This window comes from Xiphophorus maculatus, chromosome 5, assembly GCF_002775205.1.
Source record: "Xiphophorus maculatus strain JP 163 A chromosome 5, X_maculatus-5.0-male, whole genome shotgun sequence".
Lineage (NCBI taxonomy): Eukaryota > Metazoa > Chordata > Actinopteri > Cyprinodontiformes > Poeciliidae > Xiphophorus > Xiphophorus maculatus.
Genome location: NC_036447.1, coordinates 29,984,869 through 30,115,633, shown reverse-complemented (window position 1 = coordinate 30,115,633; position 130,765 = coordinate 29,984,869). Strand labels below are relative to the sequence as shown.

The following is a 130,765-nucleotide window of genomic DNA, read 5'->3' as shown; positions in this document are numbered from 1 at the left end:
ACAGGTCTGTCAAAGCTGGCTTTTTATTGGCTGTTGGAAAATTAAGTAAAACGGGAAAAAGGCAGACAAATAAGTAGAAAAAGGGCATTTTTAGAGATGTTTCTCAGACATTTGCTCCAACTGTTGCATTCCTTCTGTTAATCAACGCCTGAATCAGTCAACATCAGAAGCAACTTGAAGCAAAGAGACAAAGAACTGGAATGTTGTTCAACCTTCCCCTTTCAAATGAAAACGCTCTTTGCATTTCATTCATAAACCCAAGTTCCCAGAGTGTAGATGTTGAGTGGAGAGGCACAGACGTCCAGTGTGACTGAGAGGATTTAGGGAGTCGTGTTGTCTGCTGGTGTCGGTCCGGTTCTCCTTTATCAAGATCACTTCCTGCTTCCTGCTGCTGATGGGCTTTATGGAGAAGCCAGTTTCATTTTCCAAGCAGGCCATGTCACTTGCTCAAAAGTTCCACCAGCTGCTTTAGTGACCGGAGCAACACTCTGCTTGACTAAGCCAGCAAATTGGCCTGACCTGAACCCCAGCATGGAGGAGACACCAGGACTGCAACCTGGCAACACCTCAGCCACGTCACATTGTTCTGTAAGACCTTTTTTTTTTTTTTTGCTTTAAAATAAGTTTTTGTCTTATTTAATATTTAAATAAAAGAAAAATAGTTGTAAGCCATTCACATCACATCACATAGCAGAAATACTTCAGATTTATCGCTTTGAGCGCCGTGAATTTATGTAATGTGAATTTTATTTTCGATTGAAGTGAAATAATGTGATGATATTCCAGTCTAACATGCAACTTCTGCACCATTTTTAAATCTCTTAATCTGAGCAAATCCTAATCCAGTGCTTCATTCGTTTTTGCAGAGGAAAGGCCAAGACAAAAAATAGCATGTTTGTAAAAACTACAAACTGTTATTATTCCTCCTTACAGGATAATAACACAACCGAACATGTTTAAAAGCAAAACTCCATCCATTAATGTTTATTTTATTTCGATTCATGCAGGTACATCTCTAATGGACACGAGTCTCACTCTTCAAGAGGGAAATGCTTAAAATTGAAAAAAAAAAAAAAGCTATTTGCTTTTTCTTTCGTATTCCATGTTACGATGTGTTGCAAATGCACATACTGCATGCCACCCATCAACCAGATGTCAATAAAGGGACTGAATGGAGTCTTTGTGGATATCCTCACTAATTAATGTTCTTCTTTCAGACATCTTCATAAAAAAATAAAAAATAGATTAAGATTTGTATTTTTGGGAACAGCCCAATAATTGGGACCAAATCCCAGGAACATCCCAGAACTGTAAGGCAGAAAAAATCATTTCTTCTGCTTCCACTTCATTTTGTTAATTATTCAGAAACAGGTTATTATTCTAACATATATGTAAATTGGAAAATTAACCATTTTGTTGCCAAGTCATATTGCAATGTAACATTTTTAAATGAACATCAATCTTCAGGTTTCCTTGCAGCCTAATGAAAATCCCTGCTTTGTCTGAAAATAAGCAGAAAGCGACAGAGGCACAGCTTTGAATAATTACGCTGCAGGAATTATTTTAAGTTACGCAACATAATGATTACGTTGTGCAACAGCGCCCGAGATAGGATATGGTGAAAATCTAATATTTGTATGTAAGTTTGCTGATTTTACAAAATAAAAAAAAGTCAAAGTATCAGCAGGAAAAGTGGGACGCTCTGAGCTTCTTTATTGGAGCAACGCAGTTCAGAGATACAGTTTATTAATTTAATACTCCATTTTGTTGGAAGGTAATAATGTACTAGCATTTAAATGAACAATGAAAAGTTACTAGATGGAATTAGATTTCTAGTTTTTTCTCTCTGCGATTCTTTGGTTGCTAAATATAGATGTAAATATACTGTAGGTCTTTTCATGGTTTTCTTCAACTATTTCTCCAGATTGCATTGATCATACAACAAAAATTATATTTAAAGAAAAATATTTTTGGTGCACAAGTTTCAATGAATTGCTGGTTTTCACTACTCCTTTGAGTTGTGAAACTGGCTTCACCTTGAACATGTATTTGTGCTCCAGCAGTTTCCAGCTGATTCTGAACATCATCACCAGTTTTCTTCTTCTTTTGTTCGTTTAGCTGAACCCTTTGATCCTTCACTGTAAAATCACAAAATATTTGGTCTAATTTTAGGTCTAGTTTCTAATAAAAAAATATCTTACTACATTTGAATTAAGACAAAACTAACTTAAAAGTAACTTTTCAGCAAGATGTAGGGAGATTGTTTTAAGCAAATAATTCCCTAATATTGATGAGAAACCACGACTTCCATTGGCAAATTATTTTACTTATAATATGTTGTGTTTGTTGTAAGTAAAATAATCTGAACTAGAACTTTGTCATCAATATTAATGAATTATTACTTACTTATAACTTACTTTCAGGTGTACTAAGATATATGCACTAGAAACTAGACCAAAAATACTTGGTAAGATTTTGTGTTTTTGCAGTGTTCCAGAAGGATAATGATCTCTAACACAAATCGAAAAAGATTTTGAAATAAAACGTGTAAAGGAATTTGAAGCTTCTAGAATAGAAGCCCCAGCCCAATACCATTTAACATTTGTTGACTATGATTAAAAGTTTTCTCTCTTCCATAAATGAGGAAATTATAATAGAACTATTTAAATTACTTCTACTAGTTCTGCCAAGAATTTTGGAATTTTATAGCAACAAAAGATGTGTTCGATGAGTCATCAATAAAGTGCTTTAAAAAAAACTAAACGAAAGTGCTGTGCAAAACTGAAACTAAAAGGAAAGAAAATAAGAATAATAAAACAAAACAATAAGAAAAGTACAATGTTGATGTAATTAGCAATGAAGTCATAAACAAATACATTGAGTGTCTTGCTAAGGACATTTAGTCTAAATCTGTATGTATAATCTTTACTCTGAATTAAAGATCAGTCAACACAATGTGGCAATCTAGTCAAAGCTCTAGCATGTTATGTTTCAGTGGTTGTCATACTAAGAAAAATAAAATAAAAAATAAAGGCTTACCACAAGAATAATGTTGTACAATAATAAAGTGAAAATAATGTGAGAATAAAGTCATAATATTGTGACTTCATTTTCATAAAAGCACTTTATTCTTGTGTCAGTTCAGCTTCATTCTGGTATGAATTTATTCTCAAAATATGACTTTTCTTGTCATATTTTGACTATTTTTGTGATTTTATGACTATATTCCCATAAAATATTGTCAAGTAAAAAAAATATATCTCTATTTTCTTAGCATGGCCGTGGTCTGCACATCGGTGTATGAATGTGTTTGTAAATGCGACTCTGTGTTCATGTGGCTGAGTGTTCAGTGTGACTAGAACAGCTCTATAGAAATTTTGCCCGTTTAAAACTCGACATTCGTTTTGCCTGCTCCACTGTGGCCATTTCCTACCAGAGGCAGCTCTGCAGTTAAGGATAGAAATGTGTTAAAAGTCAGTCTTCTACAAAATGAGAAATAATATCTTATGCAAGTTTTCTCAAACTGTTTTGTTTTTGCAAGATGACTCATCAAATTCAGTTCTCTATCCATATCTACCAACGGTTTTCTTCCTCGCCGTTTTTCCATCTGGAAGCCCGTATGGCTCCAATCAGATAAACCAGGGATGACTTTTTATTTAAAAAGGAAAAAAAAAGTTACTTTATTTCACAATAATCTGACAGGAAGGTGGCAGAGAGAAGGGAGGAAAGGACTGCGGCAGAGGTGCATGTTACTTATCTATAACATGTAGGTACGTCTTTGAAGAATTCTGAATTAATATGAGTTACAGCAACATTTTAATTTGCCTTTGGGATCAATAAATTATTTGAAATCAATTGAATTAAGTTGAATTTTCTGTGGCCTCTGAGCGCTGCCGTTTCCTCCGAGACCCAGCGGTCTTTACGTTTATGGAAAACCTGCAGCTTCATGATGCAGCAACATCAATATGAGCATCAATAGGATGAGCTGCACATATTTATGAGTCCAGCACCATAACCTCAGTAATCAATCATATTGATCTTTCTATTGGAGTTGCCACACAGGTGAGGCTGAACATAATGGCACCTCATAGGCTGAGTTCCAGGCTCTTAACTCGACCCCCCCTCCCCCCCTGCCTGTGACAAAATCCAGTGACTTTTGACCTTATTCATACTTCTAATGTCAAAACTAATTGAGCCTTTCCCAGGAGAAGGAGAGCTTAGAGGAAAAAGAGGACAGAGAGGAGCAGGAGGACATACTTTTACTCTTCCAACCCCGAGGATGGAATATTTTTAGATTAAAGATCAGCAGAGGAGCAGGAAGGCGTCTGTCTGATCTGCTTTAGTAGCTCTGGGGGAAAAAAACTATTGGACAGAAGAAGAATAGCTGTCAACAAATGTCTTCAGAAAAACTCAAAGTTGACTGTGACTTTTGAAACCAAGACAGAAATGGAACTATGAAGTCAATTCACATGAAATAATTTGTTTCTAAAACTCAAGTTGTGAACAGAAAGTTTGACTTTTTCCCCTTTGGACCATAAAGGCTGTTTCTGTTTCAAAGAGTAGGAGCTTCTTAAAGAGACAGCTCCGGCTATAATACAAATCAAATTTCCTTTAAGCTACATACATAGCGTTGTCATAACAACTGGAAGTATCATAGTTAGTGAAGTTTTGAGCTGAGGGTGCTGGAGTGCGTCGGATTGCGTTTTGTTTTGTCTCCCTCAGTCTTCAGAGACTCGCTGTTGGTCCAGTCGGGCTTACGTTTGCTAAAAAGGGCAGAGATGAGAACGCTGTGGCACAGAATGCTGCAGCACAGAACGCTGCGGCACAGAACGCTGCAGCACAGAACGCTGCAGCACAGAACGCTGCAGCACAGAACGCAGCAGCACAGAACGCTGCAGCACAGAACGCAGCAGCACAGAACGCTGCAGCACAGAACGCTGCAGCACAGGCTGAGCCCTTCATCTGTCTTCAGAGGAGCATCACAAGTAGGAAGATGAAAACTGTTAAATTTCTGGATTTGGTGCTGCAGATTTCTTCTGAAATTTTAAGGGACTTTGTTGAGAAAAGTGGGGGGATTGATTTTAATCTTCATAAAAGTTAAGCCTTCTTTTCATTCCCTCGGCCAAATTAAGGAAATAAAGTGAAATGTCAGAGGAAGGTGGGCTGACGGTGCGGCGCACCGCGCTTTTATCATCTAAAACCAATAAAGAGCCGACTTTAACAGCTGCTGTGAGTTTTGTTTGTGAATGATGGGAAGGGGAGGGAGGTTAGCTGAGATGTGGAGGGTGCACACACACACTCACACACTCACACGCACACACACCCCAATCCTCATTTGAGCGAGCTGTCAGCAAAATGAAGGAGAGGAGACAGAAGTAATGTAATGACTGCGGTCTCAACACGGGCTCAGCATGTCGCTGCCGCTCCACTGGTCATCGCTGCGTCCCACAGAGAAACAAGAGTGTTTGCTTTTATCTACCACCCCACCCACTTCATCCTCCCCCTCAGCCGGTCGCCATGACAACAGCAGAGCTCCACCCAGGAAAAAAAAAGATGTGTACGCTGGGAGAAAGAGGATTATTGGGGTCAGTGGTCTCTGCATGTGCCTCTGTCCCTCTCACGCACATTCACACACCGAGCTTTCCCACAGCGTCAGGCGCGCATACCGACGGATGCTGGACCTGAATGGACACGGTCATCTGTGGATCCTGGAACTGATCCAGTTCACTTTCACTCTGCAGAAACTATTTTTCTACACCAGTGGATTCCATGTCTGGCATTGTTTTGGTTGTGATAAACTCCAACATTCCTAGATAGTTTAAAAAAAAACTTCTCAGAGCACAATTCTTCCTGATGAAATTGTTCCTCCACTTTCTATCAGAAACTACTTCAAGTGAAAATTGTCGCTGCACAGCACCGTGAGATCCCTGCTGGTGGTGGCAGCATCATGCAATGGGGATGCAGTTCTTCAACTGAGATGGGGAACGGGATTCAGCTAATTATAGGTTATTGATTAATTGCCATTATGAATTAATTACAGCTGATATTCGTGTCCTTCACTGACCTGGCCTTCATGGGAAAGTGGAAAGAATAAAGTTGTTCAACCCAAACCAGGTGGACAATTTTGCTCTGGTGAGGAACGTTTTGCCCAACATCCCAAAGATGTGGCAAAAATACAAAGTAGTGGCAGCATTATGCTATGGGGATGGGGTTTTTTTCTCTTTTTTTCAGTAGAGCTGGATGTAGTTAAATAAAGGGAAGTAAATGTATCAGAGACACCCAGAGACTAAAAGCTGAGAGACATTTTCTTTTCGGCGGATCAACTCTACAGTGTTTACTTCAACGTGTACAGATTAGGGAAGTGCTTCCTCCTAAACAATATTTCATCACTTAAAAGCTCAGAATAAAATCATAAAAATCATAATTCTCCAAGTATTTGGCCATTTGTGTGGAAGCTGCAGTCGATCACTGACTATAAATCAGTTGTTCGTCTGTTACAATGACAAAGGAGTCGGGTTCTTTCAGCGGAGCAAACTTCCCAGGCAGGCAGCAGGGATTAGCTGGCGGCTGGTTCACCTTCCCTCTGCCGGCTGCAGAGTTCCAAAGCTTTGAGGGGTCAGCATCAGGAACAGCGTCTGGACACATCACACACATCTGACGGGGTTTTCCACAGAATTTCTCATGACTGACTGGGTAGATTTTTCAAGAGTTGGATTGAGGAGTTATTTTACCCCCCGATCCCACTGACTGCACATTCTCAGTAATGTGTAGAATCTAAATAACTGAACAGCCTCTAGTTAGTCACTGTTTTTGTAAGGGCCAACAGAGAGCAAAGTATAGCCAATATGGAAAGTTGAACATTTTCATCTGATTATTTATAATGAATTTCCTCTGACAACTATTTTGCAGGAAATTCAAAACTTGCTCATTTCAACCTGTAGAGACTCGCACAGAGAAAAAGCAGCAGTTGGAAAGTTTTATTGGTTCTTTGGCGCTCGGACAGCGGCAGAAGACGTGGATGCTGAGAATCGCAGTGAGCTTGGATCGATCGGCTCGGGGCGAAGCTCAGGGTAATCTTCCCCCTGGGCCCGGACACTGGCGGTGGAGTGGAGCCTGGAGAGGAAGGAGCCTGGAGGGAGGCTGGAAGATGCCCGGGAGGATTGGGGTGGAGACGGGGAGGAGGTGGTCGAAGGGCGGCTGTAGCAGGTGGATCAGTGGTTGTTTGGACTTTTGAAGGAGCTCTTGCGTAATGATTGCCTGGAGCAGAGCGACAATCTGGTGCTGGTTGGCTGAAGCGGAGGCAGTGGTATTTGATGATGCCGTTAGGCTGAAGAGAGTCTCACAGCTTGAATTTATGCCTATAGGCTACATTTCAGGACGTATCAGACACATTGATGCTAGATGTGCTGCTGTAACTTTTAGCGACAGCTTTATGTAAAACCCTGGCCTATAGTGATTGGACACATTAGGAGGTTCAATTGCTTATCAAAAACAGCAAATCAGCCAATCACATGTCAGCAACTCAACTTATCTGGTGGTAAAGACAACCTGCTGGGACTCAAACTGAGCATTGGTGATTTTAAAGTAGGATACTTGCAACTGATTTTAGTATTTCAGAAACTGCTCTCCTACTCAGAATTTCACACAGAACCAGTTTACTGAGAATAATCAAAATAGAGAAAATATCTGGTGAGTGGCAGCTTTGTGGGGGGAAAAAATCATGTTGGAGGTCAAAGAAGATATAGAGAAATGTCATATTGGCTCCAATAACCACTTGTTACAACTAACGTAGATAACCATCTCTGTACACAGCATGTCAAGCTTCGAAGCTGGATGGGCTGATAGTCAGAAGAAATCACTGGCTGCCACTCCAGTCAGCTATCAGGAAACTGAGTTATACAATTCTCACTAAACTTCAGCAAAAAAAAAAACATTGCCTGGTACAATGAGTTTATTATCTGCAACATTCAGATGATTCAGTGAATATTTGGTGCATTTAGCATGAAAGTATTGATCCATCCTGTCTTATCTTATCAGTCCAGGTTGGTATTTTGGTTTAGGGAATATTTTCTCACCACTGTAATCTCCTTGGTCCCAAACAAGCATTGGGTAAAAAGGTCGGTCTACCTGAGTGTTGTTGCTGACCGTGTCCATCCTTCATGACTGGCTCCTTCCAATAGGAACATGCACTACATCACTGAGCTTGGATCATCTCAAACTGCTTATGTTTATGTTTACTTGAACATAAACAGTTTGATGATTACTGTGACTCTGCAGTCACCAGATTGTCATCCTATAGATGAACGTTCTAGAATGGAACGTTTTGCATCATGGATGTGTGGCTGAATAATCAGCAGACTTTGTATGATTCTGTTATGTTAATATAGAGAAATATCTCTGAAAAATATGAATAAATCCTTGTTGAGCCTCAACCTCACAAAGAGTTGAGGGAGTTCTGAAGGCAAAATGAGATCCAGCCCAGGACCAGGAAAGGTGTAGCTAACAGGCTAATAGGGTAGCCAGTGAGTGTATTTACCTTGATTTGAGCCTTCAGTGGTGTCCTCTTCCTTTCTGCAGTGAGTTGTGAATTCTGATGTTGATTAAAAGGCCAAAGTTCAAGCCTCAGCACAGGAAAGCTGGCTTAACCTCATCTGCTCAATGGACGCTGCTCCACGGCTGACCCACGGCTGACCCACGGCTGACCCATGGCTGACCCATGGCTCCAGGCGCAGCTTCTTTAAAATCCGCATGATCAGAAAGTGCACATATGACAAAAAGTCATTTCATCTATTATTAATGTCTAGTTTTGCTTGAACATGTGGAAGAGGAAGCTCAGAGTCTCTTCCTCAGAAAAGTTGAGGAGAAAACTAATTGCTATACAAAGTTTCAACATAACTGATAAAGCGGTTTTGTTTCTAATTTATCGTGATTAACCCAAATACTTTTATGAACCTCATCTGGGACGCGTCACTCTCCTGCTCCATTCCTAGAGCATCAACAAACTGGCCATATACTGCCATCTTGTGGTTGGTAGAGAGCGCTACACAGTCCCATGTTTTTGAGTGAACATTACAGCTGAAGCTGAACGCCTCCTGCTTCCCTCAGAGCCGCTTTCATGGTTTCACGTTGCGAATAATGCATTAATATGCTCGATTATTTCAGTGACAGGAAAACACCTGCTGCTGTTTGCAGAGTTAATTGAATCAATCACGCATGAGATTAAAGCTGCTCAGTGAGCAGCTAGCCGGCACGGGCCGACGTTTGGGATGGATCCCTCATCTGAGTGTGTCTCCCAAACTGAGGAAGAGTTTCACTTGAGGAAGAAAAACGTTGAGCATCTTGAGATGCTTGATCCTGAGGGAAAGCTTTCTGCCACACAACTCGAGCTTTATGAAGCTGGGATGTGGTTTTTGAAATGTTCACCGTGTGTTTCAAGAGTTGTGCCTACATCAGGGGTCCACCTTGTGGCCTGCGGGCCATTTGTGGCCCTCTGAATGATTTTGTGCCACACTGGAATTTGGTTGGCCAGTTCAAACTGTTGATGCAGATACACACAGAAAGACGTTAAGGTGCAGTTTTCACCGATGTGAGTTCTTTCAGAAACAGTGCAGACAAAATCTTAAATTTTTATTCCGTGAAAGAGGTGAACGGAGCCTTGTGCCAGAAGCCCATTAAAAGGCTGTTTACATCGTTTTAAACTGTGATTGTGAGAGTGAGTGGGAATAAAAATAGCAACAGGTATTTTGTTCCATATAACACAGTAGGAGTGTAACAGGTAAACCTTCTAAACTCCATTAAAAACCCACCTGTTTAGGATTGTATTTGAAACGTAATCAATTACAAATGTATTGATGGAACCTGATTTAATGTCATGTTTTGATTGTTGATTCTACATTGCATTGTGTTTCTGTGTTTGTGATGTAAAGCACTTTGAAATGCCTTGCTGCTGAAATGTGCTATACAAATAAAATTTGATTGATTGATTAAAAAATCTTTTTTGGTTTCTTATTTCTTAATTTTGCCACTTTAACGTCACCTTCCAGCTCTCAGGTCTTCGTCTCACTCCTTACTGTGGAAACGTCTGAAGAAGCAGAAAGATGAAACATTTCCCCATGAATGGAGCGGAAAGATCACAGAAACTGGTTCTGATTTGTTGAAAACTGACAAACATGACATTTTTAATTGAAACAAGAAATAAATAGAATACCGTAAATATTGTTATTATGCTCTAAAATAGTTGCACGAATCAAAGTTAAACATGTATTACTTTATCATAACAGAAGCTGATATTTTGGGTTTTATTCTAATTTTATTTAATTGGGTGCACATTTTTAAATCAATGATTTATTTAGATTTTATTCTGTAAAAGCAACCGATGGGCTGTAAATAAAGACTTGGTGATATTTTCCAATCCAAAGCAGAAGTTCTTCATGACAGGCTGTCAGCTCTCTGGTAGAAATAGTTTCTGTCCCAGCAGAGAGTCGCTGTGGAAAAGCTGCTGTCCTGTCATGCAGAGAATTCCTGTGAGGAATCTGTACTCTTTGTTTGACTTCAGTAACAACAGAAGAGCGCTGTGCTCGACTCGTCCTCGTCTCACACTGCGACTCATTAAAGGGAGTCAGCTTCTTACCTCTGGAGGCTCTTCAGAGGGGGAAACACAGTTCTGTCGATCAGGACTCCACGGTGCAACAGCCAACGGAAAACACACAGCGAAGTGTCGGCTGTAACTCTGGACCGAGCCTGGAGGTATCAAGGTCCTGTCATTTTAACCAGGCCCGTGTCTTATTGATACAAGCGGCTGCAGGCAGACAAATGGAAAGAGGACAGAGTTTCTTTCTACCCAACATGTTCACTCAGTGACTGAAGAGCATTTTTCTCTCATCCACTTTGGTTCTGGAGGGATTTTCCGTTAATGTCAAAAAAAAAACAACACAATTTCGCATTAAGCCAGAAACACAATTAGAATCACGCATTAATGTGAAAGACCAAAACAAAATGGTTTCCTTTTGTGAAGTGGAAAGAAAATTATTTATGATTCAAAATATCTCTATCTTGAAACTTTTAACTTCAGATATCCGAACTGATCAACTGGACTACATTTTGTTTCTTTAAAACCCAAAGAGAAATCAACTTCTTTAATGTTCATTTCAAAATGGGAATTTTCTGCTAACTTTGAAATATTAAATTGCAGAATAAGTGTTGGTGTCACTTTGCTAAGTCATTTTAAAAATTGGTGTGTAAATAATAATACATTTATTATTTTATGATGTGTATCTAATTCGACTGAAATAAATATACTGTATATTTCTGTTAAGAAGAATCCCTTTGCTTCTTTAAATTTAGAATAAAAATAGTTTCTTGGAGTTTTGGTGGAGGAATTTCACTGATTATTTATCTACAATAATATCATTTAAAGTAAAAAATTAAATCTGCTGCATGTGTCATCTACTGCAGATAGGATTTGAACTTCCTTTGACCTTTTGACAGAGCCTCAAATAAAAACTAAAATCTGAACTGTCACATTAAGATAAAGTCATTAAAGTGTCTACAATAAATCTATTTTGAACAAAAACCCTGCAGCAGACTTATTACAGCGTTATTACTTCACAAACACATCAAAAAGCCGGTTATGAAAACATCCCAACAATAAAAAGCACACCAGAGAATCATTTGCATTTTTAGGAATAATTTATTGCCAGTAGGAAAGCGTGAGCTTGTGGCAGTACTCAATAAAAACCTTAACAAGACCATAGCGTTGCTCAGACACACAGACACATGAAAAACGCCCCCGGTGCCCATGAATAACTCTGCACTATAAATATATCGGGTCCCATTATCTCGGTGGAAAAATAAACAAGTTTCAGAATCAAAATGTACAAACAGAAGAAGGAGAAAAAAAAGATTATGCAGTCGTTCACTGAAGACCCATTTCTGCAAAGAGCATTTAGACGATAAACTTTTTTACGAGTACACTGTGATCAGAAAAGCCTCGCTTCTCCTTTTTTTTGTTTTGTGAATGAAAGCACAGAATGGCTGATTTCACACCATTTAATCACTTTTTTTCATTGAAAATAAAAGCATAGAATATCTACAAAACCTAGTAAATCTTGAAATCAAAACTGTACACAGATTTACACTGAAAATGAGGATTCGTATAAAAACATCTCGCTTGTCTTTTTTTTTTTGTCTTATTGAAACAAAAATATTGTTGCGATTTTTATTTTCTAGGATGATTTTTCTGTCCTACACTGAAATGTTGATCCTTCAGAAAACTCACCTTATTAGCAAGATAAAGGTTAAACTTAAACGAGACATATTATGCTCCATTTCAGCCTTTTCTTTCTTTTTTTCCCCCTATAGCTCCACTTTGCTCCATTCTAATTTTTTTACACAATTTACAAAAAAAATCCAGTCTTTTTTCCACCCATAAACATTGAGATTTGCTCTTAGTTTCATGTATTTCGGTTTTGTTTTAGTGATTTAATCAGTTAAATCTGTTTTGTAAATGAGCTCCAGCTAAAGCGACAACATCCCCAGAAATGTAAAAGAATAAAACTGCAACAACATGGACTGTAACAGTGACAGTGCAGCAAGATGAAACTTCCAATCGAAATCCTGCAGCTACTCTTCAGAAATGCCCAAGTTCGCAGGTGTTTTGAGGAAACCGAAGAGCCACCAGCTCCCTGTAACACCAGAGGTTTTCCAGGCAGCAACGCTCCACGGTGTGCCTCTCAGTAGTTTTAGTGCATAGAAGGTCATAACATCACTCTGCTCAAATGTTTCTCCAGGCTTGTTAGATGTTGATGCACCGGAGCTGCTAACAGATTCAGACTGAACTGATTTTGCTCACATTAACTGTTTTCATTCTTTTCTTTTTTTTTTTTTATTATTTAAACTTTGATTTACATGAAAGTCCAAGCTGGGGGATTCTATTTCTAGAACAGGAAAGAAAAGCATAATAGGTCTCCTTTAAAGTATTGGTGATGTCATCTTAAAGGGGCAGAGGGAGAAGCAACAAAACGGCTCCTTTTACCTCCTGATATTTTCTCTGGCCTCTCATTCCTCCTCCTGCTCATTCCTGCCTCTGTTTCGTACCAAACAGTTGTCATTTCAGCCCTTTCTGTCCGGCCAACATTCACAGGGCTCTAAATGAAGAGAAACATGTGACATAGCGACCTGCTGTTAACTGTGTGTGTAGGTTTGACGTAGGACAACGTCAGGTAAATGAGGGGCCTTGATGAACCGTAACATTTCAATGAATTTTCGGAAATAACTTTGAGAATCAGCTAGCAACTTCAATTCAATTCAATTCAAAAATACTTTATTGATCCCAAAGAGAAATTAAATAAGATAAGCTATATCGCTTTGGCCCATCGTCAGCTTCGTACCAATCAAAAGCAAACGGCTTCGTACCGACGCTCAAACTACCAGCTTTGTAAGAAAGATGACATCCTAGAATCACCGATCACAAGGAAATCATTTCAAACAATCTCTCTGTTATTTACTGAAATTACATAATCATTTCATTGTCGCAGACTATCAGTAGCTTATGGAGATGAACTTTGAATCATTTGTTGTCAAAGTGGGCCCATAGCGTTCTAAGAAACAACCAAATCCAGAAAGATACAAAACGACGAAGCAGTGAATGAGCAGAACCTCCCAGAATCCCCCAGCAGCCCCTTCCAACTACGATCAGCTCTCTGGTGTGTGTGGTGTTCTCTGGTGTCCACATACTGTGTGTTATTAGTGTGTAGTATGTGTAGCTGTGGGTTCAGGCACTTTTGTTTGGATCCAGTGTCAGACTTCAGTGTGCTGTTGGGAGTTCAGCATCGGGATGGTCAGCTGTTCAAAGTGGCCTTCCTCGCCGCTCTCGTAGTCGCTCATCATGGCCTCCGACTCCTCACAGCACGCCGACATGTCTGAGCAGGAGGCTGTGGAGGCGTACAGAGACATGGATATGTCGTCCAGAGCGGAAGAGTCAAAGTCCCGGCCGCAGCCTAAGGCGTACTCCCCTCTGTAGCCACCATTGCCCACGGTGGAGGCCGGGGTGACGGTGGCGGAAGCGGAGGATGCGCCCTGGCCCTCGGCGTCGCAGCCGCCGTCGCTTGGGTAGGAATGATGCGGCAGGTACTGGTTAAGGCTGTAGAGCTGTGGCCGGGCCGGGCGCCGGCGTCCAGAGCTTCCCGAGCCGGGCTTCTCCAGCTCTCTGTTCAGGGAGCGCAGCGTGTCGCCGTACTCCGGCAGAGGCGGCGGCGGGAGGTCGTCGTTTACAGGGAAGTCCTCCGGCGGTGGAGGGAAGTCGCTCTCGATGTCAAAGCCGCCGGGGTAGTAGTCGGTGTCCATGGCGCTCGGATCGTTGTACTGAGGAGCGGGAGACTCCACCACCTCGTAATGCGGAAACTCCTGGATTCCAGGAAGCTGAACACTTGGCATCCAATCAGATGTGTCCCAGTGATATCCTGTCGGATAAAGAGAGGCCGCAGCACAAACACAGAGATTAGGCCTCTGCAGTGGAGACGTCAGACATGTTCATGTTAAAAATCAAAGTCATGCTGGAGCTGCCGCTGTGTGAAGACAAAGAGGTTCTACATCCTACAGACATTTGTCACATTCTGCCATGTTCAGGTTATAAAAAGCTGGTTTTAGTAGAACATGGAGCTTCTGGGTCACACCGGTTATTAACGTGTTACAGAGGCAAATAAATAGCATAGATGCACCAACCCAATATCAATATCCTAACAAAAATTCTAGATTGAGTATCAGTGGCAGATCTATTCAGTCTAATTCTAATCTTTGAGTTCTGAATGACATCATGCTTTATAATTTATTCGACATCGTATTTAGAATTCCTAATTGCACTTTCTGAACCATTTGAAATAAGTTTAATTTTGCATGTTTGACCAACGAACTCAGCCTGTTGTTTTCTTTTCCCGTTTTAGTTTCTCTATTATTTATTTTCCATTGGTTGTTTTACTCCTAATTGAACTGACTGAACAAATTAAAGTTATATTTACATGTTTGACCAAACTTGTGAAGCCGTTGGTGTATTTAAATGTGATGTAATGGTGCGGAGTTAGAAAATATAGTTTTAATTCTGTACATTTATGAACTGACAGGTTTTAAGTCAGTTCAGTGTCGTTTCTCTGTATCAGATCGGTATCAGCCGATATTAAACCTCAGATATCTGTATCGGTATCGGACGTTAAAAAGTTGATTGGTGCATCCCTCATAAATAGCAATATTTTTAAAAATTTTACAACGAATGAGTTTAGATTATATTTATTTACAGCTATTTATCAGTTCATTCATGAGTTCATTTTCTGGATTTTTGTTTTGAGTGCAAATCAATGACATAATGTGATACAGTTAGAAGTTAGACAGACAAACAGTGGGTTTTATAAAACAGTGCTAATGTTCTCTCAAACGTTCAATTGGAGCATTTGAAAACATTTCTATTATGACTGCATTATACGAGGAAAACGTGATCATGTTATGCATTTATTGATTGATGAATATTTGTGTTGAAGAAATTGGCCAGTTTTTTTTAATAAAGTAAATGTCCAACTCAGAATTCATAAAAGAAGCTGTTTTATGAATTACAATCCTGAGTGGGAGTCGATATGCTGTGCAGCCAAAGACAATAATTAAGACTTTTTTTTTTGTCATGTTTGTCAACATGACTACAGCATTTCAAACTTTTACTATCTATTCCAAAATTGGAATCTTGAAACAAAAATATTACAATACTTGCGGCAATAAACCCACAGTAGATTAAAATCACACTTTGGAATGATTATCTGTTTAATGCAGATCTGTTTGTTTTAATATAATAATCCCTTTAATACTAATAGTAGAATATAAAAATTTAAGATTTTGGAAATATTAAAATAAAATGAAAACAGACACAAACACAAGTGGGAATACATCCGGTTAGGCGCTGAGTAATCAACACGTCACGGCCTCAAACCATGCGAGGTGGCGCTTTAGAAGATGTCACCTTCACCTCACAGCGAACACCTTCTCACTTCAGATTTGAGAGTTAGTGGTAAAGCGTTTCAGGATGGGATCAGGAGCAACAGAGACCACCAGACAAACAAACGTGTAAAAAGTCACCTCTTGGGTTCTTGAGATCATGAGCCAAAAAAGACTCTTTATGTGAGGCAGGAGGGGGAGAGAGAGAAACAACAGGTCACGTTAAAACCTCAACAATATGCTGAGAATAACAACAAAACAGAGGAGGGGGCGGAATGAGACGCAAATAAAAAAATGCATAGCAGCTTTGTCATTTTCTTACACATCAGGGGGTGTGTGATATTCCTTTTGTAATTTCTACACACACAGTTTTGGTCAGAAGATTTTATATTCAGCCATCACTGCCATAAATATCTGATTCATTTTGGGCTCAGAATGATTCACCTACATGATTCGTCTAGTAGTTCATTTCTAATAACACAGCAAACAAGAAAAAAAAAACAAGAATTGGGAAAACAACTTTCAATTCTTTGTTGATTTTCTTTGATTCAGCTTATAAGCTATGGGCTCAAATATATACATACAGCCTCCTAATATCATGATGAGTCACAGACACCACACAGGTTTAGAAACACCAGTTTGATTCTGCTGAGTTTTTTCAGCACAAGATGCTAAACATTGAGTTTTTATCTAAGTTTGGGTTAAATGGTGGAAACCTGGAGACAACATGGAGTTTCAACAGGAGAATAATAACAAAAATAATGTGTAAGAATGTATTTTACTTTATGGTTAGAGATACAGTTTTTATCGCCCCATCGCCCCACCCACCCACTCATCCAGTAATGATGCCCATAAAACATTTTATGAAGGCTACAAACGTTTTCCTTTGACAATTTAGACAAACTTTGACCATCCTGCTAAGAACCCTGGTCAGTTAACCAACAACCTTGTGGATAGCTAAAAAAATGTGTGTGGTTGATGTACAAGTTGCTAAGCAACCATTAACCATTAAAAATATCATGTTTTGAATTTGAGTCTGTATGTATAGATTTGACTCTGTACGGATTAGGAAAAAAAACCTTTAAAAATTCACTTTTCTTCCAACAGCTGTTTTTGAAAAGCGACTGAAGAATTTAAGTGAATCACCAAATTCCACAAATTACCATCACATTCCTGCCCAAAACGATCTCAATCCAAACACGAGGAGGTCAGAGTTTGACGAGGGCCGTTTGTGTAAGACAATGACAGAGTCTCAACCTGCACTGGACACCAAAACACAGAGGGACAACAGCACTGGTGGACACAGGCCAGAAGAGTACCTTCTCCTTCCACAGTGTCAACAACAGAATTGACAAGGTGGATTACTGTCACAATGGAGGCTTGTGAGAGGCAGAGGGGGGGTGGGGGGGGAGAGTGGATCAAAGAGACCTGACATTAGTAAAAATGAAAGCCTTGTTCATTTATCAAAAAAGCAAAAAACCAAGCAAGCACAGATGGAATGTGGTCGGAGTGATGGCAGCACACACCGGGGTCCTGGTCGCTCTTCACACACGTTTAGTCTTTGGAGCATCAGCACTGAGTCTGAGGGGGTTATGGCTGGGGATGAGACCGTGTAAGAGGGGAACACTGTAGCGAGGGTGATGAGGGGGTTTCGGCGGGGGAGGTCAGGTTCTGTTTGTGCAACATAACACACAGCTACTATATACTGAGAACCAGAGGGAGCCACTCACAGTACAGATGGAAGAATCAGGGAAATTCCCCAGAGATCTGAACATAAACAGTTTTTTCTGTCAGATTTGGATATGTTCTGATTTTTGAAGGTGTGGATGAACGATATGATGATGGACTGACCTTCATCATCTACAGGTGCATCTCAGCAAATAAAATACCATCAAAAAGTTAATTTATTCAGTAATTTCATTGGGAAAACTGAAACTTGTGTTAAGTATAGCAAAGAAATATAGTTCAAGCCTTTTACTTTGTCTTGCTAGTTGTGATGATGACTGTGTTTCCATTACCAACCTGTTCAAAACTGTAAAAAAAATAATAATAATTTCACAATCCTCTGAACACTACAGCTATCCCTGTGCTACATTTTATCCTTCCACTAAACTTTCCATTCATATGTTTGCCAACTTCTGTTGGAAAAAGCTTTTGGGGCTTTGTCACTGCTGAATCACTGTCAAGTCAGCCATTTTCCCATTGATTATGTAGGACAAAATATGGACTCAAAATATCAATTCTGTTTAAAAGTATGTATTTTTTAGATGTTTTCCGTAATATTGAAATTGTACAAGAAAATAAATTTGTGGGTTTTACTCATCAGCAAAGAAAATCAAAAGTATGTGCTTAAAATAAACCACTATGTGATAAATAGAGATAAGTTTGACAATTTGAATGGTATTATTTAAAAGCAAATACTATTAGATGATATTCTGATTGACTGAGATGAACCTGTAGGTGAAAACGAGAAAAATTAAATGAAAAGATGGGAGAACGTAAGAGAAATAAGAGTACCCTGGTAAAATACTCTTTGATGTTAAACATCCACTTGTCTCTAAATTCACCAAAAAAGAAGAACAGAAAGAAACAGAAAAAGACAAAATAAATTATATGTAGGAAGAAATGTCAAATCAAAGGAAGCGATGAGCAACTTTGAAACAACCGTCTTCTTTCTGAGATAAAGTCACAAAGTGAGAACAAAGAGCCGGGTTCTAAATGGTTTCTATGTTTTCCAATCAGTAATCTCAGCAGAACTGATCAGACGGGGGACTTGTGATTCTTCCGTCTGTACGGACAGTGACTGAGGACTTACAGGCCGGACCCCCTGCTTAAAACCTGGTTCTGGATCTGTGGACCGATTTGATCCATATGGGAGCTGAAGCCCCGCAGCGAAAAGGAACAGAAAAAAAACAAAAGTCATGTGACCCCACAGCCACTACCGGGTCATTTATTCAGCACATGCAAAAAAAAAAAAAATTAAAAATTAAAAATTCTCTAAGTGTTAGCTGTAAATTTACCAGGCATCACACAAAACAGGAATAAACTCGTTGCAGAACGCCTGAATGTTAAAAATGTAGAGCTGTCAGGTTAGCGAGTGCTGAACTGACGGCGGCGTACCGTTGTCGTCACATGACTCTGACTGGAAGGAGCTGAGTGAGTGGACCTCAGACATGCTGCCTCTGGTGTTGTACAGATGACAGGCGCTCTCCTCCACTGGCTTCTTGGTCAGGCAGGGATCCAAGTCCACCACTTTAGCTGCAGAGAAGCAAATCAACCAATCATTGGAACACACAAGGCATGTTTTTACTCAGATAGATAAATATAATAAATACTCAATTCAGGTTGGGCATCACCGCTTTCCTCTAAGGCTGTCAAACGATGAATACATTTAATCTGATGAACAACAGGGTTGCTGTGAATTAATTCCGATTAAATACTTGCTAACATGAATAAACTTAGTTTATTTATTTACAAATCGTTTTATTAGGGCTGTCAGTTGTTTTCTCATGACTTTGATGCTTTGTTTTTACGATTGTTCATGTTTTTTATTTGTTCGTAACAGTTTAGTGTTGCTTAAGTCATGAATAGCTGAATGTAAAAAGATATTTTGCTACACTGTTTTGTCTACAACAGTAAAATAATTTTGGGTTTCTTCCTGTGTTCAGCGATGTCAATCAAAATATCAAATGTGGCGCTGCTCATTCCCCCTCTTCCTATCCAGCAGCTAAAATAATCTGTTGTGAATGCTAGGCTAGTCAGAATTGCCGCTGATGACGGCGAATAAAACAGTTTTCCTGTAAAGGTTGTTTTTCATTAGCACAATTAGCAGTGCATGCACATGGTTGATTGGCAGCGCTAAGCCCCTCCTCCTGGCTCTGATTGGCTGTTTCCAACTGGGAGCTGTGCATTTCTCCATACAGTAAAGATAGCTGAAGGAGGAGATTGATCTTTTCACAAATAACATACTGTCAAAACATACTGACAGCTTTAACAAATATGTGAAAAATATATTTTTTTATTAAAGTTACAATGTGTTAATTTTGACAGCCCTACTTTCCACACAATGTAATAAGTTAGATTTAACAGCAGCCAGAGGGAAGCGGACTTACTGTCGTAGTCATAGTCCCAGTTGGGTTTCTGTATGGAGTCGCTGTCTGACACAGAGTTGGATGGAGGAGGCGGGGGCAGGTTGGGCGCCACGCTGCACACCGCCACGGTTTTCCGGTGTCCGTGAACAGAATCCGGGTTGAAAGTGGTGAACTCTGGGTGCTCTGGGATGGTGGAGCCTTCGAACGAGTTCCTGTCCAAGTTGTTCCGCGAGTCGCTGGGAATGCTGGGAGTGTAGGAGATGGGGCGCACGGGGACCTGAGGGGGGATGTCAGAGTAGATGTTCTTGTTGAGCTTGGAGTCGAAGTACGGCCTCTGGAGGAAGGAGTGAGGCACGCCGGAGCCGCCGGGGTGCTTGTCGGCGCCGCCCGTCTTCGACTTGCTGCGGCACGCTCTCTTGCGGATGATGATGAAGAGGAGGACCAGAATGAAGATGCTGAACACGAAGACCACGATGCCGATCACCTCCTCCAGGCCGATGTTCCAGGGGGTGGAGACGAACTGATTCTGCACCTCCTCCAGGAGATCACACTTCTGCCCGCGGAAACCCAGAGAGCAGTTGCACTTAAAGGAGCCGTACGTGTTCTGGCACTGGCCTCCGTTGGCACACGGGTTCTTGATGCACTCATCGACGTCGCTCAGGCACCTTGGACAGAACAGAGGGGGACTCAGTGAGGTTCTGATGCAAAGCGTCGAGCTGATCCAGATGGAGAATTTGAGTCCAAACAGACATACCTGTCTCCCTGGAAACCAGCTACACACTCGCACACCGGACCATCCAGGCTGTCGATACACGTCCCGCTGTTTTTACAGGGGTTGTCTCTGCAGTACGGCCCCAACTGGCACCTGAGGAAAATGAGGATGGAGAGGAGCTTCTCTTCTGAGATGTGTTGACAGAAATCATTTTGTGATCTACAACTCTGAAGAACGCATTATAATGTGCTTTGTTGGTGACTTTCTAACATCACAACAAAAAACTTTTGTATTGTATTTTATTTGCATTAGATGTGATAGAGCAACATAAGGATGTAGGTTATTGTGAAATGGAAAAACAAATAACATGTACTTTTTATTCTCAAATATGAAAAATGTGTATTTGTCAAACTCTTTTACTCTGACTCTCCTAAATAAAACCTAGTACAATCAGCTACCTTTAAATAATCACATCCAGTCTGACTGAGCTTGAACTATTTGGCAAAGCAGAAGGGATTAAAGATCTCTAGATGATCTTAACCCCATAAGACCCAGTGTCGTAATATTACATCTCTATTTAAAAAATAGACAAGTTGACTTTTCTTCTTGCTTTTTTATTCAAAATTAAGAGATTGAACCCTATTGTTGAGTCTTGGAATGCTATTGGATAGGAAATGCACATAAGGTCAAAAAAACATACCACAACTGGAGAAACCCTGACTGAGCAGGATCTCTGTGATTACTGAACCAGAATAACCAACAAGTAGAAATTTTGGGGTGATCATTATAATGTCTAAAATATGTATGTGTATATAATTTATGTGCAACACTTTCACAAAATGCTAAATATTTAATATTACATTTTTAATGTTATATTTTTGGAAAGCTTTACTCAAACAAAAACAAAACAAAAATCTCAAAGCCGAATAGTTTCATCTCCAGGGGACTTGCACAAAACCATCTAAAAAGTGGAATTTTTTTTCAGGTTTTTCTATGTCCAGGTTTTGCAACAATAAAAGAGTTTAAAATAATAAAAAACTACATTTTTCAGAAAATTATTTGCAAAGCATCTTGACCTATATGTGTTTATCCTCCTGTTTTATAATGAAATACTATTTCTATTAAACTGACACATCAAATCCCAGTACGTGTAAAGTAACAAATGTAACCAACAAGCTTATGGAAGGGTATAGTGGATGGTTCCTAAGCAACCATTAATCATTAGTAGTGGACCTTCATGTTTTGAATTTGAGACTATATGTATAGACATGGCTGTTTTTGGATAAGAAAAATAAACAAATTCACTTTTGCATCTAGTGGCTGTTTTTCAAAAGTTACTGTAGTATTTCAATCAAATGAATCACTAAAATCCTCAAATTAACACAACATTCCTTCCCCCAAAACATTTTATCTACACATGAGAGAAACGGTTTTTGTACATTAAAAATCACACATGGAAGCTGGGCTGATTTATTAGCAACACATTACCTCTGTCCGGAGTACTGGCCTCGGCACTGGCAGTAGAAGTCGTCGGCGCGGGGAACGCAGGTGCCGCCGTACAGGCAGGGGTTGGAGGTGCAGGGGCTTATTGCAAGCTCACACTGGGAGCCCATGAAGGAGGAAGGACACTTGCAGAAGTATCCTGTGGAGTTCAGGCAGAAGAAGGCTAATGAGGACGAGGCACTGAGCGTAACACTCTTGCAATCAGAATTCTGATGAGGAATGGGATTTTTGTCCTTTAATTATGCAGATGTTTCGTGTAAATCTGAACAAATTTAGCATATTTCTTAAAAAAAAGAAAAAAACCTGCAGATGAGACTGCCTTGATATATCTCTTCTGTATATAATTTATGATTCTTCTGGTTTAGGGTCGATATGAATCGGTGCAAATGATCAAAGGAGCAGAGAAAGACTCACCTCCGTTGGCCAAAGAGACGCAGCTCCCTCCGTTGGTGCAGGGGTTGCTGGAGCAACTCTCCTCAGGTGCGAGGGCGCAGCCCGGGGCCACGTCCACCATGTCCTCCAGCACGGCCTGGACCCGCCGCGCCCTGCTGTTGAGCGGCAACTCCAGGCCGTTCAGCGCCATGGCCTCCATGCAGCCACGCAGCCCGTTGGTGACGGGCAGGCTGCGGCCCAGACGCTGCGAGGAGTGCTGACGGACATGTCCGCCGAAATAAATGTTGTTGTCGAGGTTGAGCGTGCGCAGGGTGCCTGGAGCCGTGCCCGAGGCGGCGTGCACCTGGTCCAGCACCAGCTTGGCGTAATTACCGTCCACCTCCAGGGAGACAGAGTGCCACTCCCCGTCGTTAACCTGGGCGCTGTGGACCGACACCAGGCCGGGGCCGCTGCCGCAGTCAAATTTGTACTGCAGGCGTCCGTTTACGATCTGTTCCAAGAGACGAAACGCTGCTGAGTTCCAGAGTCGGAACAAAGTCTGAATGTGCAGGAAATGTCAGCAGGCCAATCATGTAACCTGGTCTCAGCTCGCAAAACTGTTGTTCGCAGTTTTGAGGAAAACACTCATTTTCATACAGCCGGAAAACTGTCTAATCCTAGCGTCTAAATGAATAAAGCTTCTTTTAGACACTAAAGGAAGCTTTATTCATTGATAAACTTTGACTTTTGTACAAACAACTAAAATATGAAAACAATTGGTGTTAAAATCCTTAGATGGCAGCCTGAAACTTGAACGCCTCTTTGTCTGGTATGCAGAGCGCTCCTCCAGACAGACTGAAAGGGAATGTGTGTAAAACTCCTGTCTGCTTCCCTTCAGTACTAAAATAGCTTGCGTTAGTTTTTTTTCCTACCAGCTAGCCACATTCCCATAGTCAGGCGTGTGAATGGAGCTTTTAAATGCCCTTTTGAACCCTTCAGGCCTTGTACACAGACAGAATGGGCTCAGAGAAAGGGCGAGGTCTGTTTCCTTATGCGGCTCTTTAAATGTGGAGGACAAAGGTTCAAATCCGAAGATGCGGCTACATAATGAGTTTGAACACACCTCAAGGATGCTGTAGTCTGTCCCTTTCGCGTACATGACAGTGGCGTGGCTGGAGAAGGTCCGGAGCCTCAGAGACAACTTCATCAGCTCCTTGTTGTCGTTCTCCATCAGACGGTACTTCACATAACCATTTCCACTGAAGGTCAGTGAGTGGCCATCTGAGACAAAAACAAAAAATAAAATAATTTACTGAGAACAGCAAGAGCAGCAAAGCACTACAAAACCAACACATGCAGCTCAGGAGATGAGATAAAACGACACGGGGTTCAGGAGTGAAGACCTGACCAACAGCTACCAAAAAAGGAACCTCCTTTTGAGTTTTGCACAGAAAAAATTTCAGAAAGCCAAATAGCCTTGTACTTTAGCATCAATAGTAACCATGGAGCCGATAGTTTACTTTAGCACTGTTAGCATCTAACATTTAGCTTGTCATGATATTTTTACAGTGTTGACGACATGTTTATATTTTGTCTCTCAGCATCTACTGAGTACCTAAAATGTTCTCACACAAACAATTACAAACAAGTACAGACATTTTTTTTCTAGATGCAGAGAGAAATCAGCCGGCCAATGAAATTGGACAATTTTCAGCGTATTAGGCGAGTGGCACCACCGGCTCATACTGTCTACTAAATCTAATTCCATTACAAATGTGTGCACAATTTTGCAATTATGGTGTTTTCATAAGAAATGCAATTAAAATTGCACATGAAAAAAATTGTTCACACAATAAGTCATTAAAAACATGCCGTGCCATCATCCTCCTACCACTTCCTGTCGTCTTCCTCCTCTTTCCTCCTCTGCCTGACAGTGATCAACAACATCTGTTGTTGATCATGTGAATTGTGTGATGTGAAAAAATTAAATAAAATTTCCATTGCATGATTACAATTAGCTAATTTATTTTTGGAAACGCTATTTGCACAGTTATCAGGTCAGCTAATGCACTGCAACTTTATAATGGTTTTAACTCCAGAGATGGTGGTTCATGTAGAAAAGGTTTTAATATAAAAAAAGAAAAGTTCCTACCGGAACATTTGCCCTTTTTGGCCTCCGGACACACACAGCTGTAGACGGTGTCTCTGGGGTCAGCCACGCAGTCCATCCCCTCTGGACAGGGGCCGTTCTCACACAGGTTGTTCAGGACAGGACACTTTCCGCCTAAATGCCACGACACATCGCGGTTATCAACAAGAGAGTTAATGGAAACACCCAATGTGTGTGTTTATGTGATCAAAGTACCGTCACACTGGCACGTGGCCGTCCTCACGTGCCGCGGCGTGACAAAGCTGAGGCGGGCGGTGCTGTATGTGGACATGGCGGTTTTATCCAGGGAGATGACCTCGTCGCAGAAGTGCAGTGGGCAATCCAGACCCACACACAGCTTCTGAACCACACGCACGATGCGGACCCCGATCATGTCCTCGATCATAGCCGCAGAGGAGTTAAGCTTGCGGAAGACAACCTGATGAAAATTCAGCAGGAAATGACTCCGTCAAAGGGATTAGTGTGACCGGAGTGTCCAAAGTCAATCCTCAATGGCCGGTGTTCTGCATGTTTCAGTTCTCTCCCTGACTCACCACACATGATTCAAATGATGGTTCATTTGACAGACTTCTGCTAAAGGCTTTACATACTGAGGTTGTAGTTGGAGCATTTGAATCAGCCGTGTTGGAGGAGAGACACATTGAAAACTGTCAGGACACCGGCCCTCCAGGATATACAAAAAAGTCGATTTTACATAATAGTAAAAAAATAGGTTGCCTAAAAATCATAATTTAGACCGTTGATTTTAAAATGATGCAAAGTTAATAAAACCTCATGAGTGAAAAATAACAAACACCCTTTTGAAACTTCCTATTCTGGCTGGTCTTACCTCCTGGGACTGGTAGGGGCTCCCAGATCTCTCCAGAGTCAGCAAGACGTCCAGATCCCCTTGCTCCGGCTGAAGGCTCACCAACTGGACCTCGCTCCTGCGGACCCCGGCGATGTTCCTGAGCGCCCGCTGAAAATTCCTCCAGTAGTCCCCGATGAACTCCTCTGGGGCGATGCTTCCGAAGCGCACCGCGATGGAGTTGTCCAAGGCCTGACGAGTCGCTTGGCGAATTTGCACATTGACGTCCGCCGGCGTTGTGAAGCGTCCATCGGTCACCGTCACATTCAGAGGGTACTGGCCCACGTCGAGCGGCCGCAGGGCGATGATTTTGCCATCCGAGGCCGACACCGAAAACAAGGCTCCGCTCTCGTCTGCTGGCGTGGAAGCGGGAGCAGCGAGGCTGTAGGTGAGGGTGTCGTAGATGTCCTGGTCAGTGGCGTGGATCTTTCCCAACACGCCCCCGGGGTACTCATCACCAGCAACAGAGACAAAAATGTCCAGCGGAAGTACGGCAGGGGGATAAACGCTCTCTTCGATGATTCGCACGCTGACGAAGGCGGTGGAGGACAGCTGGGGCTTGCCACTGTCGGACACCTGCACAGGAGAGGAGGACGGTGAGGCATTACCTGCCTTCCAACACCAGAGGGCAATCAAACTCTTCCACTGCTGCCTCAGTCCCTCGGCTAACAGCATCCACACATTGCAAATGCACCAGATACAGAGAGCCAACAAAACATTAACGAGATCAAACATCTTAACAACCACACTTTCACGGGATTTAGCTGTTGGTTCTGCAGGAAAACAACCAACAGCAATGACTCAAATCAGAGCTTGAGTCTTGTGTGCACAACAACATCACACTTTTCATGTCCCATCTGCCCACACATTTCTCCTCTGTTCCCTTCCACCGAGGTGACACGCGACAGAGCCGATCAAAGCTGCTCTCTGTCCTATTTAGTCATCTATAAGGTGCTCTGCAGCAGCTGTGGACTTTCATAGACTTTTAAAATACTTCTGTTAGTCTATAAATCACTCAACATCTTAGCACCACAATGTATTAAAGATCTGCTGTTGTATCAACCTTCCAAACCTCTCAGGTCTTCTTTTTCTGGTGATGCAGCATTCAGCTTCTATGCACCAAAGATCTGGAGCAAACTTCCAGAAAACTGCAAAACAGCCGAAATGCTGAGTTCCTTTAAATCAAGACTAAAAATCCACCTATTTAGTATTGTTTTGGAGTCATAATTAATAAAACATTGACCAACATATTAGCAGTGCAATGATAATTTTAACAATAACTCGTGACAAAATGCAATATTGGTTATTGGCTTTCACAACTGTTGATGTGTTTTTGATGGTTTTATGTTTCAATGTAAGTGATGTAAAGCACTTTGAACTGCCTTGTTGCTGAAATATTCTATAAAAAGAAACTTGATTAATTGATTGATGTCTACTTCTATTCAAATCACATCACATCAAATTTGATTTTACTTCTATTCAGCTTCTCCGGTAAAGTTACTCTCGGTGCAGCAAGCTCTCAGTAAAATACTTCAGGGGGTTTTAGGTGAGTGAGCAGACTGCTTGGAGAAGCAATTGAAGGCAGGAGGGAAAAGAATGTGGATAAACAGAAATCTGCTGAAGCTCGAAAGTTTAAGTCGATGCAAACCGCCGACCCTCGTCTCACCTCGGCTCTGCGACTCACCTGCGCTTGAAGTAAGTAGTGCTCTTTAGTTTTCCTGCTCAGCACCCCCGTGGTCACCAGCGCTCCCTGCTGGTTGATGCGGAAAACGCCGCCCTCGTTCCCCTCCACGATGGCGAAGGTGAAAGGTGGGCCGTTGTGTGAAGCGTCTCGATCGCTCACTGCTAGCTGAAGAATGCTTGTGCCTTTTGGTCGATTCTCCTGAGAGTCACAAGACATGTGATGAGAAGACGTGCTTTGCTTGAAGTCACTGACTTCTGAAATGCATCAATGAAATGCATCAATGCTCCTTCACTCCTTTGTGGACTGAAGGAGCGTCGCTGAGCTGGACAAAAGGCCATTTGAAACTGATCCCCCCTCCACGGAATATAGGTGCATCTCAGTCAATCGGAATGATAATGGAAATCAAGACCAGATCAATGAAAACTCTGTGTTCTTTTAAAAATAGTTTGTGAGTAATGGAAATGACATGTGAATAACAGAACTTAGCTTGAAACATCCGGCTTCTGAAAGGCTCTGCTTTAATGCTGACCTTTTTATAGTTTTTCCAACTGGACAAAAGAAGAGCTACCCCCATGATTCTTTATGTTTCTAAAGTTTCTGTTGGCTCTGACTGATCAGACAGTAAAAGTTAAAAGAACAGCATGAGTTTGAAAAGAAAGTGTTCTCCTTTTTTTGCCTGAGTAATGTTCACATCTGACATCTATTGAATCTTTGGCAACCCATTACATTCATTCTGCAGAGCTAAAAAAAAAAAGCTATCGATCTTCCTGTGGGCGTGTACAGTATGCATAGCTCTGGATTTTCCCCCTCATAGTTGATTTAAGAAAATTTACTGCAATGCTTTGATCAAACCCTAATGGGCCATAAAACGCAGGCAGCAAAGAGGTGAAGCAATGTTCAGATCTGATGCTCTGCAGCAAGCTGGCATGTGTTTTGTCCACTGATTACATAAATAAATGAGTTACAAATTCAATCCAGTATAAAGTAAATATCCTACAATTCTTTGGAAACCCTGACAGTCAAAAATCATCTCATTTATATTAAATTAGCTCATAATTAATTTTTGTGTCATACCTGATGTTCCTCATTCCACCACCAGGGGTTCAAATACATTTTTGGAAGAAATTCTGGGATAGACTTTTAGTGTGTTCTAGTCGTTTTCATGATGTGTGTTTGGCCAAAGGCTGCATGGATTTATGGATGTAGGATTGACATGTAGGAGCTTTGGATGTTCACTTTCATAATTATAGATATAGTTATCAGTTAATGGCATGCTCCACTAGTTTAGCGTTTTCATCCTTCTCACAAAGGTCTAAACTTGCTGAGTTCATTCATCAGTTAACTTTAGTGCATCAGTCGCTTTACTATCCTTCCTAAATGCTGAGGGAAGAAAGCATTCTCTCTTCTACTGAGCTTCCGCCAATCTATTGATGAAGCTCCCTTTAATGTTTCTTATCCTCCCCCCCTTCCTCTAATAAGCCATCCCCTCTCATCTTTCCACCTTGTAGATTTCCCTCTCCTTCACTCCCTCCATCCCTGATCTGTGTTCCTGTGCTTTAAGATTCAACCTCTGTCTTTCAATCCCCCTGCTTCTCCCTTCTTCCTACCTTTGTTCTTCCTCCATCCTCCTCCTCCTTGATATTCTGCTCGCAAAGCCTTCCGTTATTTCTTTCTCCTAATCTCTCTCCGTGTCCGCTGCAATCCCTCCTGCAGCCCCTCGTCTCTTTCTCCCTCTCCATCTATCTTTTACACTCTAATCAGCAATCTGCACTGACCCCCCCTCACCCCTTCTCACCTGGATGATGAGGCTGTAGTTGGCCTGGGAGAAAAGGGGTGGGTTATCATTGACGTCTGAGATGTCAATGTTGATTATGGCGCTGCTGGAGAGAGGGGGCACCCCGTTGTCCACGGCGACCACCTTCAGAGTGTACCCAGACATCTGGGAGAAACACAGAGCAGGAGTTACTGTACATGAACAAAAACGCTCTTCTAAGCAATAATGCAAATCACTAAACAAGCCTCCCTATTAAGTCGGCATGAGTCTGATTGGATTTCGCATTCACTGCAATTAGTTCCTCAATGGATTACATTGCATGAGAACAGCCAGGAAGTATCGGCTGCTCCACTTACTCTCTCTCTGTCCAGCTGGCGAGCGACTTTAAGCTCCCCCCGCAGCGGCTCCATGGTGAACGGGCTACCTTGGTTGCCGTCCACAATGGAGTAGCGGATGTGATTGTGGGACGGTCCATCAGAATCCTCGGCCATCACCTTTCAGTCAAAGAGAATTCCACAAAGAATCAATTAACAACATATATACGTGTGTATATATATATATATATATATATATATATATATATATATATATATATATATATATATATATATATATATATAACGCTGCAAAAAATAAAGAAATCTGCAACTGAAAATTCTCATTTCTTAGCAGACCGTTTTTCATTTACCATAGTACTTTAAAGCTGCAGTTTGTAACTTTAAGAGAAAATATGTTTTTTATATACTTTTTAATCTGTCACTATGTCCCGACAATATAATATAAGACAGATAATCTGTGAAACGATCAATCTCCTCCTCTTCCCTGATCTACTGTTGCCTTCTGAAGAAATGCACCACTTCCAGTCAAAAACAACCAGTCAGAGCAAGGAGGAGGGCCTTAGCGCTGTCAATAATCTCATGTACTCGCTGCTAAATGTGCTAATGGCAGAGAAAAAACTCACAGCTACAGCAATACCATTAATCCACCATGATCGGTTAGCATGCTAGCTAGCCTTAGCATTCATGATTGGCTCTGATATCATCAAGAAGCTGGAGCATAGCAGAGAGAAAAGGGGATGAACAGCGCCACCTATAGGGTGACTGACAGCGCTAAGACCCTCCTCCTGCCTCTGATTGGTTGCTTCTTGAGTTTTTTCACAGATTATCTCTCACATCACATTGTCAGCACATACTGAGAGTTTTGACAAAAGTGCAAATAAATATGTTTTGTAAAAGCTCCATACTGCAGCTTTAATGAGGGGAAAATATTTGTTAACTGATGTAAAAAATCTGCGACAGGCTGGCGACCTGTCCAGGGCGTACCCCGCTTCTCGCCCGAAACGTTTGCTGGAGATAGGCACCAGCCCCCGTCTTGATCCCAGTTGGGACAAGGGTGTTAGAAAATGGATGGATGGATCATGTAAAAAATGTAGAGTTTTAAAATAACAGGACCTTATTTGATTACTAAAGTACTTTGAAATATTTGTCTCAAACTGATGTTAGCATCAGTAGGTAGTAGTAGTTGAATCAGTATTCACCTGTTGTTCCTAACACGGTTTATTTATGGCCGTAAAATACCAAAAATACGTTTGTTTTTTTTTTGCTTTCACTTGAGTTGTACAAGATAAATGGCTCATCATATCGTATGTGGAAAACGTTGCAGAATTATTCATCAAGCTGTCTCTTTATCAAGCTGCCGTTATTTTTTCTTACATCAAAAATCATTGCATTTTAACAGGGGTATATTTTTGAGAGCCAATACAAAATTTATTTAGCTATGCAGCTTTACACACACACCCACACACCCCCACCCACACACACACGCCCACACAACAAATCCTACAACACTGAAAACCTCAATAAATGTCAAATACAAAAAAAGGATCCCTGGGGAAATTAGCACACAGAGGATTTACAGGTATGAGACAATGGCTTGCATTAAAATCTAATTTTCTGACGGTTCATTTATATTCAGGTACCTTATATGTACAGATAAAGGGCTGGGAGTGGGGATCATTTTCAAACAGAGGGAAGACAGAAATCAATAGGGAGTTAAAATGAGACGGACTAAAGGTTACAAATACCTTGAGTTGAATAGCAGGCCTAATGAGTCACATGCGTTCACGTTCTCCGGCTTTAGTATGTGTGTGAGATATTGAATCAGAATGTGGCGTTGCAGTGAGCATGAAGAGCAGTGGTCCTAATTTAGCTGCTCCACCAGATGGTGGTTTGCCACAGGTGCAGATATGTGATAGTGCATTCAGCGAATAATGGACGGAGAGGAGACGGGCCGTGAGCGAGGAAATGAAGCACAGAGGGAGAAGGTGAATGAACTGACACATCTGGCTGGAGGGAAATCAGGAGTGATGAAAAATGTCAAACCCTTCACATGGTTTTGGAGTGATTATGGGTAACCACAGCAAAAAAAATAAAAATAAAAAAAGTCATCTGCTCTGTACAAGCTAAGCATATCTCAGGAAGAACATGTATCCTTACTAGTGCTGTCAGTCGATTAAAGAATTTAATCAATTAATCACACTCTGCTGCTGTGATTAATCACAATTAATCACCATGCCTAACTTTATTAGCATAAAATGTAAATATAGGAAACTCGCTCTACTACACATGCATTGAAGCATAGCAAACTTGTTCAGGGGACAATTGACAGACAAGTTTATATATTACTTTCCAGTACTTGAGTTCACCACCCCTTTCTGATGCAGCCCTGAGCAAATGCCCATATCGAACATTTTTTGCATGTTTTTTCTTTTTAAAGTTTGCATGCTTGGTTTCATTGTCTCAAACCAAGCATGTCTGAAGATTCTCAGCTTTTCAGGTTTTTATATGAAGGAAGGTTAAAATGATGTCATGTTGTTTTAAACATGAATTTATTAAAGTCGCTTTTCTGTTCATTTTCTATGAAATTAAAGCAATGAGGCGACAGATGATTATCATCTGGCGTAATTCAAGCATGTGAAACTTCAAGCTCGTACATGTAGATGTGAACACGAGTGCTAGAGACGAAACATAAGAAAGTCAAAAAAATTTTAACTTTTGTAGCTGTCAGTTATCGCAGAAAACTTTCGCCTTTCGATCCACGTGTGTCGAATGCATAACGAACTGCTGTTAATTAGTCAACCCTCTTTCGGAGAGAAGCTTTTAGGTCTAAATAGGTAGTTTCACTAATCTACATTATGTAATATCAGCGAGTTAATATCTTCAGATTAATTGCATTCGTTAACGTTGACACCTCTAGTCCTTACTGTTAATACGGCCTTCCCGAGCTCGGCGTCCTCGCTGATGACTGTAGTGTAGACGTCCTGGCTGAAGATGGGTTTGTTGTCGTTGACATCGGTAAGGTTGATGTTTACAGTAGCGATGTCGCTGAGGGGAGGGGAGCCTCCATCTGTGGCCTCCACGGTGATATAGTATTCATGAGACGCCTCATAGTCCAAAGCTTCGATCACAAATACATCGCCTGCAAGGCAAGAGGAAGTGGAGCTTAAATAACAGAATAAAAGTTTACAAATCATTACAAATCATCAATTACAAAAGAATTTTTAAAAATCCATGGCTAGAAAGCACTACAATCAAAATAACATTTGGAAAGTCAACTAACTTTGGAAACTAAAAAAAAAAACCCAGTAAATTTAATAAAATTTCACCTGATAAAACACAAAAATCAAGCGGAAAACTTCAGATTACATAAAAGTAAAACCAGCTTGGTCACGTACCGGCATGAGGGTCCACACTGAACCTGCCATGTTCGTTCCCGCTGATGATGCTGTAGGAAATCTCCCCGTTAGCGTCGGCGTCGCGACTAGCCGCCTGCACTCGGACCACCTGGGTGCCCACCGCCACGTCCTCGGACAGGTTGGCCGTGTACTCCCGGTGCTCGAACACCGGCGGGTTGTCGTTGATGTCCAGCACCGAGACCACCACCTCGCACAGCGAGGAGTGACGTGGAGAGCCCCGGTCGCTGGCACGGGCCTTCAGCTCGTACACCGACTGCACTTCGCGGTCCAGGGGGCGCTCCAGGGTGATCACGCCGCTTTGCTCGTCAATGGAGAAGAAACCATCAGCAGAGTCGGCCAGGGAGTAGACGATGTCACCGTTATGACCTAGAATGACCAAAAAAACCCAGAATTGTTCATGACACTTCAACAATCACTCTTTTAATTCATCAAATGACAAAGTTCAGTTTACAGTTAGTTTGAGAGTCTGGTTGTTTAATTATAACTGTAAAGTGTGGGAAGTAGAACCACAATTTTATGCAATTGCAGCTGTAATTTCAAGTCTTTTGCCTCTACATGCCTGGGAAAAACCAGCCCCTTGTTCTACGCTTCGCCTTGTGCGGAGGGCCTGAACGCTCGGCTGCTGAGAAGAGATTCAACAAATGTGGACTCCGTTGAAAGTTTTATATGACTGGATCTGATTTCACCCAATTGCTGTCACTCGGAGGTGACATATGTGATGCGCCAGCTCGGTGGTGAAGGAAGCTACGCTACGAGGCTTACTGGAAATTGATTGCGTTGTTGACAACCATCCCTCACCAAAAAGAGAGAAGGGCCCAGTTGAACGACATCTTGGCAAACAAATGAATGTCCTAAGAATTCGTCTTGATCCGACTTTAACTGCTCAATGTTTAGAAGAGTGGCCGACACAAACCGAATGTCTTCATTCACTTCCTCCGCTGTCATTATCAAACTACAAGTACAGGCAGAATACAATTCCAAAAGTTGTGTAATCGTTCACAACTCCTGTTGCTGATTGGCCCAGTTGAAAATCACCATAAGAAATCAAGGTCAGTGGGAAAAATCCCAGATGGAGCACTGAAGAGAGATTAGAATCGAATAGAATTGCGGAGGAAGGAAATGGCCAGGCTAGCTTCACACATTCATAGATAGAAATTTGTGCCAAATCTATAATGACAAAGTTTATCCTTAGTCAGATTAGATAAAGATTATCTGTGAGGTTTTTTTTAGTTCTGGCATGTATTTTCTGTCGTACATTTTTTTTTGGGGGGGGGGGTTGTTTCTTTACCTTCACAGAATGCTGGTCTGTCACATCAAATCCCATATAAAATACATTCCACCATGTGGTTGTAAAATGCCTAAATGTGCAACGTTCAAACAGTACAAATACTTTGGTGTAAATGATCCATGGTTCACTGTGAGCGCTGGTGCTAACCGCCTGATCTGCCACGTTCTCATAACTCATGTCCTCCCACAAGTGTGATGTACCCGGAAACAAGACAGAGACTGATCACGATAATAATCATAATGCTTTCCTGCAGGTGGTCCCCATTTGGAATCTGCTATTATAGTCCCATTTATCAGGTGAGTGCCCTCCATCCTGTCTAGATCTCATTATCACGCTGGAGAGATGACCGTAGGGAACCCCGCTTATATAGATCCTCATCACTTTCATCCGGTCGGAACGTTTAGAAGACAATTGCTTGATGATACTTAGGAGAATTGTTTAGAGTTATATCTGCCTATATTGTCTTATATGGTTACTTGTAATGACGCTCGTCTTGGTCCCTTGGCAGAAATGCTGAAAATGAATCTGAGCTGGAAACATTTGGTTAATTAAGCTGTTACTTTATACGCAGGAAATGAAAAGGCTGCTGTCTCTTCACTTTTAATGAATTAAGAATAAAATTGTTTATTATATGAAATCTTATTGATGTCGAGCTGGGTTTGTTCTCTAAGGGTGTTTTAACACCCGACAGTTCAGTAGACTCGGTTCGATTCAGTACCAAAATTGCAACATTTGTTCCATTTTCAGTCGGTGTGGTTCTCTTTCACACTGCACTGTCAAATGAACCAAACCCATTGAGCAAGCTGTTCCCACCTTCACCTGTGGAGGCACTGCACCAAGAACTACTGAGGGAAACAACACAAAAACCTCTGAAGAAGACATAAGGTCAGATTTGAGCAGTTTTAGGATTTTTGTTTTTCTGTCTTTGGTAAAAGACCATGAGCTATTTCTCCCACAGCACCAGACACACATGTTTATTTTGGTTGTATTTACCCAGAATGCCCGGCGCTATGGTTCTCTTGCTGCTATTGGAGCAGTCTCCGGTCACTGCATAGCATAACATTCTGGGCGATGTAGGCAGAGGAAAAACTCTGCCTACTGAGGTGTTTAGCTCAGCTTTCAAGCTGAGCTAAACAAGGTGAGTGGGATTAACTAACTCACTCTTCGGTTACCTAGCAACAATTTAACTTGCCAAGCGGCAGTTTCAGGTTTTGCCGCCGTGCCTCATAACTTCTTAAAAAAAAACAAAAAAAAACAGATTGGAGGGAAAACAGTGGATAAAAGAGGAGAGATATTTAAAATAAAGAACACAAATCTATAATTAACGATATTGATTGACATGAAACGCTTATATCATGATACGTTTTTCAGCCATGTTATTCATTCATTTTAGGCAGGGCCAGCTCTTTGAAGACATCTTAAAGTTTGACTGCAGTGAGCTTCTGAAGATCTCTGACAAAGTAACAAAGGGGGATGAAGCACAAAACGTTCAAATTCCTCCAAAATGGTGAAATTCTAGAAGCGGAATGAGCGAAATAAGATTGCAGAGCAGCGCCGGGGGCCAAGAGATACACTCAGACCCAGGTGGTGAGATAAAGGACAAAGCAGAATCAGAGAATTTAGAAGTTTATCACGGATCAAGGGCACCAGTCTGCTTCTGTGTCTCTGTCTGGTTCATAATCATTCTGCACTGATAAGTGCTGCCTCTCAGAGATTGTAACGGGAGGTTGAACTGGGGGAGCAAACTATGTGGGCGAGGAACCGACATCATAGAGAGATCACAGAGGCTGTGGCACACAGCGAGCAGCGCCAAGAATGAATCCACTCTAAAATATGCAGAAAGTATGGAGGATAATGCAATATTTTCCTCTGAGGAGGAGGGTTACATTAGATTTTAAATTTTGATGCTTGGCTGGAAAGACAACTGATTGAAGGCTGTGGTAACTGGGTCAAACCTACTGATTTTCTTTGGCTCTGAAAGTGGATCTGAGCCAAATATGCAATGCTTCATGCTCGCAGCTAAATATGAAACACTGCAGACAAAAACAAAAAAACAAAACCATTCCTTTAAATATACAAGCATCTACGAGCTGCTGAATCCCATCCACGCCTGCACCAAGTAACTAATAATTACTGCTACTGGCTAACTGTCGGGGTGCATGTCGCTCTCGCCGCCCTTTCGAAAACTGCTCTCGCCCTTGATACGTAAAATCCAAAACACATTTCTGCAAGCCAAGCCTGCGCAACGAGAAGTCTTAATGCCAGCTTTGTGTACACCATTTATCATTTGTCTCTAAGGGGCCCCATTTGAGGCGTGTTATTCACTCTGTCAGCAGCGCCGCTCCCCCCAAAAAACGGGGGGAAAGAAAATAGAACGAGGCAGACAGAGTTGATTCTCTGTCAGTCAACAATCTGAAACGGTCCTTGGAGCTCGGGTGTCCTGCTTCAGTAAACTCCGAAAGCAATCTGGAATGGCAGGTCCACCAGTCTCCGAGAAAGAAAATCTCAAAGTAATTCCAACGGCTGTTAAATTGGAAGGTTTTAAGCGCTCGGAGCCATCCATGTGTGAGCCTCTTAGTGATTGGCAATGTTTGCTGAAAGGAGGAGACGGTCGAGATAAATATGTGGCCCCCATGGTGATGTGCTAGGTAAATGGAAAATTGCAATCCTCCCTTTTGAGAATTTAGCCTGAAGAGAGAGAAATTTCATTAGAGTGTAATGGAGCTTTTAATTTCAGGGGTTGATCATTCATAAAATTCCACATTTGTTATCCTTTCCCCCCGTGCCATTTAACCTAACGCAGCTCTACAGAAAAAAAACAAAAAAAACACATAATAGGAGCCCAGTGAGTCAGTAGAGAGCCCAAATGAACGCATAAACGCCTTAATGGTACAGAATGATTTTCTGAGTACATTCACCTCAGGTTAGTGTTTCTTTGTGAACTGTATTAATACACAGGCTGGCTGCTAATTTGCTGCATTTGTGACTTTATTTCCTGCCACTTAACTTTTATGGCCACAGCAGGAAACAAAGTCAGTGTACACTGGTTTCTCTGGCAATTTCAGGCTCCAACAATTAGCTTGGAGCCATACTGAACTGTGGACTTTATGACAGATGCACCAGGTTTTCTAAATACAACTTTAAGACCAGTCATTGTGAAGCAGCAGGACTTGTTTGATATGAACTTGGACTCGGTTTCTGTTTCCATTTTGTTCCTTTAAAATTCCATTTCATTATTTTTTATACTTGGTTTAGACCATTTTTTATCAGTGTATTTACCCTGCAGAACGTTATGGAACATAAAATGCTCAGACTTAATGTATATTAGTGCTATTTTTTGTTGCAATTAATTCACTCTTATGAAATATGACAGATTATTACTGGATTAGTGAAATTAGGGAGGCGCTGATCCACTTTATTCCCTTTCGATACAATACAGATATTTGAGGTTTAGTATCGGCTAATGCCGATTCGATACAGAAAAACAGTGCTGAGTTGACTTCCTCTTTTTTCGACACAAATGTAAATGTAATGAAGCCTAGGCGCAAATTCAAACTGGAAGACTCTTTTATCCCCACCGGGACCCGTTAATTGAAGCGACCTGCCCACAATTGTCGACCTATCAACGCCGGACCAAGCCACGTCAGGTCCAATCATCGACCAAGTCCCAGCTGATGAGGACCTTCATTCATGGCGTCCTTCGCTCTCCAGCCGAGCTCAACCCACCACCACCCCTTTTCCTCCATCCGCCCGGTCCTGAGGCCCGCACCCTTCTTCAACCTCCACCACCAGTGCCGGGCCCTGGGGGATGACGTTCCTAACAGCATCGGGATGCTCATCTGAAGCCTATCGCTAACGCTGCGATAACCGTTATCCCCAGCCGGGGCCCGAGCGCCAAAGACTTTAAATTCTGTTTGTCAATAAACTCTTCTAATTGTCTTCTTATCTCTGTCTGAGTCTCTCCAGATTGAAATGATGTTTTGGTTCCAGGAGGAAGTGTTTTTGGTAGCATCAAAATTAGCAAAATTTTCAAAACTGCAATGGAAACACTTTTTTGCATCACACGAGTCACATGACCAACAACCAAACGTTACTACTGGGGGAAACTACGAAGAAAACTACAGGAAGAAGATGGAGGAGGATGTTGCGATAAGTTTTTCAATGACTTCTCATGTGAACAATTTTATCCATGTGTGATTTTAACTGCATTCCTTATTTAATGGAAACAGCAAAAATTTATTTTTTTCGATATTAGAAGAATATTGACATAGTTTTGCTTTATTTGCCACTGCGTAGTGGTTGATGTAGTTTATTCATGCATAACATCTTTATTCTGATATTTGAGTTTCTAATTTCCAAGTTGGAAATAAATATTAACAGGAAATTCTGACAGAGTTTCAGGTAGGAAAACTGTATTTTGCCTTCAACGAAAACTTTGTTTCAACTTTGTTGCCAATCCCACTAATTTGGATGGATGGATCTAAAACTCTAAAATAGTTTGAATCAAACATTTTTCCAGACTCGCCCACACCTGGAAAATACTCCAGCTAAATTCTATAAATTTCCAGACTGTATGGGAACACTTAAGTCATCTAGTTATTAGCTTAAGGTATTGATTGTGAATCATTTCTCGACTTATGCCAGTCAGCCAGTTTTTTCCCTTTTCTTTCAGGCTTGGTTAAGGCTGAAGTCCTCTTAAATCTTTTAAAAATGTGAGCTGCAGGTGCTGATCCTGGTCTCCTTCACGGATCAATGGAGATAGAGGAAGAAAATAGGGTTCTCTTATCCGTGACAAGTTTTCATTCTTACTTAAGAACCTTTCCACATGGTTTTCCGTTTAAAACGAGTCAGCCGTAAAAATGGGGGGAAAAAACAGACAACTGACAATTTTCAACTGATTCATAAAACTAAAGCACGTCTTATCGTCTCTTTTCTGCGTTCTAATCTGTTGACCAGTGGCATCAATCTGAGAAAATGAGAGGGCTTGTTTTGTCTTCTGGGAAACCATGGCCATAATCACCATGCGTTGCATCATAAATTTGACCTGTTGCGTGAGAATGTAAACCTCTATGCTATAGCAGGAAAGTAGATTCAAAAGTCAGGCCTAACTAGCCAAACTGTGCATTTGCAATCACATCTTAAAAAGGGAAGCAAAAGCAATGCAGAGGAGCTTAAACTCACTCCCAGCGGAACATGATGGATTCAGTTTCTATTTGAAGCACAAAGAGGAATAAAGCTGACCTGCATCGATGTCATTCGCCAAAAGTCTTCCAACCAGTGTGCCGGTCTCTGTGTTTTCGAACACCGTGATGGAGTAAGACTCGGATGAGAACTGTGGCGGGTTGTCGTTGACGTCCTCCACGGCGATGCGGATTTCGGCTTCACAGTATCGCCCTCCTCCGTCCACTGCTCTCATTCTGAACCTGTGCTCATCTTGCTCCTCTCTGTCAAGTGGCTGCAAGGTCTTCAACTCTCCTAGAGGTTAGAAATGCAGACATGCAGGTCAGATTTGAGCTTGAAACCAGGGGTGGGCATTTATCGTATCGTTTATGATTTATCGTGATAAATTTCTTGTCATGATGAGAATTAATTTAATTTTAGTCAACAGGCTAGGGTTAACCCTCATCCTATTAGTAGTCTTTACATGCTAGTTACTGTGTATGCTAGTGACAACCCTGATGCTAACGGTAACCTTTAGCTAATTTTGGATGTATTAGCCACATTTAGCATACTAAATGGAGTAGGTCAATTTAAGTCCATGTATGCTACTGACAGCATTTAAGCTAATCTTAGAATTGTAGTTAATTTTAGTTTATACACTAATGTTTGCATATTGTGTACAGTATGTCACAAGAAGTCATCAAGCTAGTGATACCCTACATGCTACTGACTACATTTAAGCTAACCTTAGCATTTTAGCTAATTTTAGTTCTTACACTAATGTGTACTGAGTTGAGTAAGTCACTGGTAGTCAACATGCTAGTAATTCCCCACATGCTACTGGCTACATTTAAGCTAACTTAGTATTTTAGCTCATTTGTGTGTATACACTAATGTGTACTGAGTCGAGTACGTCACTGGTACTCAACATGCTAGTAATTTCCCACATGCTACTGGTTACATTTAAGATAACTATGGCATTGCTGCTAATTTTCAGCATCAGATCACCTGATTAGGGTCAGACTAAAGCACACTTTGGCAGTTTCCTTCGGAAATATTTTTGCTACTATTTTCTCCACGGTTTGTTCTACTTTGAGTACATTTGAAAACATAATTAAAGGCGCTTACAGTGAGCAGTTTAGTGAGGCAAACATACGTTTTATGTGACTGGTGTCCTAAAGAAACGTAGTACAAATGAGAATGTTTTTCTAGAGCAGTAATTGTGTTTATGGGGCTGTGATTGCTGTGCCATGCAGTCACAGGCACATACTTACCCGAAAAGAGAGACATAATAACTAGTTCTTATTATAAGAATAGCATCACAAAATATTGTGATAAAACTACAAGTTAATATCGCCCACCCCTACTTGAAACTAATATACAAGTGAAATACTGAGATTCACAGTAGAACTTTTTATCTGCTCCTCAGCAGGTGAAGACAAAGCTTTCAAAAACTAATGGCTTTCAAGAGACAAGAGAGCAAAGTGAATAAGTCACTGAAGTGCAGTAGGTGGTAGAGGAAGGCAGGGCAGGGAGGATAGGGGGTAAACATCAGAGTTGGCAGCAGAGAGCAGCCTGGAAGTGTCTTGGGAAGCAGAGCAGCCAGCTTCACCACAAGCAGGGTGGAAAACTCCAGAGCCTCTTAGCGATCATAATCAGCAATTCTCCTACTTGTCTGAGTTGTGAAAAAAAAGAAAAAGAAATCCTTCTCCACAGCAGCAGCATTGAGTCCTGCCAGAAGACAGCTGGATGGCGTTTTCCTCTCATTCTGTCTGCGCGACAGCAGATGTGAGGAAAAGCTGCTCAAATCTACTGGCTTACTTCATTATGCTTCCCCTTGCCTTTACTCCACACAGAATCTAAAATCACAGGTTGCTTTTGATTAACTGCTATTCTTTTTGGGGCTTTCTTATTTCTTCAGTTTGCTTTTCCACCCTAACCAGCCAGATGGAACGTCTAATTTATCATGGTTCCCAGAGGAAATAATTTGCAAGTAAGGCAGACATTAATTCAACCTAAGTGTGCTTCGCCTGTGTTTTTGTGCCACCGAAAGCCTCAAAGAAGCACAGCAGGGAAATGTTCTGGGCCCTTTTTAAAAATGTATAAATAAAAAGTAAATAAAAACCGGGTAAAACTTCCCAACCTCTTCTGGGGCTGACACTATCAGAGACGTGCACTCACAAAAACCAAAGACTTTCCAAAAGAACGACAATTCTCACGTGGAGCATCAACCTGCTGAGCTGCTTAAGGCTGAATAATGACAGACTTTAACACGAGTGTCTGAAAAACTGCTCCCCGACAACCCAAAAACCTCCACAAGAGGGAGAAAGTCCCAAGAAAAAAACCCAAATTTAATGTACATAAACATAATTGTAAACTGGAAGGATGTTTTTCTTTTTTGCAAATAAAAAATTAAAGTGTGTGTTTGTGTTCAGCCATCTTTAGTCTAACACCTCTAAGCTGAATGCAGTACAACCAGTTATCTTTATCTAATCCCTGAGTGGAATCCACCTGAAAGTAATTTCACCTCAGAGGAAACTGTCTCAAAAGTCTGATACAGGGATAGAGGTTCACACTAACTCACTGGATGTGTGTTTGTGATGATGATCGCAAACACACATCCAGAGCTATAGTGGAATGAAAAGTTTAATTAAATGCATAATGGTGTCTTAGAATTGGATTTAAGTCCAGACTTAAATTCAAAAGAAAATCTGTAGCAAGAATTCACAGATGCTCCGTCCGATCTGTCTGAGTCTCAGTTATTCTGCAAAGCTTTGTTCTTTACCGCATAAATAGATGGGCAGAGCTAGTAAAGGCAGCAAAAATTGGTAGTGTCTGAAAACTATGTACACTTTCACTTTACATTACAATGATGTGCTCTGCTGTGTTGGTACCACTGCCTCATAAAATCAGTAACATTTCTTAGTTGTAATGTGACAAACTGTGAAGAAGAGATACGATACATTCATTCTTTTTCTTCTTCTTCTTTGGTATTTCTCACTGCATGGATACACACCTGTGTCTGAGTCAATGATGAAATATTCCGATCCAGCTCCCTGGAGCTCGTAAGAGATTTGGGCGTTTGAGCGGATGTCGGCGTCTGTGGCAGAGGCCTGCAGGATGAGCCTGCCAGCCGGGGAGTCCTCTGGGACGCTCTCGCTGTAGATGGACTGGAGGACACAAAGAGGAAAGAGACATGGAATGTTAAAGCGGGAAAGAAGCTCACGTCGACAGCAGGAAGTAACAAGCAACAACAAAGGGAAATCACTTTTTACCTTCTCACACACTGGGTTGTTATCATTGGCATCCAACACCTTGACTTCTACGACGGCTTTAGCGGTGAAGATGCCGTCGCTGGCGGTGATGTTTAGGAGATAATTGTCTGTCACTTCTCTGTCCAACGGCTTCCTGACAGAGACCTTCCACTCATTTTGCAGGTGCTCAATGGCAAATTGGCCAAGTGGGTCCCCTCCTGTTATATGATATGACACATATCTCAGTGAAGCATGACCAACAACGTAGAAGGACATAGACTCACTTCTGAAGGAAATATTTCTAAACTAAACACAAGAAACCTAGAAACAATTTGTGTCTTTGGCTTTTACTAGGTATAGCCCCAGTATAAAGGATTTAATACGGAAAGAGGCTTGTAGAATCTGGAGATAAGGCACCTTCTACCCATAATGGAACCTCATTACGAGTAGGGTAAGACCACTGGAAATAGATGTTGACTTAGTCACATCCAAGATGCTTCTCTTTGCTGCATTTCCCAAACCGAGAGCTTTGCTTAACCTTCCTTACCATCCTGCTCAATGTGCATGATGGAAAGATGGGCTTAGGTTCTGATCCAGTGTTGTTTATCTTAGTTTCTGATTTTTCTAACTTTGTAATTAGTGTGCTGACCATCTTCTGACTTATGAAAATCAATCTACAGGGTTAGCACTCTTTAAAAGCCTTCCCATTTTAAAGAGTGCATAAGAGAAATCAGTTTCGGTATCACTTCATATCAGATTAATATACCTCTCTTTTGTTGCCTGTAAAATCAGGTATTACTTATCTTGGGACTTGTTTCCTTTGGTAAATAAATGAATTCAAATTGGAATTTGAATCAATTGCTTTAAGTGTGACAATATTACTATAAAAAAATCTAATTTCTTTTTACACTTCTTTACCACGGGTGACAATAGTTGTGAATTGCAAAATGACTTTTACACCATGTCATGTCATTATTTTAAATGTTTCATTCGAGAAACACCGTTACACTAAGAGGGAGGAAAAAACCCCACCTGTGATGAAGTAGTTCACTTGTTTGTTCATGTCTTCTGAATCCTCATCAGTGGTGCTGAGGATGGCGATTACGCCACTGGGCGGGGGGTCATCCTCGCTGACCGTGCCTTTATAGATTTCTGCGGTGAATCGAGGTGGATTGTCATTCACGTCGGCCACAGTCACCTCCACACTGGTGCTGGTAACGTGCTGAACTGCGTCGCCTTGGTCAGTGGCGAGAACAGAGATGACGTATTTTTCTGTTTTTTCACGGTCGAGCTCCTTTAAGGTAGTCACCCATCCTGTCTCACTGCTAACAGCGAACAGCTCAAAGATCTCCTGTGAGGTCTGTGTGGGGTCCAGGCTGTAGACGACGTGGCCGTTGGTTCCGGAGTCGAGGTCGGTGGCTTTGACTTGAATAACTTGGGTCCCACTTGGAAGGTTTTCAACAGTGATAGCCTCATAAGGGTCAGCCTCAAAGATTGGTTTGTTGTCGTTGACATCTTTCACTTGGATATTTACATTTACTGAAGCAACTATTTCAGAAGTTTCATGCTTAGTTTGAGCGAGCAGAGTTAGTTGGTACCACTTGGCCGTCTCATGATCCAATCTTTTCTCAAGCTTCAAGGCTCCAGTATCTCTGTCAACAACAAACACTTCATCCTCATTGCTCTCTGGAGTGCTGCCTCTCACGAGGCTGTAAACGACTGGCTGTTCGCTCTCTGCCTGAATTATATCTATTCCTGTTCCAATAGGAAGATCCTCAGCAACAGTATGCCGATAATACGGTTCTGCAAACTTGGGAAGTGGCAACTCTGGTGAGACAATCCTGATGTAAACCTGGACAACTGAATGTCTGGGTGGATTCCCAGTGTCCTTTGCCTTTACAAAGAATGCATAGAGCTCATCTTCAAGTCCAATCAGGCTTTCTTTGGTAACAATGACCCCAGAGGTTTTGTGGATTTCAAAGTTCTCCCCCACATTTCCAACGTCTGCTTCAATGGAGTACTCTATGTCAGCATTACTTCCCTCGTCTGTGTCTGAAGCTGCAATTTTGAGCACAGTTGTTCCTCTTGGGGCATCTGATGCAATGGTGGCTTTGTACTCAGCTGCTCTGAACTGTGGAGAGTTGTCATTTGCATCTGTGACAATTACATTGACGACACAAAAGCCTACTTTCCCGCCGCCGTCTTTCGCTATCAGAGATATGGGAATTACCTTCTCAACTGGGTTTTCACGATCAAGACTTTGAAGGGTGAAAATCTCTCCTTTTCCATTGATAGAAAACTTGTCTTTAGCTAATTTGTTGACAATGTGGTATGTGATCTGGCCGTAGATCCCTTCATCGTCATCTGTTGCCTCTGCCTCTGCTACTAGGGTGCCAACAGGTGAGTTCTCAATGACCTCTACCATGTACTCAGTCTGGGAAAAGGTGGGGTTGTGGAAGTTGGCCCCAGTAACTGTCACCATAACAACAGCTGAGTTTCTAAATACACCATCTGATACTGCTACGGTAAGATTGTAAAAAGGCTGCATGTGTGGCTGGCGATGGTTTGAAATGACGATGGCACCGGTCTGCTTGTTGATAGCAAAGTTCTGCTCTTCATTTCCAGCTATAATCGAGAAAACCAGCTTTTTTACATCTGAGCTGTCAGCATCGGAAGCTTGGACCTGGCTGACGAAGTGCCCACGTGGGGCTAATTCACTGATGGTGGTTTGGTAAGTGTGTTGAGTAAAAACAGGAGCGTTGTCATTCAGGTCTGTAACGTCTACCGTCACAGTGATGTCACTTATCAGAGCTGGGACGCCGCCGTCTACGGCCCGGACTCTCAACTTGTGTTGCTGGACTTCTTCATGATCGAGAACTTGACTTGTGGAGATTATTCCAGACTCACGGTCAATAGTAAAATAGTCTGAGCTCTTCCCTCTCTCCTCAACCAGCTGATAAAATACCTCCTTGTTGTTGCCGGTGTCAGAATCTCTGGCAACCACCTGCAACACAGATGTGCCAATAACAGCAGCTTCGGAAATATTGGCATAGTAGGAATTTGACAGGAACACCGGGGCATTATCATTTACATCTTCCAGAATGATATCAACAAACACCTCAGAGTGAGCTCCAGTCAGAGAGTCTGTGGCCCTTATGTTTAGCTTATAAGCAGGATGTCTCTCAAAGTCTAAAGGCTGGATTATGTGAATGACCCCTGTGTTAAAATCAATCGAGAACTGTTTGAGAGGGTCTCCTTCAGTAATGGTGTACACGATGCGAGGCCCCTCTGAGTCATTAGCTTGCACATGGAGCACAGGGGAGTGCAGCTGAATGTTTTCAGGGATTTCAATGCTGTAAAAAGGCCTCTCAAACACAGGCATTGCTTTGCTCACCACTGTTACAGGCACTTCAACTTCAGCTGAAAGAGGAGGTTTCCCATTATCCCTCGCCACAACAACCAGAACAAACTTTGTGTCGAGTGAGTCTTTCTCAAACTTCTTTTTGAGCAAAATTTCACCAGATGGGTGGATTTCAAAGTGATCCTCAGGCTCTTTTAGAGAGTAATGGATGCCTGCATTTGGCCCTATATCTTTGTCCACTGCTGTGACCTGTCTAATGATATGACCTTTCTCAGCATCAAATTGCACCAGGGCATGATAGGGCAGGTTGACAAACATCGGCTTGTTGTCATTTACATCTTCCACGGTAACAGTAACTAAAATATGAGCAGTTTCTTCTGATTTCTTCTCTTCGGTGACCTCAACGATGATGTCATAGGAGTCCTGAGCTTCTCGATCAAAAGGAATCCCAGTGGTTGAGACGACTCCTGAGGTGCTGCTGACTTTAAACCTGTTGTCCGGGTTTAATATTCTATAAAACAAAGGCTCATTCACTTGGTTCCCAACAGCAGTGATAACTGCAAGCGTTTTCTTCTCAGAGGAGTTCTCTTGAATGTAGGCTTGGTATGACTCCTGAGTGAACTTCCTCTTGTTCTCCTTGTTTTCCTTTACAGTGACCTTCGCTGTAGCTGCGCTGGCAAATCTACCATCAGAAACTCTGACCTTTAACTCGTATCTGCTCCTGAGCTGTGTGACGTTCTGGATGGAGATGATGCCTGTGACCGGATCAATTTTAAACTTGTCGCCTATGTTTCCCTCGGAGATGGAGAAAAGCAGTTTGGAGTTCGACCCAGAGTCTGGGTCTGTGGCATTCACTTGAACTACCTCTACTCCTTTGTAGGTCGGCATGATGACGGCCGCCTCATACAGTTCTTGGCTGAAAAGGGGTGGACAGTCATTAACGTCAATTACTTCGATGGTCACATTGGCCGCCGTTTCTGCAAACAGGCGAGGCATTCCCAGATCATGAACCTGAACTGTGAAGCGGAAAACGCGTCTCTGTTCGTAATCCAAAGCCGCTGTGCTTCTGATGGCTCCAGTGCTTGAGTCAATGGCAAAATAGTTATGAGCAAAAGGCTCAACGATTTGATAAATTAGTCTGGCATTCTGGTCACAGTCTGCATCAGAGGCATGGATGACAAAAGGGGTGTTTTCATGAGTCAGCACAACGCTGTTGATGGAGGCCAGCTCACTGATTACTCCCTTGAATTCCCTCTGACTGAAAACCGGCGCATTGTCGTTTTCATCCTTCAGATGGACCAGAAGGGTGGTGTTAGTGCCAAGTCCGGCCATGTTGGTACCCTGGATGATGAGCTTGTATTCAGACATGGTCTCGTAATCTAAAGGCTGCTGTGTTACGACCACTCCTGAGTTTGGGTTGATGTCAAACACGTTGTGGACGTTGCCTCCTTTAATCTGGTAGAAAACGGAAGACTGGCTGATGGCTGTGACCATGCTCACAAAGCTTCCTGGAGGGGCCAACTCGCTGACCTCGGCAGAAAACTCCTTTTCAGTGAATCTGGGGGCTGCGTTGTCAGAGACTGTAACAGCGATGTTTATGGTGACAGTGGAGAATAATGGCGGCGCTCCATTATCAGAGGCTTTTACGACCAGTTCAAATGCTGATTTGCTGCTGCAATCAAGCTCTTTGGCCACTGTGATTGTTCCAAGAACAGGATCGATAGCAAAAGAGTTCCCAACGTTTCCTGCAAGAGAAAGAAAAAATGAAACACTCAGCATGTTGTACCAGAAATTTAGATAACTGTCAGACCTAATTGTTTCAGATCATCAAACAAATATTAATATCTACAAGGACGAAATTGAATAAAGACAAAAAGCACGTTTCAAACAGTGATTTCATCCATTCAGTAAAAAATAAGGTTCTAGAAACAACATGGTCGCATGAGAAATAGTAATGGCCTTCTTAAGTTTTTAACTGATTGTCCTTCAACAACAGACATCTGTGCAAGAATGTAGACATTGCTTTATTAAGAATGTGTCTCTTATTTGCAGAATAATGTTAATTAAGTCACATTATAGGGTTTTCAGTCATAATCAGTTTATTTAAGGTCATACTTTGGATTCTCAGTTGGCCATGGAACTCATTTAGATGCTTTTTTTGCCCAGTTTCTTTCTTACTGTTGAATTATAAGTCTTAGGATGATGACCACTTCTGGGAATGCTGTCTGCTGTTTCCTGTGGATGATGACTCTCACTGTGGTGCACTGGAGTCCCAAAGCCTCAGAAATGGTTTTGTAAAGTTTTAAAAACTGATGGGTCTCAATGATTTTATTTCTCATCTGTTCTTGAATTTCTCCAGATCAGACCATGATACATTGCTTTTTGAGATCTAAATAGGGTTCCATTTGAGTCATTTGTTGATTAAGGTCTGGGAGCAAATCCGTCCCTGGTGTGGTGAGTGAAATTTGACAAAACGTTTTGGATGATCACCATTAATTCAGCAACAAAAGACAATTACTTTTTACACAGGGCAAGCTTTGCTTGAATAGTAGTTTTTCTTTCATTCTAAAATCCTGATTTACACAGTTTTTTGTACAGTTTAAATCAGGATTCAAACAGAGAAATATTTAACTGTGACAAAAATGCAGCAGCATTGAATCTCTAAGGGGGCGACTAGTCTGTCACAACGACTAAAATCATCTCAGCTATCTCAAACATGCATGTCTGCAAACAGAAGACAAACAGCAGCATGCTTCTTGAAGCTTAATGTAGGAGAAACACACACTCTGGAGAATCTTTGTCATTTACAAAATGACAAAGACTTTGTCAAAAACTTTCCTGCTCTGTGCACAGTGTTTCATTCATGATCACGGTCCAGAAGGCTCCATGACTGATGACTCATGCATGTTTAATGAGCTGATTTCATTTGCTTTGTAAAACAAAGGAAGCTTTCTGCTATCCAACATCAAATAAAATAAAAACTTGGAGAAAGTGTGGCTCATTAGGATGCCGTGGCAACATACCAGACTCGATGCTGTAGATGACTTCTGCGTTATAGCCCTTGTCTTTGTCGAGAGCAGTGACCTGCAGCACAGCTGAGCCGATGGCAGCTGATTCAAACACCTGACCAGAGTAAGGCGTCCCTATAAACCAAGGTGCATTGTCATTGGTGTCATCCACGTCAACAATGACACGGACAAGATTCCTTTTGACTGGAATGTCCTGATCCCGAACCTGAAAATAGATGTTGTTTTTTTTTAAATCATAATAAAAAGGAAAAAGAATGGAAGAAAAATAGAGTATGAGATTATCTGGGTGGAAACACTAGGCACAAACATACGTATCATAATTAAACTTTTTTTCATTTTTGGCATAAACTGAGTTATTTTCAGCCTCAAAATAACTCTGACCAACCAGATGTAACAAGATTATTTTCTTCTCAGCGAAGAAGTGCTCTTGTTAGTGTTCCAACTGACTCCTACCATCACAGTGAGGATGTGGCGATGCATGGTCTCATGGTCCAGCCGCTCTGTGGTGAACAGGACGCCTGTTCCTGGGTCCAGCCGGAATTTGCGCAGGCTGAATGGATCGGTGCTGCTCAGGAGCGTGTAGGTCAGTTTGTTTTTCTCGTCTCTGTCCACTGCGCTGATCTGCAGGACCTCGGTGCCCGCTGGCTCGTCTTCAGGGACGTTCACAACGTACACCTGCTGGGTGAACTGTGGCCGGTGGTTGTTGGTGTCGATGACCCGGATGAGCACCTGAAGGAGTAAAGTAATTGCATTATAAATTAGATGGTCCGTAAAAAAGTCTGAGTTGACTGATAAATAGCTTGCACTTGTACTTGTATAGTGTTTAATCAAGTCCAGAGTACCCCAAAGAGCTTCACACTACAGTCAGTCATTCACCCTTTCACGCACTCACACGCTGTGTGATTATGATCTTATGTTCACACTTAAACATAAGAGTTAAAGTTAAAGTTTCTGCTACATTTATTAATGAAAGGCCATTTATTAATGGTATGATAGTGGTAACTGAAATGAAGAAAGCATTTGCACGAGGCTTGAAAGCGTTTTCATAGACCTTGATGTTTTTCACAAGGTCTTGAAGTTTAATGTAGGAGAAACACACAAAGTTACATAGTTTTCACAAACTGTCACAAATCAAAATTTAGGTGTGGCACGCATTTGTGTTCACCCCTCTTAATTCTTGAAAGCATATATGTGGTGGAAAACAAACATAGCAGAGATATGTTTGTTTGGTGGTCACATCAAGACATGGCGGTCACATCAAGACCACCATGAAACATCATGGTGATAACATCAAGCTGTGGAAAAATTTTACTATTGTAGCAAGAAAGGGAAGATGGACAGAGACCCTGAGATACTTGGACTCCTCTGCTCCTCTCTCTCCTCTCCTCCTCCTCAGTATCTCTTCTCAGAACTGGAGAAGGAACTCTACCCTTTGCAATGCAAGACCAGGGCCTTGGATTTGAAGGCACTGATCCTCATCCCAGCTGCTTCACACTGGAGCAACCTGCTCCAGTGAAAGCTGTAAATCATGACCTGATGAAGCCAGTAGGACCACATCACCTGCAAAAAGCAGAGACTTGACTCTGAGATCACCAAAGCAGATCCCTTCATAAAGGTTATGAACAGTGACCATTGCAACTTTGACGGAGTCCAACCCTCAGTTCGACTTACACACCGTATTGTGGACCAAGCTCTGGCACCGATGTGGGTCAAAGGGTCTGGTACCCTATCTCACACAGGACTCCCTAAGGGACTCAGTGAAATGCTTTCTCCAAGTCTGCAAAGCACATGTAGACTGGTTGGGAGAACTCCAGTGTTCCACGGCCAGGACAAAACCCACACTGTGCCTTCTGAACCGGAGGTTTGACTATCCATTAGACCCTCCTCCTCAAAACCCCGGAATAGACCTTACCAGTGTGTGGAGTGTGATTTCCCTGTAGTTGGACCACACCCTGCAGACGCCTTTTTTAAATAGGGAAGCCAAAACCCCAATATCCCAATCCAGGGGGCACTGCCCCTGTTGTGAGCATAATGCTGCGAAGGCACACCGACCAACCAACACAACCCCACAATATCCAGAGTTATAAGAAACCCAGGTTGAATAACAATTTATGGAAGTTTATTTTTATAGTTGTTCTGTATCTTCATTTCTCAAGTTTCTGCACAGTCACTTTATTCTTTCTTTCCTCACATAAATACATTCTAACTTTTTTTATTATAATGGCCCAGCTATCTGCATTAATACCTAAGACAGAAAAGCTTTTAGTGAACACCACTTGATGCTAAACAACAAAATCAATGCACCAATAAAATGTCTTGATGAGTTGCAAGTTTTGTGCAGAAGCGTTTATTTGAGAAAAGAATTTATGAATCAGACGAAAGAACTGAGGTTCAGTGAAAAGGAAACCAATAGTTGCACAAAAAGATTTATTTCATCATGTTGTGATGACTAAAGGAGTTAAAACATGCTTATATATCTTTGTTAAGGAGAAATTGATGAAACAGCACATACACAGAATCTTGTGAAAACATAGGACACCATACAGCAGCCTGCAAGTTTTCTAACACATTTGGGTATATCCAAACTAAATATCAATTATGAACAAAAAAATAGAGGCTTTAAACACCGGAACCCCTCAAATGTCTCAAAACTTAATGTGAGGGGCGGGCCAGATATTTCACACATGGATGTCAAAGACTGGTAGATTATGCCAACCAACAGATTTTAATCTCAGCAAGACATCTATGAAGTTCAAGGGTCAGTCTTATTATTTCAGAGTACGTGGTCCTAACTTTTTAACCCAACTTGGAAACAAATGATTATTGATAATTTGATTGTTAGTGAGTACAACAAGAGTGATTTTTATTTAAGTTAAATAAAACCACATTCTATTCAGACAGAAATTGAGATTATGTGAACTTTTCTTCACAAAAAAAGAAGTTTTTTTCACATCTGTACTAACTAGCTTTTTTGTGTTGGAAAAATGCGTTACTGTTCGAGCAATTAATCTTTTCCTCATTGTAAACTAAAAATCTTCCGCCTAAAAACTGTAAAATTCCTCTGAGAGCATGTTTTATCAACACTAGCCACTCGTCTACTGAACTTCCGACAGAGGATTACAGAGAGCTGCCGGAATGCCATCTTTGCTTCCCAGAGCAGCGAGGGGCTTCCACCCTTGCCAAACATGGGGAACAAAGGGACCAGCCGAGATTAAACACCTGCATACCAGACACCAGGGGGTGATGCCATGTAGGAAAACCGTTGAAGCCAAGCTACAAGGTGCCGGCTCGGTGGAAGCAGGGGTGTCCAGGACACAAAAGCCTTGAACAGGTGGCCGCTCACTAGCTAACCAGGGTTTGTCAGATCTCTGGTCTAAACAATTGGCCGCTTGGTTTATGCTGCTAAGAGTGTTTGTTAGTCATTGTGAGCTGATACAAGAGACAAATATAGCCTCAACCTGACAGGACTGATAACATTTACAATCTGCTGTGTGCTGTGATGTTGGCATTGCTACTGAGGCCCACAGATGTCATCTTGCAGGGGGCGCGCCGGGATGCAAGAGCCGTGTTCTGGCTGCGCTCCACGGCTCCTCTGTTGTGAGCAACCCCATATCATGCTGCTAATCGGGACGTGAAAAGTTAAAACAAGTGCGTTTATTCTGAATCAATGTTAACTCTGAGGAAGCAAACAGTGTGACAATCTGGTCTCATTCCAAGCTCGCCTTCTGATGTTGGGCCAAGCGATGTATAGCGCCAGATCCCCGGTGTCTCCAAATCCACCTTTTCTACACATGGAGCACGCACCCAACCTCCCACTCACACCAAAACAAGCACATCAATTCTGCACTTTTACATGTGCCTTCACAGAAAAGAGGCTATACAACCATCCTCAATGTGGCCAGCAACAGATAACGCCTTTTTTTTTTAAAGCAAAAGAAGGGTGGAAAGAACTGATAGTGCTGCAAAGAAACCAAAAGGAGTGAGACCTGGTCACCTCCATCTAGAGTACATCTATCTACAGTGCATTATAAAGTCTCACAAAAAGCCTATTTACCCCCACATCAAACATATACGCACACAAACTCACATTTCTCCTTTGCAAGAAAGACTGAAGCAACATTTCAAAGGCTCTTTGTCCCAATGCATCACAAAGCAGAATGATGCAGCCTGACTGCACTGGTGTAAAGAAAAGCTCTGTAGTATTTATGCACGACTTCCAGACGGAACGCTGAAGAGAAACACAACTAGGTCTGAGAAACAGACATGACAGATGGAGATACTAAAGATTAAAGAAAAAAGATGAGAGTCAGGGAGATAAGTGACAATAAAAAAAACTAACAAACGCTGATCCCAAACCTGACCGTCAGGTCAGGTTTGGGATTAAATGAAAATCAACTTGATAACTTGCAAAGGGGCCTGTGGGTGTGAATGAAACATAAAATACAAGCATAATAATATTTGATAGTCAAAGCAGCAAAATATGTATTTCTAATCGGACTTCAATTGAAATATAAGTATAAATATAACAAGGGATATAAAATCTCCTCAAACAAAAGTCTGTCTTCCATCTTCCAAAACATCTTTAAAAGCAAGAAATAAAAAAATAAATCTAAAGCCACCTGAATTAGCCAATTTGTTGTTTGTTTAAAACATAATGCAATTGCATTTTGCAGGAATGGATTGTTGGAAAAAATTCTTCTAAGAGTGAGAAATAGCCTAAAGCCGACAAATGAGCATACAGCCTCAGCTTGAGCAGGAAATCAGACTATCGATGAAAGAATCTACAGGTGTGTAAAAAGTTAATCAAGTAAGAAAATGATTTCTTCCTAGAGATCCACAGATCTCACTTGTCTCCACCAAAGTTTCTACCTCGTGTTCATCCACAGTATCTAACTGTAGCAGCTTTGTTTGTTTTCTCCGTGTCTGAGCTAAATGGTGGTGAGATCTACAGATGCCCCGTGAGTATTACCTGCCATCCACCACCTCTGTTTCCTGTATGTGACATTAGTGTGACGTCACACACTTCAGGTCTAATGACAAGTTGTGACAAAAAGGAACTGCAGACTGACTCAGTTTTAGTGGCTTGACAGACAGTGTCTGTGGAATAACATTTTAACAGACAGGTACTACATGTTTTTAGTGAAGTACAACATGAACTAGTGAAGAAAAGTGAGACTTACAAATTGAAGCCTGGTTTAGACAATATAATGTAGGTTATTACGATAGCATGGCTGGAAAGGTGGGAGTGCTGATCCTAACTGGTCCTGATATTGGAAAAAGTTCTAAATCGGTTCTTGGTGATAATGCGCCCTATACATATGTCATATCTATTCAGTCTAATTCTATGCTTTGTTCTCTGAGTGACGTTATGCTTTATTATTTATTTTATTTCACCTTTAAAACTCTGACTTGCACTTTATGAACTATTTGAAAAAAAAGGTTTGTCGCAGTTTATCTTTACATGAATTTTTGTCAGTTTCAGTTTCTTCATTATTTTCCATTGCCTGTTTTACTACTAATTGCCCTGACTGAACAAATTAATGTTTTACATGTTTGACCAAGCTTGTGAAGCTATTGGTGTATTTAAGTGTACTGTTCTGATGCATAGTTAGCAAACACATTTATAATTCGGTATACTTATGTGTGTTTAAAAAAGAAACATCTCAAGTCAATTCAGCATATTTTTCTGTATCAGATCAGCATCGACTGATATAAAACCTCAGATATCGGTATTGGAAGTGAAAAAAGTGAATCAGTGTAAATCGGCTGATCCCTACAAACTACTGCTGACAAAGAACAATTTTCCTGACTTCTTCCTCCTGATACATCAACATATAAATCTTCACTTTATGAAGTCAAATTTAAGCTACCCTCATTTTGGTCTCGAGTGGACTTTGTGTTATGCGTTGATGCCATCATGCAACAGTAACATCATCAGTTTGCTGCAGGTTTCAGTTACATTCTTGGCTGCCTTGCATTCCCTGCAACAAGCCCAAGCATTTCTGAAAAATAACAGAATATAAGAAAAATATGTCCACTAAAATCAACACTAAGGCATTAGCTGTAGCTAGGAATGAACTGCAAATGAGCACTGAGGAACAATAATCACCTTTGATGCTCACGGCAGCAAAATATGTAATTATAGCAAACCTTCAAGTGAGATATATAGAAAGGCTTTGTAATGTGGGCTAAGATAACAAGAGAAACAGGAGACCAGGAACAGATTGTGAGCAGAACAGCTTGAGGTACTTCTCAACAGCCAAGGGAGGATGTTGTATAGCTTGAGAAGTGGGAGGGTAGTGGAGGGGAGGGGAGGCTGGGCCGCATGCCGAGGCTGCCTTGTTGGCGCGGCTCTTGGCTATGAGGTGCCCGAGCTGGAATGTGGCTCCCCTCGTCTTCATCAGCTGATTCTTTAGAGACGCCTTCATAGAAATACGATGGCCGAATGAGAAGTACACAGAATCGTGGCAAACTGCTTCCAGTAGACTTCCCACAGGCCAGAATTAATTCTACTGTTATTACCAATGGATCCCGGGAGCCTTAGATCTGAAATCTTCTACATTTTTTCAGAACAGTTTGCTACTATAATTTGAAATTATTCCCAAATACTACAAGGGAAGAAATTTAAAACGGAGCCTTATAAAGCAGGAAACTTCCTTTGTGCAATATCCAGAACAGGGCATGAGGGAACGTTCATTGTCCTTGTTGTGCAGGAAGCCAAGCCCCCTGCCAGGTGGTAGGTTCCGGGCAAAGCCAGGCCACTGGCACACAGCGATCAACAGTGTTCCCAAAACAGGACTACCATCGCCCACAACCCACCGAGGTCTGGCACTCCTGTTCGCTCTTGAAGCTGATCATCGGTCTTTCACATCTGGCCTATAAATGCAGAGCAGCTCGAAGAGGCTCAGAGGGAGCGCAGCAGAAAGAAACACAAAGAGGACTAGAGAGCAAAAGAGAACAAAAAGAGAGGAAACATTCCTAAGAGAGAGAAAATAGGCCAGCCTGTCTGACAGCACAGCCTCCTCATGACTTTGATTTGAGGAATAGATAAGTCTAACTTTCAGCTTCACGAGGTACAATGTGTATGACAGTCTAGATCCAATTTGCAGGGGGGGAAAAAATCTGTGTTTCTGTCAAAGCAAATCCCATGCTGCACCCAAACAGAGTAAGTCCAGAGTTAACAAACCAACTATTGTTTGATTTTTTTACTGTCCTTTTCAGTTGTACCATATTGTCCAAAAAAGACAAACAACCTGATACAATCTTCACTGTAATGTGACCCGTCAATTAATCTTCTGTTCATCTTGTTGTAGCAGGTACGTAACTTACAGTTGTGGATTAACAACATGAAAGAATCTCTATTGTGTGTTATATGCGAACCTTTCTGTGTGTGACTTGCAAAAAAAACAACGTGAAACTAAATACATACATGTTCCTTCACCATTTGCTTTCCAGCAATTACTTCAAGAATCATTTTATCCATATCTCTAGGTCTGTGTTTAAAACATCCAGTAGCAAGAAATAGCCTGATTATCGGAACCCCTCATTGGTGCCTGGGCTCTCCCAGTCTATAATTTTTTGGAAGTTGAAAAAAAAAAGTATTTTCCAGATAGGTGGACATGTCCTATTTAACGTCTACCAGATCATGCTAACAAAACGCTTTCTTCAGTGTAGCAGTTGTTATTGAGTGAAAAAGAGTATCAGTAGCTGCGTTTCCACTGACCATATAATAATGCAATTTGAGATTTCAAAAATAAATACGCTTTATGGAAACCACGGCAATATTGAGAAGCCTCTCCTTTTTGATAGAAAGTTTTGCTGCTAGAATGAGGTGATTTTAGGCCATATTGAAATGAGATTATTTAGAAAAACTCCAATAAAAACATATTTTTGGCATCACACAAGTCACATGATCTACAACAGGAGGTAGTTGTAGGATGACGGCGTGGCATGTTTTTAATGACATGTGAACAATTAAATTCACATGTGAATTTTATTGCGTTTCTTATTTAACGGAAACACCACAATAACAACTTTTTTTTTTGTTTCTGCTATTACCACAGCAACTAACCTTTTCCTGTTTTGACATAGGAACAGCTGTTACTTTTCCAAGATTCTTGCAGAAAATAAACATCTGGTTTGTGAACTGGCACGTTACTTACCTGGTCTGGTTTATATTTGTTGTGTCAATTGCAGCAACTTATTTTGCAATAAGTGGTGTGTGTAGAGCAGAAATTCAGTATGTCCTCTCCCAAACAGCTGACCCACAGTAATCTGGGTTTTTATTGTCATACACATGAGCATTCATCAGCAGAGGAGCGGATCAGTTGCCGCTCTGACAATACACATGTTTAAACCTGAGCTGTGAGGGAAAAGCTGCCTGCTGCTGTCAGTTACTTCATTTGTTCTGCAACATCTGGTTCGAAGGCACGATTTAGACCAAAGCAATTTATTTTATTTGCCAGTTTTGTGTCATAAAGAAGAAATTTGACTTTGGTCCTCCTTTGTTCTCCATAAAGCCATTTGAAATAAAAAATACGTACAAATATTTTCCTTATTTTCTTTTAAAGGGAAATAAAAATAAGAGGGTTTTTTTCAATCAAACTATTTAAATTCAAGTCAATTCAAAGCAATTCAGTAGTGTTCAGTTGAAATTAGCTGAGACCAGTTCAAACTGTCATTTCAGTTCAGTTCAACTCAATTTAATTGAACTCAATTGGTTCAATTTATTTTCATTAATTTCAAATCCAAGCTTAATATATGTTCTAACCCAATTCATTTAAGTTCAACACAGTTCAGTTAATTCCAATAAGTTTCAGATACATTCAGTTTGACTCAATTCAGTTCAGTTCAATTAAATTCAGCCCAATTCAGCTCACTCAATCTAACTGATTTGATTTTTTAATCCATTTGAATGCATTTATTTCAGCTCAGTTAAACTCAATCTGGTTTAAATAAGTTCAGTTCATTTAGTTGATTCTACTAAGTACAGTTCATTTCAATTTCAGTTTTCCTCTTCCATTTAATTCATTTCAGTAACGTTTAAAATCATGTTATTTCAGTATTTTTATATAAAGTAAAAAGATCAATTTTAAAATAATGTACATGCATTCTAAATGAATTTGACTCAATCCACTCAAGTTTAGGCGTGTTATAACGTATTAAAAGAAATATAATTCAATTTAGAGAATGATTAATGATAAAATGCAATGTTTTTGAAGTTGGTCAACAAACGAGCCAGTCTGATAGATTTGAATCTCTACAACTCTTCAATCTCTTTCTTGTTAAAGGCATCATGCAGACCGCAGCAGGACACCGTGGAGGAGAAGTGAGTTAAACACGATGAGACCACCAAACAGACTCAGGAGGAATTGCCATCTGCCCCGACCTTTAAACGTGAATAATCTCACTTAAAATGTCACAGCGTAAAGTGTTGCTAAGGGGCTTTTAAACAACTTTCTGCTGCCAGAGCTTCTGACAAAGTACGCAACAGAGAGAAAACATCTCATCTGAGCAAACAGGAACCGTGTCGCTGTTTTTAAGGGTTTGCTCTAAAGGACATGCCGCTTTGGCGGACGAGCTCCAAAATGCCAGCAAAGACGCGCCTCGTCCTAGGCTCAGTGGAGCACAACAGCCAGATGATGAAAGGCTGTATTCATACGGACTGACAACAAATACATTATTTTCCAGCAATAGTCCTCTGAAGCCCCACTTTGAGGGACAAAGGACGAAAGATTTTGAATGTCACCTTCCCGCACGGCCCAAACTACCACGTAAAAAACACGGAAAATCTCATGGACAAGGCATGACCATTGGAACAAAAACCGAAGGCGGCTTGCACACTTAAAAGCTTTTATTGTGGCACTTGTGCCGTCAGCCGGGGTGCAAGGCAAGCTATTCCACATTTAGTTATTTGTCTATTCAGAAAAGGCAGCTTCAGAGAAGATGAGGGTGATCTGACTGATTCAAGGAGAAGCACAGCAAATGATGAGGAGCTCAAAAATGTACACTGGAAACACAAAAAATAGGGATGCACGATATTGGATTTTAGGTCAATATCCAATATGCCGATATACTAAAACTCATTTGATCGATAGCCGATACCAATACCGATATTTTTTTCTATACTTACTTACTGAAACCATATGGCTTTCTCTACTGTGAAATTAAAATACTTGATTATCTTTGTCAATTTAGCCTGCTACCAAAAGCAAATGCTTAAAGGAGGCTGAAAATGATGCAACACTTTCATCTTGCATTATGTTTACATACAAAAACAACACCTTTTATATCGGTGAGCTATTTTGATGGAATGGCTAATATAAATTTTACAGCTCGATTCCGATACCATGGTGATAATATAGTGCATCCCTAAGAAAGAGTTTTGGTTACCCGACCGGAGCATTACAAGAACTCTGCACCAGAAATGACTAAGAGAGAGACCGATGCTGGAGCAAACTCCCAAATGAAGTATTCTTAAACAATGTCCTCTCATTCTTTAAGAATAAAAGAACAGATTTAAACCTAAAAACGCATTTTTTCTTTTACCTGTTCACCAATTCAAAGCAGTGATAGCATCATAACATCATTATCAGCCAACAGGTCATTCAATCTACTAATAACCCTTCTCTCAACTCCCGCAATTCCTCACATGAGGAAAACAGAACCATGACAACTGCCTCATCAGCCTCCAACTGTTTCATTAGTGTTTCAATTACCTGAGTGCTGACAGTTCGTGTCCCATCTGTGGCTTCCACTGTCAGGTTGTAATTTGATTTCTGCTCTGCGTCCAGGGGCCGTGCAACAATCAAGGTTCCACTGGCCTTGCCCACGTCAAAGCGGCTGTCGTAATTACCACCTGCAATTTTTTTTTCATGCAAACAACGAAAAAAAAAGAAAAAGACAAGATTAGAGGCAATTCCTGATGTAGCTGCATCTCTATTTTCACAAAGTTAGAGAAACTAAGAGAGCAGAACATAAATATCAATGTTTAACACACACGCAAACTAATGCTGATGTTACTAATTAGCAATATTGATTTACTGTTATTCATTTATTTAAGCTAAGTGTCAATAGCGTGGTCAAACTAATATGTTTGTAGCAACACCATACAAATTACACGTTAGCAGATGGAACCTAAAACTGAAAACATTGACCGCATGCCAACCACAACCAACAGGTAGCACCAGAGACAGACAACGTCACATGATCTCTTAATACAGCACAGCCTATTAGGAGATCCCAGCAGATACCTTCTGCTGTACAGTTGTGGTCACAAGCCATCTGAAGGATGTAAAACATCTCAGAATCCTCACTGCCGTCTTGCAACAATCCAACCAAACAGAACATTCCAGAGAAAGAGGGAAAGCAATGAAAGAGCACAAAGAGGAGGAGAAGAGAAAAAGGAGACGTGTCAGTCAGACATTGATTAGAAGGAAAACGGGCAGAGGCAGAGGGAGAGGGAGAGGAGCCGGCATTTCTTTTTGAAGGAAGGCATTTTGAAATCTTTTCATGTGTACAGTGGATGTTGAGAGTTAAAAGGGGACACTTAGGAGGAGAAGAATTATGTTTGGACACTCAAAAACACCGCTATGTGGTAAAGTGTGCTTAAGCAGAAAAAAGAAGAGGAAAGTAAATTAATTAAGATCGTTAAGGGAATGGCAAATTCAATTGAGTCACACTATCAAGGACAAAAACAGTGACTGAGGGAAATTGTGCGGCTTCAGAGTGGTTATGTGGCAATATGTGTTCTTATTGTTGACAAAAGTGGCATAAAAATATCAATTTTGAAGGGAAAATGTTTTTTTACCTTTTAATTTGTTTGCTTTTGTGGACTAATAGCTCAGACCTGCTAAATGAAGGTGGTGTTGATCAAGACGATAACTGATACATATTCCCTATTTGTGTCATAAATTTGAAGTTTAACCTGATTACTTACTTTGTTCATCTATTATTGTGAAGCGAGGTTTAAGGTTGTTCTCCATCAGGAGGCCCTGTCTGACATTCTTAAAGGCTGCTGATCAAGAACTCAGTTTGTCCTCTGAAGTCAGAACTTTCTAGTTCTCTGGGATTGGGAGGTGGAGGTAACAGATTGGGAGGTGGAAGTAAAAGGGGGCATTGAAATATTCTGGTTTGGCTCTTAGGTCCTCTACCAGTTGAATGTCCCTGCTAAATCTCCCAATGAGTTATCCAGGACACAACCTGAATCACCTTAAACTGCTACTTTCAATGCGGATGTTTGGTTTCCAAAACTGAAAAATCCCAACTCAAGTCATAATTCTGAATTGGAGGCCCCCTATCCAAACTCAAACATGGCTGCTACATGCATAATGGTCAAAGTTGAACTTTTTACTCTATTTATGTTTGAGATGCTTATCTTAGTATTTAGCTACTATGACCCTGCAGCAGTTAGCAATTCAACAATAAGCAACAAGGTCATGTCAGGGAGTCAGTTTCATTTTACTCAGTGTACCTCACAAAAATCTACGAAATGCTTTTATGGAACTGTCCTCATCAAAGTAATTAAAATATATTATTGGGTAAAATAACATTGAAAAAATATTAAGGAGCAATGTTAGCTTTTGCTAATTTAGCTGTCAGTTCCATTCTACTCAATCTACCTTACCTAAATCTATGCGATCTTATCACAAAGTACCAAGCCTCTTACGGTCTGCACTGTTTTGAAGCTAAAAGCTAAACATTAAACACTCAAGCAGCAGAAGAAACCCATTCACTATATTAGTCCTACAGTGTTGTCTAACTACAAGCCAGCATTTATTCAGCATGCATAAACTAAGCAATAATGCATCAACAGAAGGCGCTACCTGTGATCTCGAACCACACCGGAACATCAGAGGACTCGGTGGCAACAACGCCCACCATGTGTGCCACCGGGTCGCTTTCCATGACTGAAAAGGTGAAGGGAAACTCCTCGAACCGCAGGGGAGCTGCATCAGCTGGAACCTCGGGTTTGGGAATCCACTCGATGTGCAGGCGACAAGTAGACGATTTCTGAGGCCGTCCGTTGTCAACCGCTTTAATCTGAGAAAAGGGGTAAGAAAAAAAAAGTCTGTGTTAGGATTTAACTTGGAAATGAGACTCTGAACACACCTTACCTTACCTTCAAGTTAAATTGAACAAATTTATCATCCAGCAAAATTTGTTATGGTGACGGGCCTACCATCAGATATTTCAGTACTCGAACACAATATCTGACATTTTGTGTATTAAGTCTTCTGTGTAGTTTTCTCTTGAAAGTGAACTGAAGTTTATTAAGTAGAATTTTCTTGCAGCAGAATATGTTTTTAAGAAAGGGCACCGATAACTTTACAAAAAGACAATCATTACCAGCAACATGTGATGGAGGAACTTAGAATAAAAGAGAAAACAGAGTTAATTTTCACACACATAACACATTTACTTCCAAGTGATCTTTTGAAACAAAGATCTTTGTATTGCGGTTTCACGGTGAAGAGACATTTGACAGTTGAAGTGTAATGTCGCATCAACACATGAGAAAAGAAGCTCATTGTGAGACAAACAAGGAATAAAATCTGCTTTCTGGTTCCTCCACACTTGTAGTCTGCATGTGGACTAATTAACACTGCATTTCCACCAGAATAAGGTGGGGTAAAGAAAAACAATAACGAAAGAAAAGCTTTGCAGCTGGAGAGAAAAACAGGATAATAAAACAGTAAAATAATAAACAAGCATCTGCTGTCATTTTTTACAGCTTAATGAGCGACTCTGTGCGGAATCGGGATCATAAACCTTTCTGGGTAAACGCTCACCGTGAGGATGTCGTATTCTCCGGCAGAGGAGAACTTCTTGGACGACACCAGGCCGGTCTTGGGCTCAATAAAAAACTTGCCATGTTCGTCTCCTTCCTCAATGCTGTAGGAAATTTCGGCGTTGGGCCCGACGTCCCGATCCGACGCGATCACCCGATACACGGGGTCTCTCTTTGTGGCTCGCTCTCTCTCGGGTCTCTCGCGCTCTGGCAGTCGGATCTTATAGATCTTCTCCAGGAAGAGCGGCCTGTTGTCGTTGTCGTCCAGGACCTGGACGATGACGCGGACGCTGGTGGTTTTGGGAGGAACGCCGTGGTCGGTGATGGTTATCTGAGGAGACATGACAAAGATTTTTAAAACTAGGAAGTTGAAATATTATCTTATTCAGCCAATTTTATATCACACCCCATCTCTGGCATTCTCAGCGTCTCTTTTCTGTCTTTTAGAGTCATAACCTGGGAGTGGCCTTTGAAAATAATCAGAATTTCTTTATGGTCACAGTATATAGTCAATCAGAAACCTCTAAATGTTTTGTAAAACTTTATGAGAATCTGACAAGGAAACTAAAGATTAGGGTGATGACTAAGAGGCATTCCAACCTCAGTGACCTGGAGCTCATCACAAAGGATAAATCTTTATAATAGCAAGAAGAGGGGATGAAAACCAAGGTTTCCATTGATTATTGAATAAACATCTGAATAATTTCCCCTTGTTAGTTTTTAATAAAAGTACAAAATTAAAAAAAAGCTAAAACTGATCATTCTTTTTGCTATCATTTAAGGTATAAACTTTTTGGTTTACTGAAAAAGATTTTAAGCCTAAATCTATCAGAGGTATAAAACTTGTTCATATACATAATTGCAGCACCAGCTGCAGTCACTCTGCTGAGCCGATGCTGAACTGAAAGTAAACAAAATGACTTATTGCTGCTCATACTCTGAAGTGCTCCAGATAAAAGACAATGTGAAAATAATTTTAAAAATCCTTTATAGAGCCTTGATTGAAGTCGTATGTTGATAGTTGCTCTGTAAGGCTTTTTTTTTTTTTTTTGGAACAATGATTCACCACGTCATCGTGACTTTTGTCAGATGAGCTTGTCACAATCCCTGAAGCTTACTGAAAAGAAAAGCAGCCACAAGCTGACCTAAACAAACAAAACTAAATCCCACAGAAAAATGGGATCAGGGATTACTGGGCGCTGGAAGAAGTGCCACCATTTCCAGCTCTGAGCTGAGAAAAAAAAACAAAAAAACAATTTAAGTGAAGGAACAAATGTCACAGTCATTTAAAACCATCTGCTAAGTACTTTACCAAAACAGTCAGCAGTCTGCAGCCACACACACGCCATTTGCTGCCATACTTTCAATTACTAAAGTAATGTGTTTCTGCTTTTCTCGCAGTGTCTGCAGCTGTCCATGCTGCTCACATGAGCGGAGTCAATTAAACCGGCTGACAAGAAACTTGAACGAGAATGTCTCTCCGAGGGATGATGCAGGGTGTTTGTGCTTTTCCTGCCCAGTGTCACGGAAAATGTCGCGATAAACAGACTATAAACAAATTTGTTTTCCAGCTCTCTGGATGCCAGATATCCTGCATGGCGTTAAAAAAAGAAAAAGAAAAAGAAAAAAGGTACCATTAGGAATGCTGTCGCTGCTTCGCTGTTGCCGTGATTTGCTAGCTATTTTTAACCATATGCGCATTAAACAAGCTAATATACATCAAATAAGCCAGAGTGCCTGTTTGGAAATTCTTTAATGGTGATTTCGGGTTGCTAACCAACAAACAGGGTTTTACATGCGATGATGTCATCGGAGCACATTGCAAACTTTGAGCTTTATGAGCCCGCAGCACCACACCTTCTCTGATGTCCATGCAGCACACATCCCAGACCCCACCGTGGTTTCTGAGGCGTTTCGGATCATGATGGACATTTTAATGTGGAAGAAGACTTTTCTGGAAACAACTGTTTGTTAAGAAAAAAACATCTAAAAGAAATTCTTTTGGAAAAACTATTGTGTGAAAAACGCCTAAATAGAGAAGTTTTCAAATGATTTAAGCAACCCTGCCTCTGTTTGAAAAATTAGAATATAAATGTAAAGTTAATTTATTTCAACTCACAAAGGCAAAATTATTATATGTTTAATTCCACACGGATATTTTAAAGCCTTTATTTTTGTTCATAATGAGAATTTTTCAACTTATGGCTAATGAAAATATTGAAAACATTTAAAGATAGAATATTCAGGCTAGTTAGAATGACAGCGCTGCTCAATGTGCTAATGGAGGAGAAACGTTTAAGCGACAACCTGCCCGGGGTCTTTCTGCATGGAGTTTGCATGTTCTCCCTGTGCATGTGTGGGTTCTCTCCGGGTACTCCGGCTTCCTCCCACAGTCCAAAAACATGAATGTCAGGTTAATTGGTCTCCTCTAAATTGTCCCTAGGTGTGAGTGTGTGTGTGCATGGTTGTTTGTCCTGTCTGTCTCTGTGTTGCCCTGCGACAGACTGGCGACCTGTCCAGGGTGACCCTGCCTCTCGTCCGGAACGTTAGCTGGAGATAGACACCAGCACCTCCTGACCCCACTAGGGACAAGTGTGTTAGAAAATGGATGCATGTATATGTGTATATACTGTATATATGTATATATACAGTACAGACCAAAGGTTTGGACACACCTTTTAATTCAATGAGTTTCCTTTATTTTCATGACTATTGACATTGTAGATTCACACTGAAGGCATCAAAACTATGAATAACACATGTGGAAATATGCACTAAACAAAAAAGTGTAAAACAACTGAAAATACCCCTTATATTCTAGTTTCTTCAAAGTAGCAACCTTTAGCTGTGATCACTGCTTTGCTCACACTCTGCATTTTCTTGATGAGCTTCAAGAGGTCGTCACCTGAAATGGTTTTCACTTCATAGGTCAACCTGCCCTGTCAGGTTAATAAGTGGGATTTCTTGCCTTATAAATAGTCATGAAAATAAAGAAAACCCATTGAATTAGAACGTGTGTCCAAACTTTTGGTCTGTACTGCATATATATATATATATATATATATATATATATATATATATATATATATACACATATAAAAAAAAAAATTCCCTTCTCACCCACCGCGGGTGGTTCTTATCCTCTGAGCTCGGGTCCTCTACCAGAGGCCTGGGAGCTTGAGGGTTCTGCGCAGTATCTTGGCTGTGCCAAGGACTGCACATTTCTGGACTGAGATGTCTGATGTTGTTCCTGGGATTTGTTGTAGCCATTGGTCCAGTTTGGGGGTGACTGCCCCGAGGGCCCCGATGACCACAGGCACCACTGTGGTCTTCACCTTCCAGGCCCTCTCCAGTTCCTCCCTGAGGCCCTGGTATTTCTCTAGTTTCTCGTGCTCCTTTTTCCTGATGTTGCAGTCGCTTGGTATTGCTACATCTATCACAACGGCTTTCCTCTGTTGTTTATCCACTACGACAGCATCAGTGATCCTTGAGACACTTGGCTATATATATATATATATATATATATATATATATATATATATATATATATATATATATATATATATATATATATATAATGTGTGTGTGTGTGTGTGTGTGTGCATGTTGGCAAAGGCTCCAGGCAACAGATGTGAACGGCCCATTTACCTCTGCTTTAACATCACAATAGTTCCCTGCAGTCCCAGGCCTGAGTAATCGGCATGTCCTGGCATGTCCCACTTTTGCTGTTTAGCAAGCCCCCTCGACCCCCTCTCGCTTGCTCCCCCCACCCCCTTCCTGTGGATGAAGGTCTCTGATCCTGCCGCTTGAGCCCAGACCCGGAACAACAAGAGCAGCTTTGCCTCTTTCTGAAATTCCCCCACTGCTTTTAGCTCTCTCTCCCTCACACACACAGACAAACGACAGCTACCAACCCCCATATTCCTCATCATAAAAGCTGAAGGCCTGCTGTGTTCCCTCCACTTCGTCTTGGCATTTAGTGGAAACAATGCCGACACTGCCCCCACCCTAATTGCTGCGCATGTTCCACATGGCTCCACATGTTCAGTTTCTTCTCCTGCAACAAGTCGCTGTAGAAGTAGAACTCCTCAGCAACACTTTGCACTGACTTTCTTTTGCCAGAGACCAGCAAAAAAAAAAAACTACGCCGGTTTCTTAAATAGCAACATAAAGAGCTTCTTGTTGAATTTTAAATAATGCAAGATGAACGGGAACAAATTGCCTTAGTTGCTATGGTTTCAATTAAATATCAAAGCTGACACCACTCGTTTTCTTGAAACTATCCCACTCACAGTGAGTAACAAAGCCACTTAAATGGAATGTGGTATAAAACTTTTAAAAATGCTTTTGTGCACGAAAACTAAATCCCTCATTAAAATTCTGTGATCCAGTAATTTATAATTATTTGTAAAGTACATTTAAGAATAACCGCAGTTCCATCAAAATGCCTCACAAGAAAAGTATAATTATAAGTAGCCAATAAAAGAAAACCAATAAGTAAGTAAAGCACAGTTCAAATACTAATTAAAAGCAAACCAGAACCAGCGAACACGAGAAAAAAACCTCCTGCGGGGAATAGTTCATAGTCCCAGACAGATCTAAAGGCCCTGTCTGCTTTGGTTTTTAGCATGAACACCCAAACATGCAACAGTATCCAAAGTTTATATTGGATCCTAAAATAACACAGATGTTATTAGGTTCACTTTGACTAGGAACACAGGATATTTTTTTTCCAGAACTTGTTTTCTGAGGCCGTCTGTGCTGCGCAGAAGCTCCTCCTTGTGCAGGACTCTCTCAGAAACAAAATGTGAACGTGTATCATAATCACATCAAATCAGGACAGGATGCAATCTGCATACATATTTCATAAATAAAAGTTGGGGAGTGTACCAAAGAGGCATAAGAACACAGATGCAGCAGCAGCAGCGTCTTGTTTCCTATAAATCTGCTGAGGACCCACAGTAGTTGTGGTTCTTTTATTTCTGCCACAGAAAATAAACGGCTTTAAAACCCAACATTAAATCTCTAGTTATCACTCTAAATAAGGGATTTATTTGTTCTTTCACCACATACAGCTGAAAACAGACGGTGATATCTTTTACAGCTGAACATATCAGAACGTATGAGCTTTAGGCCATTTTGAACTTTGAAATGCTTAACTTCCTCCTTACACAAACCTCCATTTAAAAGTTCAGAGTAAATTCTTAAGTAGGGCATGTTTCTGGGGTAAAATCCTAAGACTAGGAGAAGGTTCATTTGTGGAAACACACCTAATGTAGGGAAACTTGGATTATTTTGCCACAGTAAGATGACATGAGGCTGGAATTTGCAGGCTTTTCTAGCAACAAAGTAAAGACAGTTCCAGGACAACATTACAGTTACCGATAACTCAGCAAACATGGATGAGACCAAGTTGTGAAACACATCCTCAAAGTCCTGTTGTGGCGAGTAGAAAGCAACTTTGACAGAAATAATTCTGTCTAAAGAACAAAAAGCAGATTATTGCAGTTTTGAATGGTAAAATAACACAGTGATAGTCAGCAACACTGTAAAACACATTTTTTTATGGGAAATTAATCTCCATTCAATGCGTCTTTAATACAGTTTTGTATAAACTGGACAGACATAGCTTGAGCAGGAAAACACATTTTCTGTTTTCTGAATACTAATCAGAACATTGGTGGCGATGTTCCTGTTGTGTCAACTGCAAGAATAACAGTTTACTCTCAAATCACAGCTCTGGGGCATCCCTCATCTATAGCTGCATTTCCATTAACCAAAATTGAAATTATGAAAACAAACCAGCTTAATGTAAACACACCAATAAAAAAATTTTAAAAAAGTGAAATGACCAACAACCGGATGTTACTACTGACAGACGCGACAAAGAAGACAACAGGAAGTAGTTGGACGATGATGGTTTGTTTGTTTTTATTTTTTTAGGACAACATGCAGCCGGCTCCACCAGAGCTCTGACAGCATCACAGTTCATAAAAAGTTGCGTGTCATTCCAACGTGTTGAATCCATAGGTATTCTGTAAAATGGTTTTCTCTACCCTTCACTGTATACTTCCCTATATTTATTCTCAGTCCTGTAATTTAGCTGGTGTAGTGAAAAAGGAGCAGAGCAAAATATGAGCTACAACTCTAACAGACGCAGCAGACACTAAATGTAACAAAGAAATCACGGCTTTGCATTGCTTTCAACAATAATTTAAAGGTGATCAATCTGGTCTCTGTCATCCATAAAAATACAATTAAAAGAGCGATTACAAAGACTGGCTCTGTGGTGTGAAAGAGGAAGGGAGGCATTGAGGGAGGGCAGAAATGTGCTCAATTAAATGCCACAAGTTTAGACATTGGCCTGGTAGGTTTACAGTAGTTTCCTGTCTCAGCCTGCTCCATCCTCCATGAGACGGAACATTGGGAAAGAACAAAGGAACAGTCACCAGCCTCTCCCACACACCTCTGTCTCTATCTCTCTCTCGCTCTCTGCCCTGTCTGGAAATCGGAAGGAGAAATTACTCCTGAAAGACCGTTCTTGCATATCTATGAAGACTTCTCGGTTGGGAACATGTGGCATTCGGTCAAAGTTGGCCTGAAAAGGCCAAACCTCACAGACGGAAAATCCCCAGCTCCCCAGTTCAATTTTGTGTTTTTTTCCCTCTCCCTTGTTCTAAGTAGCTGAATATGTTAACCTTTCCATTTCCCCTTATTATGATGATTGTACATTAATTAATTTCAAACTAAGTTATTCTCATCGTGATAAGATCGAGAGGGAAATATCAGTCAAAATAAAATGTTTACCTCAAGTATGTGCTCGTCTTGTTGCTCCCTGTCAAGTTTCCTCGACGTGGTGGAAACCAAACCTGTTGGAGACAATTAACAACAAAGGAAATACATTAAAAGATATGAATATAAAACAAATTAGTGATGCAAATAATAAAAAGAAATAACTAACTTTGTATTATTAAGTGAGGTGAGTATGCCTGTTGTGATAACAAATTGTGCTGGACAATAAATTGTCCCAGAACTTATAATAGTTATATAACAACATTATTGTTTTGAGATCATTTCCAAGTAATACAATAGTAATAACGGCATAAAAATGCAAGAACACATTCTCAAAGATCAATAAACTTTAAATTCAAATGAACATTTAAACACTGCAACTAGATGACATGCGGAATATCCAAAATAAATCAAGAAAACAATAGAAACAACAAATAAAATAAATGATGAAGCCTCCATAAACAAAATTATCTTTTAAGAAAGGGATAATTGAGACCAAAACACCAGACTGAAGACTGCCATCATTCAGTTTTTGGTAAAAAGAGAGAGAAAAAAAGAGTAAAATGATAAATCAAGCAAATGAAAATTATTGAGTTTCTTTTATTTTACCGTGCAATTAACTGATTTACTGTTTAGTGTGACAGAGCATAAAGAAGCCCAGTGACAGACAACCGGAACCAGAGTTTGACTTGATTGAAGTGAAAATGTTCATTAGTTTTTCATAATGACATTTCTGACAATGTTGCTTAAATATCTGCATTTTTGGTCTCTATAGTTTAAAGTCCACTGATGAAAACATTTTGCAACTGTTTGTTGCAGCCCTGTGAAAAACAACTGCATCACCACAAAGCATGCAAACACGGAAGTCGTTTTGATAGTGCTTCTCTTGTAAAATTCTTCGTGCTTGAAGTGCAGACAGCCATTCCTGGCAGAGTCATTTTTTGCAGTACGCTTTGTAAAACAATGCCACTAAGTAAGAAATCACTGTCATTTTCATTAATTGTTTCTTCCTAGTCTGGGGGGAATAACAGCTGGCAAACACTGGGATGGTAGAAAGTGATGGCAACAGCATCTGACTGAAAAAAAGAGGTGAAAACAACTTTAACAATGCTACAGCTCACCGTAGGGTGAGCTAATCCGAATCCCGCTGGTTACCTCATCAGTTTGAGCGACATGTCTGAGTCGGGGGGAGCACTTTGCCTGTGGTCTTCTCTGTTGCCAGACAGCCCCCACTGCCTATACTGAGACATGTGTGAAATATCACAAAGATCTGCAAATAGTACCCATACAACAGCGCAGGCCTGACACCCTACTTTTAGTTTCTCCACAAGCTGAATAAATAGATGGCTCAGTCAGACATCAGACACCACAGAAAGTTTAGAAAAGCTTCTGCTGTTAGTTTGGATGCTGTAATGGACTTCTTTCATTCGATTAAAAAAAAAAAAAAGTTGACTGATGTCATGTGACATCAATCCCAGAGAGAAGCTTAATAGTGAAAGTACAAACTGGAGTCCTGAGTTGCTTGTTAATGTAATTTTGCACCAAAGACACAAACAAGGCATGAGCAGAAAGAGCGAGGGGAGGGGAGGGTATTGCTCCATTCTCCATTATAGGCAGCGTTCAGCACTCCCACTGTAATTGCAACTTTGCAGAGACTGAGTGTAGAGTAGACATGCCAACTCCGACCGCACCAGAGTTTTATGCCTGCCACAGTGCATTTGATTAGCATAAAGCAAAGGATTTCGGAAACCCAAGCCCATCAGTGGCACACATGCCTGCAACAAGAATAGCCGGCCACAACTTATAGGTCCACAGAAATAACCATGCCTTGCACTGAGATTGAGGGATATGAGAGAGGCACCACTGCTCGCTCTTTTTTTTTTTCTTTATATAATCCTCTCGGTCTTAGGCTTTATTTAATCTTCAGAGTGAGCTGCTAAGATGTAAGTCCTCCCATATTTACTCAGAAAAATTTAATTCTTGAAGGTGCAACCTATTTTTTTTTTTTTACTCTACTTTCCAATACCATTGGGCTCATTTACATTTTGCAAAAGCTCCAACTTAAATTACAAATTTAAATAAAAAAGATGTTCATAAGGAGAAATAGAAAACACTTCTCTCCCTCTCTCTTTCCAACCTCACAAACTCTACCAGCGCAGTGGGGGAAACAAGATGTTCCAGCGGTGACATCACAAATTATGCAGAATAAATGTGTGGTTCACGCTGAGATTATTCTTTGCCATGCTGCACGGTGTCTCGAGAATTATCATCAAAACAAATAGTTCTGGTGTGCCGCATCAAAACAGGCCACACTGACCAATTATTCATGTGCTCCAGCAGGACCGGAGATGATGGATGATCGTGTTTTCCGCCTCCCCAGTGCGCTGCGTTAGGCAACTCTTTGCTTTACATGAACTCTGCAGTGGAATACAGATGGCATTTTTCACACCAAATCTGATATATTATTTATCTGCAGAGCAGCTGCTTAATCAGCATTGACGTGGGCGCCATTAAAGCTACAAATCTTATAATAACAAACATAAACAATAATTAGCATGTCATTCCTTTACGTGAAACAAAATTTTAACGAAACTGGCGAAATACAAAATTGCTGAGCGTTTTTTTGCATAAACTCAAACTTGTGATTGGAGTGGCTTACACTTCAAATGTGTTGACAGGTTGTATATTCCTTCTGTTTATAGCCGCTTGTATGGATGAGAAGGTGTTTGAAATAAGATCTTGTTAGAGAGCAGAGAACAAAGAGCTGGATATGAAGAAGAATTTATGCCTTCTAAAACTGCAGCTATGTTTCCTTTAAATTACGCAAACTGAAATTACACAGACAAAAATTTGCTCCATGGAAACACGCCAATATCAAAAGATCTCACATTTTTCAATGAAAAGTTTTTGCGCTAGAAATGAGGTGGTTTTAATCAAACTATATGTATTTCGCAAAAGTGCAATGGAAAAATTTTTTGTCACATCACACAGGCTGTATGATCAACAGCCGGATGTTACTACTGGTGAAAACCACAAAGAAGACGACAGGAAGTAGTCGGAAGACGATGGTTTGTTTTTGTACGTTTTATTGGACAATGTACAGCTGGTTCCACCAGAGTTCTCACAGCATCACACAGTTCATAAAAAGTTGTGTATCATTCCAACGTGTGGAATCCAAAACTCTTTTGCAAAATCTCCCACTACAATTTCCCCAAAACTCTGCATACAGATCAGCTCCCCAGTAACTTGTTGCTCCAACGTCTGAATAAAATGCGGACTGATCAATGAGCGCTGGCGCCACTGCTAAATTACGAATATGTATTATGTAATTGTTTACATCTGTCACTGCCATGGTTTTTGATTTTATTAATGTTAATTTCTTAATGAAGGCAAACACCACCATTGCGAAATTGTGTTTTATCGACATTAGCAGAATATAGACAAAGATTTGTGCACATTTGTTATGGAAACACAGCTGGTTGCTCATTGCTTATTGATGTTTAAAACACCTGGACCTCCTAGCATATCCAAAGTATTAAGCATCATTAGGTCTCAAAGAAAAATATAAATTATTTTTATATTACCCAAAACAGCTTAAAATGACTGGGGTGAGTTCTTCACAGAGTGGAAGCTTTTCAGGATCTTAACCAAACCATCAGGCATTTTATTCCTTATAGATAGAATCGTTGAAGTTTAATGAGGTACCCGACAGCAATCAGGACTGGTGTGATGTGCTCCAGTTTAACTCCAGTTGAGTTTATTCAACCAGGTGAAAGGTTTGACCTCACACGAAGGCAGAGCTTGAACCATGAGATTTTCTGTAATCGAAACGAATCAAGATGCTACCCAGTTTCTGTCAGACTGAGACTTTGGTAAAATTTAAGCTATTATTGTCAACTTAAAATGAGAGACTATTTCACAGTTTGTGCATGAATGACCTATGAAACCTTTACTTGATTTTTGAAGAAAAGAAAAGACTATTAGTTTTCCCTAAATTCTTATTTAAATTTGTTTGGCCTTGGCATGGTGCGCTGGATGTATCATTAAGCTGCTAAACACAAGCACTTAGGCAGTTTTTGTAACACTTTGGAGCCAAATTTCTTCTTTGGGTAAATTCATCTGCTGGTAGTTACAGTGCCGTGCTGTTCTCCCAGTTAGGTGAGGGACACTTGCAGTATAATGAACAACTTTACAGAAAAAACAGCTGAAATGCTGAGCTGGAGAACTAGCCCACTCAATGAATGCTATACTTTGATTTTTGTCCTGTGAGATTGATTGTGAGGCCAACGCAAGCAACTTTAAACTGAAGCCTAGTATGGCCATCACTGAATTTGCTGAATTTGAATACATATATATATATATATATATATATATATATATATATATATATATATATATATATATATATATATATATATATATATATATATTTATTATTGTGAAGTTTGAACTCTGTTGAAGGTGTACTGAGGTTCCTGACAAGCCAATCCTAAAAACCACAACAAAGGAACATGAATCAGAAACCTTTTTTGAACAAAGTGAAGGCAAATAAATTGGACTGAAATACTGCATTTTACTGAAAATTAAAGAAATATAAAACAACACAATAAGTTGTTGAACTCCGTCAGAGACTACGGAAGAGAGCGTTTCCTTTTGCTCAGGACGTATGGGGATATTTTGTAAGAAAACAAGGAGCTGTGTGTCGACTCACAAACAAAACAAAACAAAACAAAAAAATTCAAACAGAAATGTTCTTGTGCAGCAGTGGGTTATTTTCCAGCCTTTCATGTTCCCCACAATGGAAAATCAGTTACAGTCGAGTCAGAAATGAAATCCTGATTTTGTGGCTGCTGTAAACCAGCCCGTGTTTTGGCTTGATATACTTGTGTTGGCCGTTGGTGCATTTTTATTTGATATGTTCCCAGCTGGCTCCTTTATGTACCACTGTAGGATCTGTAATATTCAACTACTGATATTGCTCTCAGGAAATTATTCACAGCTAAACTCTCCAAGATGTTATTAATCCAGCAGGGCCAGACAGTCACCAGAGAAGGACTCAAGACTCTATTGGCAACTGTTGCTCTAGTCAATAAAGGTGCATACCTTTCTGTCACTACCTAAACGTTAAAGTACCGTGAAATAACTGGTTTTAGAGCCAGAGCTGACCAAAGAAGAACACACACATACACACACATAGAGACTTGGGCTGACAGTAATTACAGCCATGCTGGTTTGAGACAGGGAGTAAAACAACAGTGAAGGAACAGTGGCACTCTCCACCATGTCCTCCAGCACTACCGCGAGTGTTCAGCTGGAGACCTGAGGGGGATCTGGGCATCCGGAGGCCGTTGGTGTACTTTGTCTTGGCACACTGTCACTGTGATTAGCAACGTTAAGAGTTGCACACATTTCCATGTGGTGTAAAAATCAGTCAGTGGTAGACTAATGCAAACCCAAACCTTTGTGGTAGAAATAGGAGCTTGCTTCTTTCTTTCTTTCTTTCTTTTTTATTAAATGCAGCCAACCAGGAAATGCTGAATGTTCACTTTTATTGTGCAATGCTTGGCTGTTAAACTAATCCCACCTTCAGAAACATTGATTACTACTAACAAGCAGGTCTGCATAGGCTACAGCAGACAACTTTATAAATACACTAAGGTAATAATAAGAAAACGAACAGTGTCAAAAGAGACTGACTGTTTACAGTGGGTCTGAACTTTACCTGCATTAATTTTTTTCTTGAAAGTCAGCAATTAAAGCAATAGTATGTAACTTCTATGAAAAATATGTTTCTTACGTATTTGTTAAAACTCTCACTGTTGCCTTGCAGCAATAAGGTCCTGAGTTTGATTCCCAGAGCGGGGTCTTTCTGCATGGACTTTGTATGCTCTCCCTGTGCATGCGTGTGTTCTCTCCGGGTACTCTGGCTTGTGACTGTCAGGTTGATTGATGAGGTGTGAGGGCGTGTGCGTGCATGGGTGTTTGTCCAGTCTGTCTCTGTATTGCCCTGTGATGGAATGGTGACCTCTCCAGGGTGTCCCTGCCTCTCGTACGCTGACCACTGGAGATAGGCACCAGCACCCCTCATGACCCCCACTAAGGATAAGTGAGTTAGATAATGGACGGATGTCATCATGTTATGACAGCGTAGTGTAAGACAGATAATCTGTGAAAAAAGTGGAGCTCCTCTGCCTTCTCTAAGTACTAACCAGAAACAACCAGCAAGCAGGATGGTCTTAGTGTTGCCAATAATGCCCATGTATGACCCACTCATGCACTCTAAGTCATATTTGATATATTCAGCCTTTTTCATAAAAAGTGAAAGAAACTTACTTGATTGTGCTATAAAATGGCACTATGTGGAAAACCTAAAATACTGGGAACATTAGTAAGAACTTGGGTACCATGTGGCTCAGTGGTAAAACGGTGCAGCACACAGAGGCTAAGGTCATGGCCTTTCCCTTTTTCCTGCTGAGCAACAGATGAATAAAGGCCACTAGCAGCAAACAAATGTCTCCAGAGAGCAGTGGATAGCGGTTGCTGTCAAATTACCGGAAACACCAGGAAGTTGTTGGAAGTATGCCTTTCCTATCTCCCTTCCCCTGACAGTGGCCACTGCTTTGTTAAACCACAGATAAGACCACACTGTTGGTGTGTTCTCCTGCACAAGCTTGTAGAAGGAATCCCAAAAGGGCTACCCCGAGTCAAGCAGTTTAAGGTCAATGGTACCACATAATAATGAAATGTACAGTATATGTAATAAAAATTGTCTTTAAAAAAATCTGTCCCATTAGTCTGGCACTTAGCAAATATATATAAAAAGGTGGTAATTGCAAATGGCCTAAAATGGAAACGCTTATTCTGATTTCACATCAGACTGTGTGACAAAAATGCCTTTTATATAGTGTATGTAAACTTGTTTTGATTGGAGTTAAAGGAGCCATTTAAAGGTAAGAAGGACCTCGTATGGATGCTCAGATATCTGATCAGATACAAGTTCTTATCAGCTGAGCCTGACGGTCTGACGACAGCGATAAGCCTTCAGTCTAAGGTGACGTTTTCATCGGCACCAACCAGAAATCTCACGTGTCTGCATGTCATAAATTAATGATAATCTATTAGAAAAAGTCAATTAGTCAATACTGGGGCTATTAGAGTAGATACAGGTAGTCTAAATGCTTTATGTATAGGTTGTATAGCAATAACAGGAAGTAGCATAATGAGCATTTAGTGGGGTAGGAGACATATCGTAAAAAATCTTTGCTGCAGCTTTAACTCCTCCGATCAGGTATAGTAAGCTTCCTGCTAGGGGTGTGAGTGCGTGTGGGTGTGTGTGTGTGTGTGTGTGTGTGTGCGTGTGTGTGTGTGCGTGTGTGTGCGTGTGTGTGTGTGTGTGTGCGTGTGTGCGTGTGTGTGTGTGTGTGTGGATGTTGATTCTGACTGCTTGTTCTGCACGGGCACTCCACCTTAACACAGATGTCTGCACTGGCATAAAACCTTGGGTCAAAGTCTGTTGCAGAGCACAGGCATTTCAGAGGAGGCAGCAAATGATTCAGCGGGTAATGAACGCTGCTCACGCTCCCACAGAAGGAAGGTGGAAAACCTGCCTGAACAACCCCGAAAGCTCGGAATGCTGACATGTCGGCCTGAAGAGAAAATAAAAGTCGACGGAAGGCGGGCCGGCCATCTGAAAGTTTTTCTGTTTTTTTCTCCTTTCACCTCCGAAGTGTTAAATCTTCCTTTGAATCTCCATCCATACAACCACTAGCACTGAGAAATAGATCAGTTTATTTTTCTCACATCCCACTGATACAAATAAACTGCAGCTTTAACTCCTCCTTTCAGTTCTCCTTAGCAGGGTTAGAACAGTTTTGGGTTTTTCATTGTAGTTTGAGTTTTATTTTGTAATTACAGTAGTAGTTTTCATTTTTTAATGAAGGATATTACATCTATAATCCCAGGATGTTTTAGGTGGTTCTATAAATGCACAATGTAGTTCCAGTTAGTCATAGTTTTTCCCCATTAATCACTGTTTTTATTTATTGGATTTCACAGAAATGTTTTCTTAAATGTGTGAGTTTTAGTGAATTGTAATAACATTGGTCCTGAGGCGTCCAATCAAAGTTGAAGAGCTTAAAACAACTGTTGGAGGGGATAAAATGTGAGCAGATGAATCAGCACTGATTCATCTTTTAAAAAGATTGGCACAATATTCAGATTCAACTATCTGGAACTGATACAGGAAAGCTAATTCATGCAGCTGACAGGGATCATTTTCTCTCCCTGCAGCTCAGGTTTTCTTCCCCTTGAGGGTTCTTTTAGGAACGAGGTTACATCAAGATGTTTTGTTCTGCATTTTCCAATGATGGCAGCGGCAAAAAAGTGAAACAAAATACATTAAAAAATGGCCGACGAGCTGCGCTTGCACTTAGACGACAAAATAGATTTAGGGAGCTTGGCAAAAATACAGACTTTTATCCAAGGCTTTAGTGAAAATAAAATAAAAAAGGTTGACCAGCACCACCCAAGGCGTGAAGGGCTTGTGCTGTATATATGTGAGGGCAGAGCCGGCAGCAGCAGACCATAGCCCATGATAGATCTATTTAGCTTGGAACACAGGTCTATGAAGTTTCAGAAGCCGCACAAAAACACAGCCCTGCATGTCTTTTCCTTTTTCCCTCCCCTTTGTAGATGTGCCAGGACACTGCCTGTGCCTTCAATGCAAATTTAGAAGGTGTAATTACAGAGATGCATGTAGTAAATTTAAATCTTTTCCAAAAGAAAAAAAAAAACACGTAATATGCGGCGAGATTGCTGCATGGACTTTATGATGTGGGGAGGTGTTGGGACTATTTTTACGTTGCTTAATACCGCAGATTTAAATTCATTTTTTTAAATGATTGTAATCATTCCCTGTTTTGTGGGAGAAGTAAACCCACACCGTGCCTGGCAAAAGTATTCATATCCCCATTTTTTTTGGGGGGGGGTGTCTATAAAAACAAATAATTGTGAAGTGGAGGGACAAGATGTGTGGTTTGCAACATGCTTTTTACAAGTAGCTGAAATTTGTCATGTGCATCTGAACTCTGATGCACGTGACAGCTTGCTTGAGTCATTACCTTGGAGAGTCACCTGTCAACAAAACTGCAGCTGTCACTACCAGCTTTAGACGCAACCATATTTACCAGATTTAAGTCCAGTCACAGTGGCTGATGAGTGTCCTGCCACAGGAGTCGGAACAGAACGGAACGGAACAGAACAGAACAGAACAGAACAAACAGAACAAACAGAACGGAACAGAACAGAACCGCAGACTCCTTCATTTGTCCCTCAGTGGAGAAACTCAGTGAATCAGCAGCAACACAACAGATAAAAGTCAAAGCCTGCACTTTTACTAGACCTTCTAACTCATTTTGATAAAACCATTGAACAATAGCTCTGATCACCTTTCCCGTCCCAGCAGACATTACAGCTTACCCACAGCATGATGCTGCCTCCACCATGTTGCATGATGTTCAGATGATGGTCGGGCTGCTCTGTCCATTTTTAGATGATGCTAGGAGACATTCAAACCTTGTGATGTAGTTTTAGAAGCTAACACTAGCGTAATCCCTGCCCTGTCCGCTGGGCTCCATGGTCGTTATGGTGAAGTTTGAAGTCTGATGTTAACTAACAGGGCTTCACAGAACAGCTTTATTTCTACTGAGATTAAATTGCACACAGGCCAACAGCCATTACTAATAAGACGACTAAATTTTATTTAGCCCTAAGAGAGACGGTGTGAATGTAAATACTTTTGGGAGAAAAGACAATTATTCTTTTTTTCCCAAAATAATTTATGTTATAGTCAATGGCAGAAAATCTCTAAAAGTGAATTGATTCTTGTAACATGACTAAATGTGAAAAAGCTCTGTCTCTAAATTCCTATTGTAAAGTAAATCTTGCACTTCTTCTTTAGTTTTCCAACACTTTGCTCCATGCAGCAGACTTGCAAAAAAAAAAAAAAAAAGAACTAAATCTCAGAGAGAGAGAGCAGTGATTCGGTGAGGCTTCCTCTCTGTGAACCAGTGTTAGTCAAACTCGCTGTGAGCATCGCTGGTATCCCGCTGATAAAAGTTTAAACATGCTTTGACATGCATGAATAGGCGTTATCCTTCTGCTTCTATGTTATGTTTTCACTTTTCCTTTGTTCAGTGAACTCCTCTGACAGTCATAAAAGATTTAGCAGATTTAAAATTTTCACTGTAAAGAGATTTTGCCTATGGTGGAAGTGAGCAGGGACTTCATTACATAATCTGAAATCTATATGTGGGGTAGGAACCTTCATCTGAGTGCTGAATAAGTGATGGTTTATGAAAATCTGTTAGCACTAACAAAGAAAGCCTTTTTCAGGAGAAATCCAAACACAATGTCATATCTGTGGATAGATATGAGTCAATAATTGTTCGTGCCATAATCTCATTTTATCCCGGGTTGATTCTCAATATAAACAGAAAAACCTAAATTCATTTCTCAGAAGCTTTGAAACTGTTTTTTTTAGCAGATATATACATTTACTACTTTTATCAGCACGCCTAAGCTGAGCTTTTATATGCATGCAGACAGAACACGAACCATATGTGCAAACTGTAAAGTCCTCACGTCTCTTTACTCTTTATCTTTTTTTTTTTCTCCCTGCCTGTCATGGAGAGTGCAGAATCTCTGCAAGTCTGTTTTGGGAGGTAACTTAAATAATGAATCCTTATTTGGTCTGAAAATTCCCATCGCCACTTCCAACAAAATAACTCCAGTTTGTTGATGTGACTACCTTGAGAAACAAGACCACACACATCAGCGAGGACAAACTGGAGCAACTGCTGCTCTGCAACCCCCCGCTCCTCCACACACACCCCTCCTGCTTTCAGCTTCCTGATCAGCTCTATTCAACCAAGTCGGCTGCAGCACACAGCTCGTAATTTTGTTAACCTTTCTCTGCGCAGCCTCTTTGTCCTCCTGTCCACTTTAGATTTAACCCCAGTGGAAGCTTTGGATTAGCCTTTAGAGCGTCTCTCTTAAAAGAGAATCTGAAAAGAATCCGTGTTTTTCTGGCCTTCCAAACTGCCAAGCCATTTTTGCTTATATAACAAACACCACTACAGTTATGAAGGTTGCTGTTCATACTTTGCAGCCACATACAGTTGGATCTCTGAGTGGATGTGAAAGAAGCACAGATTTTGTGGTCAAACTTTCTTTTTTTAAAATGCATCACCACTTCTGATTTGCTGAAGAGTTCCTCATGACGTCTCCTACCTAAGAAGTTCTTGCTACTGAGGAAATGTTTGTTTTGGTCCTCCAAATTTGTTAAGTTTCTAAGTTTTCTAATTTTGAGTAAAGTTCTGTTTGTTTTTAACAACTTTAACCTCCAGATCTTCAAGTTTGGAAGGCCTCCTGTCCATCACCTTAATCTTTAGCACCCAGCACCAACTGTCAGATTCGGGTCAGGAGTCTGGCTGGGCCATGCCAAAAACCATAATCTTACTTCCAGTCAGCAGAAATATGCTGGTGAAATTAAAAGATCAATAAACCTGCAAAGGGTCTGAATAAATTTGGCCTTACTTGTAACTTTTAGGGTTTTGAGAAACTACAAACTCTATGTTCCAAAGGTCAGCTTTGATTGATAGAACTTTATTGTTTTGTAGTTGATAAGTAGTCTGTAGATTTAGTTTATTTATTCACTTTTGTTTTATTGAATCATTAGCACCAGCTGGTTTATGCAATGTAAAAAAAAAAAACATTTCTAATTCACGGTAAAATACTATTTTTTACAGCGTTGTAAACTTGATTTTTGTCTGTTGGTTCTTTAACTTTTAAATTTCATTGTTAATAATTCTGATTAATCTGTTTTCTTTTCATAAATAATCTGACAAAACATAGAAGTCTTCTTCTTTCCAGCCCAACTTTTAAATCAATACAAAGGTAATTCATTCTTCAGGAGGGTTTTTGAGACATTATGACACTTAATGTATCATATCAATAGTACGGTAGGTTAGGCAGGAAAGCCAGTAGTCTTAATAAATTGCATATCTTCTCCGTAGTTTTAAAACACGTGGATTTATCAGAGAAGTCTGTCTTTATATGAAGCTTCACTTTCCATCTACCAAGAGCTCCTTTTCCTGCTCTACCACAAAACACAAGCAGCCTGATCTGCTTTAAAAGAACTCACTGAAATATTAATCGTGACATCACTTCCACAGAACCATGTGAGAACACACTTTAGAGTGTCAGAGTGAAAAAAAACCCCAAAGGCTCAGCCCACTCTTGTTGTGGGTAAAAATATGCTGCTCAGACGGCGCAAAGTTTTAAAAGCAAACAACCAGCAGCTTGACTGACGCCTGTCGCCTGGAGTTGTGATCCATGTCACACACAGTAAAGAGCTCATTATGTCCGCTGCATTCGAGGCCTTTAAAGATGCTGAAGAGCTATTTCAGGTTCATTTTATCTGTGGACATCTCAAGTGATGATACGACCGCTGACACAGAAATTAGGAGATCTGACATTTGTAGTTTAGGATAGTGTAGTTATTAATAAATTAAACCACATGTACATGGATTCTTAGAAATGTCTGCTTTTCACATCTTTACCCAAGATTCCATAAAACCATGGCTATGAGTCTGCAAGCTGACATTGAGACCATGGTGCTGTCTCACCACCTATATGCAGACTTATTGTGCACCTAGCGTTCAATAGGCTGGCTACCAGCAGGCGTACACCGGTCACCCACGACTCTAGGTTTATCATGAAAAATGGTTGTCATACAATATCTGTAAACACGTTGTATAACACGGAGCTGAAGTTGGCTCCCAATTGTGGCTTCGGTTTTGGCAGATAGCCAACGATCGATGCTAGTCACCAGCCTCTCCAAAGCTAATGCAACTAAGCACTCTCCTTCTCATTTGCTAACCCAGGCCACTTAGTAAGTGGTGCCGGCCTGTTATTAATCAGATCAGTAGCTGGCTTTGGCATGGATATAGTCTGCTGTGACAAGGAGGTAGCCAATGCTAACACCAGCTTAACCAATGTTAGCACTATCTTATCCGGGCTAGCAGAGGAAGAGGCAGTGACTAGCCTTGGTAGGCTAGTCACTAGACCACAGGTGTCAAACTCCAGTCCTCAAGGGCTGCTGTCCTGCAGTTTCTAGATGTGCCACAGGTACAAAATACTGGAATGAAATGGCTTAATTACCTCCTCCTTGTGTAGATCAGTTCTCCAGAGCCTTAATGACCTAATTATTCTATTCAGGTGAGGTGCAGCAGAGGCACATCTAAAAGTTGCAGGACACCTTGAGGACTGTTTGAGACCCCTGCACTAGACTCTCTAAAACTAACGCAAGTCTCATTTTCCTGCGCCACCCGCTAACTTTTAAACAGATCAGTAGCTGGCTGAAGAATGGCGGCAGCGTCCTGCGGCAAGGGACAGCAACCACTGGTGAACAATAGTCTTAATTTTGCCAAAGATCTTACCAGTTTTGGTGTTGATGGCAAAGAAGCCCTGTGGATTCCCACTAGTGATCCTGTAGCTGAGCCTGTCACTGGCCTTCGAATCAGGATCAGCTGCGTTAATCTGGATGATCGACACGTCTTTTGGGGAGTTCTCCATGACAGAAGGGTAGTAGACAGGTTCAGAGGTCTGCGGTGCGTTGTCGTTGACGTCCTGCACTTCAATGTAAACCTCAACAAAAGCTGAGAGAGGCACTACACCACGATCCATCGCGTAGACCGTTAGCCAATAGTGCGGGGTTGTCTCATGATCCAGCAATTCTTGTGTTCGAATGACACCTGGGGCATAAAGACAAACAAAGAATGAATAATCTTTGGAGTTTGCATCATATCAGTATCATGTATCTCTATTGCTTATTCTCAGCAATACACAAAACTGAAAAAAAAGGTGGTTCTTCAAATGAAAAGGAATTTATTCATCAATGCACCCTTTCCTGCAACATGTCAAGGTGGCACATTAACAACTACCAGTCATTGCTCTCTTGTTTACATTTCCCTGCCATGAAGGGTCTCCAACCTTCAGCTGAGCAAACAAAAGAGCTTTCAAACACACATATGAGTGGTATGGGATGACAATGGCTGAATGCACTGCTGAATGAGCAGCTCCTCCAACATGAAAGAAACGTATGTGACAGAACTGGACAGCTATGTGCTTGACAGATGCCACACATTACTGATCTTATAGCTGCCACTGACTCAATCAACGGAGAGAGATGTTTGAATGTGACCAGCACCGTTAAAGTGCATTGTTGATCTTTCTTTTGGCAAAGTTCACGTCATTGAATTTGCTTTTACTTTTGTGCTTTTTATCTCTGTCCAACTTCACTTGGGGAAGCACTCATTGGGTGCTCACGGATAAGTGTGAGTAGGTGTAGAAAAGACAGAGAACAATTCTCAGAATTTGCTTCTACCATTGACAATATGAAACTGGAGTGATTCTATATATATATATATATATATATATATATATATATATATGAAATAATGTGAGTCGGGTCTGAGTGACCATAAACCTCTGCAGAGGTTAAACTGATAAACAGTTATTTTCCCTTCTTGGGAAATGCAGCGCCGCATGCAAAGCTCTTAAATTACTGAAAAACTATCCCTCTTATTACAACAGTTTATTACCCAGATAACATTGCAGTTGAAGGTCTCCGTTTTTTTTCAACAAACACAAAGTACAGTCATGAAGGCATAATAAAATTTCTATTATATCTGCAAGACAATGGAAGCCCTGTCAGTGTTCCTTTAAAGGCCTTTGTTAGTCAAAGCACTTGAATAACCTCCATAAATCGCAAAAGAAATTTATGGTTGTGTTTGAGTGAGCTGTTATCTGAGGCTAATAAAATGAATCCTACTATGGGAGAGTATTATTAGCAGATATGTGTTTTTCAATTTCAGTTGCTGGCTTGTGGCCATTAGGACCTTTCCAGTCACTGGTGGCTTAGATAAGGAGCCTCCAGAAGACCATAAAAACACTTTTCCGATAGCTTACAACGAGAATCTCAATTGTGCTTCAGCCTTTGTTTGCTCACTCCAACTTACGGAAATGAAATGTGGTGCACACAAACTTTAAGCCATGGGTAATGGATATTTTTAAAGAGATATACTCCACACGACATCTCACAAAATGCTGACATTTATCTCATGAGGGGAATAAGGCTCATTTATTCTACACCACTGCTTCACTTTATCTTTCTTGCGCTTAGTACTGGGATCTTATCTCATCATCAGTCATCATTACAGTTCCCTCAACAAAGCGATGCAAGACAAAAATGTGGCCAGGCAAAAAGTCAGCTAAAAAAAAAGAAAGAACTGCCATAATGTTAAGAGCACCTTGGCAACGATACGAAGCACCAGCACAACCAGCATGCAAATGAGAAGACTCTGTATACAAAGTTTTCTTAAAGCTCTGGTGTCGCTCATGCATTCCTTCAACACTTTTCATGAGCTTTTAAACTCAATCTAATTCTAATTTAAAGAAAACATCACTTTTATAATTAAATAAACATCAATCCACTTTAAAACAAAAAAAAAGATCTGAAAAGCAGGAAGACTACTATAGTCTAAAAGATTATAGTGTAGTATAGTTTAGTAATTGTATGGCATGTGACTCATATCTTAACACTGCAACCTCATATTTGGATCTACACCCTTTATAAGAAAAGCAAAGACTTGTGAGAGATAAGCTGCTGACACTTTGGTTCTTACATTATCATTTTCTATTTACAAATATATATATATATATATTGTTTGTTTTTAACCCATACTTACTGACATTTAGCTAAAGGTTTGATGGTCTAAACAGTTCACGAGTGAGTGAATTATGACTAACACAGTCATCATGTTTTCCCTAGAAAAAGTTGACCTGAGCTTCACAGAAAAAGTGATTCCTTTGTAGCTTCTGACATTTTTGTTTTCTCCATCCTCCTCTTAGTGACAATAAAAATAGCTGGCATTGAGTCTTTTTTGACATTGGAAAGTATTATTGTCAGCTGGTAAACTGTCAAGATCAAGCTGAAGATCAGTTGGCAGCAAATTCTCCTGTGCTGTTCATCAGCACAGACAGAGCAACTGCATGAATGTAGGCTAGAACTAGCTGTCACAGAATTGTTTTTGATGTGTCCAAAACATCTTAGCCACTCAAGGCTGATAATAGTGTGACTGTGGTTAAACAGTATTTGAAGTAAGACAGAACATTAAATGGAGTCTAACATAAAAGTGAAAATGTCAGTTTACATGTTAATAAAAAAGGCATAAATAGAAAAAATATTTGATCAGGTGAAGACGTGAATTTGGATTAGTGAGTACAATTAGCTTGTGAGCTCAGTGATCTGAGTGACAGACATTGCTGTTGTGAAATACTTCTACTTTTACAACAGATCAGTTTTTGCTTACAAAATGTCAAAATACAAATGATCGCTTAATCCTGAACTTCCAACAATTACAAGGTGACTTTTGTCACTTGACTGCAATTTTTTTTTTAGGAAACCTAAGATTCTTTTCTTGTTCACACGTATTTAATGGAGTAAAAAATAATGAAGGAAAAAGCACATATGGAAATATATCCGCAACTCCTTCTGGGGGGAGCAGTCCTTAACAAAGAGGATGAAAGATGAATCTGAAGAATTTAGTTGTCACACCCTTCCCATATACTAACCTACCCAGTAAGGCATGAACAAAACCTGCCCTAAGGCCACAAGGAAAAAGAAACAGGCCACGCAAAAGCCTCTGCCAAGACTGCCTTCCGCTTTTTTTCCCTTCTCTTTTCTTTTCCCTCTGGCTTTGTTCTTCAAAGCTACTTGAGCGCAGCGGCGGTGCCGTTGAGACCTCAGACAGCCAGCAGATTTTTCAACTATCAGGACCAGCAGGTATTTTACGACTGTGTGTACACAGTCTGCAGTTTATTCAATAAAAACTCAACAGTCTATTATTTCAATGCACTGCTATTTGTTTTGAATAAGGCGCTTTCCTTTCGATGCTTATTGAATGTCAGGAGCTGCACAGTAAAGAAAAATTCAAAATTTAGTACATGCTCAGTGCAATACTAAAACGGAGTGAGTTCCTGAACTGCAAGACATAAGTGGACATGTAGCTCGCCGCTCACTGAGGAGCTTAAGACGGTAAACGAGCTTTCTTTGAGCCACGTCGGTTCATTTTGCTCACCTCTACCCCACATTCCTGTGCCCTCTCAGGCCTCCAGCTCACATGCTTGCATAAACTTTCTCAGTATCGCGCCACCCCCCAACCCCCTTCCCAAAGCCTTGGCAAAATGTTTCAAATTCCTCTACCTCATTGTTGAGCCTAGTGTAATAGAAGGACTCCTAAACTTAGCTTCTTATTACCCTGCAGCTTGGTTTTCACATCACCCCCAAGTTCCCAGATATCTGCGGTCCATATCTGAGTTTTAAGGATTTGAAACCAGCAAATACCTAACATGGGTGAAAAATGGAAGGATCTGAAGAATGTTCCAAGATTCTTCTGTGATGTTAAATATGAAAAATGTCATCTAAAGCAATGACTTTACACTTAAGGGAAATCTTTTTTAATGTGATTATTTTAGGACTTGTTCACATAGAACTGAGCTTCTCTGAAGTTCATCACAATACATTTTGCTTAAATGTAAGAAATTATTGTGATAAATAATGATATTGTCATTTTGAGGTCATTTTCAACTAATAATAAAAATAATGGCATATTAAAGCAAGTACACCCTGTCAAAGATTTCTAAATGACATTTAACACTGGAATAGGAAAACATTTTAAATATCCAAATTAAAACAAATATAAAACAACTGAAACATCAATAATTAAAATGTATTTTGAAGTCTCGGATACCAAAATTGCATTTTAAATAATAATAATCATTCAGCTTAGACAGAGAAAAAGGGCAAAAGTGTCAGGTAGTGCAAACTAACTGCTTCGTAATGGGTGTCAAATGTTTGCAGCATTTCTCAAACCCCTGCTTTTTTTAAATTCAATTAAAGTGGAGCATCTCTTTAATGACTGTTTTCCAAATGGAAATGATCATACTCATTTTAATTTATCATGCAATTCATCGATTTATTGCTCATTGTGACAGGCGTACTCCAAATCACAACATAATTTCAATTAAAGCTGCACAATATATTTAATCACAACCATCAGTGCAATATCTATGTGTGAATAATCACAAAGAGTTGCTTGAAAGAGATATTAGGTCAGCTATTATATTTCAGCTCCTATCCAATAAAATCCTGCCTGCCAATAAAATATTTGGTCAGTTGGATGGATTCACTTTTTAACCACGTCTGATTTAAACGTTAGCATCTCATTGCTCCAGGATATTGTCATCATGCAACATTCAATAGTAGGTTTAATAAATTGTGCTTTCCTAATAGCATTCCACCCTAATTATTTTATTTTATTTTTTTACAAAAGTCTTTACAAAAACAGTAAAACTGTGATGGGCTTGGGGTCAAAGGTCAGGTCGTCCAAGGTGGAAAGGATGACATCAAAGGTTTGTTCTGAATAGATTATCACCAAAATGGTAACTTTGTGAAAATTGTCCGATCTAGAATTATTTTTAAACCATGATCTTCCTTTCTGTATCAACTAAATGTTGACGCAAAAGAACTTTTGCATATTAACATGATGGTTTCCATGTGTACATCACCTTTGTTGTACTGAGGCCAAAAATCCCCCCTGACTGGGATTTTCTCTAAATCCTGTTTCATAATGTAGATTTTAAGTTTCTCCAGGCCCAAGTTAGAGCGGATTTGCTACCAATTTCCCTCTATATCCTCCTACACATGTCTTCTTTTCTTGCTTTTTTGTCACACTTGAATGTTTCGGTTCATCATGCATATTTGAACACGACACAACCAAAATCTGAAAAACTATAAAGGGGGATACAAGCCTCATCTGACACCATGTTAAAGTAAATGTGCCTCTTTGTTAAATCACAAATGACCTGTGTTTAAGTGGTTTACTTTCACTTAACCACACAATCAGGTCCAATTCTACGACTGCAGAATCAAATAATCATGTAACCAGATCCTGTCTGATAATATCAAGGAGGCTACGAGATCTTAAAAAACAATCATGTCCTGATTTAAAGTGATTCAATGACAAAGGAGAAAAAGTCATTGACATCCAGACATCTGGAAAGAGTTATGGAAACTCCAGCAGCTGTGTTTCCATTACAAATGCATGGAAAATTATGTCAATATCTCGTTAATGTAAAAAAAAAAAAACTGTTTCGCAATTGTGTTTTCATTAGATAAGAAATGCAATTAAAATTACGCGAGTTTGTTCACACGATAATTCGTTAAAAGACATGCGAGCCATCATTCTCCAATAATTTCCTGTCGTCTTCTTCATGGTTTTCGCCAGTGGCAACGTCTCGTTGTCGATCATGTGACTCGTGCGATACAAAAAATTCAAATTGGTCGACATGGCCAAAAAACCCACCGCATTTTGACACCAAAACTTTTATTCGAAAAACTAATTTTCTTGATATTGCCGTTTCCATTAAGCAAATTTATTTTTGAAATGTCAAATTGGGCCAATATATGGTCAATGAAAACACAGACGTGGCATAGTGTATGCCAGGTATTAGTGAGGGAGCAAATACTTCAAGTAACTTGCAAAAGATACAAATAAACAACAACTTTCTGTGCTTGTTAAGGAAGACCAACTTTAACAAATTTAGCACGTCTGACTCCATCAAATTACGTCTTTTTACAGCAGATATGACTGCAGAACATTTTTAGTGAAGATGAAATTCTATTCTAAGGGTTTTTTTTTTAGACTTGCTTGTAAGCCTTTTTGCCTCCAGATTTCCCTCCCATTTCATCCTCGTTCCAGAACAAACCCTCTAAGTCATCCCTCCTCTCTTCCTGAAGGTGCTGAGCTGATGAAACTTTCATGCCAAGTGGCCGGTGAGCCATGGGATTCTCTCTAAATTAAGCCTGCTTATTCCCTCCCACTTCTGTTCAGTGGCAGATTCAGTCAACAGGTTAACAGTCATTAATTAGATTTTTGACTTTATACTGAAGCTACGCTAAGCAGATCAAATGCTCCACTAGCAAAGCTGAACTGCTGGACATTACTCCACCATAAGCAGCGTTTATGTGACTAACATGACTGGCATGAGTTGGTCTGGGCCGTTTGCAGGGCACAGAAAGGTCAGAATATTGGGATTGGTCAAAGACATAATCTGACAGATGATGAAGAGACGTATAAAGCCGTGTCTCTAAAATCTCTCTCTACATACCAGACAAAGTACTACAGCCTTTAGAATCAGTGAGCTATTTCTACTTCATGCATGACCAGGCACTGTTCAATGTGACAAAAACCGGCTGTCAGCAGCTAGCTTATAGCAATGTTGTTGTTGTTTTTTTTTTTTTTAGAAAAGTATTCAGGGTGGTGTATTAGGGGGTTCATAAACCAGTTGGGGCCAGTACAGGTTCCTTATATGAACAGTCATGGAAATTCTGACGTATATAATCCCATGAGAGCATGATAATCATTAGTTTGTAGACTTAAGTAAGCCAAGATTTAAAAAAAAGAAAAGAATTGATAGACATCCGCAATAAAATGACTGAATGGATTTTCCATATTAAAGAATGTCTTTAATTCCACTTGAGATAGCGTTTGAGATTTAGTTGAAAACACAAAGCTTCCATTGTTAATGGAGCCCCGGTAAATGTGCTTTGGAAAGAAAAAAGCCTGAGTAACAGAAAATCACTGCCGTATTTCATAGCGGCTTTGACTGTACGCCTCGGAGCCCTGAAAACTGCCTGCCTGCATGCGAAAATCACAAAGTCTTACGATATTTTGTCTGCCTTCTGATGCAAGTATCTTAGCATATTTGAAATAATTCAAAACTAACTTATGAGTAACTATTAGGAGCTTGTTTTTAGTGAATAATTGCTTAATATTCCTATTAAAAAAGTACTAAATCCCCTGGCAGATTATTTCATTTATAGAAAAAAATGTGTTGTTATAGTGAAATAATCTGCCAGTGGAGCTTTTTTTTTTTATGAATATTAAGAAATGATTTGCCCTTATACTTTGCTTAAAGGTTACTTGTTAGTTTTGTCTAATTTCAAGTGCACTAACATATTTGCACTAGAAACTAAACCAAAAATACTTCATAAGATTTTGTCTTTTTGCAATGCGTTCCTCTGGTAACAAGAACATCTCAGTTATGTTATTTTCTGAGGATTTTTTTTCACTCCCAGCACTGATGTCTGCACAGAGCCGTCTTTATTGATTTGTTTCTCTATAAATACCCGACTCTATTATCATTGCATTACATGAAATGTAACCTTTTCACCAACACCCTACAATTATGTAGTTTCTCAGAAGAATAATTCATTATGTCCAAACCATCAACAAAATCTGCGCACAAAACACAGAAAATAAGCAAAGCACCAAAAACACCAGTATTATGAAACTTTTTATAACTGAGACATGTTTGATGTCTGCAGGTTGCCGCCAACGCCACAGCAATGACAGGACTCAATCATTTCAATACAGCCCCAAAATTGTAATTATAGAGATACAAGTTTTCTCTGTGTATTTAACAAATGTAGAGCCTGTTATTTAGTTAATTTTAGAGACGGTGTTTCGATTATTGCTTCCGTCTTATGGAAGAAAGCTAAATATGTTAATCAAACATGTCAAATTTACAAATGAACCTATTGACTATAGATTGGACAATCCAACCATTTTTTTTTACTAATTATTCTCACACTGTAATATTTATTTATTCATTTATATCTAACTTAAACAAGCCTTACATCACTGATTTCAATAAACGACTACTCTAAAATGACAAAGCAGGGTGGAAAGAGGAAAAGTTGAGTCCACCTTCAAAAGCTGAGATCAACCACCAACTATTATTATTACTGCTAGTAAAGATGACTAAAAAGCTTTGGAATAATTGAAAATCTTTGGTTGCAGAACAAAAAAATAAAATGCAAACGCAAAATGTGAATGCATTTGTTCTCCTTGATTTACATTTTCTGGCTGACTACCGATCTTTAAAAAGCCTGAAATGCCAACTCCGATTTTGGGCGATGCCAACATTTTTTTTGTCTGAAAGGTCAATCAACATAACAGCAAAGTTGCTAAGAACATGTCATTCAGCTCACACAGATATGGGTTTATCTATTCTCAGCTGCTTGTCCAAACTTGCCCGTCTTGAGATTATTAAAAAGAAACTACAGCAGTGAAGAAGAAGGCTGTGAAGGCTTGTAATAATCTTTATGTTTAAGAAGATGTTCTTTTAAGTCTATAATTATTTAGCGTATTCATGCAGTTCAATGGTGAATGTCAGCATGGCAGTAAATTAACACATAATGAGGTACATCCTGTGCTGCAGGCTGCGCCATGTTTCTTTAAAAAGATTTAATGGACTGAAAGTCCAACATACTTCTAACAGGAGAAAGTGTGTTATTCATTTAGCAACCCAGAATCAACTTTGTCCCACCGCACATTCCTGGTCCCATCTCCACGGTAACAGCAGTCGAGCAATGACTCTTTGGAATCATGTGCCACTTTGCAGCCCAACATTTATCTCGGATAAATGGAAGATGAGGGACAGAGAGCAACAGTTCAGAGTTTTAAACGCCGAGAAGCGGCACGAGAAGCGGCTCGTGTTTTCTGAGGAAGGAAGTCCGTACAACATGGAGCGCTTGAAAATAAAACAGAAAGAGGTCATTTTATGTTGAAATGGAAGAGAAATTCCTCGTTACCCGTCAAACTGTTTTCATTTACTCTCACAAAGAAAGCTTTCGCGGCGCAGGCTGTGAACAGCTTCAAGTGAAAGGCCAATGCATATTTTATCCAGGAAGAAAGGGCAGTGCATGCATTATACAGCTAGCATCTGCTTCTCATGTACAATGAGCGCTCTCTGCTCTGGTCACTCTGTGCACTCAACGATTTCACTTCGAGCCAGGACACAACAGCTTTGATTACATTTTCAGAGTAAGCTCTCATCACCACAGCATTTGTTTGCCCTTTTTCTGCGTGAGAATGGCGCAGTGAAGGAAAAGCAACAGCTACAAAGCAGAACAGAGGGCGTCACTGAACATTTTAAACAGCATCTCAAACCAAAACATCACTAGTGAAATCTGTGAGCAGAGCTTAAGGTGAAGGATTAAGAGTTGACAAGTTAATCCTGATTTTCTTGAAATGTGTTTATGTTGTTTGCAGACTTTGCAGCTGCATCTTCTGCTTCACAATTACTCAATATGTAACTTGGCCCTTTATTTATTTGGGACTTACTCGTAGCTATGTGACCTTTTAATTAATTGGAGCTCAGCTCCTCAAACAGCAAAAACTCTCTTTCATGTTCCACAGATGGAAAAAAGAAGAGGTCTTCTCCTCATGTTGCACCTCTTTAGCCTCTTCCCTGCACTCTGTCCTTTATGTGGGTTTCATTCTTGATGCTTACATCAGCTTGTCTTACTGCACTCAGAGCTAAATGTTCTAAATCTGAAGGCTGCTCTAACACAAAAATGATTTACTAAATGACTAGAGGTAAACGTACAAATGAACAGACGATTACTCACTGGAATTAAAATTTATCAGTGGATTGTTGACTGATTTAAGGTGTGTCAAGATGAATCAGGCATGCTTTGAGGAGCGGGGGCTTGTCCGGGTTCATCAAGATAAGCATTCTTTTATTGCTAGCTGTATGGAGCCGTCCTGCTTTCAATGAGACGCCACATTAGAGCAGAATGTAATCCAACTCTATGTAGTACAAAGGTAAACAACAGTGACCCGCCCCCACCTGTTGCTGTGCTCTGCCTCCCAGACATCTGAAAGAAAGCTACGGGAAAAAAAATTGATTGGATTTTTGCACACATTTCTGTACATGAACCATCAACTGTTGTTGATGTCCTGAAGTCAAGGGTACACCATACAGCTGCAGCAAGTCATTATTACAAAACAAAAAAAAAAAAAAACTTTTTTTTTTTACACATCTGTTAACTGTCACCACATCCAGTACGAGAAAAAAAAAAAGGAAAATTAGTTCCTCTGCTTCCTCCTATTGCCATCTGCAGAAATACTCCAGTCTGTCAGAAACAACCAATCAGAGTCAGGAGGAGGGTCACAGCTCTATCAATCACTTTATGTATGTGCTGCTCACACACTCTCCCCCTTGCTCTCTGATATGCTACAGATATTTCATTACATTTGAGTCTGCCGTGAATGCATGGCCACTGATGGCAGCAGATAAACATTTTTTTGTAATGTTTGGTTGTTTCGCTATTAGCACAATGAGCAGCACATACACAAATATGATTGACATCACCTCTTCCTGCTTCTGATTGTTTGTTTCTGAACGTTTTTTCTGGTCTACGGATGGCAGCAACAAAGCAGGGGGAAGGCAGAGGATTTCCTTTTTTCCACAGATTATCTGTTTTATGTTGTACTGCCAGGATACGGTGACAGTTTTAGCAAATATACTAAAAAAAACATTTTTTATATAAGTTACATGCTGCAGCTTTAAATGATTTGTTGGGTCACAGAGCAATGACACGATGACGAATGAGACTCTAGTTCTTTCTCGCCTCAGTTATCTCCCTCAACCACTGCAGCAGCTGACACTTTAGTTAGTCAATCACTGTTAGTCAGTTGTTAAAAGTAGTTACTTTTAACAAAAGTGTATGTTAAGTTTAAGAAACTAACTGGGCTGTTTATGAGGTCAATCTAATATTATTCTCTTTGCTTCCCGCTTTTGGGACTTTTATTAGCACTTCAAATGTTTGCAATTTATTTTCAACAGACACATGTTTTCGAAGCCATTACATGCAAAGACAGCTTTTCCAAGATTACACCTGACCTACATATAGCATGTAGTGCTCCAGTGGCTTACTCTACAGCCAGATACTTAGCTTAGCATCGCATGGTGAGGGCAAAGCAGTAAAAATCGGTATTAGGAGGACTGGGTTTAATATGTAAAATCCTGACTTTTTTTCAAATAAAGGTATGTTGTTTCTCTCTTTTTGATCAATTCAAGTCAACCTGCAAAAACCTGAAATAAAAAACTGTAAATGTATAAAGTAGAGGTAAGAGGGAGTAAAGGTTTCAGGATCTCTCCTTATTCTGTTCAGTTTGCTGCATCCTGCCTTTGTGATCTCTGCAAACACAAAGGTTGACTGCGGCAAGATCCTTAAATTTAGCTCTGCTGCGACCACATTCATCTGTAAACCACAAGATTAGTAGCTCATTTGCCGCCGTCGGCCCTTCAGACAGCAAATTGGTTGTTTTCACGTGAAGTCTGACAAAATGGCTTTAAGAGACATAAAAGGAGGAGGAAAAATAAGAGCTCTTTTGGAAGCAAACTCTTCAGGACTCCACTGCAGTAGATCGACTCCGAAACTTAAAATTCGGAGTTGTGGAATTGTGATTTATAAATCTAAATCTAAAAGAACTTTACTTATTCCTTGGGGGGGCGGGGGGTGCTTGTGTTACAGCTGTAAATCTATAAACAAGAGAGACATAAAAAGTTTGAAACTAAAATGATATTTAAATGTTGTACTTCTATATATACATATAGCAGTTGTTGCACAAAAACAGTACTTCCTGCATTATTAGGCTGCACTAATTGTTTATTACAAGTCAATTTTCAATAAAGTTCCATCAGGATAAAAATCTTGTGTTTTTAATATCTAGTCTTTTAGTGCATCAAAACTCTGAATACCAACAATTTTCCATCTTTAAATTAATCAACCAATAGAAAGTGGTGAACATTAAGAAAAAATTGAAATGTAGTCAAATGGTCAGATGCAAAAATATTGATCATCTACAAATTCTTCCATTCCTACACATTGCTATTTAGCATTTTTACAAAATACCTTACCTTACAAAATAAGGTAAGTACATCATCAGAGAACGTAATTGAACCATTTTCTCTTGATTCACTTTGATCAACAACTAGAAGGTCAAATACTTTTTACTTGTAAAATAACACTCTCCTATTTGATCGATAAGGGTATCAGAAAACAGTATGTGTTATCATGAATATCAAATGGAGGTTGGTAACAAGTACTCTGCCATATAAACATGAATAATCTTGTAATTCTTTCATTTTTGGCTGAATTCAAACTCTTCCATCTGTCAAATAACATGCGGCAAATTGTTATACCTCAAATAAGTCTTCAAATGTTCGCAATTAGAACTAGCCGGTTAAACCTAAAAGAAAACTAAATATCATTATCAACAAAGCAGAGCACGCTCTCAATGCAAACCTGAACTTTACTGTCCAGTTCAATTTAAGAATTAAACCAACTGATACTGTTTGTTGATGAAACTTTTGCATTTTCTTTAAACACTTAGAAAGCGTGCCACAGATTGAAAATCGCTTGAAGCAAACATATCAGTAGAAGCCTTGGAAGGTAAATGTGGTGTACAGCAGGGGAGGAAGTCATGATGAGACTGTTTAAATTAAAATGGCAATAATCCAGTGACCACAGAGCTTTTAATAACGGAGAGAATGTCTGGGAAAACAGTTGCTATCGGCTCCCCGGGCGGACTGATGGCAAGAAACCGGCAGAAGATAACGACAACATGGAGGGTTTGCTTTAGGCGTGTCAATGTGGATAAAAATGAAATGTCAGATAGATGGATGGATGGATGGATGCTTTATTCATCCCTTTGGGATTTACCCTCAGGGAAATTGTAGTACAGTCTTCCACACAGCACCAATACATCAAATACTTAAACTTTTTTTTTACATGTTTTTATTTAAACATTCATTTCATTCAACATTTACAATGTTGAATCATAATTGCTTCACCTTAAATAAATCGATAATGTCCTTGAATAGTTAGACTGATTCAATTTATCAGGTTGAAAGCATTTTCATTCAGACCAGCTAGAAACGGCAAAAGACAGAGATTATTTTATTGATGAGGTAGCATTATGCAAGTCCTGTGATGGACAGGTGACCTGTCCACGGTGACCCCGCCTCTCACCCATTGACCTCTGGAGATAGGCACGAACACCCATCGCAACCTCACTAAGGTTTAGTGTGTTAGATAATGGATGGATGGATGAATTACTGGTTTGGTTTCTTCATCCCTGGAAATGGTGATAAATTAAATTGCATCACAACTAAACTTAGTAATGGTCTTTACAAACACATATGCATGCAGTTTTTGACCCAGTGTGTTGTAAGCCTGGTGGGTCACCAGGCTTTACTTGCTCCCCCACCAGGCTAAGCATTATTTGTTTATTTATTGTAAGTTTTTGTTATACACCACAACAGTAACAGGTTAAAGACTCTCTTTAGTGAAATGTTGGAAGCAAAATGGCAACATAGTAAAGTCAGTATGTGAACACAGCAAGATTGAGGTCAGGTGTTTTTTTTTCTTTTTTAAATTCACCAGAGCTCCGTAACCACTTCCTGTCTTTACCAGTCTACATGCTAATAACTTCAGCAAACAAAGCAACAAGTCAAAAAAATTATATTTTATTGCCTTCTTTAAGACTTTATAGTTGTTTATTTTTAGGTATTAATAATGTCTTCCAATAACACATAACTATGTGGCCATATTTTTTAATTTCCTGTCAAATTTAAACATTTTTAACTCAAAAACATGACAGGTTGTTGGATGACTGCCCTACCACCCCTGCCACCCTGCCTAGCAAGTTTTCTGGAGGGAAACCCTGTGAATGTGCTTATGATTACACACATCTAAGTAAAAAAAAGATGGTGATGTGTGTCTTTCACCGCTGCATGCTGGGAAACACATTTCATAGGTGGATGGTGTTTGGTTTTGGGCAGACTCCCTCAAAAATTTGTTATTACTGTAGTTTCTTTTTTTTTGCTTTTAAACCATTCTGGTTAAAATTCACAACATGCAGTATATTCTAAACACATATGGCTCCTTTAACAAACCTCACCCTTCATCTAGTTAAGTCTTGGGAGGGGCATCGCCACCTCGGCTGCACTTAGTTGTCTGCTGACCTCAGAAATACGCCATAATAACAGGACCCAGCCCAAGACAAGCCTATTATTGCACCTCTTGATAATCACTTAATAAAGGCCTCTGAAATTAAGTAGATGATAACAGCTAAGGGCTTAGAATTTGTGTCTCGCTGCAGATTTGATGTTAGATGTGGCCTTTCAGTCTTGTGAAAGTGCCTGATCTGACTTCAAGGAAAACAAAGTTAATTATGTAACATTTATAATTTCATCGATCCAAAACTCCTGACTTTATTCTGAGAAGCTCATTGTGTGTCACATAAAATCAGACAAATATGCTGATTTTGGCCACAGTTCAAGGAAATCTTCCAAAATTCTGCCAGCGTTGCTTCTCTTTCTTTGTAAGCAGTCCGATTTTCAGTCATGTGCAACAGACAACAGAATGCAGCTGTAGAAAATTGCTATTGTCCTTCATCTCCTTTGATGTCTTCACTTCCTGTTGTCTCGCTTGTCAAATAACATTTCTAAAGAGACATAAAACAGAGGCTAACCAAACGGGCTGTATGTTTGCAACCTGTGATGTCACACCATATGTGCAACAGGTTTCAAATGCTGATTGGATGGTGATGGTTTCATCAAACCCAACATTAGTTAAAATTTTATGTTGCTTCCAAAGCAGAATAATGGTGAAATTTGCTGTTTTTGTGTAGCATGTTCTGAACATTTGAAGGACCAATTTGATAAATTGAATGATAAAATGATAAATGGAAATTGTTTTTATTGTAGTATGCAAACAGAGCAAAATTAACTAAAAGTGGAAATTACAGGTAACTGGTTTCGCTGTGTTTGGTATTCACTGGTTCATATAAATTTAGTTGTGCTCCATATTTAACAACGGACAAACTGAATAATATTTTGTTGGCAAATAAGCTAAATCAGTATGACCATTAGAATTACTACCCCTACATCTATTAAAAAGACAATTGTACACTTCACCAATCAGAGATTTTGTGCTTATTTTACAAGTTCTGGTTAAATTGAAAGTGGACAGAAGTTAGCTAACTTCAAACAAATTTGCAGAACCTTAAAAGTAAAATTCTGTGAAGACAAACATTTCCAAATCCACTTAAAACAACTGATACAACAATATATCAGTTTCTTATTTGTTCAGTGACAACGTACGCACTGAAGAGTGTTGTATATTCACTAGCATTGTCTTCATTGAATTTTTGTGAGAATTTTGAGCAAACATTTAAAATGTTGCAAATCTGAAAAAATGAGTGAGTTAAGCATGGCTCCATCTAAAACAATACAGCAAATACATCTATAGCAGCATTGGCTCAAGAGGTAGAGGTTCATCCTGTAGCTGTTGGGTTGCCAGTTTCAGGTACTCTGTCATTGATCCAACTTACCTGTAAGACTACCACCTCCATTAAATATGGTGAATCATTTTCATTATTTTTGCTTGATATTTGTTCCAATTTACCAGCTAAAATGAGCAAAGTTTACACAGATGCCATACAGAATCACTGCATACAATGATAAACGGAAATTGTTTATTACTCTGAATTTCTTCCTAAGAAATTCAGAATCAGCTAAAATATGGTCAGACCTCAAAGACAATTAGAGATTAGTACTAGGTTGAAAAAAATCTAAATCTCTGATTTTGATATAATGTTGAATAATAATAATAATACTACTGAATAACCACAAAGTGGATTTTAATGATTAGCAGGGCACAAAAAAAGTTACATAAGGTTTTGGTTAATTTACCTGTGTTTTGTAGAGAAGCACCATGATATGGGCTGATGACCAGAACCAAAAAAAACAATATGCTTTGTTCCCAGCTTGAGTACCGACCATAGCTAACCTCTACCATGCCATGGTAATTTCCAAAGTTAAGTATTTTCAGCATTAAGAAGATATGTACTCAACTACTTAAATTGTAAACATTTTTATTGTTTTCTACCATATTTGAAGACCTTTCTAGAGTTTGTTCAAACTGTCTTGAGACAGATTTTGGTAGATAACAGACGGGGTAAAACTGAGTACTACATTTCTTAGTTTAATGCATCTTAGCATTCATCCTAGGCCAGCCTAGGATGTGCTGGAATTCAAGCTAACCACCTTGTTTTTAGGGAATCATCAGAAACTATCACTAATCGCTAACCTTCATTATTATTAAATGGTTATCAACACCAATTTAAGTTGATTTAGTCATGATAGTAAAACTCAGCTTAAAAACGGCGACCTCCGGTGTAGAGTTTGCTGATGACTCATCTTCATTTAAAAATTAACAACTATAGAGACAAGAAAGACTAGAAGAAATTAACCTCAATTTTGTTGTTTTGTCTTGTTACAGAAAAAATTTACTCTGCTGAGATCAGTATTGGCAGGTCAAAAATCAGACTTTGGCAATGAATCTTTACATAGTGCCTCTCTGCTTTCTTTAGGACTTTACATTTATCAGACATGAAACAAGTCAATAGAATTTATATTTATATGACATGCACAAGTCAGTAGTACATTATGGCAATACTGAAAAAGCACAACACAAAAATTCTTTTTCTGATAATTGTCCCTCCAAATGTTCTCACACTCTAAGCTGTTCAGACATTGGAAACAACACTCAGCGATAAAAAAGTGAGACCATACAGAAATCTTTTCTGCAACTCATTACCACATATGCCACAGTTTCTAATTTTGAACAGAAAGATTTTGTGATGAGTGCACAGAAATCCATTTCTATGCACACAAGTATCCAATATCAAGTCCAAGGTTTATGTACCACAGCATCCATCTTCATAAAACAAGATTGTGTTGCATTTTAGATATCTCAGAACAATCACAGAAACGATCACAAACAACCTGCAGTACTCAACCCATGATGAATTTACCAGCTAGGTTTTTCCCACAGAGTTTCCCTGAAGAGACTTCCTGTCAACTTGTTGAATTATTCACATGCATCTCAATTGACCCGTAGGTATAAACCGTCTCTTAAACAGGTAAAGCAGCCAACTGATAAATTGCTTTTTCCTGGCTTCCTTGTTGAGATGAACCAGCATGCACTTGCAAGTGCCAAGCCAATATATTATACATAAAGTTTCACTGCCTCATTCAGATATTAAATATGTATAGCAGAAAGAGAGCTTTAATTAAAAATAGAGAAAAAGTCACTTTAAGATAGCTAAGAGTGAAATAAAAAAAAATAAAAAAACAAGGGCAGCTAAAGAGGTCCTCCATCTCTACCTCAGGTGATCAGGGGTCTTATTAGCATTCCAGGCTGAATATTTGGACATAATTTGAGCCAGCTGTTGAAATCATTAAAGGCAGCAGTGCATGTATTAACGTTAATTTAGCTATATCCATAAAATAATTCTTGCAGTCAACACTGTGAGAAGGAATAGAGTGTAGTTTGAGCTGATTTTCGTAGTCACAACAAACTGGAAAATGTTTAAATCAAAATTGCTTTGAGAAGCATCTGTATCATAAAAGATTGGTTGGGGGGGGGGGGGGGGGGGGGGAGCAAGTGAAATCACTCCAAATCTTCTTACAACCAAGGTAACTACATGGGAATGCACACAAAGGTCTGAGAAACAGCTGCCCCATCTGTTCCTGCCATCAGTTCTTTCACAAAAAGGAAAAAATGACTGGAATAAGAAACTAGCCTGTAAAAGGAAACTAACTCTCTTAGACCAAAGTTTCACACAGGAAAACATGTCAAAGTCAACTATCCAAACTTTCTTGAATGATGTACCAATCATTTGGCAACAGATGCCAGGTTTTCTCTAATTGGTTAATTGGCAGTTGATAGGTGAAATAGACAAATCTGATGTTTTGTGCTATTTATGAAATTCAACAAAACCAAAAGTACCACTATTTTCTGCCAATAAATGAATCAACCAACACTATTTGACTTTTCCTAGATTAATAAATAGATGTAGATGTATACAACACAAACACTCACCAGTTTCTTCATCAATGGAAAAAAATCCTAAGCCAGATCCATCTCTTATGGAGTACCGAATCTCTCCGTCTCGTCCTGAGTCTTCGTCTTCAGCTGAAACCGTCATCACAGAAGTCCCAATGAGGGCGTCCTCTTTTATAAATCCCTTTTCCACAAATGACCGGAAGAAAGGCCTGTAGAGGTTCTCATTCACGTCCACCACCTCCACCTCAATGAAACAGGTCGAGGACAGAGATATTGGCTTTCCTTTGTCTTTAGCCTTGGCTGTCAGGTTATACACCTGTTTGGTCTCATAGTCCAAATTTTGGACAATCCGGAGAGCTCCACTGAGCTTGTCCACTTCAAAGTGTCCATCTCCATTATCAATCAGGCTATACCGTACTTGACTGGAAGCGCCAACATCAGGGTCGTGCGCTTCCAGCCACATAATTACAGTACCGACAGGAAGGTCTTCCCTCACTTTAACACGGTAATTAGGAGGAACAAATTTGGGAGGGTTATCGTTCACATCTTCCAGGGTAATTTTAAGAGGAACCGTGGACACCAACTGAGGCTCACTCACTGCCTGGTCTCGTGCTGCAATCTTCAAAACATAAAACGGATAGCGCTCCCGATCCAGCAGCTTCGTCACAGTCACCACTCCAGTTATCTCATTGATGGCAAAATGATCTGTGCCCCCTAAAATGGAGTACTTGACAATTCCATTGTCCGCCTGATCCCTATCTGTTGAGTCCACCTGGATAATTTCAGTCCCAACCGGTGTGCTCTCGCTTATTTCAATCGAGTAGGAATCTTTCAAAAATTGAGGGCTGTTATCGTTGGCGTCCAGGATCTTCACGTCCAATAGGCGTGAAGAAGATTTTTGCGGTATCCCGAGATCGTAAACGGTAATGTTGAGGGTGTAGTGGTCTGTCATTTCACGGTCAAGTGGAGAGTAAACCAACAGCCAACCGGTTTCCATGTCAACAATAAAACGACTTTCTGTGTCTCCCCCTGAAATGACATACACTAATTTTCCATTGAAGCCACTGTCTGGGTCTGTTGCACTTAAATGAATGACCCGAGCTCCAACAGGAAGGTCCTCTCTAACTTCAACAAAACTTGGAAAAGACTCATCAAACAGAGGGGAGTACCGGTTGACTGAATAAATGTCCATATAGTTATCCTCTGGCTCAGTCTGGCCGTGGATTTTGCTTCCCTGGAGCAGCTTCTCGGCCAGCATGGTGGCGACACCCGTTTCGACACATCTCACCTGGACAGGCTTGCGTGCTGTGATGACAGTTATGTTCATGGTCATTGGCCGAGTCTCGTGCTCGCCATCGGTCGCAGCAATCTGTAAACTATGAAATGACACTTTAGCCGCCTCCCCCTCACCAAGCGTGCGCTTCAGCGACAGCAGGCCTGAGTTTGCGTTCATTTCAAATAGATCAAGATCATTCCCGGATTTAATGAAGTACCGCACAAGCTGCAGTTCATCTGCATCTATGGCAGAAGCTGTTGTAATCTGCTCTCCCACCCCATGATCCCTTGGCACAGTGACCTCGCAGTCAATGTTTTCAAACAAAGGCTTATTGTCATTCAGGTTATTTAAAGTTATGGTAACCGATGCCTCCACTTCTCTTCTGAAAGGGGATCCCCAGTCAGATGCCCTGACTTTCAGATTGTAAATCCTGGGCATGAGCTCATAATCCAGGACCTCTGAAGTGCTGATGACACCGGAAAAGTAGTCAATGACAAATGGCTGGGGACTCAGGTTGGTAATGCTGTAGGTCACATAGCCATTCTCCTCTTTGTCTAGATCAGTGGCTTTCACTGCTACCACACTGGTCCCAATAGGTACGTTCTCATCAACACTGGCCTTGTAGGATGTTTGCTGGAACTCCGGTGCATTGTTATTCACATCAATCACATCAACAATCACTTTTGTGGCTGCTTTCTTGTCACTTGTGATCACCTCTATCTCATACTGTGCCGAAATATCAGCATTGATTGGTCCTGCTGTGCTGATTAAGCCAGTATCTGCATTGATGCTGAATCTGTTCTTGTCAGAACTGTGTTTAAAGGCATAATTCTGATGGGGATATCGCGGCACAGCTGTCACCATCATCACAGGTGTGTGAAGAGGGGCAAATTCGCTCAGATTGACTCTGTAGACAGCCTTTTCAAATACCGGAGGACCCTTTTGGAACTCCGCAGAGGTGATGTGTACCAGTTTAGCAGACGAAAACTGAGGTGGGGTGCCTTTGTCCTTTGCCTGTAAGGTGAGGTTGTATCCGAATGGCTGGCTGTCCCAGTCCACTTCCTTAACAGCTTTTATCTTATACTCTTTGCTCCCAGGGCTGCTTCTTACAGCCTTAAACTGCTGCAGCGGGTCGCCGGCCACGACGCTCAGTGACGAGATCTCTCCGTTTGGTCCCAGGTCTTTGTCCTCCACCGTCACAACAGCATATGTCGGGTCGTGATCTGCATCGGAGGGCGACAAGGTTACCGCGGTGATCACAGGCGCGTGCTCGTTGGCCTGCTCCACCCGCACGGTAAGCTTGGCCATGCTGCTGAAGCCGCTGCTGCCGTACAGCTTCATGCCCCTGTCCACGGCCAGGATTTCCAGCTCGTACAGCTTTGTCTCGGAGTAATCCAGTTTGCCAGTGAGCGTCACCACTCCGCTCGTCGGATGAACGGCAAACATGTCCGTCCACTCTCGGAAGCTGTAGTAGTACTCTCCATTCGTACCGATGTCTGCATCAGTCGCCATGACTTTGGCCACGCTTGAGCGTATGGCCATGTTCTCTGGTAGAGAGATGCTGTAGGATGTCGGTGAGAAGAGAGGCCTCAGGTCATTGGTGTCCAGTACCTGCACTTTCACTCTCGTGCGACACTCTAAGTTGGTGTTCCTCTCTGTAGCTTTGACAGTGAGCATATAGTGGTCTTTAACCTCCCGATTGAGAATGGCAGTGCTGCCTCCTTTGGTCCTTATTCGTAAAAAACTGAAATCTCCCAACAAGTAGTCCTCCGCTTTGAACAAGTTCTCATTGTCCCCAGAAATTATTTTGTACCGTATCTCCCACGTTGGGTCCGTGACAAAGATCCCCATCTTGGTGTGACTTTCCAGGTAGGTCTTAGCAGCAGAGTTCTCATATATGGTGGCGTTGTAAACAGAGTGGGTGAACTGCATGGAGGCAGCCCTCGTAAACCTTTGGCTTCCTGCGCAGCCAGAGAAGAGCTGCAGGAGCAGAACGAGCAGTGCCACTGAGAACTTCCCCATCATCGTACCGGGATCTTCACAGAGCCACCTGGAACAGTGCAACATAAAAAAAAACGTTAATGTCAACAGACAGAAGACATCAGTTGGGATTACAATTAAAGACAACAATTGCAAGAAACCAGACTGCCTTTAATGACTTAACAAATGTGGGCCAGGCTGGTGAGTGGCTTGATGTGTTCCATGTGGAAATAGGATGAAGCAGAGCAGCCAATCGGATGACAGATCTGAGCTGGCAGTGCGCCTATTATGAGCACATTGCCAAGATAGCAACCATACACCCTTCTCAATGTTAAATTGAACTCAAATGTGTAAATCAAAACAAATAAAAAAGGGTAAAATGTTTTTCACAGATTTTACATTCTGGAATTAAAATAAGGCAGAAAACACCATTTATAGTCACTCCTGGCTTTTAAAGATACAGGTTGTGTGCATTTTCTTTTACTCTGATAAAATGTAGACTACTAAAATAAAATGTAAGCTGGGTAGTGAAGTGTAGATTTCCATTGCAGGATTTTAAAAATGTTCCGTTTTTAAGAAGCACCATGAAAACACTTTTATAGTGTTGTGCATACATGGGTCGATGACATCACAAGAGGTATCAACTTTAAGCTTGATCAGCTGGCATTCATAAACATTATGGAAGATGAGCAGTTTCTTTAAACATTTTAATGCAGATTGCGGAGAACTAAAGTTGCATTTGAGTTACAAGCGGTTTCTCCATGATGGATGCAGGCGGTGAAGCAAAGCACATTAGATGGAAAATTCATAAAGGATTATGAACAGATTTCTACTAATCAGTTTTTGTATACATTTGTCATTTGTATGATTACAGATAACGTAATCTGGCATATCCATTCTGCCCCGCTCCACTTTAAAAACCGCTTTCATGCATTTGACTGTTGCATAATTTGGTGAAAATCCATGCAAAGTTGCCACATAGCTCAAAGGTGTTACTGTGCATAAACAATCAAATGCAACATAAAGATGCATTTGATTGAAAACATACAAGTTAAAAAATAAAAAAAAGCAAAACCACTCCAATAAGGTCCCTAATGCCTTCTGTGATGTCACTGGAATTATTTCTTCTCGACTTTTAAGAAGAAATATTTTACAATATATATCTTTCATTTGCAACAAAACAGCAAAGCGAATATAGAAAACGTTCATGTTCTGCAGGTGATAATCTAAATCTCAAGTGACTTTGAGTTTACAGAAAGCCATCCAAGTAGCTGTAAAACTACAATATAATAAATGCAGGCAAAAATTATTGAAGGAAAATAAACAGAGGCGCTCTGTACAGCATGAAGGGGTTAAAGAAAAATCAGCGCCGAGGCGGCTGGGAAACAGTTGGGAGCCGCTCTCCAGCCTCCCTCCTGGCTGTGTGGGAGTCCATACAAAGACAAATAAAAAGCAAGACGTTGCCATGTCTGCGCAGGAATTCTTCTCATAAAAACCCTACATTATTGACTTTTGGCGTGTCACAAATCAGCCTCGAACGGTTTAGTTATTAAGGCTTTCAGCGGGGTTAATACGTGACGCGGTATGAGAGCAAACGCACCTTAAATCTGAAAATACTCCCTGCAGGTATGAAAAGAACCATCTTGAGGAAGCGCATTGTGAAACGTTCAAATCAAGCACAGAACTTCGTTTCTATTTCCATCCCCCCCCCCCAAAAAAAAGTATGTAATTCGAAGCATTTGCTTGAATGCATCTGGCAACGAACTTAAGCTGCTTTTGTTAAGAAATAAAAGTTAACAGTTGAAGATAATAAGTTAGGTGCCTGGAAAGTCTTTCATTTCTAACCCCATCCCCCAACTCTCCCCATTCACTCCTCGGAACGATGGCAGCCGAGCGCTGGGCACAGATTTGCTTTTTTTTTTAAAAAAAGCCACAGCACAGGAGCAAACAGCGCATTAACCTTCCTCAGAGTGACCAATATCTGCGTTTGTAATCTCGAAGTTGGAATTAAATAGTTTGTTTTGTTCAAAGCAAACTTGTGTGGAGAAGGCACGCAGCAGCAGCGGTTGGTTTTCTCAGCCCGAAGCTCACAATAGCGTCAACTTTTCTCCACCTTAGAAAGATGCGAAAGCGGCCAATTAAGGGAAGCCCGTTAAGAAAGGAAACAACGTACCTCTCTTATTATTAATAATCTCGAAGATTCGGAGGTTTGGCATGAAGTTTCTGTAGTCCAAATCTCCGCATGGTAATACGTGGACTTCTCTCCTCTCCTCTCCTCTCCGTTACTCCTTCTGCCACCAGTCGGCAGGCTCTGTTTTTTCCACGCTCACTAACTCGCTCCCCACCGCGCTCCTTTCTCTCTTCCACTTGAAAAAATATCTCTCCGCGCTGCGCACGTCCGGATCTACTTACCGGGCTGGCATCGGCGGCAGCAGCAAGGCGCTCCGCCGGCCCCGGGCCCCGGGCCCCGGGCGCCGGGCTCTCCCTGCTCGGTTTAACCGGGAATATTTTTGTCAATTGCTAACCCTGTCTGATTGGATGCCGTCTAATAATACAAACGTGTAACAACTGATACAAAATATGTATCAATTACTGCATATTTGTAGTGCATTTAAATGTGTTATTTATTATGAGCTATTTTGAATGATTCTTGGATTCTTGTTTTCCAACTTAAAAAAATGCCAATTTGTGATAATTGAATTAGTTAAGCTAACCAACTGACAACCAACCCTTTCTATGTCATCATTGACTTCATACTATTCAGCTATAAAGGCACCAACCATCAGTCAAAGACTGGAACTGGCCTTCTTTTCCTTTTTTGGCTCCGAAAAAGTAGATTTTTTTCTTTCATATTCACTAAATGCCTTAAAAATTTAATCTCTCACCATTATCTATTAATGGCCAATATCATGCGCTTTTTGAAGTTAATGAAAGTCAAATTAATGTTTGATGTATAAATAGGGATAATCTTGAATATCATTGAATTTCCACTGGAAATTAACATCCCTAATAAAGAACCCAATTTTACTCTGTATTGTTTGTGTGACCTTGCTATGCTGCTACAACAAGAGATAATTCCTCCGTAACCTCAATTCAGCCTGCTTTGTGCATGTCTTCCAGGCAATAGGAACATGATCTATTTTAATTACATTTCTGTTTAGCTTAATTTGATAAAAAGCCAAAGTTTATAAAGAAAGCACAGCCAGTCTTCCCAAATGAGGATTTCCAGGTGGGTCATATGTTGTACATTTTTGAGATTAAAGGTTTCCATATTGATTAAACTCAGCTTTTTTGTATATTGCCAAATGAAAACAAATATTTAGTATAATCTACTTTATTCCAAAGTATTTTCAATCCATTCCCCTCAGAAAAGGTAAAAGTAATCATATTTTACATATTGTGTGTGTTTTTTAATAATGTTTAACTTTGTCTGTTAGCTGGAGATACCAGCACCTCCCGACCCCTTGAAGGGACAAGAGTACAGAAAATGGATGGATGGATATTTGCCTGTTGTTGCTGCTTTGGCAAAAAAAAAAAAAAATCAATCAATCAATCAATCAATCAATCAATCTATCTATCTATCTATCTATCTATCTATCTATCTATCTATCTATCTATCTATCTATCTATCTATCTATCTATCTATCTATCTATCTATCTATCTATCTATCTATCTATCTATCTATCTATCTATCTATCTTACATGCACCGCAATTTTATCCTATTAATAAAACAATACAGTTAAATTCAGTTGCCCCATGATTCCAATTGCTAAAAAGTTGTCTATCTGTATGATGCGTTGGACTTTTTGAGTATTTTTTTTTCTTTTTCCTAATATCCAGTGGTCAGGCTGGAAACGCGTCCTGCAGTGATGCCGTGCCATTATCCAACAGCACTCAGCCCCCCTCTCCGGTCAGTCACCCGGACTTTTCCGGATCTCCCTCTTCTGGCCGGAGCTGCTGTGCGGCGGATGGCGCTGTGTCACTGCTCTGGTCCGGACCGCGGAGATCCAGCTGACCCCCCCCCCCCCCCCCCCTGAAGGAAAAAGCCTGTGCTGCTCGCGGCTTGCTTGACAACCTGTCAACATCCGCTGGTGATGAATGTTCTGTGTGCGCGCGTGCCATGCGTCTACAAGTGTACGTGTCCGCGTGCGCGTTTCTGGGCGAGCGGACTAAAGCACTGTTAAAGATGCTGCTGAGTCGAAAGTTTGAAAAAAGTATATTAAAAAAAATAAAAGAAATCATTGGGAAAGCTCAAACCAGGATACATTTTTACCCACCTCTAAAGTTTACCTCCTATAAATCCCGGCTGTCTCACATGACGGACTCCTCCTGTTCAGCAGGAAGCTCCGTTCCTCCTCACTCCTTCAGATTCGACCCGCTCACAGCACTATGCACTATGATCCTGCATAGTGCTGCTGTACAGCAGGAGATGTGGCTCACTCCGCGTCTCTCCAGCAGAATGGCACAGGTGGGGTGGCATGCTGTTGCTACCTTCAGGTGATTTCGGAAATATCGCGATCCGTCCAGGGGCTCAGAGGCGGACGAGAGCAGTAAAGATTGCGGTGTGGCTGCTCTCCCTTCAGCAGGATGCAGGACTGGGAGAAGATAACAGCATCGGTGATATCAGGGTGGATGTTTTTGCGCTGGTTTCTGCTTATCTGATCATTTCCTGCTGATAGTTTATAACCTAGTGGGAGTCATTCAAATTCGTGGCTATGCGCAGATTCTGCTGAAGCTTGTGAAAGCCTTCATGCATGTGCAGTTTTTTTCTTGTAAAAATCATTTATGCCAGATAACGACGGCATTTTTTGTTGTTGTTGTTTTGTTTGGTTTATATGGAATGTTATGTGAAAGACCAACACAAAGTAGAGCACATGCCACACTTTTCAGAATTTCAGACACCACAACAAAAATCTAAATTTTATGAAAAAAATAAAAATTATATATATATATATATATATATATATATACAGAGATATGTTATTTTGGCAATGACGTAAAGATGGCAGTACACTATAAAATCGAATTACTTGGTCTCATGCAAACTTGTTACCTGATATTTTTTCTTTTAGCAAAGTAGTCATAAGATTAGTGAGTGACAAAAGGCTATTAATTTTAAGTATTCAGCACAAAATCAATACAAAGACGTATTTTCCTTTAAATCTTATCGCAGACCGCTTGATACAAATTTAACTCCACTTAAAATGACTAAATGCCTAAAACTTCTCAACTTCACTTACACAAACCAATTTCCTTAAATGGGTTCTTGTCCTCTCTCATTCTTTCTCTCTCTATCTCTCTTTTTTCTCTTCCATTTCTTGTCTGTTTTAGCTGTTACATAAAGAAAATGCTTTAAAAGAACACTCAGTTGATTCAGACTTCACGTGGTTGTTAAAAGTTTCATTTATGTTCTGTGGACTTTATGTTCCTAAATTTCAGTTTAGTGCGAATCTCTAAGCATGCATTTATTCCACCAAAAACAAAAAGACTTCTGCTCATCCTGCACTAAAATAGAGGAGATTCTGATCTGACCCTTCCTCTCTTTAACAGATGAATTTGAACAAATGAATAAAATTGTCATGAGGATAGAGCCTTGCGGAACCATGACCATGCATGGTCATGGTTCATCTAGATATAGATTTCTCACATTGACCAAAATCATCAAGGCAAAAGTACAAATGGGCCAAAAACTATAAGTATTCTCAAAGCTAACGCTACAAAAAAAGAAAATTCAGTCAATTTCTTTTATCTGCTCAAGAATAAACTCAGAATGCAATATTTTAATAAAGCAAAGTAGAAAAGAAATGTGTAGAGCAATGTTGAGCCACATTAGAAGGAAAATATATTAAATTTGCAAATTCCTTGAGGCTCATTTGGAAAACAGTACACACAAAATGTGTCCATTTTCAGCTCAAGAACAGGATTTGGGTCACTGTGTTTGGTCAAGCTTAATAAATGAATCAAATGCAGATGTGGGTGCATTAAAGTTTGTTTAGAGAAAAAGTCCCTGAATGGATGCGGTCGGATTCACTATGCAATTAGAGAAAATGCTAAAAGGCTGGAATAATATTTAGTGCTGTGCCTAACTTGTTTCTTTTCTCTCATAATTTTTTTCCTAAAAGCATAAATACCATCTCTGCCAACCACTTTTGCTTGTGGATCAAAATAGTTTAATTCTCAAATTTCAATTAGAAGAAGAAGAATTACTTTATTCATCCCAGCAGGGAAATTATTTCGCAGTTACAGCAAGAATTATTTTATACACAGATTAACACACACACAACAGGAGCTTCGTCTGCAGGCAGCCAGCTGAGCCGGTGCCATTTTTGAAGGAGGACATGCGGCAAAGGTCGTCGGGACCGGGAGTCGAACCAGCGACGTCCACAGGTCTAAGGCCTCCAAATGTGGGGCATGCTAACCCCCTGCGCCACCACAGCACGCCCCAAGGGAGCCACAGAAAATAATTTCAGGGGCTGCAAACGGCCCGTGGAGCACACTTTGGGAACCCCTGATCTAGATCTGATCCCAGTCTACGAAGAAACATTGAATAGAATACAATAATTGTATCTTCAGTGGAGGAGTTTTAGTACGATAGAAGCACAGGCACTAAAAATAAGCATAACAATAAAAATGGAAGTAAAAACTGAATGAATCTGGCATAGCACCAAAGACAATCACATCTTGTTTTTTTTTTTTTTTTTCGATCTGCGTGTTGAAATTAGCTGCCTCAAACACTGCACTGGGATCTGGCGATAAAGGAAATGGATGAACCATAATTGTTTTATCATTGCAAGTTCCTCTTTTAACAGACGTGCTCTTGTGACCCCCATCTAGAGTTTAGTGGTGAACTTTGCTTAAGCGAACGTCTTCCCGAACATGTGGCCAACAGCTAAACCTGGCACCATGCTGGGAGGGGGGCTTCCAAAAAAAAAATGCCAGAGCAAAGAGAGGGGCAGTTGAGCCAGAGCAAGTGTGTGAGAATTCTTACCTAACGTCCGTTCAGCATTGGCTCATTAAAGTCCCATATGCCCACAGGCTGAGTAAACGAAGGAGACCTATGGGCTTGCTGGGCAGATTTGTGGAACAGAGGGAAGGAGGGAAGATGAAAACAAGCCTTTTGTGTCCGAGAGTGAGTGTGTAATATTTCAGCTGTCTTCTTTAAATGATGCTCTGTTTGTTCTCTCTCGGAGTTTTGTCCTGTGCGCTATCTGAGGCTGCAATTTTCTTTCATGGGCTGCTCTCTGATCTGCCTGTAAAGCTTTAATTGAATTCAGGTCAGGTGATGCCCTGGGCGACTTCCACTGCTTTGATCTGGCAAAGTGTTTGCAGTCCTGGCTAGTGTGGGTCAGGTCCTTCTGCCTTATGGACCTTATGTAGTGGTATAGTGGGGGAACTCTAGCCCCTGAAGAACAGATTAAATTCACCACTCAGTGGGAATTTAATATAATCTGAAATCTCTAAGCATAGGAGAGGGAATTGTACTTTTCCAAGGATGCAGTCTAACCTGTTTGCAGACCTAAGCAGGGAGGGTATTAAAGCCAAACGACTGCAGATGTGCAGAGTACACAAACACCTTCCTTATTCTAGCTTCAAGCAAGTTGTTCACATGACTCAAGTTTACAAAAAAAAAAGCAAAAAACAAATTCAGTATATAATTTTTTTAACTAGAAGAAGACCATTTTTAAGTAAGAAGTTTCATACTGAGAATCTGTTAATTCATAAATATATAGTGAAAACAAAGTGATTCTATTTGTTTTGTCTGGGGTTTATTAATGACCGCAGTTAGTATGTTAGGAGATTAAACAGGAATACAGCGCCTGTCACCATCTTTGACATCCAAGGAGCAGGAAGATAATAAATCTCCAGACTCCAAGATAGCAATGCCTCCTCACTGGCTTGGGACCAGTCACTATGGCAACAAGGTCCTGAAGGGGTTGGCGGTCCTTACGCTCTGCTGTTGCGGTTTTAGCTCAAATGTATGCCACAGTTTCAGAATACTGGGTTTGCAGTTGAGTCGACACTTCGTCATCTTGACAGAAAAATGTTAGTTCCCTACAAAGAACCAAAACAAGCGGAAGTATGTCTGTCGTGTTTTCCCAGGATGCTCCCATGATGCACTGCAGGTGGTGGGAGACAGAAGGACTCTGGCTAAAATAACATTACTGTCGGGCATCATCTCTTCATGCATGAAGCTGTTGCTGAACTGCAGAACCCCTTCAGTGACAGACTGCTGCATCCTGAGTGAACAAAGCAACGTTACCTCAGATCCTTCCTCTCAGACTTTAGAGCCATCACTGCTCCCAACAAACTCAATAAGTGTTTACATTCCTGTTGGCACTTTCACAATCATTTTTAAGTAATTGCTGTTATTGTACATTTGCTTTTTCTGCACTGCACTGATATGCTACTGTACTGTAATATTTGTTATTTGGTTTCACAACTGGTGACTGTATTCAAATTCAAAAATACTTTATTGATCCCAAAGCGAAATTAAGTGTTGTTGTATCTCATATCAATTCAGATTCTTCAAGTAGTTACTGTAGATAGTGATGCCTCTCTTGTAGCTGTCTGTATTACAGCCAACCTGAAGAAGCCTCTGACTGAAGACACTCTGTTTTCCCAAGACAGTCTCATGAAGAGGATGGTTAGTGTCCTCCATCATTTTCTTGGTTTAATGAAGAATCCTTCTTTGCATCATCAAAGTATGATGGTTTTTTAAAAATGTTTTTATGACATAAAGCAGTTTGAACTGCCTTGTTGAAGAAACTTAATTGATTGAACTATAAATACTCTGTTGTCTTTTTAATGTTCGATACACATGCACATTATATACATAAAAAATGTCATTCTACCCAGTTGTATTGGGATACTGGGGTGTGGGATAATAAAGGACATTTATATGATCTTCTATATCAATCCTGTTATTTAAGGGATGAACATCAGCGCCAGGCAGGTTGCATTCTGGGTACATTTACTGTCCGCTGGCTGAATCCTCTGCAGCTTCGCCTCCATAAGAAGTCACTCCCATCCTCTTAACATCTCTAAGAATTGTTCTTATCTCCAATAAAAACTTTGCATCCTACAACTTGGAACCAGAATAAGTAAAATAGCAGCACCAAACCCGAATCCATTCATTAAAGTTTGATTTAACAATTTAGAAGAGAGATTTATCTGGACAATTCTTCCCTGGATTTTTTTAAGTGACTAGTAAATGAAATTGTCATCTGTTACTTTATTAACTAGGAATTTGAAATCTCAACACCAGCCTATTGGTTGCAAATAAGACTTTTTTTTCCATTTAATGCTTCTATTTGTAAAGCACATTTTGTTCTCCGCATTAAACTGGATTTTGTTCATTGTACTTGACTGTTAAAATCAGATGCTCTAAATGTACAACATTCCCTTCTGCTTTTGTTTCAAAGTTACTCTGACAGGAAATTCATCCCTAAGATTGATGGGTGGGGGGCAAAGCCAATTTATGAAATTCTATTAAACCAAAAATAATTTTTTAAATCTCCTTTAGAAGCATCTTGATTGTGATAGCCAAGGACAGAGGACATGCAATGTTAGGTCAAGTGGACTTGAATACCAATGAATAATATATATATAAAAGTCTGGATGAAAGGAGCACATTCAAATGCGAGTCGGATCATACTAACCAGTATCCTGGGCAAGTTAGTTTGGACAGAGAGGTGTGGTCAATAACAGTGTGAATTGAGATGAACAGTCTAAGTGGGAATAATGAGTCATTTTCAAGACCTACTGCAGAGAGAATGAGCTTGAGTTTTTGATGTTTAGATATGGAGTGGAGATGGAACAAGCTGATTGTAAACTGTTTTAATTTGTTCACCTGACTTGATACCAGGGTGACTTAGTTTGGCAATGCAGCCTGATGTGAAGGAATAAGTTACTAAGCTGATCTGAAATCCTTCTGATTGAATTCGGGAGACAAAAGAGGACAGAATCGTTTTCATCCTCGTTCTGCTGATGTGAACGATACGGTAACTCACTTTAACGGCCTTTTCTTCAGGTTCCCTTCAGTGTTCTGCTCCATGACTCTATTCAAATGAGGTGGCAATACACAGTTTCTAATGTACACATCAAATTCTGCACAACATTTGTGTCATTTCAGGCTCCTCCGTATTGAAAAAATAAAAAATACAAAAGTTGCTCTAAAGATACAGTGGTCTCTTAAACCTTAAATGATTATTAACAGAGGAGTTTTAAACAAGACACATGCAGAAATGGGTTGAGATGAAAAAGACGGCATTCTGTGCTGTGAGGTGATTTTGTAAAATGTCATCATTTACAGGAGTGAGGACTGCAGAACGATCTCAGCATTACTGAGCAGGAAATCCAATTTCAGGTGGCCTTTTTATTTGAATATACCCTCCCGACACTGGAATAAAAACCCTGCTAATGTATCAGTTAGACAGTCCTCTCTTTGGTCACGAAGGAGCACGTTAAGTTTGTGAGAAGGATTTTAAAACGTTACAATAGTTTTGTAGAATCCTCATGGGGAAGTAGACCTAGAGTCAAACTCTTTCGTAACATCATGTCAGGGATTAGTCCTAAAGTAACTCCTTCCTTCCTTTGTGTTGTCTTCATAAGACTTGTTTTTTTTTTGCATTTGTGGGAAATCACCTTCCTAATTCCAATTTTCTTCACAATGACTTTAAGTGAGCTGCTCTCACATTGTACAGCTGACCATTTTACTGGGAACCCCGGTGTAGGAAGCACTATTGTACTGCAGTTCATCTGTATTACAACTCTCTTGATGAGCCTTGAACTTAAACTTTATAACTTTATAAAGCAGATTAATTATCGGGGAAACACCTCTGTCCTCTTTGTCCCGGTTGTTTCACAGGACCGAGATTTGAACTCAGCAGTGGATAATTTGGTGTAATCCATCTGTTTTGTAACTATATCTATCTGAGTCTAAACAAGCAATATTATAAATATAAACAGGAATGCATCAAATATATAGGGTTGTCTTGTAAATATGTGCGCAGTGTGCAGGGTTAAAAGTAAACCAGTAGCTGCGTTTCCATTACAAATGTGAGCAGATTATTATTTATATTCTGCTAATATCGCAGAAACCCATATTTCACAGCTGTGGTGTTTACATTAAAATAAGAAATTAAATTAACATCACATGTGAACAAGCTAGTTCATTGTGATAAGTCATTAAAAATCACAGTAGAGACAGACATAAACAGTTACAAGAAATATAATCATAATTCATCCATGGTACTAATGCTCATTATCTATCATTCATCAGAGACGTCAGCATTTTATTCAGGCTTTGTAGTTTGTGATTTTACAGTAGAGCTACGGGTGCAACACGTTGGGATGGCACACATCTCTTTATGAACTGTGATGCTGTGAGAACTCTGGTGGAGCCAGCTGCACATTGTCTGGAAAACCCCAAAACAAGCCATCATCCTCCTACTACTTCTTGTTTTTGATCACGTGACTCATCTGATGCGCAAAAAGTGTCTCCATTGAAGTTTTGTGATTTACCTCTCATTCAAGACAAACACTAACTCATCCTAGTGCAAAAACATGTCAAAAAAATGAGATTTTTTTTTAAATTGTCGTGTTTCCATTAAACATATTTCTTTTTGTTATTTCAATTTGCACAGTTTTATGGTTTATGGAAATGCTGCTAATGTCTCTTTGACCCCACGATGCCGTTCTTTGCTGTGGTTCTCCAACAAAGAGTTGCCGATTTTTTAAAATTTTTTACCTCTGTTAGCGTCCTGTGGTAGCAGCACAATACAATTTAGTTGCATTGAAATGTCCAGATCAGACAAACACTGTCCTCTCCTTAGCCTGTGACTAATGTCTTAAGCTCTGTGTTTCCTGCAACTTAAAAGTGGAGGGAGCTTAGGGAGAGATAAAAGTGATTAGTATTGTGCCTTCAGCACCAGAGCACCTAGGTATCTGTTTCCCCACCATCATATCAGCACAGATCGAATCTGAATCCTGAGGCAGAGCTTAACTGTAAGCGAGATGGGAATAACTGAGCCTCCATCCCTTTGTGACGCGTCCGCATGTACATAAACTGACCCTGAAACAGGAGGCGGCTGCTGTTGCGGCTCTCTGGGGAACCAGACCTTTGCAATATTGTACATTTCTCAAAAGCCAGAGCTCTTTATATTTAGCTTTAGCCTTTTACATAATGGAGCCGCTGCTAGTTGAATTGAAGAAATTTAAATGAAATCATAAAAAAAAAAAACTATTGACATTCTCTTTCCCGCCCTGAAGCGAAAGACAAACTGCTGTGCTCTGAAAATAGTTTTTCATCCCCGGAGATGCCTCAAGCAAAGCAAGAGATTAGCTTACTGAAGCCCCTTCCTGTAATTACCTAAAAGATGACACAAAAATACACTGAGCTATATCTGGAGCAACCTGTTTGGAGAGTTAACACTCCTGCATTATTTACTGGAGCTGCTGTCTTGAGAGAGCGCGCGAGTGCAAGGTAGAATCATGAAGAGTTGTTCTGAGTCCTCGGGGAAATTAATAAGCTCTTTTTCCTCCTTTAAACTCTACATTTGACTTGGATTGCTTTGCAATTAGCTACAATAGCTCGTAGTCCAAATAAGGTTGCGCTCCCATGAGATGGACTCAGATGGCTCACGGTTGTAATTCACAGCTTTGTTTGCTTTGTGGTTCTAAAAAAAAAGGAATTCAAAGTCCATGTTGCTCTCAGGGCACTGGTGATAATTTATGTTTTTAAAAAGGAGTGTGTCAGTTTTTTTTCTTCTCTTTCTTATCCCTCTCATGCCAGTATGACAGAGAATGAGGCAGAGATGGATGGTGGCGTTATATTAAACTTGTGCAGGGGGTTCCAGTTGTAAGGCAGTATTCCCTTTGAGGCAGCATGTTTGCTTCAGACACCTCTAAACAGACAGCTCTCTGTATCCAGCAAAATAATAAGCTGGACTCATATATTCACTTATATATTAACCACAGAGTCTATGTCATATCTCTGGGAAACAAAATCTGTCATTGTTGTGAAGTGGAAGGAATTTTATTTATTTATTTTTTTACTGATTATGATCCAAAGAGTGTTGGGTGCTTTAGTATTCACCCCCTTTAAAATAGAATGTGGCATAACTGCAAAACCACAAAGATACACTGAAAAAAAAGAGAGAAAAAAAAGACTGGAGCTCCAACTTAAAATATTTTAGTTAATTTGTTACATGTAATCAAGTTTGTCAAACTTACTTTATTTACGTTTGTTCAACATGAAAAATTCATAAACTTAATACATTTACTTAAAGTTAATTTGATTACTTGTAGCACATTTTTAGTTGGATCATCTGTTTTCTTTCTTCGGTGCATGGGAAGGGACGGCATTATGCAGAGAGAGCCAATGGAGGAGCTGCAGAGATGCACAACTAAATGTGGCCTTCATTGAAAAGAAATAAAAATGTAAAAAGCAGAAAAAGGAAGGCAAAACTTCACTGAAACAATGACTTAGATAGCAATTACTTTTGAAAGACTGCAATCAAACGCACCACTAAATATTCCCTTCTGACACAGTTTCTCTCAATTCTCATCACCCGTCAGTGCTCCGTCTGGAATTTCTCTCATTGAGTGGGATTTCTAGGGATAAATTTTAATTGGGCCAATCAGCGAACAGAAGGAGGAGTTGTGAATACTGATGCTGGCTTTCTGTGATGTTTTAGAATTGTAATCTGCCTTTAACAGGGTTGTAGTTTGGTATCGGAGGAAAAGAACGAAGCCATTGAGTCGTGTCGCTTACAAATATTAAGGTACTAAAGCCGGAGCTGAAAGAATGTTTAAGCCATTTTATTGTTGGCAAAGATGTTGTGACCCTACAAATTAAAATCAGATCCAGTCGTTTTGCTTTGGTTTCCGCATTTGATTCTGGGCATATTACTTTCTGTGTGACCATCAACATGAAACCAGGCAAGTATGGTTGTCAATAATACATGCACCCAGCCATTCAGTAAAAAAAATAAAATAAAAAAAAGCCAACTGTTATTTGGTTTGTTCATTGAGCTGGGATGAGGTGCAGCAGCTTTTTCAGCCCCCCAGGAAACCTTCCCTCTGTTCCTCAGTCTGAACTGCGCTGTGCTCATTCACTGACTGGAGCAGATGGCCTGGGAAGATAATGGCCCGTCTTTGAGGAGTACTAAACCTACCATGACTGCTTACATATGCAGAGCAGCCTGTCTGAGCAGCGTGGAGCAGAGAACTAGACTGATGTAGAATAAATTGTCAGGTTTGTTCTGTTGTCTCCTGGGCAAATATTATTTTTTGCGCGCATGCAGGGGAGCACGTCAACATACAGTTTTCTGATTAAATAATCTCCGATGCAGTTCCCCCTCCATCCACCCGCTCCAAGAGGACAGCTCTTTGATGTGACGCAGCAAAAAAAAAAGAAGACAGAAAAGAGAAGAGAAGAAAAGGCACATTGCAGGATAAATCAACAATTGAACACATTTCCTGATATTTTAGATGTGCTATATCCCACCAGTCATTTTTTTTCCTTGCTAAATCCTAATCCCACAGAAACTGTGTCAGGATTAAACACAAAAGGCACATTTTGGACATGGATTTTCATGGCCGGATTAGTAAAGTCTTGTAATAAGAGGCCGTCGTTTTGCAGGGCAACCTCCGACAGCGGATGATTTCTCATTACTGTTGATGCCGGGAATTTGTATGTATCGGCAAGAAACAGACGTCTGCGTCAGGGACACGCTGCTTCACACAGGACAGTTTCACATGTCAACAAGCTGTTTCCAAACAACCCGGAGCAAAACGCTGTGTGTTCGCTGTGTGTCCGCTGGGCAGCGTGGCGCTTTCAGGCGGTGCTACCGAGGCCTGGGACTGCTTCAGACCCTGAGGATGCTGCTTGGTTTTATTGTCACACTGCCCAGATTTCACTTCAAACTAACTGGTGCCCACGAAAATAAACCGCAGCTACAAATAAAACCATTAAGCGTTGACTGTTTTCAAATGCACTGCAAAAACACAAAGTTTTCTTGCCAACTAATGTCGGTTCAGTTACTTGACCGAGTGAGCAAATATATTTGTACACTTGGAAAAAAAACAAAGCTAACTTTAAAGTAACTTTTCAGCAAATAAAAACGGTTAGTAATTCGCTGGCAAAAAAAAAAGACTTACCACCTCTTTCTTTCCAAAAGATGTTTTAGGCAAATAAATAAATAAATACATTTTAAAAAATCACTTTTGGCAAAAAATGTCTTGGTCATAATTGATTTAAGTGCTTGTTTAAAGTTAATTCCTTAATATTGATGAAAACGTATTTGCTCCACTGGCAGATTGTTTCACTTATTAGAAGACATTTTTCCCAGTGAGAGAGCCAACATTTAGTTTTATAAAGCACTCACTGATCTTACCAAACATGGAGAACCAATATCGAGTTTTATCAGAACGAGAATCCAGAGAAACCCCTACTAGTTTATTCTTATTAAACATGGGGAACCAATATTTAGTTTTATACTTTTACCTTTTTGTCTTTCTTTTGGTTTTGTTGTTTTGTTTGTATTTCCTCCTAATTCATGTAAAGCACTTTGAACTGCCTTGTTGCTGAAGATGTGTTATATAAATAAAATTACCCTACCTTACCAATGGAACTAGTATCTTTTCATCAACATTAAGAAATTATTGACTTGGAACAAGCTCCTACCTTGCCAAAAAGTTACTTGTAAGCTAGTTTTGTCTTACAAACATATTTGCACTAGAAACTAGATCTAAAATACTTTGTTAGATTTAGTGTTTTTGTGGAGTTGGCTTTATGTTACTTTGTGTTTATTTTACACTTATCTAGCATGAGCAGCGGTAGCATTCCTGAGATTATTATGTAACTTTTATATGTAACACCCATCCATCCATCCATCCATCCGTCCGTCCGTCCGTCCGTCCGTCCGTCCGTCCGTCCGTCCATCCATCCATCCATCCATCCATCCATCCATCCATCCATCCATCCATCTTCTTCCGCTGATCCGGGGTCGGGTCGCGGGGGTAGCAGCTTCAGAAGGGAGGTCCAGACTTCCCTCTCCCCAGCCACTTCTTCCAGCTCTTCCGGGGGAATCCCAAGGTGTCCCCAGGCCAGCCGAGAGACATAGTCCCTCCAGCGTGTCCTGGGTCTTCCCCGGGGCCTCCTCCCTGTGGTACATGGCCGGAACACCTCACCAGGGAGGCGTCCAGGAAGCATCCTAACCAGATGCCCAACCCACCTCAACTGGCTTCTCTCGATGTGAAGGAGCAGCGGCTCTACTCTGAGTCCCTCCCGGATGACTGAGCTTCTCACCCTATCTCTAAGGGAGAGCCCAGCCACCCTACGGAGAAAACCCATTTCAGTCGCTTGTATCCGCGATCTCGTTCTTTCGGTCATGACCCAAAGCTCATGACCACAGATGAGGGTGGGAACATAGATCGACCGGTAAATCGAGAGCTTCGCTTTTTGGCTCAGCTCTCTCTTCACCATGACGGACTGGTACAGCGCCCGCTTGACGGCAGACGCTGCGCCAATCTGCCTGTCGATCTCCCGCTCCCTTCTTCCCCCATTCGTGAACAAGATCCCAAGATACTTGAACTCCTCCACTTGGGGCAGGACACCCCCCCAGAGAAGGCACTCTACCCTTTACTGACTCAAGACCATGGCCTCGGACTTGGATGCAATGATCCTCATCCCGGCCGCTTCACACTCAGCTGCAAATCGCTTCAGCGAGAGCTGCAGATCACGACCTGATGACGCCAAAAGGATCACATCGTCCGCAAAAAGCAGAGACGAGATCCTAAGGCCACCAAAACGGATCCCCTCAACACCTTGGCTGCGCCTAGAAATTTTGTCCATAAAAGTAACGAACAGAATCGGTGACAAAGGGCGGCCCTGGCGGAGTCCAACTCTCACCGGAAATGAGCCTGACTTACTGCCGGCAATGCGGACCAGACTCTGACACCGGTCATACAGGGACCTGACAGCCCGTATCAAAGGGCCCGGTACCCCATTGCAACGAAATGATTTTCAAACGTTTGTCATACGTGCCGGTCCATTTAATGCAACTATTACTGATAATAACTTGAGAGAAATCCAAATTAACTCCTTAGACATGGTTGGAAAACACTCCAGTAGTTGAATTAAAACAACTTTGTAAGACAGAATGTGAGTTACCACAAATGCTTGTTGGTCATTGCTGCGGCCCAGGATAGCATACGGTCTTATTAGATTTTTGAGTAATCAATTTTTGGCAATGAGATTTTTTTTTTCATAAATGAAATCATCACTTGAAAACTGCTTTTGGGATTTACTCAGATTATCTTTGTTTATATTACAATTTATTTTATGACCTGAGAACAGGAAAGAATTTGTACATTTTCACAGTCCATGATCATATTGTTAATTCAGCCTTTGTCATTTACTGCAAACTTGGCAGCGTGTGTAATTCACTTTCAGTTTTTTGTTGTTTTTTTTTGTCAGGACGTCGAAAGATTTCCTTCAAATCCACTCAACTGTAAAAATACAGCATATAATCACGGTTAAAGCTTTCCCCTTTTGGAAGCAATCTCCCTCCTGCGTGCCGAGGAACTGTGACTGATAACCGGAGCACATTGTGGAAGAGAGGCAGTCTGTAACCACCTGACTATAGGGACATTATAATGATAAGCTTATTGAAGAGGTAAAGTCACGACTTTTCTATCCCTGCTTTAATAACGCTGGTTTATAAGCTCCCTCCTTTGCCCGGGCACTTTTGATCAGAGCTGAAGTAATACATTCTTTTTTTTGTTTTCTACATTAGCATTCTTCTAGAAGTACAGTTTCATGGTTGCCATAAAAGATGTGCTATTATGGTGTATTACGTGCATAAAACTGACAGGACATCAGTTCTGTTTCCCCTCACTGACTTGCAGGTGGAACATTTTGCTTTGTTGGCAAATAATCTGCCCTCAGGCCATGTAGAGACAGGCAGGCCCGAGCAGCATTATTATATCCCAGCATGTTCTTTTTTGGTGGAATGCTGGTCTGCTTCACAATGGAAACATTTCATATGTGGCAAGTTAACTTGTTATTAGACAAAGAGTTTAATTGGTATGCACTTTGCACGCTTACAGTTTCTCCGCTAAGCTCCGAACGGGGAAGCAGTGCCATGAGAGAGATGCAAATCAGCGGAGCAGCAGGCGGAGAGTGACATTCATCAATGTTTCATGACCTCCATCTATTTCAGAGGCAAACTGGCAAATTCAGAGCAGAGAAACATTAGCAAGAACCACAGGCATGCATAAAGCCAGGCCGGAGCGCCAAGGGTCGTAATAATTGCCTGAATCTGTATTTTTTTCTTTAACATTTAGAAAGATAAAAACAGTCTGATTAAATAAATCATTCAGGAGGTTTTTGTCCATGCGGAAGCCTGAATGCTCAACTCTCCTTGCTCCATTAGACACCATGAGGTGAAGTCTGTTTGTGTACAGGGCTCAGGGGTTGTTGTACTTTTACACCATGTTCCAAATTATTATGGAAGTGATATTTTCTCAGATTTTCCTAAATGGTCAATGCAAATGATGTTCAGTATAATTTTCAAGTCATGAACTACAGTTGTGTTCGAAATAATAGCAGTGCCTTTAGAAAAATGAGTAAATGTCAAAATTCTTCAAAGAAATTGTACTTTAATGAACACAGATACATTGGGGACACAGTACATTCTATTCCAAAGCAAAACAATTGCGCAAAGTCATCAAAACTTAAATGATAATAATAATATTTCAAATAAAGTAAGAAATGGCATGTTCAAAAGAATAGCAGTGTTGCCATCTTTCCTTGGAAACTCAAAAATGTACTGTACAAACAAAGAAATTCCTGATAAGTGAACCTAGCTGAGTATCCTAAACTAATATTTTGTTGCAAAACCACGGTTTCCGATGACTGCTACACATCTGTGGTGCATGGAGTCAACCAACTTCTGGCATCGTTCCACAGGTATTGCAGCCCAGGATAATTGCACTGTATTCCACAATTCCTCAGCGTTTCTTGGTTTTGCCTCATGCACTGCACTTTTTATGTCAGCCCACAAGTTTTCGATGGGATTAAGGTCCGGGGATTGTGCTGGCCACTCCATCAGTTGAATCTTGTTCATCTGGAACCATGCTTTTGCTCGCTTGCTGGTGTGTTTGGGGTCATTATCCTGTTGAAAGGTCCACCTCAAAGGCATTTCCTCCTCAGCATATGGCAGCATGACCTCTTCCAGGATCCTGATGTACTGGAACTGATCCATGATCCCTTGTATGCGGTGAATCGGACCAACACCATAGTATGAAAAACATCCCCATATCATGATGCTTGCACCACCATGCTTAATGGTCTTCAGTGAGTACTGTGGCTTGAATTCTGTGTTTGCAGGGCGTCTGACATACTGCCTGTGACCCTTAGACCCAAAAAGAACAATCTTGCTTTCATCTGTCCACAAGATATTATGCCATTTCTTTTCAGGCCAGTCAATGTGCTCTTTGGCAAATTGTAAACGCTTCTGCACATGTCTTTTTCTCAGCAGTGGGACTTTGCGGGGGCTTCTTGCTGGAAGGTTAACCTCAGTAAGACGTCTTCTGATTGTCACAGTACTCACTGTCAACTGAAGGTCTTGCTTGATCCTCTTGGATCCCATCATTGGCTGAGTCTTCGCCAGTTTGGCTATTCTTCTGTCCATTCGAGGGGTTGTCTTTCTTTTTCTTCCTCGTTTTTCAGTTTTTTGCTCCCATTTCAGGGCATTTGAGATCATTTTAGCTGAACAGCCAATGATTTTCTGCACCTCTTTGTATGTTTTCCCTTCTTTAATCAATTTTTTTAATAGGAAACGCTCATCTTCAGAACAGTGTCTGGAACGACCCATTTTCATTGTTTTTTCAGGAGAAATGCACAGCCAGCATGCCAGTTGTCTTGATCCTTAAATACGGATCACCTGTTAACACCCTTTTTTCCCAGAATACCCTCCCTAATTGATGCCCTCTCTAATTGGACTCACCACTGCTATTTTTTTGAACACACCCTTTTCAGTTAATCATTCAATTTCACAGAATCCACAGTATGCATGGCTGTCCTGTTGGGTTTGTTGGTTTTCTATACCTTTATTTTACCCCCCAGAAACTTATCTGGGGTATAGAGTTTGAAATGTTAATAAAACCAGTGATTTTCTTGCTGCTGTTGAGGCACTGCTATTATTTCGAACACAACTGTATTACAGTATAAATCAAATTTTACTGAACAAAGCTCCCCATGAGAACAGTATTTTCTTCAAAAATAAAAAACTCAAAATGCAAAATGTTCCAAATTATTATGCACAGCAGATTTTCTAAACATCTTATGGATTATAAAGAACTGCAAACGGTCATTCTTTGAATGTGCAGCAATAAGTGTTCACATGTACTAAAATTAAAAGCTGTTTCAATCAAAAACATCTTAACAGACCAACTTACATGTTAACATAGAACCTTCTTTGATATCACAGCACAATTCTTGATCCATTGAACTTGTGAGTTTGTGGAAAGTTTCTGTTGAATCTTTGCAGGATGTCAGAAAACCTTCCCAGAGCTGCTGGTTTGATATGAACTGCATTCCACCCTCAGATCTTCTGCTTGAGGAAACTCCAAAGGTTCTCAATAGGGTTGAGGTCAGAGGTCAGAGGAGGATGGTGACCACACCATGAGTTTCTCCCCTTTTATGCCCATAGCAGCCAAAGACACAGCGGTATTCCTTGCAGCATGAGATGGTGCATTGTCATGGATGAAGATGATTTTGCTACTGAAGGTTCGGCTCTTCTTTTTGAACCATGAAAGAAAGTGTCAGGATTCAGGTTGGAGTGAGGGTTCTTTTCAGAGCTACGCGGAGGCGTTTGACAGCCTGACGCACCTGCAGCGGATTCCGGTAACCGGCGACAGGCTTCTTAAGAAGCGGTGGAACCACCAGTCACTGCTCGATGGTTACCACTTGTTGGTCAGACTCAGCCTTAAGATCTCTCATAGTCAATGTCAAGTATTGTCAAGTCATTTTGTCCTTTTCTCTCTGTTACCTCACAGACCTTGATCACGTTTCCCGGAGCCAAACCTGGAACTTCGCAGGTCGGGCGCATCTCGCTGGTTGGTCCTACCAAGCTGTTCCGATCCACTGATGTCCCGGACCCCCGAACCTACCTGGACCCTCGTTCCCCTTCTGACGTCCTCTCCTCTCAATTCCTCAACAATCGTTAAACTGATTAAAGACAAACCCTCTTAACAGTAAAGTCTGTTCTTCTGTGTGCACCCGCATATGGGCAAGGAAACTAAGATCCAACATGAAAGAAAGTGATCAGTCAGAAAGTCCATCTACTTTGCTGAGGTCATTTTCACACCTTCAGGACTCTGAAGGGGCCGACCAATGATTCTCTCCTCATGATTTTGGCCCACAGCATGACTCCACCACCTCCTTGCTGACATCACAGCCTGTTGGGATGTGGTGGCCATCCACCACCAATCCACTACTGCATCCATCTGAACCTTCCAGGGCTGCACAGCAGTCATCAGTGAACAAGTCTGTTTGAAAATTAATCTTAATGTACAGCAGGGCCCACTGAGACCGTTTCTGCTTGTGAGCTCTGGTTAGGGGCCCAATAGTAGCTTCATGCACCTCAAGCCTCTGGAGGATCCTCCACCTTGAGGCTCCAGAGGCTCCAGCAGCTTCAAATAACTGTTTGCTGCTTTGTAAGGACATTTTAACAGCTGCTCTCTTCATCCTGTGAATTTGTCTAACAGAAACCTTCCTCATTCTGCCTTTATCTGTACAAACCCATCTTTGTTCTGAATCAGCCACAAATCTCTTCATAGTACGATAATAACGCTTCAGTTTTCGTTAAATATCTAATGTTTTCATATCTTGTCATACAGCACTACACTATCTGATGATTTTCGTCAGCAGACTTATTCTTTCTCTTTTCCATATTGCTTGAAACCTGTGGCCTGTTTAATAATATGGAACATCCTTCTTAAGTAGATTTCCTTTAATTGAGCTCACCAGACAAACTAATCAACCAGCTCTCTGAAATTAATTATAGTGATTCAAAGAGCCCTGACACACAATACCATCTATAAATTTAATAGCACAACAACAAATTTAATCTTTATGACACTTAAATCCAATTTGCATAATAATTTGGAACCCGGTGTATTAGTTTTCACCCTTAAAGTCTGACATTGCATCCACCATCTGCTGGGGCGTGGATAGCAGACAGTCTTGATTCCATTATTCAAACAGGAAATAGATACATTTCCTTTTGTGTTTAAACTGGTTTGTCAAGATGGTAGAATGGTCGTTAGTGGCTGAATCAAGCAAGAGACCTGAGGCAAAAAAAGGTGCAGAGCCACTGAGTGTTTCTTCACCAACATTGCTGTCCACATAAAACACAACCACAGACTTCTGACCAGTCACACAAAACTTTGCACAAGCTCTGGGCTTGTTGGGTTTGACCCCAACCAGAGGAGGACGCCTTCCTGGGAACAAAATGACTACATTTTCGACACACAACCACATTAATGAGAACTGACTTTAATCTTGATGCGTTGGAAGAAATATGGGAGAAGAACTATGAGTCTTGATGAAATTTGAACGTTTTGCTGTTTACTGAACGGATTCTCCTCAGAAGCCTAACCTACAGTGGCTCTGTGTTAAAAAAAAAAGCCTTAGGTAATTTTAGAAGAAATCAAACTGAACTTACTTCTAACATTTCAGTTTCTCACTGCCATGCTGGCGTCATTACAAGAGACATCTGGGTCTTCAAAGTAAAATAACTTCTGGTTTATTAAGGAGTTTGACAATAACAGGTGTAACCGATGTCTCACTCGCTTACTTTCTTTGAACACAAATGCATATGTGTATTTTAAACATGACTAACATTACATTTTATTAATTTTCAATGAAATAAATGGCAATCATTAACTGTTTCTTCCACGTTGAATTGAATGTTCCAAAAAAATTTTTTTTTAAAAATTAAATTATATTTAAAGATGCTGATTTGATTTCACAATGTACTGCAATTCTCTCTTTTAGGCAGGCTTGACAACATGCATCTGGTGTTTATGTGTCAGTTTAGGTGATGAAAGACTTGACACTTGACTTGGAAGTTCTGTGGTGCCACCAGAACTACATCGTCTGCAAAAAAAAGGAAGGTAAAGTCCAAACCAAATAAACTGGTGATTAAATCTAAATTAATACTGAGTTACAAGAAATATTCTTTGGAAGTTTTCTATGTTTTTTCAGCTGAATTAGGACTATTTTCCACAGCTGAATACAAAAATGACATTTATTTTTCTCAATCTGGTCTTTATTCTTTATTCAATCTGGTTTTTATTCTAATGTCATTTAGAGAAGTCTCATCTCATGACTGAATTGATGACATTTTTGTGACATTATCAGTTCATTTCCGTTAATATTTCACATCCAAAATAGGTCTTCGAAGAAAAAATTTGTTTTCTAGCAGAGTATCTTAATTAAATATTTCAAACTTGGATTTCTGTAAGTTGAACATTTCGTCTTCATTGTGTAAAATTCTCCGTCTCTTTTCTGTCCTGATGGAATCTCTCCTCCTGCTCATCACTCACTGATCCAGATTCTCAGGAAACCGATCCAGATGTGAGAACAAGTCATGCATTTTGATACTCATGTTGCTCCATAGTTCAGAAAGTTGACCCGATTGAGCAAAGCCAGTGTGATTTTTGGATTCAGCTCATCAACATGACCCTAAAACAGTTGGTAAACTGTCTGAATAAATATTTCAGCAGAGTTGAAGGGCAAAGTTTGCGGAAATATTTGTGCAGTCCCTTGTTCAGTGAACCAAGATGAAACCGTATTTCCTTACATATTTTTTTTTTGTTAAACTTTACTTCATTTTTAAGTAACTAACCTCCCCACAATAATGACTCTAAATCTTCAGTAAAATGAACATTGCTACAGTATTTTCCTTTCTGTAATGCTCAAGTCACATTCATCTCTTTCTAACTTGCCTTTTTCTCAGAGCTGTGATTAGCTATTTAGCAGAAATTAGACTGGCTCTAATTTACTAATGCCCACACTCACCCGCATACACACCCCTTCACACAGAACTCAACTGCTGACTCAGCACACACACGCCAAGCCAATGTGAAGCTATACTGTACTGTACTCATACATCACACAGCACAGTGCATAAAATTTGAATAAACCTCCAGTGCAAGAAGAGCAACAAGTCAGTACAGTCAAATGTCATCGTCTACTGACTCACAAAACTCAAAAGTTCACTGGCATTTTATTATTATTTTTTTTTTTCCTTTTTGCTTATCTAACAACAATCACCTCTCAAGTGTATGACCTTTCTGAGAACAGGGATCAATACAGCGTGCCATAAAGCTGCAAGCTACCCACTGTTTACCTTAGCGTATCTTTCACCCATTTAAAAAGGTCAGCAGACTCGGTTATTCTGATAGGCAGAGAACCCTGCCCTTTCCTTTTCGGATTGATCTGAAGCTTACTGCAAAATAGAGTCGGCCCTCAACGACTATACATCTTCTCTCTGTACTGCTTTGAATGTGTGACAGTGCTGGTGAGTATCTATGTATATGAAGGAGTTTATAAGAGCACTCCTTCCTTTGGTACAGTTCATGTGTTGTAGCTCTCTTCAAAGCTTTGAGTCAAAACAGTGTTTTATCGCCAGGCAGGTTCAGCGTCGCTTTGAAGGTCTAACGAATGCTTCACTCAGACCGGCCCTGGTTTGTTTTGTGTGCAAAACATTGCAGAGACTGTGGTTGTGGGGGGGGGGGAGAGCCAACAGCGGCAGCGATTGAAGTTTGGGAAGCATGAAGGCTGGGGATTAGCATGTTCAAACATAGCTGTCCTGTGTAGGCCTTGATATGGCTGCACCTGGGAACAGGCTGTGTGGTGAGGGATTCCCAGAGTCCAGGAGAGGTATCCTCAACTAAACAACCCGTCCATTAATAAACTCATGACACTCTCTGGCTGCATTTCTATTACGAATGCACGCAAATTGTTGTCTATATTCTGCTAATGTCAAAAATACTCAATTTCACAACTGCAGAGTTAAGAATAAGAAATTCAATTAGAATCGCATGTGAATAAGTTTGTTCATGAGATAAGTCATTAAAAATCATTGTAGCAATGGTTATAAACAGTTACATAAGATTTATTCATAACTCAGCCACGGTGCTAGTGCTCATCATCTCTCATCCAACAGAAGAGACATCAGCGTTTTATTCAGGCGTTGGAGCGACAAGCCCCGCTTACTTGGGAGTGAGGACGTTTAATTCTCTCTCTTTCCTCCATGGAATTTAAAGCAGCTTAACCAAAAGAAAAGTTCAAAAGAGATTTAAAATAAAATCATTTTTTTGAACCCTCAGTTTTGCCTACGTGTCCTCAAATATGTTGTGCCCTTGTTGGACGTAACACTACCTTTGCAGCATTTTGGGGAATTTGCAGCCGGCGATTTCAAAGAAGAGCTATAAATTCAACATGTTAAAATTACACAACTTTTTATGAACTGTGTGATGCTGTGAGAGTTCTGGTGGAAGCACCTGCAGATTGTCCAAAAACAAACCATCATCCTCCTACTACTTCCTGTCTTCTTTGTCGTTTTCGTCAGTAGTAACATCCAGTTGTTGATGACGGGACTCGTGCCATCTCAAAAAAATGTTTTCACTGCTGGTTTGCGAAATACATCTATTTTGATACAGCCAAAAAACCAACTCATTCTAGTGCAAAAACTTTATCAAAAAACTAATTTTTCCATTAAGAGAATTTATTTTTGTAATTTCCAAAGTTTTATGACCACTGCTGCGAAACAGCCAGGACTGCTTCATCTGTATTTGTAACTTTACACAAGGTTGGTTTGTCTTTCTCTAACTGTTTGGTATAAAAAACCTTCAGTCATTCTGACCCGTTCAGCTTGACACGACTCTGCAGCCTGATGAAACTAATGCCTTTAGCTAGCTGCCCTTTCACTGAACATGCCGGCTGCACTGGAGGAGTGATTCATGCTTTTGCACAGCATAGGT

At 40.4% G+C, this 130,765-nt stretch overlaps 1 protein-coding gene across 7 annotated transcripts; it reads right to left on the bottom strand.

Moving 5' to 3' along the window:
• Positions 1-11,669: 11,669 nt before the first annotated feature.
• Positions 11,670-109,142, bottom strand: fat1 (FAT atypical cadherin 1). 7 transcript variants are annotated; one of them, XR_002752766.1, is made up of 31 exons: positions 106,876-107,012; positions 101,483-104,772; positions 83,052-83,366; positions 69,568-69,629; positions 62,762-63,091; positions 61,796-62,012; positions 60,224-60,292; positions 59,690-59,829; positions 49,425-49,700; positions 48,966-49,176; positions 43,614-47,687; positions 42,603-42,799; positions 42,344-42,497; positions 39,409-39,642; positions 32,859-33,245; positions 32,388-32,602; positions 29,482-29,619; positions 29,147-29,290; positions 27,352-27,549; positions 25,650-26,243; positions 25,016-25,238; positions 24,803-24,934; positions 23,774-23,931; positions 22,693-23,161; positions 22,264-22,417; positions 20,818-20,928; positions 20,085-20,728; positions 19,093-19,230; positions 18,788-18,850; positions 16,114-16,149; positions 14,403-14,459 (listed from the first exon to the last, which is right to left on the bottom strand). XR_002752766.1 is itself a non-coding variant. In XM_023333681.1 (30 exons), the coding sequence occupies exons 2-30, from the start codon at positions 104,745-104,747 to the stop codon at positions 13,798-13,800; spliced, it is 13,947 nt and encodes a 4,648-aa protein (XP_023189449.1). In that variant the 5' UTR covers positions 104,748-104,772; positions 108,982-109,142; the 3' UTR covers positions 11,670-13,797. The 7 variants fall into 7 exon arrangements, 6 of the variants coding, with proteins under 6 accessions (XP_023189449.1, XP_023189448.1, XP_023189450.1 ...); XM_023333681.1 differs by lacking the exons at positions 18,788-18,850; positions 106,876-107,012 and adding an exon at positions 108,982-109,142 and having other exon boundaries at positions 11,670-14,459; XM_023333680.1 differs by lacking the exon at positions 18,788-18,850 and having other exon boundaries at positions 11,670-14,459.
• Positions 109,143-130,765: the final 21,623 nt, after the last annotated feature.

Excerpts from the sequence above, each read along its gene's own strand:
- fat1 (XM_023333681.1), bottom strand. The coding sequence starts at position 104,747 with ATGATGGGGAAGTTCTCAGTGGCACTGCTCGTTCTGCTCCTGCAGCTC. Across the intron at positions 49,701-59,689 it reads CACGAACTGTCAGCACTCAG|GTGCTCATCCGGGTCATCGA; the intron begins GTAATTGAAACA and ends TTACTCCTTCAG. Across the intron at positions 33,246-39,408 it reads GGCGAATGACATCGATGCAG|GTCATAACGGTGACATCGTC; the intron begins GTCAGCTTTATT and ends TGGTCATTCTAG.